The sequence below is a fragment of the Eucalyptus grandis genome, chromosome 3 (assembly GCF_016545825.1).
Source record: "Eucalyptus grandis isolate ANBG69807.140 chromosome 3, ASM1654582v1, whole genome shotgun sequence".
Taxonomy (NCBI): Eukaryota; Viridiplantae; Streptophyta; class Magnoliopsida; order Myrtales; family Myrtaceae; genus Eucalyptus; species Eucalyptus grandis.
Window position 1 is genome coordinate 56,715,778 of NC_052614.1, and position 144,179 is coordinate 56,859,956.

Genomic DNA, 144,179 nt, shown 5'->3' on the forward strand with positions numbered 1-144,179 from the left:
GAAATTGGTAGGGTTTGCGAATCCGCGGCGCCCAAGGGGGAAACGGGAGCATTATGGCAGCGACGGCGGCGACGGCAGCTACGGTGGCTACGGTGATGGTAGCATAACGAGTCCTCGATTGGGGCTAGGGTTTCACCGAGGGTTGAACGACAACGACAAAGCGGCGGCGGCGTCTAGGTCAACGGAGACGAGGGATTTCCACCTGGGGGAGGCTACGGCGACGACGACGACACGACCGATGGTGGTTGATACCTGTTTGCAGAGGAGGCACTGCGTGGTGGTGGCGACGATGGACTAGCACGACCGGGGAAACTTCGCTCCGACGGCTTCGATTTCACGCTGGTTCTTAGAGCTTCAGAGGAGAAGCGGCCCATGGGGGAGACAACAGCAGCAACTGGCGTCGGGATCTCGTGGTTCACGGCGGGTGCTCGGTTCATGACGGCTTTCTCTAGTTTCTCTTCTCTCCAATAGCCCCCTTAGCCTTGGTTCTCTCTCACTCCGACCAGATCCAAGCCTCCACCGGCTAGATCTGACCTCCTCGGACTCGCTCGATGTCGGCCTCCCCCGAAGTCTCTCAATGGGAGGTCGGCTGAGCTCGCGACCCGACTTCTCTCTCACTTACTCTTCAATTCCTCCCCCAAAGTCTCTTAGTGGGAAGATCTCGGAGCTCGCTCTCTCGTGTCTCCTTCGACGACGGAAGTGCTCCGCTATTTATAGGCAAGAAGGTCCGGTCGATGAAGAGGCTCGGCTGCCGGTCCTTGGCTTGCCGACCAAACCCCCGCGGCCAAACCGACGTCCCATCCACCACCTGTCCGCCAGCTGCCCCCCTACGCACGTCACCGTCCGTCTGCTCATCCGGCGTCGCGCCCTCTGCGCGTGTGTTGCAGAGCGAATGAAGGAGGAAGAAGACCGAAGAGGGCTGGGCCAGAGGAGGAAAACAGGCCGTAGGGGCCCATGCGAAGGGGGAAGAGAGGGAGAAAATGGGCTGCTTTTTGTTTTATTTTATTTTTTCGTATTTTTGGTTTTTTTGTTTATTATTCTAAAAAAGAAAAAATAAATAAGATAAAAACTTAATTAATAAAATAAAATAAACCTAATTAAAATTGAGGTGTCAACGTAAGACTATAATAGATCAAGGCCCCTGAGCTACAGAGGAGCAAATGTATCTATCTTGGCTTTCCCTTTAGTTATGTGAGCTAGCTACGAGTATACTTAAAATGGTCTCACTTCCAAATTATTGTTCAATAATTTAGTTTCTAATGATCTTATGTTGGCCAATGAAAGGAGGTTCTATAACTGGAGGTGATGGTTTGTCGAGAATCTGCAAATAGAATTGGGATTGATAAGTTAGTACATTGTTATTTAATATGGTTGCTTGTATTTTCTAGTTAAGTATAGAACCAGTTCACAATTATGTGTCGTTCATTGTGAATGCCGTTCATCATTGAATTTGAATTTGTTGTGCTATATTTGGAGGCCTTTGTTTCACATAATTTCTAGTGTTTCCGATAAATCAACTTGCTTTTCTATGTGTTATACTGTCAATTATTGAATTTGAAGTTGCTCTAAGCTAAAGTGTGCACTACTAGAATTTGAATTGATTGCGTGTATTGGACAGGTTAATGATTGCGGTCTTTTCAAATGGATTGATCCTTAGTCCTCATTACATGATAGAGAAGTGATTTTTTGATTGATCAAAGAAAAGAAACCTTTGGAAAGTATGGAAGTCAGTTGAAAGTGTCTAGGGAGAAAGTCCACATTCTTAAGCGCAGCTAGAAAGAAGTAAGCTACCGAACAAAAAGATACAAGCAGAAGTATTTCAACTCGAAGCAAAGGAAAAAATCTATTTTAAAGTCATAGTTGTATTAGAAGGATTGATGTGCACAATGCTAACGTTGAAGTTGGACAAAAACCACAACTTATGTTGCCTTATGTTGGCAACAATGTTGGATTGCGGATGGTTGTGTTGTTTGTCCATCTCTTTTGCTTCTGGGTAGCGTAAGTAGGGATAGATGCTAGGAAAGACCAATGTTATGATGCATAAAAAGTGAAACTGTATTCAACTATATTAGCAAATCCAAGTCCAACCGAGTTCATAAATTGTGTTCAATTATCTGCAGAAAAAGATGTCATGTTTTCTATACTGCATATATATTTCAGATTCCTATAGTAATACTATCATATTATCATGTCACAGAGATTGAAGAGGCAAAGGATTTAGGTTCTTAAGCTTTAATAACTACGGCATCCTAATTGGAAGGGAAGGGATTTGCATGGAGATGAAGAAAATAAGAAACAGAGCCACCATACATCCACAAACAGCACAGCTATCACCAATTATATTTTTCCGATGAGGTTTAAAAGCCTCTCTTCACTAAGAACTTGGATGATTACAATAGAAAAAACCAAGTGGACAAGTTAGTATATGGTTCAGAAAGCAGGAAAAAGAGGAAACTACAACCAACTTTAATTATTACAATAGAAAAACATCAACTGGACATAAGTTGCCGAGATGGTTCAGGCAACAGACAAAAGAGGAAAATTACAACTAACTCAAATTATCACAGCACATCTATCACCGAACAGCCATCATAACCATATGACGTTGTTCCGATAGTCTTTATAGTGGCTGTCATACCAAGTCCTTCATTCTTATCTCTATGCCACAAAGAGATTAAAAGAAGATCAGCATACTCTATCTTGGAATCATTAGTAAGAGAAATTCACAAGAATCAGTACTTCCAAATACTTGCAAACCAATATCATGTCAGAACTAAGTAACTTTACACAGTGAATTTCTCGAAAAAAGATTCACCTGTTATTTTAAAAGAAGCATCTGAGAATTCTTAGAGTCCAAATGGGGGGGGGGGAGATAAGTTCACTAAAGTTTTAAAAATTATTATAAAAGTGCAATCCAATCTTAAAATTTGCAAAAAATGCAATGAAATCCTAGAACTTATCAAATTAGTGCATACAAGTCCTTCCGTTAACACCGTCAATTTAACGGAACATGCTAACGTGACATTTTTAAAATAATGTATTTCTCTTACTTGGCATTTTTTATTATTTTCTTTTTCGAATCTTATTTAAATTAGATTAAAAAAACTAGAAAAAACTAACATTTTATTTAAGGGTCACGCCGATGGCTGCCACTGCTGCCATTAATGGCCGAAGGGGCTGGCAAAGGTGAGGGCGGCTGACCCTCGCCAACCCAAGGCGAGGCCTCGCTAGCCCTTAGGGCTGGCGACACTTGCTAGGCTCAAGCTTGGGCGCTTGGATCTGGGTGATATCGATGCTCGCCTGAGCTTCACAAGCATTGCCAGCCCAAGGTGACAACAATGTCACCTAGATCTAGGTGGGTGCCCCAATCGACGCTTGAGAGGCTTGGGCGAGTGTCGGCTTCACCTAGATCTGAGCGCCTGAGCTCAAGTCTAAGGTTTATCGGCCCTTGCCTAGGGCCAGCGAGGCCTTGCTCAAGGTTGGCAAGGGCCAGCCCCTCACTCAAGGCCAATGATCTCCACTTTGGCCCCTCCGGCGATGGGTTGCAACGGCGAAAGCGCACCGGCGTGGCCTTGCCTTGCATTCGCTCTTTTTCTTTTTAGTTTTGTTTTTCAAATAAAATTTTATCTTGTTTTTATTTTTTTATCTAATTTAAATAAGATTAAAAAAATAAACTTTCCAAGTAGGAGAGAGAAATTGATTTAAAAATGCCATGTTTGTATTTTTCTATTAAATAAATTGACGGTGTTAACGGAAGGACTTAATTGTACTAATTTAACAAATTTTAGGATTTTATTGCACTTTTTACAAATTTTAAAATTGAATTGCATTTTCACGATAAGTTTAAGGACTTCTAGTGAATTTATCCATTTTTCTTTTTAACTTGTTAGTTTTTAACCAAGCCACCCAAGTAATTTGCAATTTTGGGAAGGACTACATTGTTAAATTGTTAAAAGTATTACGATTAAATTTTGCCTAATTGAAATATTTAGAATTGAATTGATACCTATATAGGTTTTATTTTTTTATTTTTTTTTGTGATTATCCCGCGGTAAAGTCAAATCCTCCAAAAATTGTTCATTTCATGCAGAAGTTGATGGAGTCTTTTCCTCTTTCTTCATTTTATTGGGGGGCCAAAATGGAAGTTAGACTTCTCAAGAGCTCCTTATGTACGATTAAATTGAATTCCAATCTTGGGCTTGCATACTACAAGATGCGCCAGACCCCAATAATATTTGAAGCACGTTATGCGTTCAAGAGCTAGATACATTCAAATAATTCTTTTAATTTGGCTAATTTAGTTTTAAGCTTTTTGACAATTTGTCAATGTAGTCCATCCAGCCAACTTTTTTCTAGAAATAATTGGCACGGTCATCGAGCATCCTATGAGGCACAACCGACATCCGACTGGCGCTGACATGGACAATTTGTGTAGTTTTTTAATATTATGTCTTAAATTTTCCCCTTTCTTCCATATATCTTGTCCTTTATTTCTTTTTATTTTTTGAATGAGTTCACGGACACCAAGCATGGGTGCCGTGGCCTTCACCCAAGCCCTTGCCAAGATCCAGGCTAAAGCTTGGGGCCCTCATTTGGTGTTGTCGGCAACCTTTTTTTTTTTTTGGTCAATCCTACTCGATTCCTACTCTACACTCACTCTCAGAATTTTGCGATGCCTCTTGCAGGGCATGGGAGTCGAAACCCACTCCTGAAACTTACACGTCACCACCCCATCCCCCCCTGAGAAGGTGGGGATTTGAACCCCTCACCCACTAGGGCGAATCCCAGTGGTTGTTGTCGGCAACCTTGCTCACCTAGAGTTAGAGGAAAAATGAAACAAAAGAAAGAAAAAAAAAGAATTCAAAAATTTGCAAAAATTTACCACATCAATGCCAATCGTCCTATGTACCAACCGTACCACGTCGAATGAGTAGCGCTAACTAGACTGCCAATAACTAAATTGGCAAATCGTCGAAAGGTATATGATTAAATTAGCACAACATATTGCTAAAAATGATTAGCACAATCCAAAGATTTATAACTAAATTGACCAACATACACTAGGTTTAAGTTTTTTTAGACAATTATTCCAAGGAAATTTGGCAAACTTTTTGCACAGTTTGGGCATCCCCTCTTTCTCTATGTTCTTTCTATATTTACTCTTGGAATTTCCATTAATGATCATTGCAATTTATGCATGATCCCCTCGCTAATTGCTCTACATTTCCACGATTTCGTCTATTTCCATGATTTAAGTTGCTCCGAAGTTAATCGCGCATTTTGTAGTAACTGCCCCTTCATTCAAGATTCAATCTCTTTTGTAATTGTTCTAGCGGTTTACTCAAACAAGGCGAGGTACACTTTCCTTACTTTGATCGTAATGGCCAGCAACACACATCAGATGAAAGTCATGTCACACCACCTCTAGGTGAAGTTAAACTGGATAAGCTCCAGATTGAAGTTGGGCTTAGTATAATTGGACTTCTTAAACTTCACTGATAGTTGATATCTCTCTTCAATATCTAGGCCATAAATGTTCACCACCACACTGAAGCTAACAAAAATGTTGTGAAAATCTCTAAAAGAGGTAGTACTAAAAAGGTAAGAGCACCAATAAGAGTTATATGATAAGAACTGTAATTTTCATCTCTTATTTTACTAGGACATTATATTACTGCATTTCATATCATACTTCCACTAAAGAAATTATTTCATCATTTTGATGCCGTGCATCCTGCGATTGGTAAAGCTAATTTGAAGTGAGCCCACCAACAAAGACCAAGATAGTCTTGGTCGTCTTCACTTTTTTGCTAGTGAGGGTTCACACATTAGTAGTTTATATTGAAAAATATTGAGAACTATCATTTTCATTTATCTGCTTTTACTAACACTTTATCTTAGTGTATCTCATATTATATTTCCACTGGTGAAATTGCATCATGATGTTAAAGCCAAGCATCACACGTTTTGATAGAGCTGCTTTTGATTTTAAAGTAATTTTAAAGTGAGCTAACCAACAAAGATCAAGTTAGCCTTGGTCGTCTTCACTTTTTTATCAATGAAGGTTCCTACATTATTAGTTCATATTGCAAAAACTCCACTCAATTCTTGCGCCACAAACCCTCCTTTTTCTTTAGAGAGTCTTTTCTTTTTTGGTCTCACTCAATCTCCTCTTTATTTTGTGCAGTAGTGCAAATATTGCTACACGCATAAAAGATTAGAAAAAAATTAAAAATTTGCACCCCTAATATAAACATAATTACGGATCCCATTCCCAAGTCATTCTATACATCCTAAGTCTAACATATTTATATTCGTTTGTCGTTATAACAGCTTTTACCGAATTGAAGATATCCATAAATAAGAGAGACATATAAAGTAATATATAGAGCGTGTGACCCACCAAGAAAATGCTAACGATCTCATAATAATGACAATATAACTTGGCAGAGATTATAAGTTCTCTGGACCATAAAGTCATCGTTATCAAACAACTAAAAACTATTCACAGATGTCTCCTCCTCAGTTGCATAATATCTTGTCGCTGCTCTCTAGTGACGCGAAGCGACTGTCGAAGCAATGATGATCACCACCACCACTGGCCACTAGGTTGGACCGACCGTCCCCTCCGTCTCCCCTCTCTCACTGGCACATGCTTGAGGCTGACAAGTCCATTTAAATCCTTTATAATACTGAGTTCTTTTTCTTTTGGTAAAGTATATGATTTTTTTCCATACTGAACGAAATGTTAATTGCTAGTTCCATATTTTATTTTATTTTTGTGAATAATGCCACCTTGCATATGTAATAGTGGATAGCATGTCAAAATAAGGAAACAAAAGTATCCCGCCCATATATTTGAAGATTTTAAGCTTAAGGCTTGGCAGTAGAGAGACTCGTTGCTAAATCACAAGAAGCAATTTTACTTTGAAGTCAAGGTAGGGCAAGATTCTCTTACTCAAATAGTTGCAATTAAGGGATGGAACCTAAATGACCAAGGTGCCATGGGATGCTTTACCAAGTCATTCCTAAAACCATTGGCTTTTCTCAGCACGAAAAGAGAAACATTCATTAGGATAATAATAAGAAACAGATTAAAGGAAATATATCAACAAAAATAAACAAAAAGACAGGTGCATAAATCTTAAGCATTGTCTAATTAATAAAGATTTGGATGACTTCTAGAGTGATACATGTAAGGTAGTTTGTTGGTTATTCATTGATTTAATAGTAGGATTCAAACATAAATAAAAAATATGTTGACAGAATTTTTATTAGATCTACTGTTGGTGTAAAAAATAATCTAATTTTCATTAGATAATTAACAGTTTAGGGACCATTAAATAATTGTCTCATTTTCCTTTTGTAGTCTCCCAAGAATCTTAAAATTTTCCAAATTTGTCAAGAGATCTTGGACACCTTCATTGGTGTCTACTTGCTAAAGCAGAATGTTAGGTGGGAAATAGACAGTTAAATTTGACTTTAAAGTGAGCCTACAAGTTTTTTGGGTATTGAAGCTCACTTTTTTCTCTATAGGATTCATATGCATCTTTTGGAATGATCAACTCAGAAGAAATTCAGGGTTACGGAGAAAAAATTAATGAACCTCTCGAGTAAAACTGCAAGAAGTTGCTTGTGCAAGCTTCATCATCCCTGCATGGGATTCTTTGAAGTGAAAGCTGTGCCTTGGGCACTTTACCTGAAAGCACTCATGGGCACTTTATTTTAAAGCAAATCAACAGATAGAGGAGCATCTATTCTCACATGCATGGTCAAATCAAGCGCGTCTCGCGTGCGTGAAGTTGATTTTATCTTACTGTACACGCTAATTGTGCTCATATATACCGAATGCAACCAAATATTTTTCCAAAGGTTCCTTACTAATATGCATCATTTGGTAAACTGTTCGAGGAAAGTGTTGCAAAATTGGCGAATAGAACAGTTTATCTTAGTCATAAGGGTAGCATCTATTTCTTATTAGATAAAAAAATTGATATCAATCATAGTCCGGGTTTTCAGTTTGGTGTATTGTTTGTTTAGCTGTTTCAATTTAGAAAGCTATTCCATTGCATACAGTTGGCTGAAAATTTATTCAAAAAAGCCAAATATTTGGATCCATTTCGCATGGAAGGTAATTGTTTGTAATGGGAACATTGCACAAATAAATAGCAATTTTGATCCATGGGGATTGCCCCAATAGTCATCCTTCCCACGTGGGAAGGGGAAGGTGGCAAGTTAAATTTCCTACCTTCTTAGGGAGTTAGGTGGAGACGTTTGAGTGAAAGAGCAGGGTTTTGCAACTTACACACGACACATAGCACACACATGGGCTTGTTAAATAAAATATAGGATAGGACTAGGGAAAAAAATAGTAATTTTGAAAAAAAAATTGATACCTATAATATGCACATCTATAGATTTTTAGTCGAAATATAAAAGACACCGAAATATGAAATTTTCCTCTTCGTTTTTATCTCGATATTCTACTCGACACTTTTTCCATATTTTAAGAAGCCAATAAGTCACCAATATGCTACGGGGTGGTTAAAAATAATTACCTGACTATCTGATTATGTTGATCCATGGTGATGATTAAGTAATGCTTTTTATCAACCACATGCAATTTCGGCTCCGTTTGTTTCATAGATAATGAATGATTTGTAAAACATATTCTTAAAAATGATTGTCTATATCACATACAAAAATGAATAAACGAAAAAATATTTTATTATCCACAAAAATATTTAAACATAAATTATTATTGATAATGAAAATATTTTTTATTAACTAATTATTTCAAGCGATATAAGAGATCATTTTTAGGAAAATATTTTCTGAATATTTCATTTTACGCAAAATAAATGGAGCCTTTGTAGTATTCCAAATGTTGTCATAGCCTAATTTGATGCCGTTGAGTTTAAATCAATCTAAGGCAAATCTAACAAACTGGCGATTGGGAAAACAAACTAAAATTTGCTCTCTAGATTTATTTCAATCACAAAATGATCAAACTTCCACAAAACAAATTTTTCAAGATGGATCGATAGGGTGAATGTGTGTTCAAAAAGCGTGCCAACTTCTGAGAGCAAATCATGACGTAGAAAATATTACTTCAACGTAAATGACAAGGAAACTAATGTGCTTGAAAAGTAAAGTGTGAAGATTGAAATTGAAGGAAATCGGAAGGAAGGTGTTGGGAGATCAAGGAAAATTAGAGGGAGACCACTGAAATTAAAATTGAAGTGCAAGGATAGGAAAACAAATCGGTAAGAAACTTCACTGAAATTGAAATATTCTCAAAAGTACAGACACATTGAATGCTTAATTGAAAACATTGAAATAAAAGCTACAATGTTATTATGCACAGGAAGAATAACAAACTTTAAAACTAAAACTGAAATTCAAAGACATTGGTTTAACGTAGAAAATGCCTCAAAGGAAAATTTAGCAGAGTTTTGGCCCAGCCTGAGCGATACCGTTTTCTCTGTGTTCCTTTTATTTGTACTCCTGGGATTTTTTCGGACAGTCATTGGAATCATGTGCGATTCCCCTCTCTAGTTGCTCCATATTTCCATAATTTGCTCTGTTTCCACGATTTTAGTAACTCTTACCCCTTCATTCATGATTTAATCTAATTCCATAATCATTTTAGCTCTCAACTCAAACAGGTCAAGTTACCTATTTCTTAGTCTAATCGAAATGGTAACCAATACACCTCAAATCGAAGTGAGGTCACACAATCTCCGACAAAGTTAAATTGGATAAGCTCCAAATCAAAGTTGGTATCATAACTTGACTCCCTTTACTTCGCTCTGCTCCCCTAACTCATCTTGATAATTGGATCTCTCTTCAGTATCTCGGCCATAAATTATCACCACAACCAAAAGCTAAAGAATAATGTAGTAAAAATTCCTAAAAGAGGTAGTGCTGAAAATATAAGAGCATGAGATAAGAACTATCATTATCAATTCTCTGCTTTTATTAATGCTTTATCTTCCTACATCTCATATCATATTTCCATCAATGAAATTGTTTCATCATTTTGATGGCATGCATCACATGATTGATAAAGCTATTTTTGATCTTAAAGAGAGCCAACCAACAAAGATCAAGTTAGTCTTGGTCGTCTTCACTTTTATGCTGGTGGGGTTCACACATTATTAGTTCATATTGAAAACCTCCACTCGGTTCTAGCTCCATAGACCAACCTTTTCCTTTAGAGTCTTTTTTTTGTCTCCCTCAATCTCTCTCTATTTTTGTACAGTAAGTGCACAGTGTTGCTACGCACATGAGAGATTAGAAAAAAAATTAGAAATTTGCACCCTTTAATATAGAAACAATTACAGATCCCATCCCCTGGTATTTCCCAATTAGTCTTCACGTCCTGAGACTCAGATCTTTACATTTCAATTTTCTACGCGTTTTGGAATGCTCGGTGGTACGCATGAGCTTTTATATCCAACAAAAATTAAATTAAAAAGGAAACGCAGGACCCTTTCACTTTAGAGGAACCAAACGACATGGCGTGTGGACTGGAAGGAAACAGCGCACGCGCTTGGCAGTGAATGTGCTGAAAAAGTTTAAGAGATTTGATTGAATATTTTAAAATAATAATAAAAAAACCGATGTCTTTATTTCTAAGGGAAAAAAAAAGGTCTGATTGGCCTCTATGGTCTCCTAGGGAGTCTTTAAAAATTTTCAAAACTTGTTGCAAAGTCTTGGACACCTTCCGGTGTTTACTTGCCAATGCAGAACATTGGGTGGAAAATATACAATTAAATTGGCACTCATCTCCCTCGTTCATATGCAAAACCTCACCTCATTTCTTAACTTGGCCACACCACACCAACCTTTTCTTCTCTTAAGGTGTTCCTAGCTATGGCGATCTCAGAGGCCGGATCAAGTAGTGATGCTGCACTAGCATCACGAGGCGAGTACGATGTGTTCCTGAATTTCAGAGGAGAGGACACTCGCTATGGATTTACAGACTTCCTCTACCACAGCTTGAATGATGCAAGAGTCCACATGTACAGGGACGAAGAAGAACTCCCTGTCAGTGAAGTGATTAGCGAGAAACTTAAACAAGCTATCGAGAACACCATAATCTACATACCCATCTTCTCTCAAACTTATGCTTCCAGTAAATGGTGCCTTCGTGAGCTAGCCCTCATGGTTGATAACGTGTCTAAGTTAGAGGGTCGAAAAAGGATCCTTCCAATATTTTTTCATGTGGAACCTGACAATGTTAAACTTAAGAAAACACTGTATGAAGCTGATTTCAAGAAACATGAGGAGGATTTTCGTGATGAAGTCGAGGCATGGAAAGGAGCTCTTAGAAAGGTAGATGAACGTAAGGGATGGGTCGTGAAAAAGGATCAAAGTTAATACTCTTCATCTTTTTTTCTGTTTCAGGGGATACCACATTGTCCTGTCAAAATTTTTTTTTTTTTTAATTCTTTTTCTTAACGGAAGATACTGAAACCAACCACCAATTGCTACTATCATTCAACTTTAGATCCTCTGCTTTTTAACATCTTCCCTAAAAAATTTCCCCGGCGAAGCGATGTCAGTAACTTCAATGACGTGGATTTATACATTCCCGTTAACCATTTTTTCCCTCTTCTTTCTCTCGTAAGGCTACGAAATATTCAAGAGCACCCATTTGCATTTGCTATTTGAGATGATTACCAAAATCAACTTCAGATTTTGCACCCATATTGATCTGCATTCTCACGGGCTTCGATCCATAAAAAATAGTTTCCCTCGTGATAAGAATATTAGTTTTCATTTTTTTAATTAACAGGAAAGGGCGAACGAAATTAGAGATCACATCTAGTGCCAACTTTTATTTTACGCATTTTTTAGTGCTCCTCAAGAAACACCGGTTGAATTAAGATTCAGTGAAGAAAGTTCATGTTTTAATACTCAATAGAAGCGGTACCATCCTGAGAACAAGTAAAGAATGACGGGCCGTCATCTAGCAGCCTCGAGCTTTGCAGAGCTCGTGGGAGGTCCACATCGAGGCTGGCCAACCTCGATCTGGACCAGGCCGGAGGCAACGACCGTGGCCGACCTCTGATCTGAAGTCGGCAATGGTGCGAAGGCCTCCAAGTGATGAGGCTGTCCGCACAGAGGGATGGGAGAGAGATAGAGATAGAGACAGAGAGAAGGGACACATGGTGCAGGGGATGATGAAACTTCGCGCCAGTACAACCAGACCAGTAGATACCAGTCGAGGATGGGCAGCCACTAGAGGTATTAAATGGGTTGTGCAACCCATTTATGGACCCATTTATGGTTAAATTGGTCATTAATGGGTCAAAATTTATTTCATAAAGCACTCATAATGGGTTTTAATGGGTCAAGACTAAGATATATGGGTTTTAAATGGATCCGCTCTCGACCCGTTTATGACCCATTTATCAACCTATTAAAAATGAACTCATTTATTTTCACTCAAAACTTTATTATCTCTCTCTCTTCTCTTTAACTTTACAATTTTTTTAATAAAAACCGAAATTAGAATTATTTTTTTATTATAATTTTTTTATTATAATTATTTTTTTTCTTTTTTCTTTCTTCTTCCTCGATTGCCGGCACGGTGATGGCCAGCAACCGACCAGGCAAGCCTCGAGTTCGCCGGCATTGGGTGAGCTCGAGCCTCGCCGATCTGGTGAGACGCAAACTCACCAGCGTCGGGCGAGGCTCTAGCCTCTCCCGAGATCAAGCGAGGGCGAGCTCGAGCTCACCGGATCTGGCAAGGTGGAGGCCTCGCCGACATCCGTTGAGGCCCGAGCCTCGCCGATCGGGTAAGACTCGAACTCACCGGCATCGGGTGAGGCTCCAGCCTCGCCGAGATCCGGTGAGGGGCGAGCTTGAGCTCGCCGTGTCGGCGAGCCAGCTCGCTGTGGCCGATCATCGGTCATCGTCGTGGTCGGCAGCCGGCCAAAGAAGAGGAAGAGGAAGAAGAAAAAGAAAAAGAAAAGAGAAAAAGAAAAAGAAAATTTTAATTTTAATTTTTTAAAAATAAAAATATTATTATTATTATCATTTTAAAATTATAAAAATTATCCATTAAATTTGTATTGTATAAAATCATGTTATCAATACCATTTTTAAAATATATATATAAAAGCTTTTTTAGCTTTCGTTAAATGGGTTGGGTATGGGTTGGGTATGGGTAAAAAAATTTAACCTACGATAAATAAGTCATAAACGGGTTAAATAGGTCGATTTGAGTCGATCATTTATGACTCAACCCAAACCCAACCTGACCCACCCATTTAATGGGTCTAGCGGGCCACCGAAGATCGATGGAGACAGGTCGAGGAGAGTGGTGATGGAAATTTTTATAATAAAATGGCAATTGGGTTAATAGGTTAGGGGGAGATATGCAATTTGAAAAAAAAAATGTGAAAGTTGGGGATTCAATTTGAATATTATAAAATGCGGAATGCAAGGTGGAAATGAGCTATGGATGAGTTGGGGCCAACATGTCAGTGAAGTGGCCTGACATGGCGTTTATATCTCGTTTTGTGGGTCATCGCATGGATTTACATTACCAACTTGATATGCTGATCATCATTCATCAACAAATACACATAATTTGGCTGTCAATTAATTAAATCTAACGTAACAGACGGTGAATTATAGCATGAGAGCACCCATTAGCTTCGCCAATGTAAACGAGCTGTTTTTGCACAATTTTTTAGAGCTGCCAATCTCTCATGCTTTTGGTTATGCAGTCAATGTGCCCCACATGCCGCTTGAGAATCTTGGATTTTTATAGTGAAAAGGAAGTCCTCCTTATTTTGGTAAATTCCAAAACTGAGTTATCTTACTGATTCTCTGGATCTAAACAGGGTCTAAACCAAAGTCCACAATACATTGCCCAAAATATTCCCATTTGATGGTGTGGAGAATCAAATTTGTGTTGTGCGCCTAATCTACATGTATATATTTGCTACTTCACCATCAAATTAACCCCATGGGAGTAGAAGTCTCTCAATTTTCAATTTTGAACAAATCTTAATGCAAGCCAGCTGTTGAAATGTCATTATACTTGACATAATCAGATCCATAGAACACTTACCTGCTTTGGTTAGGTAATAAAAATGTTACCATGGCTATTTTGCTGGCGCTTGGAATTAGTTACAGGTTTCAAGATTAAATTTTTCTCCACCGAAGTTCAATGGATGACGTCGCATTTGTCTACATTATCTCAATTGATGATTCTCTTATTACGAGTGCTGAAATTTTTTCTAGGCTTAGCTATAAATGCAGAATTTTTTTATTATGCATTATGTAGTAGCCACTTGATCATAGGTCATAGTGTAAACCAATACTATAGTCTTCTGAAAATTATATAATCATATATGAAAAACATATCATGTGAGTTCCAATAAATTAGCGCATACTGATTATTCATTGTATTTAGATATCTTTCATGATATACTACAATATTTCAAGTTAAGATTTTGACAAACCCACATGTGATGTGGGGGTATCAAATTAATCTAGTCAACTAATAATATGGCTTTTGTACAATGCAGCCAAGCAAAGATTGTCAAATTGGTTGTTGGAAAAGTTTTGGAGAAACTAAAGATAAAACAAAAATTAGTGACTAAACATTTCATTGGATTTGATGATCGAGTAAAGGACTTGATAGAGTTGTTAGATGTCAACCAACATGATATGCAGGTCCTTGGAATTTATGGAATGGGTGGCATCGGTAAAACAACTATTGCCAAGGTTGTGTTCAATCAACTATGTTCCCAATTTGGAAAGTGTTGTAGCTTCCTTGAGAGCATTCGAGAAAGGTCAACCAAGGAGGGCCTAGTCCAATTGCAAAACAAATTACTATATGACATTGTTGGTTCTGAATCTGTAAGAAAAGTCGAGGATAGTGAAGAAGGAATGAAGAGGATTGAAGAAATACTTAGCAATAAGAAGGTCCTTGTGGTTCTGGATAATGTTGATAAGAAAGACTACATTAAGAAACTAATAGGAAATTCCAAACTATATCCAGGATCTAGGATAATCATTACAACAAGAGACACAACTATTCTACAAGTTGAGGGATTTGAATTTAAAATTCAGCAGTATGAGATGTTAAAGATGGATGATGTTCTTGCTCTTCGGCTTTTTTGTTGGCATGCCTTTGGTAGGGACTTTCCTTTTCATGATTATCGTGAGCTTTTGAGTAAAATTGTCTCATTATTGGGAGGGTTGCCCTTAGCTATTGAAGTGTTAGGTTCATTACTTAAGGAGACGAATGAAGAAGAATTTTGGGAAGAGACATTGGTCAGGTTAAGGGAAGCACCTGAGGAAGCAATTCTAGAGAAGTTGAGGATTAGCTATGATAACCTAGACAAATATCAACAACAAATTTTTCTCGATATAGCATGCTTCTTTTTCAATGAGAAGAAGACCGATGCAATGTACATGTGGGTTGATTGTCTATTTTATCCAAAAAGAGGAATTGAAGTCCTTACCACAAGGTGCATGATAAAGATATTGGAGGATGAAACGTTTTGGATGCATGATCAACTAATAGACCTTGGAAGGCAAATTGTCATTCAAGAGAGTCCAAATGCCCTTAGAAAGCGGAGTAGGTTGTGGATTGCAAAGGAGGCCCTCGAAGTCATAAAAACTAAAGAGGTAAGTAAGAAATGTCCCATTTTCAAATAGAAGTTGCACATCTTGGGATTAAGCATTCCTTTTTTTTGTTTAGGATTTTTATCACTTTTTTCTTGCCCATTCGAGTTGTGCAATGTAGTATTTGGTAGTTGACAATCTTCTTCACATCATTGCAAAATTTAATTTCCAGAGGAAGGACAAGGTTGAAGCGCTTATATGGATGGACCGGATTACCCTGTGGTTATCACCAATGAAGAGCTTGAAAGGTTACAAAACCTAAGATTCCTCAAGTTAAGCAATAGTACTTTTGATGGGGACTTCGCAAAATATCGTTCAAAGTTGAGAGTGATCTATTGGCGTTCTCCTCTTTGGGATTTTAGGGTGGACAATATGCATTTGGATCATCTTGTTGTTTTTAAACTTGATGCCAGTGGCTTCACAGATGATTCAAAAGCATGGAACTTGATCAAGGTAAATTACATGTTTTAAATTTAATCTAATAGTCCCGATTTGTACTATGCAATGGTTCTCACACTTAACATGCCATCCATTTTTACAGGGGCCACACAATTTAAAAGTTCTATCTCTTACTTCATGTGATGGCATAACAACGATCCCAAACTTCTCTAGATGCTTGGGTTTAGAGAGGTTGACTCTTATAGCCTGCTACGAGCTAAAGAGAATAGAAAGGTTTACTGGACATCTACAGTCATTAATTGAGTTAGAGATTAGGAGTTGCCCTAAACTTACAAATCTGCCTAAAGAAGTGGGGGCACTAGTGAAGCTTAAGCGCTTCTCATTGTCGTGTTGTGGGTTGAGACAACTTCCATGCTCATTTGGGAATTTAACCTCATTAATAGAGTTAGACTTGTCAAATACAACCATTTACAAACTTCCAAACTCCATTGGGGGACTAGTGAAACTTGAGTCTTTTCTTCTGAGGAACACTTGGATAAGAAAACTTCGCAACTCCATTGGAAACTTAAAATCGTTACGCATATTGCATTTATCAAAAAGCATAAATAATTTTGGGCATCATGTTTCACAGTTTCCTAGTAACATCAGCATGTTGGGAAATCTCGAAGAACTGGATCTATTTCAATGTTTTGAATTGAAAAGGGAAATTCCTAATGGAATTGGAGCATTGTCATCTTTAAGAATCCTAAATTTAGAGGACACCCATATTTGCAGAATTCCAAGGACAATCAACATGCTCTGTCACCTCCAGACACTAAACTTATCAAATTGTCATGAGATTCGAGGGTTGCCGGAGCTTCCCACAAGTTTAACCTATCTACATCTTGTATTTAAATCATTGCTCTCCATCCCTAATCTGGCGAACCTTACAAATTTGGTTGATTTGTGACTTAGTGATAGCTTTCGGGGTACAAGGAAATCATACCTACTCACAGGACTCAACTTAAGTTGGATTGGGGGTATCTAGTATGCAAACTTTACATCTGGAACTGTTAGACGTTCCTACACCTCCAGAGTTAGCTAATCTTTCTCATCTAGATGAGCTTCATTTATGTGGCCTAAACCTTGAAATCATCGTACAACTTCCATCCTCTCTGTTGAGATTGCATTTAAAATGCTTTAGCATCTAGCATGAACAGTTTCTGCGCTCCTCTTTGAGATTGAGAAATTTGTGGACTTTAGAGTTGGATAATGTGGGAGTGGAAGAAATTCCACTTGACGGACTTCCACAACTAGAGGAATTACATGTTCTCTATTGTCAGCTACTTTGGCAATTTTTCATTCCTTTGGAATTAACGAAGCTACGGGAAGTGCAGGTGTCTTATTGTCCAGAGTTAGTTGAAATACAAGTTGTGGGTCTTTCGAAATCATTAAAATCCTTCTTCATTGTTGGGTGCAAATCTCTTAGAAGAATAAGTGGGTTATCCTACTTGAAGAACCTGTAGGTATTGAAAATCAAAAGGTGCAATGTACTTCCTAATGTTGATGGCGTAAATGAGCTAGAGTCTCTACGATCCTTGGAGGTCATAGAGTGCATGTTATTGAGAAGGTTGATTGATGCATCTTGCACCAATATACCAGATGATTGCTTTGTCCATATAAAGAAGTGTGGAGACTTCATCAATTCCACTCGAATCTACCCATATAGAATCTCTCTTTAAGTATTACAAAGAGGAGATTAACAAGGTATGACATCTTCTTCATCAATATATAGTAGACATGCGTGAATGCACAGGTTTGAAGATTGATCTGCTTTAATATTAGTTTGATGTTATAATACAGTAAAACTACACAAATTGTAAAAAGCTAAATATTATTCTAAAATTTACATGGACAGAAATATTTTTTAATCCAACAACAGAAATTTGCTAGAGATGATCTTTAAATTATTTCTAATCATTAGTGTTCCTTTGACACGTTCTTTTTAATTTGAAATGTTGGTTTGGATAAAGTAAATAAGTACATAAGTAAAAGTATTATAAATGGTAATTTAAATATTTATTTCTTGTAATATAATTGAGTGTTAGATACTGTTTAACGTCATTTGTGTTTTTTTTTTTTTTTTTTTTGTTCGATGTCAAAATGTTTAACAATTAATTGCCGGCTTGAACTTTGGCACTGTCCTGCAATGTGCCCACAAACTTTGAAAACTTATAAATTAGCCTTCCACCTTCGCACCACCCAAAAAAGCTTTGATTTATTTTGCATCCATTAGCTTTTCAATCTACATAACCTTTAAATGTTACCTAAAATGGACTCACTCAATTTTACTGACTGGATTTCCTATTTAACAACGCACCATCCTCTATTTTCTTACTTCAGAAGCAATGTAGTGGATGTGAATCTATTCCAAATGAGACCGCTTTCAGTTAACTGCCATACAAACGGAAAAATTGATATCTGAAACATTAATAGAAGTTTTAGGAAGTAATTTATAACTTTTCAAAATTTGCATGCTACTGCGCAGCAGTGCCAAAGTTTAGGTAGGTCATGTGATATTTTCAAAGTGCATAGTTATTGTAGGGAACTAGAGTTCATGGGGATTTTAAGCAATTACCTCTAACATTTAACATAAGGCTAGCTATACCTAATATCTTCTGTTAAGCAAATAGCTAAATATCGTTGCTTAAATACTTTTTAGAAAAGAAAATTCCTGATTAATTGTAAAAATGCACGGGGAATTCGCATTCTCGTGTTTTGTCAATATCTAAATTAAACGATACTCTTTAGGCCAAATAACCTCCTTTATTTAGCCACACAATATCCGTCCTTCTAAAGTTGTTAGTTTTTGTCACACCGCAATTTCTTAGGTGGATATCTTCTTCTTCTTTTTTTTTTTGTCACTTATCTCTACTTGCCTTTTTGGTGTTGGTTAGTTTTGGTTCTTGAATATTGCCAGCAGCCTCGGGTAATCATTCTTCAATAATTAATTTTAAAAAATTGCTTTCGTAGATAAGATATCAGAAAATAGATTTCCAATTATAGATTTCAAATTCTTCTTTGTCTACTAATTTTTAATTATTGCAAGAGGCAAAATTAATGCACGATCTACTATCATGCATTTAAAAATAGTAATTATGAACTATTTGATTCAATTATTGCATTAATGAGCTGTGGAGAAATTTACGTCAAATGATTTGATTATAGCTGTACAAAAGCAAAAAAAAAAAAAAAAAGTAGAACTCGTTAGATTTTGCCACTTGTCATCACATGAGAAAATTAACGATGAGCAAAGTGCAACTAATTGTTGGTGTATAAGTTCGATATTATGATGATTCATCTCCTTTAGATTTGTTGTTGGCTTCTCGAGTAAAAATAATTAGGTTGTTTGTTTTGCCTCTATCTTCATAGTCTATTAGATTGTTTTATAATTTAATTCAGAAATAATATATCCGCTTGCAGATTAAGCAATAATGTGTTATGAACAAAAGGCAGCTAATTTGTTTTGCACCTAATTATTTAACTCAGAAACAAACTCAGGATCGTCCACCTTAACTGGTCAATATAAAAGACCCTCCTGAAGCCAACTGTCTGCGCTGATATGCTCTCCAATCCCTCCCAAAGGTTCTGCCCGTTCTAGAATTTGCCATTCCTAAGATGCTCGATTCCCTTTCTTCTGTGTGCCAAAAGTATGTATGAGGGAAATAAATTGCTTAAAGTCATGCCGCAGAAAGTGTTAGGACGAAAAGCTATTCTCCAAGATTGGTTAGCATGCATAGCTCTGTTAAAGCCCAACGGATCCTTTTCTGCCTCAACAGAACCTCCTAGTTTCTCCAGTGTATTTCAGTTCCAATTTAAGATAATTTCACCAAAATGGTATATTTTTTTTTTTCACTCAATTGCCCTGCAAATAGAAATTGGTATTTTGAATTTTGACATGGCAAAAGTTGGCAGTGCATGTACTATTGCTTTAATAAGTACTTCCTTCCCTTCTCTTGACAGTATTTTTTCTTTCCACCCTTCACGTTTCAAATATTTTTTTATACAATAAATTGCAAAAAACTTTCTCATGTGTCGGGCAGTTTATGAAATTTTAATTACTGTACCACCTCTACCACAGTTTTTCGCGTTGATAGCAAGATAAATATTGCAAGAGGCAAAGTAATCTTAGGAACCACACTTGTCAAGATGTGGATTAAGCGTTTTGAAGTGCATAGAGGTGATGGTTATATTTATCATTGGAAATCAGTCAAGCTAAATGTTAGCACTATAATATTTAAAAAATAATTCTATGAAAAAATTCTATTGACTCCATTTTTGAGTAATTATGGCAGTAGAAAGAAAAAGTTCCACTAGCAACCAAATCTATCTTTGATCTAATGGTTAATGAAAAAGTCAGTAACTATAATCCCTAAATCAAGAGCGGGAATAACCACTACTGAAAAGTTTCATTTACATAGGCATTCTAGTATTTCTTCCCTTTTTCCCTTAAAATAGGGATTTGTGATGAGATTGTACTCCCAGGTAGATAATTATGCGACTTATTTGATGTTTAATTTAAATTTACATCACATACATAGTAAAGTTCAAATTTAGTTAATAAAAGAAAAATCAAATAGTACTACCCATATTCCATTGGACATGTGAGTATTTAATCATAGATCTGTCTCTACCTAATGGATTATGTTTGTGCCGCATTGCATTTCGGGTAAAAATGCAAAAAAGGTTTAATTTATACATATGTTGTTTGGCTCTCACGTTGAACTTTGATTGTTCCATAACAGTTGGAACTTCCTTTCACAATCGCTTTCAACCTGAGAATAGAGAAGTCCAGTTGTTCACACGCTGAAACTCGGAGGAAAAGAAAGATCTCACCCCTAATTCAGTGACATATGAAGGATTGATTGCTGACTTGAAAAGTTTTGGCTTTCTTTCGAATGGAATGTGGTACTATTCTCCTTGTAAACGGAGAAATTGGCGCACAGAGATCAAGAGTGATGAGCAAGTGAAGGACATGGTGCAACTAGCATCCAAAAAGGGATTGGTTGAGATAGAAGTTGAGGCACGGGTTGATAGTGAGTGGGAGGGAGAATATAATGATGCTATGATAACGATAATTAGAAGAGCATCCACTCGGATTGATTTGTATACTCACAAGGATGGGGCTAAGTCGGATATTTCAAGTCCTGATGAAGACTCAGAGTCTGCGACTGTGGGTGAAAGCAAAACTGACGGAACCTTCTCCATTGATGATTTTCATTCAGAGCTAGGCAATGCTGAATGTTTTGAGGGCATGGGAAATGGGAGGCAAATGAGGGACAGAGAGATTGGGAACTATGGCAGTGTTGATGGAGGGGCAACGACGAGTATGGAAAATAGGAACAATGACAAGGATGAGATTGGAGAATCTGCTGACCAAAATGATGTTGTCAGGTTTTATTTCCAAAAACACATCACTATTAGTGTGGGAGGGGCAGGGACTCTACTTCAGGAAAGGGCACAACGGTGAGTTCGGGAAGGGGCACGACTAGAATGGGCATAAGCTTAAGATCAGGGACGAACAAAGGATTAAGTTTGGCCAAGGCTGAGCCTCAAACATCGAGGTCATTAGAAGAACAATAAGGCAATCATGAACAAGCACAGAAGCAAGCGGAAGATCTTAGGTAATATAACATATTTAATAGATGTGCACGTTCTTCGTTCTTTGTGTGTGCTCACCCCACAGGCAATGCAAGGTTACAAACTCCACTTTTTTGGGGAGATTCGAGACCACTATGTCATAGTAGAATTCTATTTTCCTTGAATTTTCCTTCATTTCTCTTAAGGAGACCCAAAACCAAACAAATGGTGACAGGACGCGGATCATCTATCTCCTTCCATGTAAAAATCTGCTGTCTCCAAATCTGCTGTCTCTATTCTGTTATAGGTGTTTCCGGTTCTTCTCTTTTGACCTCTTCCCTAGTTTCATTTTCCATTCTGTTAAGTAGCAGCTTTAATCCATTCTTCTTTCTTGCCACTCGTCATTATATGGTGATGTTGCAGTGTTCTCTCCTAGTTTTAATCCAAACACAGGAGGATTGGATCTTTAGGGTTTTCCATATGCCATAATATAATTGTCTAAATAATTTTCTATGCATTTATACTTTCTTGTTTTACTCTATGTAGAATTTCAGATTTACTTTCTTTTTTATGTTTCTACATATGATTCTTCTTGGCAAAACTTCCTTTCACATGGAGTGTATATTTCCCCAGGCCATTTTATTTGGTTTTCGTTTTCTTCTGAAAGGAAATCTTCTTTTAAGGTTTTGCGATCTATTTTAAAGGAAGTGCCAATTAGTTTATTTGGAAATCTGAAAACATGGGGGAGGTTGTCCTCGGGGTTGCCATACATTTGTTAGGATGAACAGTCATAGACGCTTTCTTTGGCAATTTAGCATCATCTTATACGCAGCACATATTATAAACTCTACTGTTCAATTTTATCGATCTACTTTCGTTAAATCTAATTTCTGTTTTTCCATATTTATATTTACTAGAAAAATATCATAAAAATCTTAAAATATATCAATTGTAACACAAATATTTCAAAAAAAATTATGTACTACAAACCCCAATCTTATATTCTCATAACACATGATTGTCACTAAGACTCATGTGGACAACATAATGCACACAGAGGTTGAGACAGACCTAGGCTTCATTATTAGACTTATATATCTTGCTAGAAGATGGCCATGAAAGTCATCTTCTGATTTCGAAATTAAATATTTGCTCCCCTTATAAGATATCTTATTGACATAGGAAATCCATTAAATTTGTGGAACATTGTAAATCATTGATTAATGAGTTGCCGTTCAGTAGTCGGTGATTCTCAGAGCTGCATGAGTTAAGCTGAACTTCTTTAAAATTCTGTATAAGCCCCTTCATAGAACCATAAGAGTAGGATCTGAAATAATTCGCATGGTACACTCTTAATGAAGGCAGAATTTGCTATGTGAGGAAGTTAATCAAGACTTAGATTAAATTATCTGTGGAACCTATGCATAGTCTCTGTTTAGAATTTAAATAATTTGTCAAAAAAAACATATCACCGATATGATGGAACAAAGCCTATGATTTTTCTTCATAAGTCACAGCATAAATCTCATCCTGCTCTGTATAACACTTGACCTTCACAGCTCCCTTTTGGCCATTGCTGTCGTATCTTCGTACTTCAGCCAGCATATCATAGCGATGACTAGAGCGATTTGGAAGATCATTGGCGTGGAAAAGTTGCATCGCTCTCTCAAATTTCTGTGTGATCAAAGCCATGTGAATAAGATATGATATATAAACCTGCTCTCATGAAACCCAGGTACAAAACTTATATTTGTAACGTTGACAATAGTTGTTAAGTCAAGTCTCCGAACTTATATTTGTACATTTGATCCTCCCAAGGCTCTTCACTTCATGTGGAAGTCCGAGCGTTGTAATTTTCCTGTTTTGTGGGGCTCCTTATGTGGGCTTGGATTCCACTCTTGGGCTTGCATTGTATAAAATGCGCCAGGCCCCAATGGTTTGTTGAAGCAACATATATACTCGGAATAGATTCAGTTTGGGTTCCTTTTTTGATTCCTTTAGAATGTCGAGTTTTAAAAAATATTATTTTTTATTTTATGAGTGTTTCTTAAGCAAAAATAACATTTGATTAGGCCGAAACATATATTTTCATTAGACATAGATATTACGGACTTGTTTGTTTAATCAAGAAAGGGCATAAATGTGACGTTAATTTTATTTTATTTTTATTTGATCAACACTTCCTCCTAGGGAAGTTCCCCAGAAGACTTGTTTGTTTTGTCTTCTTGTGATGATGATTGTTTGCGGTAGCAGGAGCTGGATTGGGTCATGGATGGTGGTGCCTCATGTCTTCCACCCCATGTGTTGATTTCTTTTTGTCTTACAAGGCGTAAGATTATAGTTTTGTGGAGATGGGCAATTCTGATGTTGCAAAAATTGTTTATTGTCGCGACGTATTTTTCGGTGCATCAACTAAAACTAGGTTGATGGACTGCTAAGTTTTTACACTTAGCTCAGGCTCTTCCAAGCTCATACCAAATCGCGACTTAAGTCTAAATTTTTAAACATGCAAGAGGTTATTATCTAGGAGTCGCCACTAATCGGTTTAGGATAGGTCGATTAAACACCTAAGTAAAATAAAGGAGATTTATTTTACTCCTACGAAAGGCGAGAGGCGAGGGTACGGGACTTGGTTACACTAGAATTTTCTAATGCCCTTTCGGTACCATTTCTTTTTAATTTTTCAAAATGTTTTTGCAAGCGACTGATTTATTTTAACCTAAATTACTATCATGCAAATGTGGTGACCACACCGTGCTCATCCATTATTTAAAACATTCAAATAAATAAATTGCATTACACAAAGCAAACAATTATTTTTTTTTTTTCTTAAAATTGGAGTTCTTTTATAAAAATGCATTTTAAAACTAAATGACTTAATCTTATTAATATGCAAATTCTAATTAAATGGGTCTCTTATGCAAATTAATTAACATGCACCTCATGACCTAATTTTACTAATGAACAAATTATGATTAAATGCCTCTATTATACGAACTAGTTAACATGCGCCTAGTATTTTTGCAATTTTTTATTGGAGTTCAGAATTTATGAAAACCCTAATTAATCTATCTAAAAAGGGATAATTTTCTAATTTATTCTAGGGATTAATTTGACTTAAACCCTATCCTATCTTAGAAAACTATTTTTTATTTTAAAAAAGAGGATGAGAATATGAAAATGTGCCAATTATATCTAAAACCCTAAAACGGCCATTTAAGTCTAATCCTAACTTATTTTTTAAAAAAATCTAAAAATGCAGTCCTAAAAATATTATCTTAAAATGCAATACTAGAAATATAATCCTAAAAATTTGATTAATTAAACCTACATGTCTATTATATTAAACCCTAATGTCCTATATGCTCGTGCAATTTTTTGAATTTTTTGAATTTTTATTTTATTTTTTAGTTTCTTTTTAGTTTTTTTTTTAAGTTGAATAATTGTTAAACAATGGTTAAATCTAAAAAATTAATATAATCACTAAATAAAGGATCAAAATAATTGAAAAAATAACATGACGTCTCACAGTTAAATTAACAATTATTCTAACCCTAATCATCACAACAACTTAAAATAATTAAAAAATCTGGTCCAAGTCTTACGGACCAAATTAAATAATTATTATGATTTAACAATTAAGATTCTAACAAAAAGCCCAAAAATTAAAAATAATTAGAAAAATGATCCGATGTCTCTCGGATCAAATTAATAATTATATTAATTTCGGACGAAATCCCTACGGATAATGCATACTAAATTCACAAATATTAACATCCACCATTACAAATTAAATACCTAAACTAAAAATGCTATCAAATGAACTAAAAATGATAGAACAAATGAACTGAATAAAATAAACTAACTTATAAAAAAGGTAAAACTAAAAGGTAAAAAGTAAAAAAATAATGAAAAGCTACCTAAGGTGAGTAACAGAGACAAGGGGGGTGACACCGGCGGGAAACAGCCGGTCGGCTGGCGGCGCTGGGACTCCGGCGAGGGCTGAACAGCACCGGGACTGCTGGTCGTCGGCGGCGAGGTGGTGCACGGGCTCCGATGGTGCTGGAGTCGCGATCTGCAGCGGCGGGCGAGGGTGATCGCGGTCTGGTGCGGGCGGAGGCAGATCGGCGAGCGTCGGAGCGGCGGCTGTGCGAGTCGGGGCTGCGGCGTCGCAGTGGTCTCGCTGTGGCGGCTCCGGGTCGCAGACGGCGCGGGTCCAGGCGCGGGGAGGGTAAGGCGCGGTGCTGCACGTCAGGGGGCGGATCCGGCGGGAAGACGGTGGAGGAGGTGCGCGGAGCTCGGGTAGTCGCGGGTCACCGATGCGGGGCGTCGGGCGAGACCGGCGGAGCGGCGGTGGTCGAGGCGCGGTAGTGCTCGCGGGGATGTGCAGGCGGCGACGGACGAGAGTTGCAGAAAGCTGGAGCACCGATCGAAGGACTGTTGAAGAAGAAGACCCTCCCTTTTTCCCTCTTTTTTTTTTTAACTTTCTCTCTCTCTATTGACTTTTCCTCTTAGCGACAATCTTCTTTCTTTTCCTTCTGCAGCATGTCAGAAGGATAAGGGAAAGATGACCTCTTGAAGATGGACGGAAAAGGCTTGTCTCCTTTTTTTTCTTTCGCTCTTTCTCACGCTTTTTCTTTCTGCACCTTTTTTCTTTCTTGCACGAATTTTTCTCTCGATTTTTTCGAATTCCCCACTCTTCAACCCTGTGCAGGTCAACTCTTTTTATAGTGGTTCCGATCGACCGCTTTCTATGGAAAATTTTAAACTTCCATCTTCTGTTGCATTAAATCATGGATGGAAATCGGAGCATAATTTCGTAATCAGCTCGATTTTGCATCGATTCCTTCCATTTTATCAAAATGTTTGCTCTTTGTTCGTCTGATTTTTAATTGTTTCTACATTTATCAAAATCTGAATATTCATCGAATTTCAAATTTCCATGCATAATCAATCAAATCAATTTTCCCCATTTTTATTATTTTTTTTCTTTTTGTTTGTTCCAATGCAATTTTATTTTCCTAAATTTGCCAAAATTAGGTGTCAACATTTATGTTGTCTAGAAACTAGCTTGGGCAACAAACTATTGCTCGAGCATGTGAGGCAAATTCCAGACATTCGGACGAACTTGATTTCTACCGGAAATTTAGATGATGACGGATTGAAAAGTTGGTTCAAGGATGGGAGTTGGAAGCTTGTCAAGGGACGTCTCTCACTCACAAGGAGGAAGAAGTGTTGTAACTCTTTACCGCACACAAGCTTAAGACGTGCAAGGACCAAATTCATGCCGCGGGAGAAGAAGCAACACCTGATCTAATGGCATATGACACAATGTATACTAAAGTTGCTTTGAAAAAAACAAATTCAGCAACTTATGCTTAGTTGAATCATATTTTGAAAATATATAAAAGGAGAGACAAATCAAGAACTTATGCTCCAACAGACTCGCACAAATAAATAGAAGTTTAAAAGGAAACACAATATTGGAAATAGCGAGAAAATGGAAGTATTAACAGATTATTTAAGGAATAAAAATTAAGTTACTCAAAGCTATTCCACCTATCAAAACATGACGTCTTATGGCACTCAAAACCAAGTTAACACATCATGATGATGCATTAGGTATACAACCAGACAAGTCCGATCATCTAATCCAACCATCTAATCCAACCAAGCATCAAAAAGCATGTTATGATGAAAGGGATAACGAAAGGCGCAAATTTTCGTCATAATAGGTAAGCAATATAAGAATCCACTTATTGCGTCCAACGTTAGCTCATGGAACAACAACCGATCGAAAGTGAAACTCACGGGAAAATAGAAGTATTGGCGGCTTGGAGAAGAAGACGACGTCCCAAACCCTTCCACTTCTGTTTATTGACTTGGTTTCCTTGTTATTCAGATATCGGGCCACTTGAGAAAGGTCAAAACATAAAGCCTACAAAATTCATTAAAGCCCACACGCAGAGCTCGCATTTTCACGCATGCTCTCTCTTTTGAAGCTTTCACTCGGACAAGTGTTCATGATTCTCTCGCATATGAGGCTCGATGTGGCTAATTTAATCTCCAATAATGACTTAAACTCACCGACCGGCCGAATGTCCCCAGGCCCAACGTGCAAGCGATTTTTACTGCTACCGCAACGTGAATTATTTTGTCCAAAAAAATTGCAAGACCCACGATCAAGAAAAAACCCAATTTACTTTTTTCTTCTTTTCTTCCAGTCATTATTACCTTAGGAGACAGTTCATAGCTACAGACCCAAAAAAAAAGGCCTCCGATGCCATAAGCACGACCTCCTTCACCGTCACTGTCGGATCTCTTTAGATACTTCTTGACTGGGGTCGAATTCATCGCCAGATCTCTCTAGCCACCGATTTGTTGGCCATCGCCGAGCCCGTGCGACTAGTTAGAGAAGGAAGAAGAAAAAGAGAGAAAAAAGAAAAAGAAAACGGCTTGATTGCTAGAATTATTCCTAGGGACCAAGAAATAATTTATTTTTTTTCAATTCCTTGATTATGTTCCAAATCCCTAGCCACCGATTTGTTCTTGGGAATAGAAATTTAACTAACAATGCCAAATGAATGTATGTTCTTCTTTTATTCTAGGGAATAAAAAAACAAAAATAGTCAAGAATTGGCCGGTTAGTAAACAAGCCTTAAGAAAACAAACAATAAACCAAAAAAAAAAAAAAAAAAAAAAAACAATAAAAAACAATAAAAAGGCTGAATTTGGGTTTAGTATGAGTTGAGCTGAATCTTGTTCGAGTAAATTTGGGCTCGATCTGGTTTAGGAACCTTGCGCTTGATTTAGTTTAGAATGGTTTGGGCAGAGTTATTTGGTGGTTTTAGTCCATTGAAGAGGCTGGTCATGGAAAGCCCATTTTTGTGCTTGGCCCAAATACACAAAGCACTAGTTTAGTCCATATTCGAACCGAGCCCATGGGCTCGGTCCTTGTCCCCTTTGATTACAAATTAAAGAAATAAAAAAGGAAAAATATTGGAAAAATATCTTAAAAGTAGGCCTTGATTATATCGTTAGATGTTAGCATTAGAATTAGTTTAATTTCATTTAGTTAATATTTATATTGTTTCGGGAGTTTCATGGCATTCTCTTATTTTAGTTTAGGCTTAGTAGATTAGCCTTTTAAAAAAAAAATTGTAACATTTGATTTTTAAGCTCATGGGGATGCTGTCCTGGAACTTAACAATAAGGACATGTGATGCTCTTTGCCCAACGTTGAATCTTACTATACTTACCATACTTTATTTTTTACTCACCTTTCATTATTATTCTTGATCTACTTATGATTTCTCTTATATTGACTTTTGTGTTGTGATTCGTTTTTCTTGGTTGGAAGGTTAGGTTACACACTAGGATCATAATAAACATAAAAGAAAGTCACTCGGACACTTAGCAAATGAGAACTTTATGACTCATAATTAGATAAAGATTACATGGGACAGTTAGTTAATAATTGATCAAGTTTGGTGCCAAAATGAATTGAGAACTATAGTTGCATACAAGGCAAGTTACTCATCTATATCTCACTTGATGTCTAAGGGTGCGTTTGTTTGCGTTTCGTTTAAAAATTGTTCCGGGAAACAGAAATATAAAAAATGTTTTTGTTTTAGAGAACAATTTTTGAACAAAAAAACGCGTTTGGCAAACTTGTTCGGGAATAAAAAATAAACAGAAACACGTTTGGTAAATTTGTATAATTTATTTATTTATTTATTTTAAAATATTTTTATTCTATTTTTCTTATTTTTCCTTTTTTCTTTTTTTCTTCTTTTGGCCGGTCGTCGGCCTCGGCCATGGCCGGCGACCAGCCGACGAGGCCGACGGCCTCGCCCATTCGACGAGGCCGAGCTTGCCCGGCGGCCGACGAGGCTCGGCCTCGCCGGGCCACCGCCCGGCGACGCCGACTTGCCCATATCCGATGAGGCCGAGCCTCACCGGCTGCTGGGCGAGCTCGGCCTCGCCGGATCTGGCGAGATCGAGCTCGCCCGGCCGGCGCGAGGTCGGCCTCGCCGTGGCCGGGTGAGGCCGCCAGCGACCGGCGAAAGAAAAAAAGAAAGAAAAATAAGAAGAAAATAAGAAAAAAAGAAGAAGAAAATAAAAAAGTGTTTCTAAGTTTTGTTTGAAATAAGAAACACAAATTTATTGTTTCTTATTTCTGTTTCTTTTTGTTTTTGGGAACAAAAGAACAAAAAACAAAACGCGCGTTTTTGTTCCTTTTTTGTTCCCAAAACAAAAAAACAGAAAAAGTGTTCAAAAACATAAAAAATAAATACAAACAAACAGGCCCTAACTGACCCAATAGGCTAATGGATATAGAATTCTTATGAGATAAATTGGTTAAAATGGACACTTCAAGGTTGTGCATAGTAAGGATTTGGAAGAATCCGTACTAGTTGAGGACCGTTGGTCCTCAATTTGATATTATTTCTAGATCCGTCTACCCCGCGCGACAGCCATTAAGAAGAAAAATGCATTACCACGTCACTTTAGAGGAAGCGAACAGGAACCAAACGACATGTCGCTTGTATCCACTGAATGTGCTGAACGTGCGGTACAATTCAATGCCGCTGCAGCGTCTCCCCATACTCGGATGCCTCGCCCTCGCTCCCTTTGCTAGCGTCCAAAGTCAAATCTCTCTCTCTCTCTCTCTCTCTCTCTCTCTCTCTCTCTCTCTACGCATGGGCCCCGCCCATGTGTCGCCCGGCTGCACTATCCTCCCCCTTCCATTGAATATTTTATTAGATTTTTTTTTCAAGTAGAATGACTCCTGATTGGACTTTATGGTCTCCCAAGGAGTCTTTAAAAATTTCCAAAGTTTATAAAAAGTCTCAGGCATCTTATCATCCACTTGTTAATGCAGAACGTTAAGCGACAAATAGACAGCAGAACGTTAGGTGAGAAATAGACAACTATAACTTGACTTTAAATTGAGCCGGCCAGGCTTTTTAGGTATTGGTACTCTTGCTTTTTCGTTATTGTTACTCTCTTGCCTCGATCATATCCAAAACCTCAGCTCGTGTCTTAGCTGTTGGAGAAATCTTCTTGAAGTGTTTTGAAGTTGACAAATCGTTTCTATCACTCTAGTCTGAAGGCTTGCGGACTCGCTATTTAAAGTCCGAAGACCTTGGGACAGCCGACTCAAGACTCAAAGTCTATCCTCATTGACAGTCTCTAATCCGTTGAAGAAAGGTTATCCGTAACTGGATGTTTCGTTGAGGATTTAACCTTATCAACTGGAGAAGATCTCATGGCTGGAGAAGACATAAACGGAGTCCTTTGATTGATCGAAGATTGATTCGATAATTGAAGATCCGGTGATTGCCTAAATATTATTTGGAAGGTTCTGCTTATGGAAACCGAGATCCTGATTGTATGAGCGAACATGATTGATGGGCTATCAACACGTTCCATTAATAGCTTGGACAATCTTCCTAATTGCTTCCGTCCAACGGGTAGATTGGAGGAATTCCTTTGGTAAGTGCCAACGGGTATGATGGCATAAATGAGTATATAAGGAAGACTGTCTTAGTTGTTCAAGGTGTGCGTGATAGAAGAATTCCAAAGTCTAAAGCTCCTTTTTGTTTAGACAAATCCTTTGAGCGAATACTTGTATACAAAAGAGAGAGTCTATATTTGTGAGAAATCTTGAGGAGGTGTGGTAGAACATCTACACTGTGGAATCAAGGCAAAGCTGTGCTGTAACCTCTTTCTTGTTCATAGTGGAATTTAGCCAATAGGCTGTCAGTGAAGAAGAGTGGACGTAGGCTTGATATAAGCCGAACCACTATAAACCACGTGTTAAATTTTCTCTTCTCTCAGTCTTACTTTGATTATCGTTTCCTCCAACTGTCTAGTATTGTGCAATTGCTTGAGAAAAATTCTTTATATACCTATTCACCCCCCTCTAGGTACTCATACTAGCAATATCAATTGGTATCAGAGCCCGTGTGCTTAATTTATTTGAAGTATTTTACTTCATAGTAAAAGATCTATGGCTAGTATGCTAGCACCAGGGCTGATGGAAGGGCAAAGCAATACCAGACCACCCTACTTTGATGGAAAGGATTACAACATCTGGAAGAACAAGATGAAAGCTTTCCTTCGATCAAAGGATCCTCTGGAATGGGACATTGTAGAAAAAGGAATTACTCCTACCACCGCATCGGTCTACGAAGAGGAAAAGAAACCGATGAAACCAGCGGAATGTCTCGGAAGAAATAATCAAGAGACAAGGACTCGATGCAAAAGCAATTTACTCCTTATATTGTGCTTTATCACCAACTGAATATAATAGAATATCTTCTTGTGGTACAGCAAAAGAAGTTTGGGATAGATTGCATATCACCTATGAAGGAAACGGATCGAGTGAAGGAAACAAGAATCAACATTCTTCTCGGTCAATACGAAGCCTTCAGAATGAAACCAGGAGAATCTATATCGACATGTTTAGTCGTTTTGAGATATTGTGAATGGTCTTAAAAATCAAGGTCAACCAACTTCGATCCCATGAAGGTAAACAAGCTCTTTACGCGTGGACTCTCCGAGGATTGGAATCACATAAAGACTTCGATAAGAGAGACGCAAAGAATTATGCCACTATCTGTCGACGAGCTAATTGGAACTCTTCGAGTCTTATGAAGTGGAACGGATCAATGAAGATGAAGATCCAAAAGGTAAGAAATCCATTGCATTAAAATCAAATGACGATTCGATGATACGATTTACAAGAAGATATGGACAATGAGGAGCTTGCTCTCATGATAAGAAGATTCAGAAAACTGAATAGAAAAGGAAGAAGGTTCAACTCAAAGAAACAAAGCTTTCAAAGACAGCATACCAAGTACGGTGATGATGAGGAACCAAACAAAGACATAGTCTGCTTTGAATGTAAGAAAAAGAGACATCGGACCCAACCTGTCCTCTTCAAGAAGAAGAAAGGAAAAGCTGAAAGATTTCGAAAAGCTCTCAAAGCCGAAATGCTGGAGTGACACAGAGTGTGAAGAAAGTGATAATGAATATGCCAATCTATGTCGATGGCACAATCGGACTCAAACTCGGATCAGACTCAGACAGTGAATTTGAGGCAAGTGATATTAAAATTCATGTCAAAGTTTCTAAATATATTGATGAATTATGTTTTAGTCTTAAGACTTCTCTCAAAAGAATTTCCGAACTGAAAAAGGAAAACTCAGCTCTAAAACAAAAGGAAAATGTTTTAGTAGAAAGAGCTAAAAGTCTTGACTTGATTTGTTTCCACTCTTAAAGAAAATGAAGATGATCTTTTAAAAGAAAATGTTTTTTAAAAACAGACTTATCAAATATCTCAAAGAAATTTTCAATAGGGTTCGAAAAACTTGAGAAAATTCTTTCAGCTCAAAGACCTTACTTCAATAAGTCCGGTCTAGGTATGAAAGAAGAAACAATTCCCCTTATTGATTTTCCTAAAGTAAAAGAAAGAATTAAGAAAAGACTCTCGAGAGAGGTTTACAAAAATCACTTCAAGAAAGTTTTTGTAAAATCTGTAGGTAGAAATGCTCTAAAATGTTCAAAATGCAATAGTCCGGATCACTTTGAAAAAGAGTGTCCTATGGTTTGGAAACCTGTTAAGAGAATATGGGCTAATACTTATGTTACTAACACAAAAGGACCCAAGAAAGTTTGGGTACCAAAGAAAGCTTGAGACTCTTTTTTAAATGCAGGTCACCGTCAAGAAAAGGTAAAGTGGTATCTTGACAGTGGATGCTCAAGACACATGACGGGAGACTCAAATTGTTTTAAAAAGATTGCTCAAGTAAATGGTGGAAAAGTTTCATTTGGAGGAAACAACAAAGGGAGTATTGTGGGATTTGGAACTGTGAAAATTGGAAATCTCACAATAAGTAATGTTTCATTAGTGGAAGGACTCAATTACAATCTTCTCAGCATTAGTCAATTGTGTGATACCGGTTTCAAGATCTTTTTCAAGAAGGAATATGTTACGAATCGGTAAAGACTCTACTCAGTCTTTCATGGGTCGTAGACATGGAAACATTTATCTTTTGGATGTGAAACCAAATGAATCGCAATGTTTTATCTCAATTCAAGACGAAGCAAGCTTATGGCACGAAAGCTTGGTCATGTCAACATGAAGCAATTAGCCAAAATCTCATCAAAGCAGCTTGTTCGAGGACTACCCAAATTACCTTATCAAAAGACTGATCCATGCACTCCATGTATTCGGGAAAGCAGGTAAGAAATTCATTCAAGCCAATAAATCATGTCTCTACTAATCATGTACTACGGTTGCTGCATATGGATCTCTTCGGACCAACCGAACAGTATTGGAGGTAAGAAATATTGCCTAGTAATTATGGACGATTACTCCCGTTTTACTTGGGTATATTTCCTTGCAAGTAAGTCTGAAACCTTCTCGTATTTTGAAAAGTTTGCTAAAAAGGTTCAAAATGAAAAATGATGTGTTATCTCAAGTATAAGAACAGATCATGGAGGTGAATTTGAAAATCAAGATTTTACAAAATTTTGTGATGAATCGGCTTTAATCATGTGTTCTCCTCTCCATATACTCCTCAAAAAATGGAGTTGTGGAAAGAAAGAACAGATCTCTTCAGAAATGGCTAGAACTCTTTTAATTGAAAGCAAGATTTCTTCACGATTTTGGGCTGAAGCTGTTTCAACAGCATGTTATATCATCAATAGAGTCTTCTTAAGACCTATTCTAGAGAAAACCCCTTATGAATTGTTCAAAGATAAGAAGCCTATTGTTTCATACTTTCATGTATTCGGTTGCAAATGTTTTATTTTGAAAATGCAAAAGATCGAGTTGGTAAGTTTGAAGAAAGATCGGATGAAGGTATCTTCCTTGGATATTCTACATCAAGCAAAGCCTTGAGTCTATAACAAGAAGAGCCGATCCAGTGGAGGAGTCAATGAATGTCAAATTTCAAGACTCAACGCAAGATGAATCAAGTCGACTCATCAAGAAGAGTCGAACTGCTCCCGATCTTCCAAAGCTTACAACTCAAGAAGCATCTCGGACTGGAAAACCAGCTTCAAGATGTTCGTGAAGATCCAAACAAAGAAAGATATCATCAACCAAACGGATCAACGAGTAGCTGGAAGCATAAGTCCGGTCATCCCAAAGATCTTATAATCGGCGAAATGAATGAAGGAATTCGCACCGATCCAAAAGGCGAGAAGAGTCTAGTCTTTGTGGCTCTCGTTTCTAAAATTGAACCAAAAAGCATAGAAGAAGCTTTATCGATGAAAGTTGGATTGAAGCTATGCAAGAAGAGCTCGAGACTTTAGCATTAATGATGTCTGGAAATTGACATCCAAACCAAAAGGTAAAACTGTTATTGGAGCTAAATGGGTGTTCAGAAACAAGATGAATGAGAAAGGAAAAGTCATACGAAACAAAGCAAGACTCGTGGCCAAGGGATATATGCAAGAAGAAGGAATAGACTATGATGAGACTTACGCTTCAGTAGCAAGGTTAGAAGCTATTCGACTATTACTTGCGTTTGCTTGTTATAAGAATTTCAGGTTATTCCAAATGGACGTCAAAAGTGCCTTCCTAAATGGAGTCATCCAAGAGGAAGTTTATGTGGAACAACCACCAGGGTTTAAAGACCCAAAGAAGCCAAACTCAGTCTTCAGACTGAAGAAGGCTCTGTATGGTTTAAAGCAAGCACCTCGAGCTTGGTACGACCAGTTAAGTAAGTTTTTAATACAAAATGGTTTTGTCAAAGGTAAAGTGGATACTACTTTATTTATCAAAAAGGAGAACAAAATTTTCTTACTTGTTCAAATATATGTGGACGACATTATTTTCGGATCTTCTAATGAAAATATGTGCAAGAAATTTTCTAAGTCTATGCAGGATGAATTTGAAATGAGTATGATGGGAGAGTTAACATTCTTTCTTGGTCTTCAAGTAAAACAATTGAATGAAGGAACTTTTATTTATCAAGAAAAATATGTTAATGATCTTGTCAAAAGATTTGGACTGGAAAAGTGCAAAAAGACCGACATACCGATGTCAAGTTCTTTGAAGATAGACAAAGATGAAGAAGGGAAGAAAGTTGATCAAAAGCTGTACATGAGCATCATTGGTTCACTCCTTTATCTTACCGCTTCTAGACGACATCTTGTTGAGTGTTTGCATCTATGCTAGGTTTCAATCAGATCCTAGAGAATCCCATCTCAGTGCTGCGAAACGCATCATTAAATACGTTGCTTCATCATCAAGCATCGGTCTTTGGTATCCTAAGAAGGGAGACTTTAATCTTCCTGGATATTCGGACACGATCTGGCTGGTTGCGAGTTGATAGAAAGAGCACTTCGAGAACTTGCCAGTTGCTTGGAAGCAGGACAGTGTCTTGGTTTTCAAGGAAACAAAGCACTGTGTCTCTTTCAACAACAGAAGCAGAACTCATGCACGGAGATTAATTGCGACAACACCAGCGCTATCAACCTCACCAAAAATCCAATTCTCCACTCAAGAGCAAAGCATATAGAGATTCGACATCACTTTATAAGATACCAGGTTCAAAATGGAGATGTTTCAATTCAATTTGTTGACTCAAAGAATCAACAGGCGGATATATTCACAAAGCCTTTGGAGAAAAATCAATTTGAGTCTATACGCTCCGGACTCAACATTTTGAGGTATGAGGATATCAAAGTCTAAAGACTTTCAGACTCGAGACTTACAAGACTTTATCTCGAAAGACAGGTCTTGGTACGTCCGTCGACCGTAAGTCTTTCTCTCTTGAATCTCATCTTGAAAAGGTACGATTGTCGACCTATGTTTAAATTGTTGCTATATTTAATTGACGTAAATATTGCATCATTTCATTTTCAAAAGGGAAGTTATTTTTTAAATGGCTATTTTGCGGAAAAAGACAGTTATTTTGAAAATGCATATTTTTATTTCCTTTATGACGGTTCGTTTATCCCTCTTTTTAACGATCGTGAACTGTCGATTCCTCTTCACTTTTCTCTCAAAAACCCTAGAAAGCATCGATCCTCAATTCCCGTTTGTCTTCTTCGTTTAATCCTCAAAAAGTTGTCATCTTTCCCGGGAAAGTCAAGCAAGGAATCTTCCAAAACGAGAAAGATGTCATCTTCAAAAAAGTCTTCGAGAATTGCAAGCGGGGACCAAGGCGGATGAGTGAGGGGCCTACGCACTTCGATCTTACGAAGATGAAGTGACTCCCGAGACAGGCAAGCGAGCCCACAACATTCTCAACAACGTCATTCTCCTCCATCTAGTCCTCAAGGCGTTGATCATCAACAACGGGAAGAAATCATCGAGGATGCGGACCACGTAAGAGTTCAAAGCCCGCTTATATTTACAGTTATATCGTGCCCTAAAAGGAATTCGTACTCCTTTGAACTACATTGATGATTTTCTTAAAGACAAAGGACATGGGAACGAATATATCTTTCTAAAAAATGGAAAGTTTGGGAATTGCTCGTAAAGGGGTGGCCGAGGAAACCCTTGCAAATATCCCAAGTGATCCTCGTGGATCGGGGGCCGAATCACGTAGATGGGAATGATGATGATAAATTATACAGTCAATTCCAACCGAAAATGGGTGTTGCGGTTGATAATCAAGGAAAAATGGAGATTTGTTCGGATCAAAGGAACAAAAAGGATTCGTACTCGAAATTGCTGAAGCGTGGGGTAATAAACCTAGGAGTGTAGATTTTGATTTTTGGATCTTGTGAATATGAACTTGAGGGAAAAGTTCGGTTATCTTCAACTTGAAAAGTTCTGCTCTGACTCTACGAGAGGCCTATCTTTGAATGCTTGCATATTTCTATTCAAATCTAAGCTTTTGGATGCGAATAGATTCTCGTTCGCGTTAAAGACCAAGATTATGTTGTGGATATGAATATGCTTTGGCAGATGTGTTAGAAGTCGAAAGAGGAAGATATCGGCCAATCAAAGTTTCCATTGCTCGGGCCACTCTTGAACGGTGAAGGACGGGAGAACGAGATGAAAAGATCACCTACTTAAGGATGGGTGCATTCAACATCTTGCTTCACAAGATTGTGATTAATTGCCTCCGACCGAAATCAACTTCCAAGACTCGATGTTTCAAGTTCGGGGCCAAGTTGATGTATGCCATTCTCTTTGGAAAAAGGTTTTCTCTCCCTCACACTTTGTGATGTTTCACATGTATAGAGCAATGATGAAGGACAGAGGTCAACTCCCTTACCCAAGCCTTGTTACGAAGTTATTCGGACATCTCGAATATTCAGCCTCCACAAATCTTTTGTGTTCGACCATGCGATCATATGGTGGTAGGTCTGAAAATGGTGACCAAAATGCGTTTGAAGGAACCGAGCAAGGAGTTGGAGAAATTCAAGGAGAAGACTCCCGCAAAATCTCATCAAATATCTTCTACAGACTAAAAGAAAAGGGAAGGAGCCCATGGTTGCTCCATCCAAGAGAAGAAGAGCTCTCCTTGTTGAGGATGAAGATGATGAGGAAGACATCACTATCTACGCATTGGCTTTGAAGAATTTAAGTTGTCCTGTTCCACAGAAAGAATCGGAGCAAATGACGAAAGAAACAGAGGAAAAGGAAGAAGAAGAAATAGAAGCTGAAAAAGAAACAGAGGAGGAAAGACCTGAAGAAGAAAGAAGAGAAGAAGGAGAACTTTGAAGAACACTCTTCTCCACCGTAGGCATGGAAACGGGGGGAGATCGGGAGAAAGGAGTGAAGTCTTCATGTCCTGATGCAAGTGAAGGAGTCAGTCGCTCACGAGCAGACCCAGAGGATGTTTATGTATCTCAATTTCCAGAAGAAGGTCATGAAGTTTCATCGCCAAACCTGCAAGATTATGCGATCTACCATCATCTGCATTTACTCCATCGAGATCGAGCAAGCAAGTACTCAAACCGATAATGGAGCAGATTTTCGCCAGAATCATGGATATTCTTTTGGAGATGCGAGGTCAGATTTATGCCTTGGGATGCGAAGTTCAAAGCTTGAAGAATGAAGGTCAAGCTTCTTCCTATTCATTGAATGATAAAATGCAAGCCCTCTCTGTTCAGAATCAGGCCAATGCCAAGAGTGAGGAGATTGCACAACTAAAGGAAGACTTTAAAAGGCTGGAAGGCATCGTTCGAGTCTATAGAAGATTTCCGGCTTGTCCGCGTTCCCAAGCAATCTTAACTTCATCTCATCCTTTTTAATGATGACAAAAAGGGGGAGAGATGCAAGATTTGATCAAAAACCTTTCATTCAAAAGATTTGATCAAAAACCTTTCATTCAACTTTTAATTGTTTTTGTTGGATTGTTTTGTGGTTTGAATCTCGTTTGACTTTGGTCTCGTATCGGATGAGAACCGAACTAGACTTGGACTTGATCGCTTCTATTAACTAATATTGATATCTTATGGATGGCTTCATCATATACTTGGACTAACCTATTTCTTGTGGTTGCAGATTCTAGTGTTATTCATTTAAGCCATTTACCTCTATAAGATATGCATATGTGTTTGAGAAATGTTTTGCGTCAAAGATATCCAAATCTACAGGGAAAGTTTTGTCACCATCAAAAAGGGGGAGATTGTTGGAGAAATCTTCTTGAAGTGTTTTGAAGTTGACAAATCGTTTCTATCGCCTAGTATGAAGGCTTGCGGACTACGCTATTTAAAGTCTCAAGACCTTGGGACAGCCGACTCAAGACTCAAAGTCTATCCTCATTGGCAGTCTCTAATCCGTTGAAGAAAGGTTATCCCGAATCGGATGTTTCGTTGAGGATTTAACCTTATCAACTCGGAGAAGATCTCATGGCTAGAGAAGACATAAACGGAGTCTTTTGATTGATCGAAGATTGATTCGATAATTGAAGATCCGGTGATTGCCTAAATATTATTGGAAGGTTCTGCTTATGGAAACCGAGATCCTGATTATATGGGCGAATAGGATTGATGGGCTATCAACACGTTCCATTAATAGCTTGGACAATCTTCCTAATTGATTCCGTCCAACGGGTAGATTGGAGGAATTCCTTTGGTAAGTGCCAACGGGTATGATGGCATAAAGGAGTATATAAGGAAGACTTGTCTTAGTTGTTCAAGGTGTGCGCGATAGAAGAATTCCAAAGTCTGAAGCTCCTTTTTGTTTAGACAAATCCTTTGAGCGAATACTTGTATACGAAAGAGAGAGTCTATATTTGTGAGAAATCTTGAGGAGGTGTGGTAGAACATCTACACCGTGGAATCAAGGCAAAGCAAATGCTGTAACCTCTTTCTTGTTCATAGTGGAATCCGCCAATAGGTCATCGGTGAAGAAGAGTGGACGTAGGCTTGATATAAGCCGAACCACTATAAACCGCGTGTTAAATTTTCTCTTCTCTCGCCTTACTTTGATTATCGTTTCCTCCAACTGTCTAGTATTGTGCAATTGCTTGAGAAAAATTCTTTATATACCTATTCACCCCCCTCTAGGTACTCATACTAGCAATATCATTAGCTAGGCCACGCCACACCAACCTTATTTCTCTTTAGGTGATAGATTACTGGAAGTAATAAGCTCCCTACCTATGGCAATCTCAGAGGCCGGAATGAGTAGTGATGTTGCACAAGTATCAGAAGGTGAGTACAAAGTGTTATTGAGTTTCAGAGGATCTGACACTCGTTATGGATTCACAGATTTCCTCTACCATGGCTTGGTAGATGCTGGAGTTTGTGTATTCAAGGAGGATGATGAACTCCCCATTGACAAAATGATTGGTGAGAACCTTCTACATATAATCAACAACTCCATGCTCTACATACCCATCTTCTCTCAGACTTATGCTTCTAGTAAACGGTGCCTCCAAGAGCTTGCACTCATAGTAGAAAATGTCTCTAAATCTGAGGGTCAAAAAAGTATCCTTCCTATTTTTCTTGATGTGGAACCTGAGGATGTTAAACTTAGGACTCCACTTTATAGCACTGCCTTCGGGAAACACAATGAGGACTTTCCTCATGAAGCAGAGGCTTGGAGAAAGGCTCTTGCAGAAGTTGATGAAATCAAGGGATGGAATGTGAAAAAGGATCAAAGGTAATACTCGTTAAAGATCCCTACCTATTTCTTCTTTTTCTGTTTTAGGGGATACAAGTTGCCCTGTGATTTTTTTTTAATGGAAAATATTGAAAACAACCCGCAATTCTTGCTCTTATTCAACCTTACATCCTCTACTTTTAACTTCTTCCCAAAAATTTTCACCTGCGAGGTTAAATAACTTCAATTTGATCTGCATTCTTATTTATTAAAATAAACTGCATCTTCAAACAGTGATCCCATATGGTAACGACTTTATTTTGTATTTATTTTGTGAGTTCTCCTCGAGAAACATCAATTCACAAGGAAAGTAAGATTCTGGGAAGAAAAATCATGTGGCACGCATGTATAAGAAATTAATGTAGTCAACTAATGAAAGTGCTTGTGTACATGACAGCCAAGCAACGATTGTCAAATTAGTCGTTGAAAAGGTTTTGGAGAAGCTAGAGATGAAACGAAAATCAGTGACTGAACATTTAATTGGACTTGAGGATCGGGTAAAACAATTGACAGAATTATTAGATGTCAACCATCAGGATGTGAAGCTCATTGGAATTCATGGGAAGGGTGGTATCGGTAAAACAACCATTGCCAAGATCATCTTCAATAAACTATCTTCCCACTTTGAAAAGCGTTGTAGCTTCCTTGAGAACATATGAGAAAGCTTCTTGACCAAGGAGGGCATACTCCAGTTGCAAAGGAAATTATTGTCTGACATTGTTGGCTTTGGATCTGCAGAACAATTAATGGATAGCGAGCAAGCAATGAGGAGGATTGGAGACACACTTAGCACTAAAAATGCCCTTTTGGTTCTGGATGATGTTGATAAAAAAGAGCACATTAAGAAACTAATAGGAGTTTATTCATTACATCCAGGGTCTAGGATAATCATTACAACAAGAAACAAAATTGTTCTGAATGTTAAGGGACATAAAGATGAAATTATATGCTATGAGATGCTAAAGATGGATGATGCTCCTGCGCTTTGCCTTTTTTGTCAGCATGCCTTTGGTAGAGAATGTTAAGGGACTTAAAGATGAAATTATATGCTCCGATATTTATCATGGGCTTTCAAGTAAAATGGTCTCAATTATGACAGGGCTCCCTTTGGCTATAGAAGTAATAGGTTCGTTACTCAATGGGAAAGATGAAGCATTTTGGAAAGAGATGTTGGTTACGTTAAGGGTAGTACCTGAGAAAGACATCATGGAGACATTGAGGATTAGCTATGATAACCTAGACAAATATCAGCAACAAATTTTTCTCGATATAGCGTGCTTCTTGTTCAATGAGAATAAGGCTGATGCAATTTACATGTGGGCTGATTGTCAATTGTATCCCATAAGAGGACTAAAGGTTCTTACCGATAGGTGCTTGATAAAGATATTGGACAATGATAACATCTGGATGCATGATCAACTTATAGAATTGGGAAGACGAATTGTTCGTCAAGAAAGTCCATTCAATCCAAGAAAGCGAAGTAGGTTGTGGATTGCACAAGAGGCCCTTGAAATCATAAGAACCAAAAAGGTAAGTAAGAAATATCTTTCAAATTAAAATTGTATATTTCGAATTAAAGATTCCTTTTTTTTTTTTTAAATATTTATAATTTCTTTCTTGTTCATTTGAGTTGTAAAACAAGTGGTTGGAAGTTGATAAACTTCTATTTCAAAAAATTTCACTTGCAGAGGAAGGACGAGGTTCAAGCACTTAAGATATTTAGATCTAGTGACTCCATAGAGATTACAAATGAAGAGTTTGAAAGGTTAAAAAATCTAAGATTCCTCGAGCTACACTTTGGGAACTTATGCTGGGGATTTTGCGAGGTGTCATTCAAATTTGAGATGGTTTTCTTGGCATTCTCCTCATGACTTTAGGGCAGCCAATATGTATTTGGATCATCTTGTTGTTTGTAAACTCGACACTATTGACTTCAAGGATGATTCAAAAGCATGGGACTTGATTAAGGTAAATTACTTGTTTTAGTTCTAGTTTGACAATTTCCATGTGTCCTATGTGATGGTTCTTACAATTAAATGTCATCCTTTTTTTTTACAGAGGGCACAAAATTTAAGAGTTCTATCTGTTACTCGGTGTTCTAGCATAACAAAAATCCCAGACTTCTCTAGATGCTCGCATCTAGAGAGGTTGACTCTTGCAAACTGCTTCAATCTAGAGAGAATTGAGAGCTTCATAGGAGATCTAGTGTCATTGATTGAATTAAAGATCGAAGAGTGCGATGGTCTTACTGATTTGCCTAAAGAACTGGGGGCATTGGTGAAGCTTAAGCACTTTTCATTGTCAGGATGTAGAGGGTTGAGAGAACTTCTAGGTTCACTTGGAAATTTAACCTCATTAATAGAGTTGGACTTATCAGGTACCAACATTGCTAAAACTCCTAGAATGCCTTTGTTGGGTCATGCACAGGAGATTCCTCTGGATACATCTGACTTTAAATCCAAGTCAGACAAGGTGCGGCATCTTCTTCATCAATATACTGTAGATGTGCATGAATTGATTTGTTTTAGTTTCAGTTTGATGCTATATTTTGGTAAAACGGCGCAAACTGTAATAAAGTTAAAACATTATTCTGAAATTTACATGCATGAATTTTTTTTTTTAATCCAACGACAAAAAATCATCAGAGATACCTCTAAATTATTTCAAATGCATGAGAGTTCTTCCGACGCATTCTTTGTAATTTGAAATGTCGTTTGGTATAAATTAAGCAAATACACATATACAAGTAATGTGAACTGTGATTTTTAAGTTTATTTTTTTATTATATATAACTGAGTGTTCTATATTATGTAATTTCGAACACGTTCTTTGTAATTTGAAATGTCGTTTGGTATTAATATAGCAAATACACATATATAAATAATATAAATTCTAATTTTTAAGTTTTTTTTTTTTAATATAACTGAGTGTTCTACATTATGTAATATTATGCGTCACAATGTTTTAATTGCCATCTTGGACTTTAATACTGTTACGCAATAGGCCGCAAACTTTGAAAAATTATAGATTACCAAACAACCCCCCCCCCCCCGCCCCCGGGAAAAGAAAAGAAAAGAAAAGAAAGAAAGCTTGGATTTACTGTTGCATCCATTATTTTTTGAATTTGCATAACCATTAAGTGTTACCTAAAACGGACAGACTCAACAATTTTCTTGACTAATTTTATCAACCTTGCATTATTTTGTATTTTCTTAACTTCATAAAACATGGAATAGATGTTACTGTGCTCTAAATGAGTTAGTGCATTTTCAGTTAACATGTCACGGTTAAACAAACGGAAAAAGTAACGGCTGAAACAAATATGAAAGCTTGGAAAGTAATCTATAATTTTTCAGAGTTTGTGTGGTATGGCAGTGCCAAAGTGTAGGAGGGTAATGTGATATTTTCAAAGTGCGGAGCCACAGTACATATAACGAATTTGTTTAGCTCAGAACTTTCAGTAATGGATGACCTGATGTCTTCTGTTAAGCCTTCCAAAGTCTTCAAAGAGCGAGACATAGTTAATTAAGCCCTCAAACAATGAAAAGAAAATTCAATAATGAAAAGTTAAAATATATGCGATTGCTGCTTTTTCTCCTAGCATTACTTACTCTTTACTATTACTGTTTGGTTTTGGATTTGCAGTTCCTAAAGTCTTTCCTTCCTCTTTTGAGGTTGCTATCTTGGTGTTGGACTTCAACTAGGTTGCATTTTTTTTTTTTTTTAATTTGGTCACTTATCTCTCATTGACTTTTCGGTGTTGGATGAATTTGGTTTGTCAATATTGCCACTAAACTCATTTAATCATTCTTCAAATATCAATAAAAAAAACTGCTTTTATAGATATTAGATGATAGATTACAAATTATAGATTTCAAAGGCATCATACTTAGTCTTCGTCTAATATATATATTTTTCCCGATATGCATAATTAATGAACAACTTAAAGAAAATTCATAATAAACAGTTAAAAATGTATGTGGAATAAGCATTCTTGTATTATGTTACTTAAGCCATTTTTTGTTGCACCTTAATTACTTCACCCACTCACTCACTCACTCACTCTCACTTTACGGACAAAGACCGAAGGCGGTGAAAAGGCCATAGCTTCGTGGATGAGCAAAGAATCTTGCAAACAAGAAATGGAACAGGTGAGTCATTAGTTGAAATGATTGTGATCCGATTCTCTTGTTTCTTCTCTTATATTGCCGCTTTTTATCCTTGCATTACTCACTTATCTCTACTACCGTTTGGTTTTGCTGGATATTTGGAGATTCCTAAAGCAATCTTTCCTTCCTCTTTTGAGGTTGCCATCTTATGTTGGTCTTTAACTACTTAGTTGCATTTTTTTTCCTATTTTAGTCACTTATCTCTCCTTGACTTTTTTTGTTGGATGGTTATGGTTCTTCAATATTGCCACTAAACTCATTTAATCATTCTTTATATAGCAATTCATAAAAACTGCTTTTCATAGATAAGATATTAAAATATAGATAACACATTATAGATTTCAAAGGCATCATAAGATGTCTCTGTCTAATAATGTCTTCGTCTAATATTTTTTTTTCCCAATATGCATAAGTAATGCACAAATTTAACATTTTAAATATAGTATAGTTATATGGATTATTTAATTTTTATTGCATTGAAGAGCCATGGAGAAATTAATATAAAATGATTGATCATAGTTGCACAAAAGAAAAAAAAACTTAGTTACTTAAAACCATTACAAAAAAATAAAAAGAAAATTCATAATGGACAATTATGATATATGTGGAATATGCATTCTTGTATTTTGTTACTTAAGCCATTTTTTGTTGCACCTTAATTACTTTACTCGCTCGCTCTCACTTTACGGACAAAGACTGAAGGCGGGGAAAAGGACACAGCTTGGCGGACGAGCAAAGAATCTTGTAAACAGGAAATGCAACAGGTGATGATTAGTTGAGACAATTGTGATCCGATTCTATTGTTTCTTCTTTTATATTGCTACTTTATAACCTTGCATTATGTCGCGACCTCCCCGAAGCGGGTTGCACCACCTAAGGGTTTGGCTAACGGATTGTTAAGCCTAGACTTAACTCGGGCTCTCCCAAGCCCATACCAATTCGCGACTTAGGTTCAAGTTCTTAATATGCAAATGTTTTTATCATGGAATCGCCACTAATCTATTTTGGGTGGGTCGATTAGAAACCCAAGTAAAGTAATGGGAGAATTACTTCACTCCTACGAACCAGAGATTAAATGAGTTCGGGGACTTGATTACGCTAGATTTCTCTAACGCTCTTTTGGTACCTTTTCTTTTTTATTTTGAAAAATATTTTGCAGGCAGCTTGAATTGATTTTAATTTATCCTCCTAACATGTGAGGTGATCATGTGGATGCGCAAACCACCAATTTAACACCCAAGAAAGCGATGAATAAATTGCAGGACTTACCTCATAGCAATGAAAGCATCTGCAATGTTAGATCAGAATTCACATCAACAGACCTAGATATGATTTCTAATTAACAGGCAATTTCATTTTTTTTGGTTTTTACTTATTTAATGAGAATCATGCAATATGCTATGCATGCTACTAATCTAACATGGAATGGCATGACAATGTGTTCTAAACTACATGACATGAGTAATATATATATATATATATATATATATATATATATTGTGTTTTTTAATGAACATGCAATAATTAAATATGCAAATCAAAATGACATAATTATAATGACGGGCAATTTTTAATTAAATGAGCCTAATTCTACATGGCGTGCATTTTATGAACCTAATCCCACATGACGTGCACATGATATTTCTATTCCTAAAGATGCAATCTATCCTAAAAGATTGAAACTTAAAATGAGACATGCAATTCTATTCTAATATGCATGATGATTTTTTGTTTGTTTTTTTATGTATATAAAATTCGAAATTTTAAAAAATTGCACACAATTAAACATGCAACCTAAAAACTAACATCCTAAATTGATTAATTTTTTTGGGATTTTTTGTTATAAAAATTTAAAATAAAAAATCCTATTCTAAATTGAAACGTGCAATTCTTAAAAAAAAAAAAACTAATATCATGAATGCATTTTTTTGGATTTTTATTTTTATTTTAAAAAACGAAATAACTACATACGCTAACCCTAGCCCTAATCTAACTTACATTTTTTGAATTTTTTTATGCAAAATATCCAATTCAATCAAGATAAGATTAATACCCAAAATTGACAAACAATATCTCGCGCATGAGATCGGGTTGGCCAATTTTAAATTAAATCGCGAATCAAATCTCGGGCATGAGATTGGATTGTCGATTTTTGTACGAGATTGTGAGTCGGATTTCAGGCGCGAAAATCAAATTCCTAATCCCTAGCTTGAGGGGTTATTTCACATTGGAACTTCAATCATGCATTAATGAATAATCACACTAAAAAAACTATATAAAACAAACTATAAACTATATAAAAAAATAAAGATAAGATAATAATAATAATAATAAAACTATCTAATGTTCCCCTTTTGCTTTTCTTCTTCTTCTTTTTTTGTTTTCTTCTTTTTCTTTTCCCACGCACGGCTCGCTCGTGGGTCACCGAAGGACTTAGCTCACGGGCCGGGATGGCTGCTGCATGTTGCGACGGGTGATCATGAGCGGTGGGCGCGGTCGTCGGAAGAGCTCCGGCAAGGGCGTGAACACGCGGCGAGGGAGGAGGAGTCGCGTGCGGTTGCTGGTGCGAGCCGACTCCGAGTGAAGCTGCTGTGGTGACGGGCGGCGGGGCGTCGGAGTCTCGCGAGTTGCAGCGGCAGCGAAGTGGCGGAAGCTGGCGGAGGCGTGAACCGTGGCGTCACGGTGAAGGAAAGCAAGGCGGGCCGCCGCGTGACGGCCGCAGCGGGGTGGCTGGCGCGAAGGACAGCGGGGGCACGGTGATGCTTTGTCTGGCTCGGTCACAGCGTGAGGGCAGGCCGACGCTCGGAGGAGGTGCTCACGACATCGGACGGAGGAGTTGCGGGCGCGGGCGAGAGACGGTGGCTTCACGGGCTGCTGGTGTTCGGGCGAAGACGGTGGCACGCTTGGAGCTCCGGCGGAAGGAGACACCGATGCCGGGCAGAAGTGCAGCGACGGGCGCGGCGATGGGCGGGGCGCGCGACGGGTGCGGCGATGGGCGGGGTGCGGCTACGAGCGAGCGAGGTGCGGGTTGTGGTAGCTTGGCCCCGGTCCCGGCGTCGCGGGCGGTGTGCACCGGCAGGCGGCGGCGCGCGGCGGAGTGGAGACGCGGTGGTGCGGCGTGGGCAGCGTGGGTCGATGCGTGCCTTCGGGGGGGTTCTTTGGTGCACGCGGGTCGGGGCGTGACTGTGGGTGTGGGGGTGGCGGCGGCGCAGGGGTGCGGCGGTGCGGCGTTGTGGCTGGATCTCGGGCGGCGGGAGCGGTGGCCGGCTCGGAACTGGCGCGGTGGTGCGGGCTACAGTGGCGAGAGAGTTCGGGGCTCCGACGGTAATGAGCAGCTGCCGAAGTCCTTCCCCCTGTACTTGACAAGGAAATCTTCTTGCTTGCGCGCGTAGGATTTTACGTCCCCATTTCGTGCGTGTATGTGCATGCATTAATGAGGAGGTTTCTTCTTCGGTGAATTTTCATTGCGCCATCAAATTTGACATATTATATAATATTATGGGCATATTAAAATAATACAATATGAGCATATTATATAATATATTATGGGTTGCTTTTGCTTCTTTGAAGATTTCCCCAGAATCCGCACGTCCACGAATTTGTGCGTGCATTAATAAGGAATCGATAATGGACGTGCGAGCTTCTTTCCTCATTTTTTGCATTCTCTCTTGTGCGTGTTCAGACTAGCGAAAGAGATACCATCCTTTGTACATGCAATCGACCGCAAGCCCACTTCTTGTTGTCCTCTTAGTACCGATGCCAATGCGACTACATGAAATGCAACTATTTTTTAAAGGAGTTAAAGATTAATCCTTAATTTTCTATGCAATTAATTACTAAATGATTAGTCAAAATTTAGGTGTCAACAGCTGCCCCTCTTTGATGGTGAGCTCGCAGAGGTTGCATTCAAAGACAATATGATACCTAAATTTTGACCATGAACATGCAATGGATGATATTTTGGCGGGACTATGGATCTTTTTTTTTTTTTTTTGAAATGCAATTTATATGATGCATGGAAAGGCTAATGCCAGTGATAAAAGGAACTTACCTGGAATAACTTACCTTCGGGGAGGGTAGAATAACTCAAGATAGTTGGTGTTACATGTCCAGGACCCGTACCATTCTACGGTCACCTAAAATAGTAACATGACTTTACAAAGAGACTGCTTTCCCAGGACCCGTACCATTCTACGGTCGCCCAGTATGGCATTGCTTGGTTGCGTCTAGGACCCGTACCATTCTACGGTCGCCTAAACGGGGAAATTTTTTAAGACATCCAGATCCAGCCTGAGATGTCAAGAATTTGGGAACTTAACCAATAGACACTCAATGTTAGGTGAGATGAATATTGGATTAAGAGGATTCGAAATACCTAGATCTAGACTAAGGTATAACGAGAAAGATCGAAAAGCATTCATATCCAGAATGAAATGCTTAAGGAATAGTTTTGGGACATCCAGATCCAGACTGAGATGTCAAGAATTTGTGAACTTAACCAATAGACACTCAATATTAGGTGAGATGAATATTGGATTAAGAAGATTCGAAATACCTAGATCCAGACTAAGGTATAAAGATTGAAAAACATTCACATCCAGAGTTAAAATGTTTAATGAAGGGCTTCGAGACATCCAGATCCAGACTGAGATGTCAAGAATTTTGGGACTTAACCAATAGACACTCAATGTTAGGTGAGATGAATATTGGATTAAGAATAGTCGAAATACCTAGATCCAGACTAAGGTATAACGAAAAAGATTGAAAAACATTCACATCCAGAGTGAAATGTTTAACGAAGAGTTTTGAGACATCCAGATCTAGACTGAGATGTCAAGAATTTTGGGACTTAACCAATAGACACTCAATGTTAGGTGAGATGAATATTGGATTAAGAAGATTCGAAATACCTAGATCCAGACTAAGGTATAACGAAAAAGATCGGAAAGCATTCACATCCAGAGTGCAATGCTTAACAACGAGTTTTGAGACATATATCAAGAATTTGGGAATACCTAGGACAAACCTGGGATATTCGTGAGGGTCACTTACCTCTTGGTAGACAGAAATTTTGGAACATCAAGGATGTACTTCAAATATTCATGGAGGTTTCTCACCTCGAGGCTTCTGAAAGGCTACGTAAATGTCAGGAGCTCTTGGGCCTTCAAGGAAACATTACATCGAGAGATGATTAGAGCAAAATACATGCATTTGCCAAAGAAGTAAGCAATTCAGCATACTCCAAAATCCACTGAAGCTTTTATCCATTCCATCAAGATTTATGCATGATGGTTTTACCATATTTGCACCACCAAATTTCCACTGGGAGAATCATCGTTTAAGACAATTTTCACTCCCCCGACATGGATTTTCAAGAATACCAAATGAGAGACTCTCAGTTAGAAAGAACTTTCACTCACTCTCATTAAGAAGGCTATTTTGTCCCGACCATTAATGTGGGATCACAGGAATCACTCCATCCTACCATCATCATGTCGACAAGGATTCGAGTATTCTCACAAGCAGTACAACCTTATCAATCTGAGAGGTCTTTAATAGGGACCGTAATGTGGGCTTGGTCAATGGCTTAACAAAGGGACTCTTTGAGTCAAGGCTATTGAAAGAACAACTTCGCAATCATCTTTGGGTTTACAAGTCAAGAAACCTGCGGACTGAGATAGAAATGGCCTTGCTCACACTTCTTCGAGCGATGCTTTTAAGCATGTGAATTCCTACGTTAATTTCGGTGCCCTAATCTGAAGAGACTTTGTAAGGGACGTAACGTAGGTTGAGTTCATGGGTTGAGAAGTGAATGAATTATTAGGCTCAACATGTGTATGGGGGGATGAGAATTGGTGATCATCTTGGCATTGTCACCGGTCTTCTTCTTCACCATTGGGATTTTCCTCATAGGTACTATAAAAAATTGGCATTTGAGTTCTTTGAGTACCACTCCATTGGGAATACACCCTTTTACAATTGATAATCATTTATCTTGACTCTTTCTTTCATTTTTTATGGGCATTGGCCTTACTTTTACCGGGCACACTGCTTTTTCATGCCCCTTTTGTTGTTGTTGTTGTTTTTTTTTTTTAATAACCACGTAATGTTTTAACATTTGGGTTCTTGAGGAGTTTTCATTTTTTGTCAGCACTCGGGATTTTGTTGCTTGAACATTTGCCTTTTGCCTTGTCCCGGTGTGGGGGATGATCACCAATTGGGTTTAAATGAAACGAATTTATAGGCTCAAGGGGCTACGCAATGGATAAAGTGTGTAAGATAGAGAAAGAACTGCTCTTCATCATCCTAAGGCACTTGAATTATCGTATGAATTCAATGTAATAGCAATACCTGAAGATTGATGCAAGTGAGAGCAAGAATATTCCTATCAAATCCCTCACCTCATGATGTCGTCTTACCTCCAGCTTGCCCCAATGTGGGGTGGTTCTTGACAGGGGTAATTTAAAAATTATTCACGTGTGCGGGCTCAAAAGGGTTTAAACAATGGATGATCACGTAGTGTTTGGGATAGAGAATGAACTGCCTCTCATCATTTCGATCATCGTACCTTTCGCGAGAAAGCTCTTTACCTTAGAAACATGGAACTTCCTACACTCATCTCACCAGTATATGAGCAAGGGGCTGTGTATAGGATAAGGCTTGCCTTTCACATCCCGACATGTCTCATTTAGCATGTTCAATTCATTCTTGATTTGCGATGATAATCTTCAGTGGAATTGGTAATTAAACAACTATCATGCAAAATTCTCCTTTGAAAGGTCACAAGTACTTCATGAACTCATCAGCTTTGAACACAAAGAGTTTGCAGCTCAAAAAGAAAGAAAAAGGATTGGTAAAAAAAATTGTTTTTTTTTTTATGGCAAACTTGTTGCCATTTCCAAGGATCGAACCTTGGTCGCTCTCGGACCTTTTCATTCCCCATGCCACCAGGCCGAGGCGCTGGTGGTGTCCTCAGGGCATTTCTTTTTTATTTAATTGAACTGACACTGAGTCAACCTGACTGATATACCGAATCAAATGAATTTGATATGTGTATGGAACAGGGCCTACTTCTCATCTTATTCAATCCATTCCCACACAATTCCACGAAGAAATGAGTACCTTCAATTCACAACAAATTTTTTCAAGGGTAATACTTCTTCACAGCATCAGAGTTAACAGGATTAGAAAACTCACGACCATCCATTTCTGTAAGGATTAAGGCACCTCCAGGGAGTACCCTCTTCACCATATACGGTCCGCTATAATTTGGAGCAAATTTGCCTCCAGGATCAGGAAAAATCGGCAACACCTTTCTTAGAACTAGATCATTCACTTCGAAGTGTCTCCACCGTACCTTCCGATTGAAAGACTTGGCTACTCTTTGTTGATACGTCTGACCATGGCAAAGAGCCTTTAACCTTTTCTCATCAATCTGATTCAACTGCTCGAACCTTTGTTGCGTCCATTCTGCTTCGAACAATTCCACTTGGGATAAGACTCTCAAAGAGGGGATTTCTACTTCCACAGACAAGACCGCCTCCATGCCATAAACCAAGGAGAAAGGGGTTGCCCCAGTGGATGTTCGGATCGATGTCCGATACGCCATTAGAGCAAAGGGTAACTGTCATGCCAATCTCGATAATTCTCGACTGTCTTAGCCAAAGATCTTCTTGATGTTCTTATTAGCTGCCTCAACAGCTCCATTCATCTCAGGCGGTATGGTGATGAATTCAAATGCCCGATTTTGAACTCACTTGAACAACTCATCAACGAACTCGTTATTCAGATTTGTCCCATTGTCGGTGACAATTGCTTGGGACACCATAACGGGCGATTATGTCACGCCTAATAAATTTCACCACGTTTCGAGCTGTGACATTAACATATGATGCGGCTTCAATCCATTTTGAAAAATAGTCTATTGCCACCAATATGAATCGGTGCCCATTTGAAGCTTTGGGATTTATTGGGCTAGTCACATCGATCCCCCATATTGAGAATGGCCATGGCTCAGATAGCTGGTGCAACTCCGTTGGAGGAACATTTATTTTATCTCAATGAATTTGGCAACGATGGCAACTTCGACATGCTGTATGCAGTCACTTTCCAAAGGTAAAGCCAATAGTAACCTAGTCTCATGATCTTCTTGGCTAACATGTTCCCATTCATGTGTGGGCCACAAACTCCTTCATGCACTTCTTGCATGATTTGGGTGGCTTCTGCTTCATCTACGCATCTCAATAAAACTGAATCATAAGATCTCTTGTATAAGTTCTTACCGCTGATGAAGAACTTTGAGGCCATCTTCATTATGTATTTTCTATCGGCTGTAGTGCTCCCTTCAGGAAATTCCTGCTTTTGGATATAGTTCATGATGTCACAATACCATGGCTTCTTATCAAGCTCTTCATTCATGGCCATGCAATAAGAAGGCTTGGCTAGAACCTCAATTTTCAAAGGTTCAACTTCCAAACCATCAGTAACTTGCAACATAGATGACAACGTTTTCAAGGCATCGGCGAACTGATTATGAGATCTAGCCAAGTAGTCAAATGAGATTTCATCGAACTCCTTCACCAACTCTTTGAGGTACTTATGATACGGCAGTAATTTGGCATCCCTGGTCTTCCATTCACCTACAGTTTGGAGTATGATCAGTGCAGAATCTCCATATACTTTCAATTTGGCCACTCCCACTTCAATTGCGGCTTGAAGTCCGAGAATACAAGCTTCGTATTCAGCTATATTGTTAGTGCATGGGAATATTAATTCCGACTCTTTGGGAAGTGTTGTCCGTGCAGGGATATTAATACGCCCCGGTACGTAACCGGACAAGTTCACAGCTCCATCAAAGAACATAGACCATGCATCTTCCCTTATGGCCAAAATACGATCATCCAAAGGACAATCATCATCATTCAAGTTTCTAGGATTCTCACCAATATATCAGCAATTACTCGGCCTTTAACTGATTTTTGTGGCATGAACGTACGTCGAATTCCGAAATCAAGACTTGCCATTTGGCTAGCTTACCCACCAAAGCTGGTTGATTAAATAAATACTTGATGGGATCGTTTCTCGATTACGAGAAATGTCTGGTAATGCAAGGTGTACTTGTCAGCGAGTCTATGCAATACCCATACTAACGCAACACAAGTTTTTTCAGCATCAGAATATTTTAGCTCCGAGACAGTGAACTTTTTACTGAGGTAATAAATGGCTCGTTCCTTCTGATCCATGAGACTTTTATGAGCTAACATCGCGCTGAGTGACTCACTATGGATTGTGAGGTACAAAATCAAAGGATGCCCTGATATTGGTGGGACAAGAACTGGTGGATTCATCAAATATTGCTTCAGCCTATCAAACGCCTCTCGACATTCATCATTCCACTCAACTCGTACGTTTTTCCTCAAGAGTTTGAAGAATGGCTTATCGGTCTCCGAGAGTTGGGAAATGAATCGTGCAATGTAATTCAGTCTCCCTAGGAGACTTCGGACCTCCTTCACTGTCGACGGAGGTTGCAGCTCACATATTGCCTTGGCTTTAGATGGGTCAATTTCGATCCCTTTGCTACTCACCATAAACCCAAGTAATTTTCCTGATGCTGCCCCAAACATGCACTTGGCAGGGTTTAAACGGAGCTTGAATTCACGAAGCCGGTCGAATAACTTCCTGAGGGTTTCAACGTGACTTTTCCCAGGTCGCGTTTTTGCAATCATATCGTCAACATAGACCTCGATTTCTTCATGCATCATGTCATGGAACAACGTAACCATGGCTCGTTGGTAAGTTGCCCCTGCATTTTTGAGTCTGAAGGGCATGACCTTATAATGAAAGGTTCCCCACGGGGTGATAAATGATGTCTTCTCTTTGTCTTCCTCCTTCATTCTTATCTAGTTGTAGCCAGAAAAACCATCCATGAAAGAGAATAATTCAAATCTGGCAGTACTATCCACGAGAACATTGATATGTGGCAATGGGAAGTCTTCTTTTGGGCTGGCCTTATTCAGATCCCGATAATCAACACACACTCGGACTCGACCATCCTTCTTCATGACCGGTACTATGTTGGCCACCCATTCAGGGTATTGCGAGACTTCGATGAATCCCACTTTGAGGAGTTTCATTACCTCCTCTTCTATCTTCTTCGAGAGCTCCGATTTAGTCCTTCAAAGCTTCTGCTTCTTAGGGTGCATGTTTGGATTAGTGGGTAAACAATGTTCCACAATTGATGGATCTAAACCTGGCATATCAGCGTATGTCCAAGCAAAGATATCCATATATTCTTTTAGCAACTGAGTCAGGTGCTTGGCCTCATCTTTGGGAAGATTTGCCCCAATTTTTATTTCTTTAGGATCCTCGTCATCACTCAAATTGATGGTGACGGTTTGCTCGGAGGTGAGAACTTTGGGTTTTTCATGCTGCTCCCAACTTTGTTGTACTTCAATGGAGTCACCATTTGGATCATCCGGGTCATCATCGTCATCACACATGGCATTGGATTGGACCATTTTCTCCTCATTGCCTGCCATAAGGCTGCTCCTGAAACATAAAATGGATAGTTCATAAAGACAAACAGGGCTAAACGGCATGGATTTCTTATCTATTTTTTCGAAATTTTTTCAATTTTTTTTTTAAAATTTTGGCAAAACATTTTGAAAAAGCTTTTTGTCACGAGGAAGCATGATGAAGCCCAGCCTCGAATTCTCCTTGGATTTTTCTTTTCTTTCATCGGTTGCATATCATCAACGAGGCTGGTTTGGTATACCCCATCATGCCCTCAAAATAAAACTTGTAATTGTAATTGATATTCATCAACCAAATTACATTTATTGGATGGAAAGTACGACAATCAAAGTGAAATGAAACCCAAACGATATGCGACAATCAAAGCGAAATAAAACCCTAATAAGCAAACCCTAGAAAACATCCATTCTTGACAAACGATATGCAAAATACGATAAGCAAACCCTAGAAAGCATCAAATCCTAAAAGCGATAAGATTCCCACGCAGGGGAGTACATAATAGTAAACATGTTACTCTTGTGGGCTAGCACCCGTTTCCTCCGATGGTTCTTCATCAATGACACCTATGAGGAGATCATCAAATAGAGTCGTGATCCCCTCCATCCCATCATCTGGATCCTTTGTCTTTGAAGTTGTCGGGTCATCCATGCAGCTCCATCCATCGGGTACGATACCTCGGGTGGCGATCACTCCTCCTTCATCATGCATCATTCTAGTAGGGCCGGGGAATGTCTCGCGGATATCGAGGAGTAATAAGTTCTTCCTCTCTTGTTCATGTCCTCCACCTTTTCCATGGTACCCTAATCCGGCGGAACGAGACCTTCGAGGGGCTTCAATGGGGTTCCGGATACCCTGTTCTTTTTTACCAAGTCCACGGCCAGGAATAAAGCCATTTCCAACCATCACTCTTGCTACCATAACTGCTGCATTTGACACATCAGGGATGGGTGTTGTCGATCCTCGAGATGCATGAATAGTGGATACGAGCTCAAACGATTGGTAGCTCGACTCCTCCCTACGTTCCGACTCGACATAGGGGATAGCCGTCTCATGATAGATCCGATGATCCTCCTCGCCATGAACAATGACTAGCTTTCCTTTGACAACAAATTTCACACTTTGGTGGAGACTAGATGGCACAGCTCCAACAGTATGAATCCAAGGACGCCCTAATAGGAAATTGAATGCAGTAGGAATGTCCATCACTTGGAAAAGGACGTTGAACATCACCGGCCCTATTTGCAGATCAAGGTGGGTCTCCCCTATCACCTCCTTTTTCGTACCATCAAAAGCTCGGACGGAGGTCTTTGCAGCACTTATTTTTGAAGGATCTATTTTCAGGCGGTGAAGAGTCGCCAATGGACGATATTCAAGGCGCACCCATTATCAATGAGTACTCGAGCCACATGGGAAGCCTTGCACTTGACGGATATATATAATGCCTTAGTATGTCCTCTCCCCTCAGGGGGGAATTCTTCATCAGAAAAGGCTATTAAATCCTTAAGAAGAATCGATCCTACGAATTCCTCCAACCTGTCTAACTCGATCGTCTCTGGTACACGAACTTCACTTAGAACCTTCATTAGAGACTTTTGATGTGTAGGAGATGTTTGCAAGAGTTCAAGTAAAGAGATCTGAGCAGGCAATTTCTGCAACTGGTCGACCACATTATACTCACTTGCTTTGATTATAGCCAGAAATTCTTTGGCCTCTTCGTCAGTAATTGGCTTTGCAGGTTGGGCATTTGCTTGAGCATAGGTCCGACCAGACCTTGTAATCAGGTCAACATCTAGCTCGTATGACCAAGGGACTGCTTTGTTATCCTTGTACTCATACAGCTGGGGCATCTCAATAATTATTTCTTCATCAGTTGAAGGCACTTCCACTATCAATCCTTCATGGTCGGAGGCGTCCTCAAGTGGGGGCATGTCCTCGATCAATGGATCTGGTTCACTCTTTTCAGTACTTAGCTTAGCAAATTCCTTCTCCCAATCAATGATGACTTCGGAGATAGTTGACACTGTTCCAGCTTGGTCAGCATATATGATCATGCCAGCCTTAACCATTTCTTGAACCCTATCCTTCATGGTAGGTAAGGGAGGATTCTCATCTGTCGGATAATAACCAACTCTAACTAATCTGCTATAGATATCTTTGACAAACACCTTCAAGTTCATCTTTTTGCCAGCATTGAACTCAAAGATTGCATTCACGCTTCCCTGATGTTCCGGCAACGAATTCTTCTTGACATTCGGTTGGGTGGTACGGAAAGAAAATGCCTTAGTATCCAACAAATTTTGGATCTTGTGCTTCAAAGTCAAACATTCATCAGTCGAATGGCCCACCTCTCCCATATGATACTCACATTTTTTGGAGGGATCATAGTTGGAGAATTTTTCAGCATTGGGCCGCTTTGGCTCGTGGGAGATCAATCCCTTCTTTTGGAGTGTCGGCAAGACCTGAGATAGAGGGCCAGGAAGAGGAGAGAACTGCCTTTTGGTGAATTGCCGTTGTGCAGGCACTCGGCCTCCATCTTGCTGATTCCCAGGGATACGGACCATCGGAGGCTTACTAGGGGCTGGTTGCGCATATGCAACATTGACTTCAGTGATCGGTTCTTTATCTTTTTTCATGGTGAACCTTTTGCCTTGATGAGTCGGTTCATTGAACCATCCATCCCTTAGCTCCATCTCAATCTGTTCACCCACTGGGATAAGTTGGTTGAAGTTCTCAACGTATGTGCTAGCCATCCGATTACGGAACTCATACGGGAGAGTCTTGACGAACAACTTCATCAACTCCTTGTTTGTAGGCTCAGGAGTGACTTGAGCTGCCAAGTTTCGCCACCTTACAACATACTCCTTAAATGACTCACTTTTCTTCTTCTCCATCCGTTCAAGATCCTCTCGGGAAGGTGCAATGTCCATGTTGAACTTATACTGCTTTAGGAAAGCATATGCCACATCATTCCAGGTGTCGAGAAGGTTTACATTTTTCATTATGTACTAGTTGAGTGCGGGCCCAGTCAAGCTTGCATGAAACGATTAGATCATGAGAGGCTCGTTCTTGACGTATTGGGCCATGTGTACGTGGTACATCTACAAATGAGCTTTTGGGCAGGAAGTACCATCGTATTTTTCGAACTCCGGCATCTTAAACTTCTTTGGCACTTTAACTTTCTCATAAACCGACAAGTCGAACGGGAGTGAATTATGTGATTCTTGCAATTTTTTCAGTTTCTCTTCAAGTTTGGCGAAGCGTTCATCTTGCTCCGCCTTAGGGACATTGTCGGGCTTAGCCTTTTCGGCTGTGACGAACAGTGGGTCATCCTCCAGTTCAGGCATGTCATCATCACCCATTTAGGCCTTGTTCGTCTGCTTTGGGACTAATATCTCGGGGAGAGCGGATGCAAGAATCTGATTCATTTGGAGGGATTCCATTTGATCTGTCATAAGTTGCATAGAGGTGAGCAACTGCTGGGGTTGATTTTCCATAGCAGTCATACGGTCACGCATTTCGATTTGGTCGGCCATTTTTGCTCTTGATCTTGTAATGATGGGCGAACGTGGAGGATCCGTTATCACCTAATGTGAAGAAACAGACAAAAAATAAGTATCTCATATGAAATACACTGGTCCATGGCAACGGTCTAAAACTTTTATTCATTAATGGAGTTTTGGACAATCCTAACAAAATAGGAGCAAGATTGATTCAAGCACTTCATTAATGAAATAGAAGCTTAAAATGCCCTAAACAAACAAACTAGGAAAGTAAATGACTCAACTTCCTAAACATTAATCTAGAAATGAAAACAACAAGATTGACTCAAACACTTCATCTAGCTTGATCAATATACACTCGGGACACCACTCGGCGCAATCACTTATTCTCCTATTGGGCTTTTTCAACAACCCTTTTGAGGCGTTTATTCTCAGCGCGGTTGGTGATCTTCAGTGGCACCTCTGGTATCTTTGGAAGTAACTCCTCTGGAATTTTTTGTTGTTGAATGTAATTAATTGAGGCATAGTACTTCCTTTCTTTGCCCTTCAACTCCTCCTCGGGCCACTTGAGTTTTCATGGCTGGCACATATCCCACATTGATTTAATTGTGAGAATGGAATCTTCATGGCCTCGGTCTCCATCAATGAAGCTGACTCGGAGTGGATCTGCTTGCAATGCCGGGGGAAGCTCTTGCACAACTTGATACTGACGGATTACTCTAGTTGGATAGTACTCCGTTGCTCCAGTGAATCCCAGTAGAGGGATTGGGCCAACACCTCCACATGAAAGTCTCGCCACACGAACTTGGAACCACTTAGCATGCCATAGGAAACCCTTGGAAGTTGGTTTTTTCATGAAAGCTAGCCACCTAGAATAATGGTAATCCGGTGCATGTTTTTGGTTGTTCTCAAATCTCATAATAGGGTGATTAGAGTTATTAACATCATGTATAGTCATTAAACCACCAAACCCTTTTATATGAGAAAGAAACCAAATTTGCAAAAGCTCAGGAGAGGAATGAAAAGTCTTATCACCCCGCTTCCTTTAAATCGGGTGAGGGAAAGAAAGGTTTTAGCCATAATAGTGTTTACGAAACTTTTTCCTCCCAACACTTGTTCAACTAAGTGAGCCATCAAAGGGTTAATAGCATTCTTGCAATGAGGAAAAAGTATAAACCCAAAGAAAGCTAAAAGGAAAACCCTTCGCATTTGAAATGAATTGCCATTTTCAAAACATTCTTTTAGAAAAGATAAATGACATGTATTGCGGTGAGCTTTTAAAACCTTTCTTACGTTGTCCTCCTTAATTCTCAGAAAATCGGATAAGGCCACAACGGGGTCTATTCCAATAGGTGGACTAATTAATTCAGCTTTCAAAGGTTTTTCTATGGCAATGCTATACTCTTCCAAGGTGGGCGTGAGTTCATGCTTACCGCCGAAGATGAAAGTAGAAGTCTCGGGCACCAACAATGAGCAAGTGCTTGGATGAGGCCGCCATGGATGTTGACACGTAGCAATGGAAGTAATCGACTAATGTATGACTCTACAAATTGACGGCCAGCTTGGTCTAACTTGTCCCACCATGCGCTAAGCTCTTCCTTTGGAGGGAGAATAATTCGAATGTCCGGTATTCCCATTGTATATTGATCAAGACTCAGGACAATCCTAATGCCATGGACCGACAAAGTGATATGGTAAAGTAAGTAAATTGCAAAGGCAAGAATTTAGAGAACTTACTTTACCAATAAACAAAGGGCAATCACATAGACATGCGCATGGTAAGTGGCTCGATTTCTAGTCTATCGGGCTTAACAAACCGAAGCCACAAGAATGATCGACTAGCCGCGGGCGTGCGAACTAAGTCGGGTCCTCATGACTTCGGCTTGGTCAAAGAGCCGACCTGGGTTGCGGGCATGCGAACCGAGGTAGGTACTCCTGACGCCAGAAAAGAAACTTCGAGATTGAGATGGGCGACTCATACCGCAGGCTTGCGGTCGAAGTGGTATCCATCTCAATACCATCCTAGATGATCCTATGCGGCCCAGGTCCGGCGGCGGGTTGTGTGTGCAATAGTGTAGTGCTAGATGCAAGGCATGCACGACAATTTATATCAAGCAACACTTCATAAGTGAAAGTAAACCATGCATTCCTACACCTCCCTGCAAAACAAATGTCAGCAAACACTTCCCCTTATACCTCCCATTCTGCAAGAACATTTAACACCTTAAATGTTAGGGACGTACCTGGGATCCTCGCTGCCAAACAAAAATATTTTTCAAAAAGAAAATTGGCCTAAGTCCACTAAGAGTTTCAACTCGAGTCCCCAGCGGAGTCGCCAAGCTATCGCGACATCCCCGAAGCGGGTTGCACCACCTAAGGGTTTGGCTAATGGATTGTTAAGCCTAGACTTAACTCGGGCTCTCCCAAGCCCATACCAATTCGCGACTTAGGTTCAAGTTCTTAATATGCAAATGTTTTTTATCATGGAATCGCCACTACTCTATTTTGGGTGGGTCGATTAGAAACCCAAGTAAAGTAATGGGAGAATTACTTCACTCCTACGAACCATAGATTAAATGAGTTCGGGGACTTGATTACGCTAGATTTCTCTAACGCCCTTTCGGTACCTTTTCTTTTTTATTTTGAAAAATATTTTGCAGGCAGCTTGAATTGATTTTAATTTATCCTCCTAACATGTGAGGAGATCATGCGGATGCGCAAACCACCAATTTAACACCCAAGAAAGCGATGAATAAATTGCAGAACTTACCTCATAGCAACGAAAGCATCTGCAATGTTAGATCAGAATTCACATCAACAGACCTAGATATGATTTCTAATTAACAGGCAATTTCTTTTTTTTTTTTGGTTTTTACTTATTTAATGAGAATCATGCAATATGCTATGCATGCTACTAATCTAACATGGAATGGCATGACAATGTGTTCTAAACTACATGACATGAGTAAAATATATATATATATATATATATATATTTTTTTTGTGTTTTCTTAATGAACATACAATAATTAAATATGCAAATCAAAATGACATAATTATAATGACGGGCAATTTTTAATTAAATGAGCCTAATTCTACATGGCGTGCATTTTATGAACCTAATCCCACATGACGTGCACATGATATTTCTATTCCTAAAAATGCAATCTATCCTAAAAAATTGAAACTTAAAATGAGACATGCAATTCTATTCTAATATGCATGATGATTTTTTGTTTGTTTTTTTATATATATAAAATTCGAAATTTTAAAAATTGCACACAATTAAACATGCAACCTAAAAAACTAGCATCCTAAATTAATTAATTTTTTTTGGGGATTTTTTTGTTATAAAAATTTAAAATAAAAAATCCTATTCTAAATTGACACGTGCAATTCTTTAAAAAAAAACTAATATCATGAATGCATTTTTTTGGATTTTTATTTTTTATTTTTAAAAAATGAAATAACTACATACGCTAACCCTAGCCCTAATCTAATTACATTTTTTTGAATTTTTTTTATGCAAAATATCAATTCAATCAAGATAAGATTAATACCCAAAATTGACAAACCATATCTCGCGCATGAGATCGGGTTGGTCAATTTTAAATTAAATCACGAATCAAATCTCGGGCATGAGATTGGATTGTCGATTTTTGTACGAGATCGTGAGTTGGATTTCAGGCGTGAAAATCAAACTCCTAATCCCTAGCTTGAGGGGTTATTTCACATTGGAACTTCAATCATGCATTAATGAATAATCACACTAAAAAAACTATAAACTATATAAAAAAAATAAAGATAAGATAATAATAATAATAATAAAACTACCTAATGTTCCCCTTTTGCTTTTCTTCTTCTTCTTCTTTTTGTTTTCTTCTTTTTCTTTTCCCACGCACGGCTCGCTCGTGGGTCACCGAAGGGACTCAGCTCACGGCTGGGATGGCTGCTTGCTGTTGCAACGGGCGACCGTGAGCGGTGGGCGCGGCCGTCGGAAGAGCTCCGGCAAGGGGCAGCGAACACGCGGCGAGGGAGGAGCAGGAGCCGCGTGCGGTTGCTGGTGCGAGCCCGACTGGAGTGAAGCTGCTGTGGTGATAGGCGAGCAGGGGGCGTCGGGTATCGCGAGTTGCGGGGCAGCGAACAAAGTGGCGGAAGCTGGCGGAGGCGTGAACTGTGGTGTCACAGGTGAAGGAAAGCAAGGCGGGCCGCCGCGTGATGAAGCCGCAGCGGGGCGGCTGGCGCGGAGGACAGCAGCGGGCACGTGATGCTGTCTGGGTCGGTCACGGCGTGAGGGGGAGGCCGACTCGGAGGAGGGTGCTCACGGCATCGGACGGAGTTGCGAGGCGCGGGCGCAGAGACGGTGGCTTCACGGGCTCTCGGAGTTCGGGCAAAGACGGTGGCACGCTCGGAGCTCGCCGGAAGGAGACACGACGCCGGGCAGAAGTGCAGCGACGGGCGCAATGGGATGGGCGGGGCGCGGCGACGGGCGCGGCTACGGGCGAGCGGAGGTGCGGGTTATGGTAGCTTGGCCCCCGGTCCCGGCGTCGCGGGTCGGTGCGCACTGCAGCGGGGCGGCGCGGCGGAGGTGGAGACACGGTGGTGCGGCGTGGGCAGCGTGGGTCGATGCACGAGCCTTCGAGGGGTTGCTGGTGTAGGCGGTCAGAGGCGTGACTGTGGGTATGGGAGTGGTGACGGCGCAGGGGTGCGGCGGCGCGGCGTCGTGGCGTCGTGGCTGGATCTCGGGCGGAGGGAGCGGTGGCCGGCTCGGAACTGGCGCGGTGGTGCGGGCTGCAGTGGCGAGAGAGTTCGGGGCTCCGGCGGTAATGGGCAGCTGCCGAAGTCCTTCCCCCCCTGTACTTCAGCAAGGAAATCTTCTTGCAGGCGCCTGTAGGATTTTTACGTCCCCATTTCGTGCGTGTATGTGCATGCGTTAATGAGGAGGTTTCTTCTTCGGTGAATTTTCATTGCACCATCAAAGCTGACATATTATATAATATTATGGGCATATTAAACTAATACAATATGAGCATATTATATAATATATTATGGGCTGCTTTTGCTTCTTTGAAGATTTCTCCCGAATCCGCACGTCCACTGAATTTGTGCATGCATTAATGAGGAATAGACAACGGACGTGCGAGAGCTTCTTTCCTCATTTTTTTTGCATTCTCTCTTGTGCATGTTCAGACTAGCGAAAGAGATACCATCCTTTTGTGCATGCAATCGACCGCAAGCCCCTGCTTCTTGTTGTCCTCTTAGTACCGATGCAAATGCGACTACATGAAATGCAACTATTTTTTAAAGGAGTTAAAGATTAATCCTTAATTTTCTATGCAATTAATTACTAAATGATTAGTCAAAATTTAGGTGTCAACACATTACTCTTTAATCTCTACTACATTTTGGTTTTGGATATTTGTGGCTCCTTAAGCAATCTTTCCTTTGTCTTTTGAGGTCGCCATCTTGTGTTCGACTTTAATTACTTAGGTTGCATAATTTTTCTGTTTTGGTTACTTGTCTTTCCTTGACTTTTTGGTGTTGAATAATTGTGGTTCTTCAATTTGCCACTAAGCTCATCTAATCATTCTTTAAATACCAATTCATAAATATTTTCTTGGATAAGATATTAAATGATAGACTACAAATTATAGATTTCAAAGGCATCATATAATGTCTCCGTCTAATAATATTTTTGTATAATATTTTTTTCCAATGTTCATAAGTAATGCACAAATTTAATATTTCAAATATAAGTATAGTTTTATCGATTATTTGATTTGATTATTGCATCAATGAGCCGTGGATAAATTAATATGAAATGATTTAGTTGCACAAAAGAAAAAAAGCACTTATTAGTTACTTAAAATCCTCACAAAAAAATAAAAAGAAATTTCATAATGAACAGTAAAAAATAAATGTGGTACACATTCTTGTATTTTGTTACTTCAGCTATTTTTTTGTTTCACCTTAATTACTGTACTCACTCAATTACTCACTTTACGAACAAAGACCGAACGCGAGGAAAAGGCCAAAGCTTGGTGGAAGAGCAAAGAATTTTTCAAACAGGAAATGGAAATGGTGAGTCATTAATTGAGATCATTGTGATCCGACTCTCTTGTTTCTTCTCTCATATTGCTGCTACTTTTTATCCTTGCATTACTCACTTATCTCTACTATCGTTTGGTTTTGGATATTTGCGGTTCCTAAAGCAATCTTTCCTTCCTCTTTTGAGGTTGCCATTTTGTGTTGTACTTTAACTACTTAGGTTGCATTTTTTTTTTCTATTTTAGTTACTTATCTCTCCTTGAATTTTTGGTGTTGGAATGTTATGGTCCTCCTATATTGCTACTAAACTCATTTAATCATTCTTTAAATATCAATTCATAAAAATAAAAATTCATAGATAAGATATTAGATGATGGACAACAAATTATAGATTTCGAAGGCATCATACGATGTCTCCTTCTAATAATGTGTTTATCTATTTTTTTTTTTTTCCAATATGCATAAGTAATGCACAAATTTTAAATATAAGTATAGTTTTATGGATTGTATAATTCGATCATTGCATTAATGAGCCATGGAGAAATTAATATAAAATGATTTGATCAAAGTTGTACAAAAGAAAAAAGAATTCCTTAGTTACTTGAAACCCCTACAAAAAATGAAAAGAAAATTCATAATGAACAGATAAAACATATGTGGAAGACGCATTCTCATATTTTGTTACTTAAGCCATTTTTTATTGCGCCTTAATTACTTGACTAATTCACTCTCATTTTATAGACAAAGACGGAAGGCGGGGAAAAGCCTACAGTTTGTTGGACGAGCAAAGAATCTTGTAAACAGGAAATGGAACAGGTGAGTGATTAGTTAAGACAATTGTGATCCGACTCTCTTGTTTCTTCTTTTATATTGGTACTTTTTATCCTTGCATTGCTCACTAATATCTCCTACCTTTTGGCTTTGGATATTTGCGGTTCCTAAAGCAATCTTTCCATTGTCTTTTGAGGTTGCCATCTTTGTGTTCGACTTTAACTACTTAAGTTGCACATTATTATTTTAGTCCTTTGTCTCTCCTTGGCTTTATTATGATTGTTCAAATTGCCACTAAACTCATTCAATCATTCATTAAATATGAATTCATAAAAATTTCTTTCATAGACAAGATATTAGATGACAGATTACAAATTATAGATGTCAAAGGCATGTCCTTGTCTAATAATGTCTTTGTACTTTTCCAATATTCATAATTAAAGCACAAATATCATATTGTAAATATAAATATAGTTTTATTGATTATTTGATTCGATTATTGCATTAATGAGCCATGGAGAAATTAATATAGAATGATTTGATCATAGTTAGAACTCATTAGTTACTTAAAACTGTTACAAAAAATAAAAAGAAAATTCATAATTAAAATATATGTGGAATGCGCATTCTTGAATTTTGTTACTTAGGCCATTTTTATTGCACCTTAATTACTTTACTCACTCACTTACTCTCACTTTACGGACAAAGACCAAAGGCGAGGAAAAGGCCACATCTTGGTGGACGGGCAAAGAACATTGCAAACCTGAGATAGAACAGGTGAGTGAATAGTAGAGATGATTGTAATTCGATTATCTTGTTTTTTCTCTTAGATTGCTGCTTTTTATAGATGCATTACTTACTTATCTCTACTCCTGTTTGGTTTTTGATATTTGCGGTTTACCAAAGCAATCTTTCCTTCTTCTCTTGAGGCTGCCATCTTGGGTTCAACTTCAACTACTTGGGTCGCTTTTCTTTTTTTCTTTTTCTTTTTTTCTCTCAATTTTCGTCAATTATCTCTCATTGACTTTTTGTTGTTGGATAATTTTGATTCTTCAATATTGCCATTAAACTCATTTAGTCATTCTTTAAATATCAATTCATAAAAATAGCTTCTTAGATAAGATATTAGATATGATAGATTTGAAAGGCATCATAGATTTCTTCGTTTAATATTTTTTTTCTAAAATGCATAATTAATGCATAAATATAAATATTTGAAATAGAAGTATGATTTTATAGATTATTTGATTTGATTGTTGTATTAATGAGCCGTGAAGAAATTAATATAAAATGGTTTGATCATAGTTGCACAGAAGACAAAAAGAAAAAGAAAAAAAGAACTCATTAGTTACTTAAGACCCTTACAAAAAATAAAAGGAAAATTCATAATGAACAGTTAATATATATGTGGAGTACACATTCTTGAATTTTGTTACTAAGCCATTTTTTGTTGCACCTTGATTATCTCACTCACTCACTCACTCACTCACTCACTCACTCTCACTCTACGGGCAAAGAATGAGGGCAAGGAAAAGGCCACAGAATGGTGGACGAGCAAAGAATCTTGCAAACAGGAAATGGAACAGGTGAGTGATTAGTTAAGAAGGTTGTGATCCGATTGTCTTATTTCTTTTCTTAGATTGCTGCTTTTAATTCTTGCATTACTCACCTATTTCTACTCCCTTTTGGTTTTGGATATCTGCGGCTCCCAAAGCAATCTTACCTTCCTCTTTTGAGGTTGCCATCTTGTGTTGGATTTACTTCTTGGGCTGCGGACTTTTTGTTCTATTTTAGTCACATATCGATCCTCGACTTTTTGCTGTTGGATAGTCGTACCTCTTCAATCTTGCCACTAAACTCACTTAATCATTCTTTAACTATTAATTCATAAAATTTCTTTCGTAAATAAGATATTAGATGATAGATTATATATAGATTTGAAAGGCATCTTATGATGTCTTCGTCTTATATTTTTAACCAATATGCATAATTAATGCATAAATTTAATATTTTAAACATAAGTATGGTTTTATGGATTATTTGATTTTATTATTGCATTAATGAGCCGTGGAGAAATTATTATAAAATGTTTTGATCATAGTTGCACATAAGAAAAAAGGAGCTCATTAGTTACTTAAGACCCTTACAAAAATAAAAATAAAATTCATAATGAACAGTTAAAATGTATGTGGAATACGCATTCTTGTATTACGTTACTTAAGCCATTTTTTGTTGCATCTTAATGACTTTACTCACTGACGCACTCTCACTTTACGGACAAAGACCGATGGCGGGGAAAAGGCCACAGCTTGGTGGACGAGCAAAGAATCTTGCAAACAGGAAATGGAACAGGTTAGTGATTAGTTGAGACGATTGTGACCCAATTCTCTTGTGTCTTCTCTTAGATTGCTGCTTTTTATCCTTTTGCTCACTTATCTCTACTGCCGTTTAGATTTGGATATTTGCGGTTCCTAAAGCAATCTTTCCTTCCTCTTTTGAGGTTGCCATTTTGTGTTGGACTTTAACCACTTAGGTTGCATTTTTTTCCTATTTTAGTCACATATCTCTCCTTGACTTTTTGGTGTTCTATAGTTTTGGTTTTTCAATATTGCTACTAAACTCATTTAGTCATTCTTTAAATATCATTCATGAAAATTGCTTTCGTAGATGAGATATTAGATGATAGATTACAAATGATAGATTTCTAAGGCATCATACAATGTCTTCGTCTAATTTTGTTTTTTGTAATATGCATAATTAATGCATAAATTTAATAATTTCTATATAATTATTATTTTATGGATTATTTGATTTGATTATTGCATCAATGAGCCGTGGAGATATTAATATGAAATGTTTTGGTCATAGTTGCTCAAAAGATCAAAAAAGAAGGATGAGATTGTGGACAGGAGAACGACTTACAATGGGCATTTTGCCAAAAATTGCCCTCAATGAAGAAAAGAAGGATGAGATTGTGGAACCTACCAACCTGATGATGTTGCCAAGTCGAGTTACCAAGGCTGCACATGACAATGCTTCTTGGCTAGGAAAGAGTTTTTTTTTTTTTTTTTTTTCAGAAATGGTTATTTTCTATTTCTATTTCGGGGAACAATTTTTGAGTAAAAACCACCGCCCGCGGTGGCCCTGCTGGTTAAGGCTTAGTACCCTATCCGGGAGGGGAGGAGTTCGAGACTTGCAGGCCGCGTTGCTTCAATGCAAAACGCGCGTCTTACCTGCGCTTGGGGGTCAGCGGTGGGGGTCCCCGGCGCTCCAGGGTTTACTCTCCACCGCGAAGCGGCGTGCGGAGGTTCCCTGGGTACCAAAAAAAAAAAAAAAAAATTGAGTAAAAGAACCCGTTTGGTAACAACACAAAATTTCTACTCTTGGAATAGAAAGAAAATATAAATGTGTTTGATAATGCAACAGTTTCTTTTTTGTATTTATTTGTTTTTTTATTCTTGCTCACAAATCGCCGATCACCAACTGCTCGCCGCTACCCGCCATTGCTGGCCACCGGCTGCTACCGGCCGTCACACATCGCCGCCAGCTGCCGCCAGCCGTCGTGTAGAGGCGGCGGCGGCGGCAGCGACCGGCGGTTGGTGATGGCTCCCAGAGCGATTGGAGGTGGTTGTGGCAAGAGAGAGGAATAAAAGAAAAATAAAAAGAAAATTTGCTTATTTATAGAAATTGTTCTTCCCGGGAACAAGAAACAACTTTTTTTTTTCTCCTTTCGCGCCAAATCTTTTCCCAAGCTAACTTTATATTCCGGGGAATAGAAAAACAACTTGGCGTTACCAAATGGATTTCTGTTCTTTTTTTTTTTTTTGGAAAACAAAAGAACAGAAATTCGGAAGAATAGAAACGTTATCATGCGCTACCCAAACATGCAAAGGAGTTGAAACTATGAGAGATCGCGCAGAGCTACAACTGTAGTTGAGGATCAAAGAGACCTTTCTTTTGTAAGTACTGAAGATTTGCACTATCTTAATCATGCAGTCTTGTCGAATTTCAACGTGATCTAGGTGAAGACGGGTAGAACAGTAGAGACTGCTCGAGTACTTGCAAAAGCAGGCAAAGTGTGATCATCTGTGTTCAAACCCCAGAAGGGATCCTGCGAAAAGAGGCAGAGCAAGGGACGCAACTTCTACTTCAGCAAAGGACATGACATCAAGTTTTGGAAGGGGCATAACTTCAAGTTTGCGGACCAGTGCAACTTTGAGTATAGGAAGGGGCAGAGGTACAGGAAAGGGCACCGCTTCGAGTTCAGGAAGGGGCACGACTGTGAGTATAAGAATGGGTAGAGGTTCAAGTCCAAGAAGGGGAACAACTAAAACGGGCAGAAGTTCAAGAGCAGATCCGGATAAAGACTTACATTCTGCATCTGTGGGTGAAAGCAATTGACAGTACCTCCTCCATTGATGATTTCCGGTCAGATATGGGCAATGCTGACTGTCTTGAGGCCATGGGAAATAAAAAGCAAACGAGTGATGGAAGGATTGGGCACTGTTAGGAGTAAGAAGGGTAAATTAGTCTTTACCAGTTTTAGGGTTTATTTTCTGATGTATATATATTAAAGTTTATTGAATAAAAAAAAGTAAGTTTTCTCTACATGGTATCAGAGCCTAGGGCTTAACCTAGACTACGGAGCCGCTCGCCGCCGTCGATTCGCCGGACTGCTGTCGACTCGCCGGACCGCCGTCGACTCGCCGGACTAGGGCTTCACTCACGGTCGCGCGGCTCGCTCGCGAGGCTCACTCGCGGTCGCGCGGCTCGCTCGCGAGGCTCACTCGCGGTCGCGCGGCTCGCTCGCGAGGCTCACTCGCGGTGCTCGCGGTGCTCGCGCAGCTCTCGTGGCTCGCGCGGCTCACTCGGCTCGCGCCGCTCACGCTGCCCGAACGGCTTGTGTGCTTTTTGCTCGCGTGGCGCGCTCGCACTCGCTCGGCTTGCTTGCACGACTTCAGCACGCTCGTGCTTGTGTGATTTGCTGGCCTCCCAGGGGTTTTGATGACCCTATGCTGGTTGGATTTGGTGGTGTAGCTGTGCCACTTCTTGTACGTGAGATCGGTGAAGGAGAGGGAAAACCCTAGAGAGAGAAAGTAGTAGCGACAGAGGATGATTTTGGGATGATCTTGTGGGTTCTTTGTAGCGACAAAGTGCAATAGCACTCATCGGGATGATTTCGGGATGATTTTGTACGGTTAGAATCTGCTTTGAAGTTGCTGATTTGGCTGATTTATTTGTTTGAGACGTGTGATGAAGCAAGTTGCTGCTTGGGTATAGTGCAGTTATTTATTTGATGATTTGAAAGTTGTGTGGTAGCTTCTATCATTCTATTTGGTAGTGGTAATATTGGGTTATTGAATTATTGAGGCCGAGTTGTCGACGGAAGCTAAGGTCGAGTTTGCTTATTTTTATTTGGAAAATGGGCGATCCCTCGAAGGGTGCAATTGATGGAGATAATGAGAAGAGTAATACTTGTGATGACGAGGTGATTTCCTCTTCATCTAATCGAATTCTTGATAAGAAGCTCGCAGTAGTACTAACTTCTATCAATGGAAGAAAATCGTGAAGCTTACTTTGACAGGCAGGAATCAACATAGACACTTAACTGAGTTTAAGCCCAGAGATGATGTAACTTGGGATGGTGTTGATGCACGCATTCTTAGTCAAATGTTGAATTCTATGGAGAGTAATATAGTTGACATGGTAACTCATGTTGATACTGATCGAGAACTATGGGAGTATTTGAATGTGCTTTGTATTCTGCCAAGATAATTTGTCACGGATTTATGAGTTATCGCAGGAGTTTTATCGATTTGAAAGAAAGGGGCGCTCTATTACTCAATGCTTTGCAGACTTTAAGAGATTGTATGAGGAGTTGAATGCTGTTCTCCCTATTTCAGTGATGTTCAACAAATGCAACGTCAAAGGGAACAATTGGCTGTAATGGGATTCTTAGGATGTCTTGGTTCGAGTGTGAAAATGTTAGGTCTCGAGATTCTTGGAGGAGAGAATATAGCATCACTCACAGATACATTTGCTCGAGTTCTTCGAGTATCTCGTGAGTCCTCTCGGGATACATCATCTATGGTGGGAGTTCGGCCCTTGTGTCCCAGACTCGAACTGGTAGTGGTAATAGGAGTGATGGAGGAACCCGTGGCGGGTATATTGGGCGTGGTGTCCGAGGAGGAGGCCGAGGCATTGGAATAGGGAGAGGTCAAGGTAATCAGCATCCTTATGGACAATTCCATATATCTGCGATAATTCGGGAACTACCCGAGTTTGTCATTACTTGTGGCAAACCTGGTCATATTCAAAAAATTTGCTACAAGCTACATGGAAGACCAGGGCAGCGGCACCGGTTGCTAATACGGCGTCTAATATTGACCCTACTCCACAGTCATCGAAGACAAGGTGGTGGTTATGTCTGTGAGGAATATGCTCGGTACACACAGTCTCAAATCTCACACTGTTTCTTCCATTTGCTACTTTGGCTCAGACAGGTAATGCTACTGCATGTCTTTCGGCTACTTCTCGTCCTTGGATCATTGATTCAGGGGCTTCTGATCACATGTCAGGTCTTTCAGGTATATTTTCTCCTTTCTCCATCTTCGTCCATAGTTACTCTAGCCAATGGGTCACCTACACATGTTAGGGAATTGGGACAGATTAACCCAAATCCTTCATTACCTTTGTCATCGTGCTTTATCTTCCACAACTTCCATTTAACCTAATGTCTGTTAGTAAGTTAACCAAAACTTTCGGTGTTCGGTAACTTTTTATCCTAATTCTTGTGTCTTCCGGGATCGGCTACGAATAAGACGATTGGTAGAGGACGTGAGGAAGGGGGCTGTATGTACTTGAAGATGTTTCTTCATTGCTTGCACAAGTGTTGCGTCCCCACATCAAATCCATTGTCGTCTTGGTCATCCTTCTCTCGTAGTCTTCAAAAGTTAGATTCTAGTTTTCAATCTCTTTCTAGTCTAGAGTGTGAGTCATGCCAACTTGGCAAATTACATCGTGTTAGTTATACACCTCAAGTTGTTAAACGATCAGCATCTCCTTTTTTATTAGTTCATTCAGATATTTGGGGTCCATGTCGTGTGGTTTCCAATTCGGGTTTCAGATATTTTGTTACTTTTGTCGATGACTATTCCAGAGTTACTTGGTTATATTTAATGAAAGATCGTTCAAATTATTTTCTATTTTTCGTGCATTTATATCTGAAATTTATACTCAATTTGGCATGCGTGTTAAAGTTCTGCGTTCTGATAATGCTAAGGAGTATTTTTCCACATCCTTTTCTGATTTTATGACTCAACATGGTATGGTCCATGAAACTTCATGTCCTGATACTCCACAACAGAATGGTATTGCTGAACGGAAGAATAGGCATTTATTGGAAGTTACTAGATCCATGTTATTTGAGATGAAGGTACCGAAAACCTTTTGGTCGATGCTGTTCTAACCGCATGTTATCTCATTAATCGCATGCCTTCTTCTATTCTACAAGGTGGTATTCCTTTTTCCACCTTGCTTCCTAGTGAACCACTATTTGTCTTACCACCCCGTATTTTTGGTTGTGTTTGTTTTGTTCGTGATCATCGACCCGGAGTATCAAAACTTGATCCCAAAGCACTCAAGTGTATGTTCATGGGTTATTCCCGCACTCAAAAGGGATATCGCTGTTATTCTCCATTACTTGAGAAAATATTTTGTAACATCTGATGTTTCATTTTTGAATCCACTCCTTATCATAATGTCCCAATTGATGTGTCCAATTAGATGAAGACTTGTATTTGACCACCATTCGGTCTACTATTCCCAATGTTTCACCGGTATCTACAGAGAAACCACCTCCTCTCCAGTTTACACATGACGTCATCGTGATGCTACTCTCGCTCCCCCTGCTCCTCATGTCACTACTACGTCGACTTGACTCCGAGATCCGCCATTAGCTGTCCCCCCCTCTTGTATCTGATCTTGATCTTCCTATTGCTCATCGTAAAGGTACACGTACTAGTACTCAACATTCTATTGCAAATTGTATTTCTCACTCTTGTGTCTCCTAAATTTCGAGTATTTTTAACTCTTGTTGAACAATTTCCTATCCCCAAATCATTCTTTGAGGCGTTACAAAGTTCTGGTTGGAGGACAGCAATGGAAGAAGAATTACGAGCTCTTGAGATTAATCAAACTTGGGACTTAGTACCACTTCCTCTAGGCAAAACTACTATTGGTTGTCGATGGGTGTATGCTGTAAAAGTTAACCTCGATGGTTCTCTTGCTCGTTTAAAAGCAAGACTTGTTGCAAAAGGGTATGCTCAGGTGTATGGGGTTGACTATCTAGACACATTTTCTCCTGTTGCCAAACTTACTTCTGTTCGTATTTTGATCTCTCTAGCTGCAACGTATAATTGGCCTTTATTTTAGCTTGATGTTAAGAATGCTTTCTTGAATGGCACTCTTCTTGAGGAAGTTTATATGGAGCAACCTCCGGGTTTGTTGCTCGGGGAGTCTGGACTAGTTTGCAAATTAAAAAAATCTTTATATGGTTTGAAACAATCTCCACGAGCATGGTTTGGAAGATTTTCTGAGGTTGTATTGTCTTTTGGGCTATCAAGATGTGGAAATGATCATTCTTTCTTTTATAAACAATCAAGGGGAGGCAAGCTATTCTTGATTGTGTATGTTGATGATATTATCATCACGGGAGATGACTTGGTTGGTATAGCTGAGCTAAAAGCCTATCTTCAATAGCGTTTCAAACTAAGGACTTAGGAAAATTGAAATATTTCCTAGGAATCGAAGTGGCACAATCACAAAAGGTGTTGTTAAATGTCACAGCGAAAATATGTCTTGGATTTGCTCACCGAGACAGGTATGTTGGGATCAAAGCCTCTTGATTCACCCATGGAACAAGGGGTTAAATTAGTTGCTGATGGAGGAGAAATTCTTAATAATCTGAGAGATATAGAAGACTGGTAGGTAAGCTGAATTATCTAACAAGGTTACTCGACCCCGCACATTGCTTTTCCTGTCAGTGTAGTAAGCCAGTTTTTGTCTTCCCCTCGTACATCTCACTAGGATGCAATTATTCGGATATTGAGGTATTTGAAGAAAGCTCCGGGAAAAGGAATTCTCTACCAAAACCATGGTCATAACAGGGTTGAAGGTTTTTCGATGCTGATTGGGCTGGGTCTCCCGGATGATAGAAGATCAACTAGTGGATATTGTACCTTAGTCGGAGGAAATCTGGTATCATGGAAAAGTAAGAAACAAAGTGTTGTTGCTCGCTCTAGTGCTGAGTCAGAATATAGAGCCATGGCACAAGTGACGTGTGAATTAGTGTGGATTCGACAGTTATTGACTGAGTTAGGCTTTAAAGATTTAGTACCCATGACTCTGTGGTGCGATAATAAAGCTGCTGTGCATATAGCTTCCAACCCCGTGTTTCATGAGAGAACAAAACACATTGAGGTCGATTGTCATTTTATCCGAGAGAAGTTGCAAAATGGAGTAATTCTTCCCAGTCATGTTCGAACCAGTGAACAACTTGCAGACATCTTTACTAAGTCCTTGGGTAATGGGAGGATAGAACATATTTGTAACAAGCTGGGCATGATTAATATTTATGCTCCAGCTTGAGGGGAGTGTTAGGAGTAAGAAGGGTAAATTAGTCTTTACCAGTTTTAGGGTTTATTTTCTGATGTATATATATTAAAGTTTATTGAATAAAACAAAGTAAGTTTTCTCTACAGGCACTATGGCAGTGTCAACGGAGGGAAAACGGTGAGTATCGAAAATAAGAAGAAGAACAAGAATGAGATTGGGAAACCTGCGAACCAAAGTAGTGTTGTCTGATTGAGTTGTCTAAGGTGCAAAGGATTTGAACACTGTGAGAGATCCTGCAAAGCTACAACTGAAGTTGAGGATCCAAGAGCCCTTTCTTCTGTAAGTACTGATGATTTGCATCATCTTAATTTAGCAGTCCTTAAAAACTACATGAAAATTCAACGTGGTCCAAGTGAAGAGGGATAGAAGAACTATGGAGAGTGACCGAGTTCTAGCAGAAAGAGGCAGAGGAAGGGGCATCTCATGTGCTTCAAAACCAGGAAGGGATCCATCATAAAAAGGTATAGCAAAGGGTATAGCTTCAAGTTTAAGAAACAACAAAGCTTCGAGGTTGGGTAGGGATGCAGCTTCTACTTTCGGAAAGGGCACGGCATCAAATTCAGAAAGGGGCATAGTTTCAAGTTCACAAAGCAGTACGACTTTGAAATGAGGAATGGACACTGCTAAAATGCGTAATTTTAAGATCAGGGACAAACGAAGGTTCAAGCTCGGCCAAGGCCGAGCCTTAAGCATCAAGGTCAAGATAAGAACAGTAAGTCTAACACGAACAAGTACTGCCGCAAGTGGAAGATCCAAGGTAATATAACATACATAGTAGAAATGCACGTTCTTTAGTGTCCAACTTACCTTTATTCTTTGTGTGTGCGCATGCCACACGCAATGCAAGGTTACAGAGTCTTCTTTTCGCAGGAGGCTCGAGACCAATATGTCCAAGTAACGTTCTATTCGCCTTGAATTTACCAACATTTTTCTTGGGGAGACTCAAAGCCAACAGTTATTTAGGTAGCGCATGCAAACGTTTCTGTTTCTCATGGTTTCTGTTCTTTTGTTCCCCGGAACAAAAAAAGAACAGAAACCTGTTTGCTAACGCCACATTGTTTTTTTGTTCCCGGGAATAAAAACTTAGCCCGGGAATGGTTTGGGAACAGAAACAAGAAGCAAAAAAAAGTTGCTTCTTGTTCCCGGGAACAATGTCTAGAAATAAGCTGATTTTCTTTTTTTTTTAATTTTCTTTTATTTCCTTTTCTTGCCGCGACCACCGTCAACCGCCCGAGCCACCGCCCACCGCCGCCACCGCCGGTCGCCGATCGTCGCCGTCGCCGGCCGCCGCCCGCGCCGGTCGCCGGCCGCCGCCACCGGTCGCCGGCCGCCGCCGCCGCCGGCCGCCGCCGCCCGGTCGCCGTCGCCCCGCCGCCGCCGCCGATCGCCGTCCGCCCGGCCCCCGCCCCGCCGCCGATCCCGGTCGCCCGGTCACCGCCCGATCCGCCCGCGCCGCCGTTCGCCGCCCGCCGTCTCGGCCTCCGTCCATTCTTGCCGCCCGCCGTCGCCGGCGGCGGGAGAGGCGGCGGCAATCCGTCGGCAAAATTAAAAATGAATAAATACAAAAAGAAATTGTTGCGTTATCAAACGCATTTCTATTCTTTTTCTATTCCAAGAGTAGAAATTTTGTGTCGTTATCAAACAGGTTCTTTTACTCAAAATTGTTCCCGGAGCAGAAATAGAAAAGAACCATTTCTGAAAAAAAAAAAGCTCTTCCCGAACAGAAACGTTTGCATGCGCTACTAATGGACGCGGATTATGTCTCTTTCGATGAGCCAATCTGTTGTCTCAATTCTGTTATAGGCGTTTCCCCTACTTCTTTTCTGCCCTCTTCCCTAGTTTTATTCTCAATCTGTTAGGTTGTTTTCCTAATTACTACAATAATATATTGTCCTATTACAGCATTCACTTCTCCTAAAATGGCAGGTTTACTCCATTCCTCCTTCTCGCCACTCATCTTTTATGTGATGCTTTAATGTTCTCTCCTAATTTAAAATCCCATACGAGGATGATTGATCTTTGCGGTATAAAATATGCCATAATATAAGTTGTATAATGATTTTCTATGTTATTTATATGTGCATTTTTTACTTTACGTAGAAATCAATTGAAGAGTTTCAGATTTACTTTCTCTCTGTTTTTTTCTTCATATCATTCTTCTCGAAGAACCTTTCTTTCTCGACAGTGTATATTTCGGGAAACTATTTTCTTTTGCCTTTATTTTTCTCTGAATAGGAATCTTCTTTTTAGCTTTTGTGTACTATTTCAAAGGAAGTGTTAATTTTGGCAATCTGGAAACGGAACCGAGCGTGGCCTTGGGGGTACCCTGCATTTGCTAGGATGAATAGTAGACTCGTTTCTTGGCAATAGAGGATCAATGTACAAGTAGGATGTTACTTGGTCTTCTGTTTCTCCAAATCAATCGCAAACTATTCTCTCGTGCTCTGTTTCTGGGATAAGGGAGCATGATGAATTTCATCGGTCTACTCTTGTTAAACTTGATTTCTATTGGGCCACATGAGAAAGGGAGCATGATGACCTACGCTTGTCAATATAGTTTTCATGTCTAGGCATTGCTACTGTATGTAATGGAGTCTCTTTATAAGATCCCACCACACATCTATAAGAATTAATAGATCGTCTTTGAGCAAAATCGAGCAAAGAAGTCCCATTTCCTTCTGCTGCCGCTTCGTAAAACCTCCTCTCCATTTTCCCTCCGAAACGAATCCAGGCTTCATTGTTGCGTTTTGCTTGTGGCATTCTGCTTTAAGATGGCTGCGAAAGTCCGCTCATTTTGAGTCAAACATCGACATCCTTAATCGGAAGCATCTTCTCGTTGACGTTGGAAATTTGCCCCAAAAAAATCGTATGACACGAATAATTCATATATGGGCGCAATTGAATATAGTTTTGAGTGGTGTATGTCCTGGGTAAATAAAAGTTTATGAATTTTACTCCGCAACCATGTTGTACTGATAAAAATAATTTTTTCTCTGAAACATAAATATATTTAAAAGTTATGTGTGTGCTGATTTTTTCTAGGATTCTCTTGTTGATAAATTGTTATATATGAGCGTAACATATATCCTAAATTGAATTTTGATACTAAAAAAATGATGGATTCCACGTGAAATCCACTCTACAAATCTGTCAGCCCAATTGAACTTAATGAACTTATTAGCTACCTGAAATACATTGTCGTTGCTGCTCAATGCTGTTTTCATTTATCATCCTTGGAATTATTTACCCGTCACGTGATGTTTGTACTCATCCATGGAAATTTGTGGTTTATCTTTATCATTTGCAACTTTTCCAAACCTAATGAATATATGTGTGGCCCATTTCTCCATCACTCGTTGACCTTATCCACTTTATGTGGGGCTATCGACGATGGTGGAGCAGCATTGATCGGCCTAATCGATACTTTTAAAAGCTCGATTATTGAATGATGGCATTATCGAGGATCGATTCACCGTGTATTCCCTATTAGCACAGCGTAGCATCACATCACTCATCGAGGAGAGAGCCGACCCCAAAACGCGTGAAGGGAGGAGGTGGACCCCAGAAGTAAAATGAACAGATTCGGGGGGCGGTTGGTGAGCGAGATGGACACGGCCCGATAGACAAATATAATCCAGAGCTACCAAGCACCGGGCCGTTATCCATGCGAGAACGAGTCCACAAATCACGAGCTACCAGTCCATATATGGGCAGGTGACCCTTCGATTCCCTCTACGAACGACCTTTGGGATTCCCTAGGCCCCAAAGGCCTCTTGATTATCCTATTGTACAGATTATGTAATGATCGTGGGATTCAAACCCATCGTTAGATCGAAGAAGGGATCAACGGTTTAGATGAGTCCCGCACTTGTATATATAGGGGCCCTCCCCCTTAGTTGTACTATCTTGTTCACAAGTTAATACACTTTTGTGCTTCATTCTCTATACATTTCTTGTGAGTCAAGTGTGCGTGTGTCTAAAGCTGATTTAAAAGAAATCCTAAAGCCACACGGATTAGGGAGCATGAGATTAATTGACTTGCGACAAGTGATCGGGGAAAGGGGACGGGGGCTGTTTTTCTGAGTCATGCGTATCATTTTCGTTGCATTGCTTGACTTTTAACTTGTACACATTGTGACCCACGGCCATTTAAATGTAATAAAAACTCAAGTGATGAACGGGCAAGCTTCTAGGGGGGGAAAGCTTCTTGGAAGTATCGACTTCCTTGGTAAGGAAAATAAAGAAGAAAACAAATTCAGAAAACAAAGATAGAGGATTGGTCTTGCAAGAAAACAAACTTCTCTGAGACTTTAAGAGCAATACCAAAAAAAGTATCAAATCAAACCTATCGTACATATGCCATTTCAATTCCAAATCTTTTAATTAGCTCATTTAAAGCATTTTGACAATTTGCCAATATAGTCGTTCATATCACTTTTGACCGAAAATCACTAACATGAACAATTTTTGTAAATTTCTTAAAAAAATTCTGAACATTTTAAATATTATTTTTTTTTCTCTTCATTGTGGCTGATGAGGGTCGCCCATGGGCAAGGGGTAGGGCGAGCACTTGTAGGCCCTCGCCTAGGGGTTGGTGAGGGTCGCTACCCACAAAAGAAATAAAAAAGAGACAAAAAAAAAAAAATTATACCAAAAAAGAAAAAAATTATAAAAGAATACTAAAAAGTCAATTTTTGTTTTGAAAATTTAAAAAATTATCGAAGTCGGTGCTGGCCATCCTACATAACGTGGCCAACGTCAACGTTCAGTGATTCCAACTAAAAATTGATCGAAATGACTATATTGGTGGATTGCCAAAAGTTTTAGAACTAAATTGGCCAAATTAAAAGGTTTAGGATTAAATTGATATTCATGCAACTAATTTAATACTTTTTGAATAACTTTTCCACTGCTGCTACGGGGTCACTTTGTCCAAAAATGTCACAAACTAGATTTTCATGTTGCACATAAGAAATGTTTTGCCAAGATGGTTTCAAATTTTCTTATCAATGAAGTGTTATTAATATCTCATCGATGTAATTTTCGACAAGATATTTCAATGTGTAAAAAATTATTTTAATGCAAAATGTATTTCCTGAAATAGATCTTGATAATGTCGTACATCGTATGGGCCGTTGACCTTGTGTAAGTTGATTGACGAGGCTTATTATATGCACAAGGAAAGAAGGATAAAGGTATTGAGAGTTACCGAACTGTTACAAAATGTTTAATGAGGTCCCTAAACCCAACCCCCTTTTTTTTGGTTTTTGCAATTGGGTTTTTAAACTATATATGTGCTTGGTATGAGATGGTAGTTTCATGATAAATACAAAGGGAGATGTTGGCGTGGCCGTTAACTGCTGATAGAGTAATTATAATATAAACTATATTCGAAATATTATAAGATAAAAATTTGGAAAAGAACGAAAATTAATAAAAAAGAATAAGAAAAATCAAACAAAAAATCATTTCGAAGGAATGCATGTGTCTCCATCTAAAGTAGTTTTGTGCTGCATTCTGGATTGCATTAGTTTAGCCTAAAGCTAAATTCAATGTGTAATACTAATTCTTGAAAATCATAAGAAATGCATTTGTTTCCTTCTACGATAGCATTCTTGGCCCATCTCGGTCCTCTTCACTTGCTCACGAAGCTTTTGGAGAAGCATAAGATTGTCCTCTTTGATCTTCTTCAACGAGCTGTCCACGAACAAGTGCCTCTCCAAGTTCCAGAGTTCTGCGACGTCCGCCGCCTCGGGGTCCAACATAGCCGCCCGCTTTGATCTTCTTGAACATGCAGGTGGAATCGACGAGGGCCACTGACCTCAGATTTGGGCAAGGGCCGCCCTCTTGCCGCCTGACTGTAGTGTCCTTACCCTTCTCCTCTTGATTTTTCTTTTTCTTAACAATTTTTGCTCTGTTTTTCAGATTTTTACTTTTTTAAATTCTGAAAATTAATTTTTATATTAAAATTGCCTTATGAGGTGCAATGTCAGCATATAATGGCCACTTTACAACTTCTTTTATAATTTTAATTGGGAGACCAACTCAAATGACAAAGATACACTTTAGGAATTCAGTTGTACAAACAAGGTTGAGGGAGCTTATGGAATATTTTGAAATAGTTTAGGGACCCGATGCCTTTATCCCGAAGGGGGGGTGGACTTGAGATTGACCTTTCTGCTCTCCCAAGGAGTCTTTGAAATTTCTGAACTTGATAAAAGTCTTGGACTCCATCGCCGTGTCCACTGGCTAATGCAGAACGTTAGGTGGGAAATAGACAATTGAATTTGACTTCAAAGTGAGTCAGTGAGTGGTTTTAGTTTCCTTATAGGTTCCACTTGAAACCCAAAACTTACCCTCAAGTACAGGTTCACCATTTTTTTGGAATATGAAACCTACCCATCAGAATATGGAAATTGGAACTTATCCTGTTACAGCTTTCAGGGTTAGTTCCAGGTTCTAATAAATTCTTTTATTTTTTTGGGGGATTGATATTTAGTTAAACAAAATGAAAATGAGCGCAACAATACCAAACAAGTTTGTCATTCACCGAAGATAATATAAAATGAACAAATTATCATGCATGTAAACCAGGGACTGTAGGTCATTTCTTCTGGGTACTTGTTCTACCAAGTTGAATGTGCACACTTGCAAATCGAATTGTTCCTCTGTATCAATATTTTTTTGGGTGCACGGAACAATAATTACTCAAAACATGTGGTATGTGCATATGAAGATGCTAGTAATTTTAAATGAACCTGAAATCATCTGGAGTTTGGTTGAATTTAATGTGCAAACCAGTGGAAGGATCTTGCCATCTCGTAGTTGCAAGGTCATGAATAAAAAAGGAGACATGTGCATTTCTCCTTCACAATCACTAATTTCTAGGGCATAAAAGGATTTTATGCAATTGCTAGATACCTAATCCAAGGTCAGCTAGAAATAATCTTTTCTCTTCAGGAGTTCCTGGGGGACCAAGCAAAAAGTTACTTGGTTTTATGTCACTGTGAATGTACTTGCCCAGATAAGAAGCATAAATGAGAAACATCACAAATGCTGAACCTGGCATATATTTCTGATACTCTGGTCTAGCAGAACCTTAAGTGACTGTTCGATAGAGAAAATGCTAAGGAACATGTGATTGGAACCTAGTCAGCTATTACCCTTTAGAGTGCAGCTTCTCAAGTATAGAGATTGCTTCAACGGCAATCCATGCAATTGCTTCCAATGGCCGGCTGAAGTAGTAAGGAAGGAGAAAGCATCAGAAACTGAAAGAGAATTAGGGATTGTTTAACAGAACCTAGATTAGACACCGCAAAAGCTACTAATGGGGAAATATACATTGAAAAGTTGCTGATCAGAGGAGCTTTTAAACTAGGTCCAAGCAAATCCATGACCTGCATATACGAAGAAGATCATCGAAAACTTTGCATTGTAGAATTACAGAATACGAGTCAATGAAATTGCACATACCATGACATAATAGTCACCTGGTTGCCCCTTGTAATGAATTCGTGGCAGCGTTGTGCCATGACTTTCACCAAGATCACTGCACAATATGCAAAACTCAGATGCGAAGTTCAACACGCAAATCCAATTTCACATGCAAGAGCACCACTTGGCAAAATCGATATTGCAATTATTTTGAAGGACTTACTCATAAACTTTCCACTCATTAGGGATGCCACCTTCACATCCTTCGTTGCCTTTATGCTCGAATTTTAAGGCCACCTGGACAGTGCCGCATTAAATGATGTAAAGTAACGGTGCAAATGTAACGGTTTAATTGAAAAAAGTTAGAGCTTGAAGCTGTACTTCTGCTGCTTCCACACCCGTTAGGTCACTTGAAGTTGAAGGACTGATGGCTCGACCGACATAAATATGCCCAAAAACTTTGGCTTACCGGCTTGTTCTTGCTTCATGGTCAGAACTCTGGCTTTCGCATTAATTTGGTATTGAGAAAGGCGGATCTTAACAGAAGGCAAAAAGAACTCTCGGCATCGGTTGGGAGGGTGAAACGCTGCGGCTTGTCGACACGCTAGCTGCTCGTCGTTGAAGTCTGAATAGCAGCGGCGTTGTTGATGGCAAAACAGGGTGGAACAACAGTAGTGTCACGGTAGCGGCCGGGCAGCAGCTTGTCGTTGGGAGGCGGCACACGCGAGGGCGAGAGTCGGTAGAGTCGTCAAACAGAGCAGCGGCGACAAATAGCTGACCATTAAGAACTAAATCCAAGAGGCCCCCAAAATATGGGACACAGAAACGCCGAAGAAGCTGCTCTCTGCTGATTCTGCAGAAAGAAGTAGCTTCTACGACAAATAACTGACCATTAAGAACTAAATAAAACCTCCTCTTTGGGTTAAGGAAGCTGATTTTAGATAAGAATTTCTAATGAATGAATGTGACTGGGCTTTTGGTTACACACGTTAACCCGATATACTAATTAGATTTCACCAAACTCGTCTGATAGCTACTATAATGAGAAATATGCCCCCAGAAGGGAAAGTGAAAGCGCCTTCCCAAGCAAATCCTCACGCATAATCAAGTTATCAACTGACCAACTGGGGGTGGCTTGTATCTGTGTCTGCCTTCAGATTCCAGAATTCCTCTGAAGGTTTTGCATGGCATTTACTATTACAGAATCGTCAATTAATCACGGTCGACTTAAAACTCAAGATGGACTTGCTTTTGGAGTAGGTGAGGATGGACAACGCGCGCAATCAATTCTCTGCTTGTCCACTGGCCATGTGATTATTTTGGTGAGGTTATCACACAAGACATAACTTGAGAGTCTAGGACTACCTTGATCATGCGAAAGATCTGCGCATGGTGGACATTATTTAATTTGTTGCCGACTGTTTTTTGCTTTTGGTTTATGTTTTGGACATATACTTACTTGAAATGGTGCTTAGCTAATAAAAGGAATTGCTTCCCTGGTCTGAAACATATTAGGCCAAAAAAAAAAGGAAAAAGGGATTTTAGAAATATCATAACTTTTCATACAACGCTAAATTTAACACAAATTTTTCAAGTGATCACTTTAATGGCACTTTGTCAGAAAAATAATTACTTAAGTGCCATCACTAATATAAGATGCCAGAAATCCGACATGCTTTATTTTAATATTTCTCTGTCTGGCTGTAGTTTGCTAGCAAATTGAGTCAGCTTTAATTGGCTTCAACTACGTCGTACATCATATTTTGCCCTGAATTAAACAAATGGGAAACAAATTCGCTTCTTCTTCAAAACCTAAATTGAGATCTGACGTATTTTGAGGGTCAAATTAGTAGCTCAGCCTTGCAATAGAGAGCAGAACATCATTATAATACATCTTAGGCTCACCACAATACAATCTCTCGATCTCTCTGTTGATTGCATTAGGCTCACTACAATCTCTCGATCTCTCTGTTGATTGCATTCTCTCTCTCTCTCTCTCTCTCTCTCTGGAAAATGAAGTCAGAAAAGAGAAAAAGAATGGAAGTTGGTGTAAGAGCTTTTCTAACGTGGACTAAATTGATTGATATTGTAATTTACTGTTTTACGGTTACTGTAAAACAGGATTGGTCTAAGATAATATAGAAGGTTTCTTAATTAGTCTAATATGAGACTAGCTAGTATGGGCCGAGTTGAGCCTGACCCGTAACGAGAGGGCCTGGCTAGAAACTCTATAAATAGTGCTCAAGTCTCTCCTCTAATCTTAATTCTCACATATATCCTCACTTAAGGAGCATTTACCTAACGCTAAACGTAAGGGGACCGTCTCATTGAGCTAGTGATACGGAGGATAATATAGGAGAAGGACTTGCGCGTGGAACATTGTGTTTCCGCTTCCACTTCAAGAACGATGGATTCTAAAACAGACGTGTTAGTCTTTTTACTCAATTATGCATGTTCTTGTTCTGGTTATGGAGATCTTGGAATTGCTCGATTTGCATCCAACATGTGGTATTAGAGCCACCATAACCCTAGAACTCGAACGCATAAGATTTTTGCCCTAATTTATGATTTTTGTGATTTTTTGTTCAATAAAAATAAAATTAAATCACAAATTCGGACTGGGCTCAATGAGACGAGCAAAATCGTGGGTGGCGCGTCACCGAGGGAGGCCCCATGCGCGGCCACGCGCCTTCTAGGTGTTGAGCACGCGCCCCACGCGCGGTCATGCGCCCTCACGCGCTTCCACGCACGGCTCGCGCGTGCGAAGCACGCGGGTGATGACGTCACGATGACATCAGCGACCCAGACCAACCCAATGCGATTCGCGGACGACCTGACCCGTTGACCGACCCGACCCGGTCAACTGTTGACCAGATTGGTCAACCGGTCGGACCGAGCGACTGGACCGGACGGTCGAGCCGGGAACCAATCGTACTGCGACCGGTCGGACCGGTTGGACCGGTTTTGACCGGTCTCTTGACGCCAGCGCGTGAGCTCAACGCACCGCACACTCCGGCGGCGCGTGCAGGGGTGTGGAGTCTCGTTTTGGCACGTGATTGGTGGCGTTGGATTCGTATTTCCATACTCTATCTTGTGGTATATTTATTTTATATGTTTGATGATTTTGTGGATGTGAAAATACATACAAAACCCTAAATACGTGTATTTTTAGTGTATTTTTGCATATTTTTCTTGTATTTTCTGTGATTTTGGAAATACAAGTGTTGGGTTATAGGTATGTTATCATATAAACATTATAATTGTATAATTTATTAATAAAAATTAAAATTTATTGTGAACTGAAGCTGGCTTAATGAGATACAACCATTATGGGATAGTAATTGAACTATATATTGAGGTGATAAGAAACAATAAAAGGTTATGAAATTTTACCATGTGTTAAGCAAAGAGAATACACAAGAGTGCGCATTTAAGTAAATGCCGAATGACGGTACCAGCAAGTGGCAATTATCTCAATGAGATGGAAAATTATAATTACTCATGGATATGGATTATTCACGGGTGGAAATAAAGCCTAAAATCTCCGAGAATGCAATTGTTAACATCAAGAGTCCGTTGGATTCACTCATCTTTCGTTTACTTTAAAATTCCATGCCTAGTAACTTCATGCATTTACTTTTTGTTAACGGCAATTTCGTTTTATTCTTCATGCATTTGCTTTTTCCGCATCTTAAATTCACTCATCTTTCATTTTGTGACATCCCAATTTTTCAATTTTATTTGCAATAAATTGAGACGGGCATTTCGTTGGCATGCATATAGTTCTTTTCTTTGAGTCAGCCACTCATGTGAAAACTAGTCTATCAGGTGAAGCCGTTAAGAAATTCTAATGTATCAGACTCGAGAATTTGACTAGGAAGCGATCTTTCGACCGAGCTAATCTGCAAGGGTCATTACGGCACAATTAAAAATCGATTAGAGATCGGAGATAGGTCGACTCGACAGAAGCATGTGATCAGGTGTGGGTGATTCCACCAGATCACACAATTCTTGTCGATCGGCACTAGACCGACTTTTCTATCGATTTGGTACCCTGTGTCCGTATTTGAAATCTTGAGATTACCCCGACAACCGAAAGTCGCTAATATGTCAAAGATGTACATTGTGGCTTGAATTGATCAACCACAGGTCAAATGCATGACAATCTCTAAAGGCTACTCAGTAGGTTGGGCTGCGCTAGTATCGTGCCAAAGTGAAATTAACCGTGGAATTGAGATCAAATTTAGAAATTGGAAGTCTGGGTGTGTCACGAATCATTTTAGGAATATTGACTCATCCTTGGAAGATTTTTCATGTAAACCGAGCTTTTCAGCAAAATAATCAGAGAATGGCTAATTTGGCTCGAGAAATTAGTAGGCCCGCCTTTGGTGGCGCTTTTGGGACTTAAGTTGGTTCTATGGACAAGTGAAGATGAAAATTGAAGTGTGGTGACATTGGATTAATTTTAAGGAGTTCAATTGGACTCAATTGGAAGATAATCGAATAGAATTGAAGAATTTAATGTACGAGAATTTAGGCCTCGGTGGAAAAAGAAATCGAACCTATTAGAATAAGGTTATGGGAGATGGGAGATAGTGGAAGATGACATCACCTTATGTCATGGTAGTTGGAGCCAAGTGATGAGAGCTTAACAAGTGGAGGGTGGAGATTTAATCTCAAAAAGGGCACCTATCAACATCATCTTCAAGATTGGGAAGACAGAGAGGGAAAGAGGGGAGGAGGGGGTGCGACCGGACCAGGCCAGCCGCACGCCGCACGTCCCTTCGCCGCCTGCTCGGCCGCTCGTTGACGGCCGTCCACACCCGCTCGCATGCCGTTGTCGCCGCCGCCACCGTTCGTCTGCCCCATGCCACTCGCGCGTCTCCACCTTTCGCCGCCATCATCCCTGCTTCGTTCGCACGCCAGCAAGTCGAAGATTGTTTGAAGCCAGCAGCTCCACTTGTTGCCATTTGCCGCCGCCACACGCCATCCTCGCCCCCGCGTCGCCTCGCTGCCCTGCTGTCGTCCGTCTCCCTCTCGCTCGCTCGAATGCTGTCCGCCCCGTCCAGTTGAGCTGCCGCCTCTGCCCAGTCTTGTTCGGCCAGCATAGACCGCTGCCCGACTGCCTCCAGCCACCGTCAACCTCACTAGAGCTCTACTCGAGCTACCGCCCCTCTCCTCTATCGTTCCTCCACTTGATCAAGCTCGGATCCGCCCCTTCTCGGCCTTAACCAATAGCTAGAAAAATGAGTTTGGCAACGGATGTTTGGCCCGTTTTGGCAGGCTTCTCGAGCTCGGATGCTCAGCCCGCCTTGAGGAAAGTTGATCATCGCGTCGTCCTTGTCGTTTTGGTCCGCTCGGCTCGCTAATCCGGTGAGTTTAGCTCACTAAATCTTGATTAGACGGTTAATGATGCTCTAAGTGTGTTTAGTCTAAGTTAAGTAAGCTTAGGTGGTTAGTTTAGTTTATTTAATTGTGATTTAGATTAAGATGCTTGTTTAATTTAAAGCATGTTTAATTAAAGGCTAAGAGAGTTTATTTAATAATAAACCTTGATGGGACCTAATAGGGTTTTATTTTTGAATTATTTAATTGTTTCGAAATTCTGGAATTTATAATATTATATTATATTCCGAAATTATTAAAATATTATTATTTATTAAAAAAAAAAAAAAAATTATTTTTGACCTCAATTGCTTAGAATTTCGTGCCGATCGCTACTATGTATTTAGAATTTAAAATTGATGATTGATTATGGCAAATTGAGTGTGATTACGATAAATAGGGATTTTTTATAAAATCCCAAGTGTCGAAATTGAGGGGAGATTGACCGTGATTAACCACTTATTAGAGGTTGTGTCCAGTGGGGCCGTGATTCGCCACTGATAAAGGTCATGCCCAGTGGGGCCATGAATTGACACCTGATAAAAGTCGCGCCCAACTAGGCCATGAATTACCACCTATTAGAGGTCGTGCCCATCAGGTCGGGATCTACCACCTTTTAAAGGTTGTGCTGTGTGGGGTCGTGATGCCACTAATTCTAATTTTGCCGAGTGGGGCCATGATTACCACTAAATGTTAGACTTACCTATAGGGTCGTGATTGGAGGCAGTGATTGATTTGCTAGAATGACATGTAATCGGCCGAGTCGATTAATCGCTAAGACGATCCAAGTGGTTGAATTGTTCTGATAATGTGATTGTGCCACAGTTGTTTGGTTATTATAATTGCATGTGGTTGAATTATATAAATTGTGCTAACCTGCAGATGAAGACTAATGCGAGGTAAGTCTTTTGAGTGATGTGGCTAGGCCACCCGGGGCGTATTTTCTTTTTAATAGGGGTTTAGGGGGTTGAACTTGCTGAGACATTGTCTCATCCCAGTTTGGGGATTACAATTTCAGATCCCTGGTGGACGGAGCGGCTAGATAGCTTTGCTTGGCCTTGAGGAGTTGCAGAGGTGAAGTCATAAGGATTGGAGAACGTGTCCTCTAGTTGGTTTTAGGATAATTCCCCTTTTGTCGAGCTGGTCTATTTTGTAAACAGTCCAGTGTTATATTTAAACCCTTTGTGTTTGTAAATGAGTGTTTGATATTGTGATTGGTTGGCATTGAGGGGATTTGTTTCGCTTCTGCATGCGTAATAAAATGAATGGGTTGGCGACATATCATGGAATGTTGCATATTTGATCAATCGCAGTGGGATGTGCGCGTGCTCGAGGTTCGGGCGTGACACATTTACTTTAAAATTTCAAGCCTAGATCAATCTTTTGATGAAAGATATTTTGCTTCTTGGATAAATTCTCATTTTCAATGAAATAGAAAGTTTTGCCATTTATTATTATCTAGGAATATGAACTCTCAACGCTCAGTTTGATTTTCATGAAAATATCTGAATATAGGTTTATTTTTTTATTAATTTTTTTAGTCTTATCGCTCAGTTTGATTTTCACGAAAACATCTGGATATAGGTTTTTTTTTTTTTTGAGAAAAAAAATTAAAAAATTAAAAGTGCGGCATCTCTTCCCGGTACTTTCTCCTACTCTCGATTTCATTCCCAGCGCATTCGCATGCTTAAAGTATTTGCGTCTTTTGTTCTTGCTTTTCCCGAATAGATTTCCTAATTTCATTCCCCGGTGGAGGATTCGGGCGAACTTTCGAACTGCACATGGGCGGATTGGGTCGGAAATCCCTGTCACTGCGTTCGGCGTGCGGGGTATGCTTTAATGGGGAACGCTGGCGATCCATTGATTGAAGGACGTTCTCGTGGAATGCATATATGCCGCGGTTGATTCTGTTTTGCCCGTTCCGTGCTCTCGCTGTGGCATTTGTTCATCGATTTGATCATAATCAACCACGAGAGAGAGAGGAAAGGATTTAGAAGGAAATGGCGGGAGGGAAGCTCCATACAAGGAGGTTCTACAATGAGTGCTCTCAGGCCAGGATCATCAGGACAGAGGCATGATGAGGCGGCAGACATTCAGCTTTGCACCGAGAAAGTATGGGCGATGTTGGCTGTTGTTTTTCGCTACAGTTCGATTTTCGGTTCGGCATATAAAATTTATTTCCATATCTTCGTGGATGAGATGGGTTCTTGCCAACTAAGAATTCCACTAAGGCTGCTGTTGAGGAAGCACAATTCGTCGAGTTTTAACCAGCTTTCTATTGCTATAGGACTCAAGCTGCATACTTTGTGCTTGTCCCGGTGAATGCTGATTGGGTTTCCGTTGGTAACTTCTCAGCTCGGTTCGATAACAATTAGAGCATGCGAGTTCAGCCAATGGCGAGGGCTGTTGAATATCAGAGTCGCATAGCTCTGGTAACACTCTCACAAGACAAGCTCTTTAAGGAAGGAGATGAATATACTACTTGCTGAAAAATATTTTCACTCTTCATTCAGAAACGATTACAAGACTCGTTTATATATAGGCTTAAAACATGACTCTTGACATTCCTTAGATATATGAAAAGACTTGTCTAAATAAATAGTAATAAAGACACTAAATAGTAATAAGGACACTTTAATATGTGTGCTGAAACGGTTTCCGTTGGAAACTGAACGGCCTTTCGACCAAAACACGAAGAGTCACGAGAGATAGGCAGTGATATATTCAATACTCCCCCTCACTGACTACTCTCTCTAAAAATAGTCCTCGCAACCATACCAAGCTGAGCTTGAAACTCTTCAAACTTTGCAACTCCAAGACCTTTGGTGAAGATATCAGCAACTTGATCACCTGTCTTGATGTACTTCATCTTGATCTCACCCTCCAACACTTTCTCTCGCAGAAAGTGATTGTGGACTTCCACATGCTTAGTCCTAGCATTAGTCGTAGCATGGAAAACTGGATTCTCTGCCAAGCTTATAGTGGATAGATTAACACAATACAATAGTGTCGAATAATATATTGATTGATGAAGATCATCCAATAACTGCACTAGCCATGTGCTCTCCTGAGCTGCCATTGCTGCTACTCTGTATTCAGCTTTTGTTGTAGACAAAGACACAGTTGGCTGTCTTTTACTGCACCAGGATACTACTGTTGATCCAAGATTAAATGAGTATCCACTAGTTAATCGTCGTGTGTGTTGATCTCCAGCATAGTCAGCATCACAATGACCGACCAACTCACTCGATGATCCATTTTTAATACAAAAGCCCAAGATCAAAAGTCTTCTTTACATACCTCAAGATACGCTTGGCTACATCCAAGTGAGGCTTCATTGGCTTCTCCATGAGTCGACTCACTACTCCCACTGCAAAAGAGATGTCAGGCCGAGTTATGGTAAGGTAAATTAGACTACCTACCAATTGCCTATACATAGTCAAATCTTCTAGCTCTCAACCTTCTTCAGCACATAGGTTTGCGTTCCCATCCAATGGAGTAGATATAGGTTTGCAATCAAGCATTCCGAATTTTTTTAAGAGATCTCGTGCATACTTTTGTTGACATAGGAATAATCCTTCCTTTGTCCTATCAATCTCGAGCCCTAGAAAGTGTTTCAGTTCTCCAAGCTCCTTCATATGGAACCGCACAGAGAGGTTGGCTTTAATTCGACATATCTCATCTTCATCATCTCCAGTAATGATGAGATCATCCACATAAACTAGCATGGTTGCAACATTTCCATCTTTTGCTTTCACGAATAGGCTCGAGTCTGCTGGAGCTACATTATAATCATTCTTCAACAAGAATTCTGCAATTTTTCCATACTATGCTCTCGAGGCTTACTTCAAGCCATACAATGCTTTCTTTAGCTTGCAGACATATTCCAGATGAATTTTGCTTTTGAAGACATCCGGTTGTTCCATGTATATCTCCCGCTCGAGTTCTCCATGCTAGAAAGCATTCTTCACATCCATCTGCCACACATTCCACGACTTGCTTGCTGCAAGTGCTAATAGAACTCGAATAGTGGTAACCTTTGCCACCAGGCTAAAGGTCTCTTCATAATCAACTCCATATTTTTGCAAAAATCCTCAAGCCACTAGACATGCTTTATACCTGTCAATTGACCCGTCTGGTTGAGTTTTAAGTTTATAAACCCATTTGCAAGAAATAGGACGTACCTCTTCAGGTTTTGGTACTAAATCCCACGTCTCATTCTTCTTTAGTGCGAGGATTTCTTCTTCCATGGCCTTCCTCCATTTTGTACTCTTCGAGGCTTCTTCATATGTCAATGGCTCGACCATGCCAACATCTTCAATCAATGCTGCATTGGCATACTTGGGGTTCAGCTTCCTTTGCCTCATCGATCTTTGAAATTAAGGCTCCTCCTTTTCAAGTTCTTCAACCTGACTTGGTCGAAGTTCTTCTGTCGACCTTGGATGTTCACTAGATGAACTTGTTGATCCTGGTGATTATGCTTCAACATCTTTTTCAACAGGCTGATTCTCATTGAATTCTTTCAGCCTTTCTTCGAACTCTTTGTCGAAATGCTATGAATTTGGCAATTCGACTGCTTGAGGTGACCGCCAAGACGACATTTCATCGAACACCACATTCCTTGAAGTATAGCACCTCCCTATTGTAGGGTCGCAACACTTCCACCCCTTTTGTTAATCATCATATCCCATGAATATGCAGCGGATTGCCTTCTTGTCGAATTTGCTGCGAAGATGATCAGGCACAAATGCATAATATACACATCCAAAGCTCTAAAGTGACTTACCACAGGCTTGCGATTCCATAGCTTCTCGTATGGTGACATAAAACCAAGTCTTGCTTGTGGCAGCCTGTTAATCACGTGAGCCGCCATCTTCATACATTCAGCCCAAAACCTTGGTGGAACATTCTTCACGCGCGACATGCTCCTGCAGGTCTCAGCTAGATGTCGATTCTTTCTTTCGGCAACATCGTTCTATTGCGGCGTAAACGGACAAGTATATTGTTGACATATCTTGTACTCTTGCAAATACTTTGTAAACTCATAGGAAGTGTACTCTCCCTCGTTATCGGTACGTAGGCAATGAATTTTTCTACCTACTTCACTTTCAACCTTCTCCTTAAACACCTTAAATTTAATAAACACCTCATATTTTTCCTTCATGAAATCAACCCGAGACGTACCTAGAGAAGTCGTCGATGAAAGTGATCATATACTTCAATCCGCTAACTGATTGTTGCTTCACCGAACCAAACACGTCCAAGTGAATGAGCTCAAGAGGCATCTAAGCTTTGAATGACGATTCCTCATACGGGAGTTGATGTGCCTTCTGTCGGGCACCGGTGCAAACCACATTTTCCTGCACTTCCAACCGGGAAGACCCCTCAGCATGTTCTTTTGCATCATCACCTTCAACTTGTGATAACTTACATGCCCAAGCCGCGCATGCCATAAATCAAGTATATCATTTCTTCGGGTTTTGTTTACGTATGCCGTTTGAGCAGACATCACGTAAACAGACTCCAGCTGACATCCTTCCATGATTGGTCGACTAGTGGGCTTCAAACTTCGGTACACCTTAACATCTCGTGGACCGAACACCACATACTTACCCGAGTTTGTGAGCTAGGACACAGACAATAAATTCTTCTTCATTCCTGGCACGTGATACACACTTTTCAATTCAACTTGTTGTGAATTGAATTGAGGAGTTATCATCGTCTCGCCGATATGAGTAATCAGCAACCTCGAGCCGTCTACAGTAATAACAACACGTCCTCCGATATAATTATGCATGTTCGACAGTTTGCCTTAATCTCCAGTCATATGACTTGAACACCCTGAATCAACAATCCAGTCATAATCATAATTAATCGACTTTTCACTTATAGAGATTAATGCCATCGCATTGTTTAACTCGACTGCGGAAGAGGTAGCGAACTCATCTGACACCACTATTGCAACAGACGTTTGGAAATCCCATTCCTTATCTTCATCGAAGTCATTCCTCTTCGATGATGCTGCGACATTTCCTTCAACTTTCTTCGCTCGACAATCTTTGGCAAAGTGGCCCTCCGTGCCGCAGACGTAACATCGTCCTCTACGTCTTAGGCCATCGCGTCGCTCGGCTCCCCCTGGTCGAAGGCTCGACTCTCCTGGACACTTTTGCCATCCTTCACGAGCTAGTTGCTTTTGCCATTCGACATGGCTTTTCCTGGACTTGCCATCTTCATTGTCAGCATCGGTTTGCCTCTGGCCCTTGAACCCTCTTTTATCACTGAAGAGGGCACTTTCTTCTTCCTTAACCGAAACCTTAGACATTTGACTATCTAAAGTCTCTTAGTTAGCCAGAATATTTTCCAGATTGGTCAACGTCGGTTGAGTTGCCCATCCACGAGTAGCCGTAATAATACCGTTATATTCTGGCTTTAACCTGTGAATAATAATTCTTTTCATTCTTGTTTCTGAGATGGCATTAGCGGGATCCAACTTTGAAATTTTGTCACAAATAGATTTAGCTTTGGAGAAATATTGACTCACCGTCATTTTTTTTGTGACATCGACAGCAGCTCGTTCTCCAGCCTTTGTAGCTTGGCATCATTCGACCTTGCGAATAATGCTGCCAAGTTATCCCATGCCTCCCCAGGAGTCTGCGCGCTCCTAATGTGCGGCAATAAATCATCTTCAACAGTTACAGCAAAAGTGTAAAGAGCCTTACCCGCTTTTATCTTCCATCTCCTTTGTCCATCATCGTCTTTGGGTGCCGTGGTGTTGCCACCGCCAACAATATCCCACAAATCCTGACCCATCAAATAAAACTGCATCCGGACACTCCAATTATTGTAATTGGAGTTGTTGAGCTTCTCAATGCCATTCGTTGAATTTGAAATATCCGCCATCTGACTTGAAATAATGCCCAGCACTACTCCAAGAAACCTTGATCCTCAATCAATCAATCACAGTCCCTGACTGTACACTGGTAGAATTTCGACGTATTCCAGTCCTTGATTGCTTGTGCACGAACAATGGTCCTTGACCACTGTACTCTCGGTCCCAGATAACCTTGCTTTGATACCAATTGTTGAATATCAGAGTCGCACAGCTCTGGTAACACTCTCACAAGAGAAGCTCTTTAAGGAATGAGATGAATATACTACTTGCTGAAAAATATTTTCACTCTTCATTCAGAAACAATTACAATACTCATTTATATATAGGCTTAAAACACAACTCTTGACATTTCTTAGATATATGAAAAGACATGTCTAAATAAATAGTAATAAAGACACTAAATAGTAATAAGGACACTTTAATATGTGTGCTGAAACTGTTTCCGTTGGAAACTGAACAGCCTTTCGACCAAAACACGAAGAGTCACAAGAGATAGGCGGTGATATATTCAATAAGGGGTGCATATTTCTCCGGTGGTGTTCTACGGGTCTTCAAATGCAGTGCCTCCAAAAAGACCATCTAGTTTGCTGCGATTGCTGAATGACATACAGGTTGATTTTGTATGCTATGAGTTGATTTTCACGCGTAGAATGGACTTTAGAAAGAAAGCATCTCTCCACGTGATTTGTCAGTTAATAGTCTCATGGGAGTGGTTTTGATTTTCTTCTTGATATCTATTTCTGTTATAGCCAATTCCAAGTTCCAACTCTTGATTGTTTTAGTGTCGAGCAACAGACTGAATCAAAAGCCATAAGTAGAAGTAGGAAGTAATAAGGACAGGGTAGCGAAATGAGTGTTGTTTGTAATGTCATATAGTGTATAATAGCACTAGTACTTGAAAGAAGCATTTGGTGACATTACTTGGAACTTCTGTCTAACACTTAATGTAACAGTATTTGCTTGTCATTTGGGTTTTTGGAATCTAAGTTTGGCTCGACCATCAATGAATTATTTGCTAGGGTCTGCCTTGTCACTTATACTTTGATTTGGAGTTCCATAAGAGGGAAAATGCTGATAAAATGGAGACTAGATGGATGATCTTCTGACATTGGTTGTCTTGGAGGTGTTGCTTGACAAGTACACAATCCAAGGAAACCAAGAATGGGTAGTGAAGCTCAATTCTTCAACTGAAGGTAGCTGACTTTGTATCTCGCTACTTCTATTAACTATCATTGCATCAGTAGTCACGGGTGGTGTATGCAATACACACTCACATACTATAAGCTTCATCTTTATGCCGTTGGATATCTTGACATAAATTTTTGTAAACACCCCATCAAGTGAAGGCTGTCTTGTTTTTTTTACAGTGCCTTCCAGTTACAAATTTCCATTATTCTTCTTGAGATCTTTCACATTTGATGCGAGAGAACTGTGTTAGGTTTGTTGAAGAAAAGCAACTTTAAATGAGGTCTCTAACACCAGTGTGTTCCATCTTTATTTGAGTAGTGACTTACCTTAACATTTCGCTTTTGAGGCATATTGCACTTCAAAGCAATTATGACTTACCTTACGGCACCTTCTCCATTGATGATTTTCATTCAGAGCTAGGCAATGCTGAATGTTTTAAGGCCATGGGAAATGGGAGGCAAATAAGGGACAAAAGGATTGGGAAGTATGGCAGTGTCGATGAAGGGACAACGACGAGTAAGGAAAATAGGAACAATGACAAAGATGAGATTGGAGAATCTGCTGACCAAAATGATGTGGTCTGGTTTTGTTCCCTAAGCCACATGACTATTAGCATGGGAGGGGCAGGGACTCTACTTCAGGAAAGGGCACAATGGTGAGTTCAGGAAGGGGCATGACTAGAATGGGCACGAGTTTAAGATCAGGGACAAACAAAGGTTCAAATTTGGCCAAGGCTGAGCCTCAAACATCGAGGTCATTAGAAGAACAATAAGGCAAGCATGAACAAGCACAGAAGCAAGCGGTAGATCTAAGGTAATATAACATATTTAGTGGATGTGCACATTCTTCGTTCTTTGTATGTGCTCACCCCACAGGCAATGCAAGGTTACAAACTCCACTTTTTTGGGGTGATTCAAGACCAATATGTCATAGTAGAACCCTATTTTTCTTTCTTCATTTCTCTTAAGGAGACCCAAATCCAACAAATAGTGACAGGACGCGGATCATCTGTCTCCTTCCATGGAAAAATCTTGTCTCCAAATCTGCTGTCTCCATTCTGTTATAGGTGTTTCCGGTTCTTTTTTTCTGACGTCTTCCCTAGTTTCATTTTCCATTGGTTAAGAAGCAGGTTTAATCCATTCTTCTTTCTTGCCACTCGTAATTTTATGGTGATGTTGCAGTGTTCTCTCCTAGTTTTAATCTAACCACAGGAGGATTGGATCTTTGGGGTTTTCCATATGCCATAATATAATTGTCTAAATAATTTTCTATGCATTTTACTTCCTTGTTTTACTCTATGTAGAATTTCAGATTTACTTTCTTTTTGTTATTTCTAGGTATGATTCTTCTTGGCAAAACTTCCTTTCGCATGGAGTGTATATTTCTGCAGGCTGTTTTATTTGGTTTTCATTTTCTTTTGAAAGGAGATCTTCTTTTAAGGTGTTGCGATCTATTTTAAAAGAAGTGATAATAAGTTTATTTGGAAATCTGAAAACGTGAGGGAGGTTGTCCTCGGGTACCGTACATTTGTTGGGATGAATAGTCGGAGACGCTTTCTCTGGCAATTTAGGATCGTCCTATAAGCAATAGATATTATAGACTACTGCTCAATTTATCGATCTACATTTGTTAAATCTAATTTCTGTTTTTCCTTCTTTATATTTACTATAAAAAAATCTTAAAAAATCTTAAAATTTATCTACTGTAACACAAATACTTTCAAAAATTAAAATAAAAATATGCACAAACCACAATCTTATATCCGCAACACATGATTTTGTCACTATGACTTATGTGGACAACATAATGCAGACAGCTTGAGACAGACCTGAGCTTCATTATTAGACATATATCTTGCTCGAAGATGGCCATGAAAGTTACCTTCTGATTTCGAAAAATATTAGCTCCCTTTATAAGATATCTCATTAAGTTGACATAGGAAATCCATTAAGTTTATGGAACACTGTAAATCATTGATTAATGAGTTGCCGTTCAGTAGTCGGTGATTCTCAGAGCTAATGAGTTAAAGTAAACTTCTTTAAAATTTTGTATGAGCCACTTCATAGAACCATAAGACTAGAATCTGAGATAATTCGCATGGTACCCTCATAATGAAGGCAGAACTTGCTATCTGAGGATGTTAATCAAGACTTGGATTAAATTATCTGTGGAATCTATGCATAGTCTCTGTTTAGAATTTAAATAATTAATCAAAAACACATATCACCGATATGATGAAACAAAGCCTATGGTTTTTCTTCATAAGTCATAGCGTAAATCTCATCCTACTCTGTATAACACTTGACCTTCACAGCTCCTTTTTGGCTATTGCCGTCGTATCTTCGTACTTCAGTCAGCATACTAGAGTGATTTGGAAGTGATTTGGAAGATCATTGGCATGAAAAAGTTGCATCGCTATCTCCAGTCTCTAGGTGATTAAAACCAGATGAATAAGATATGTGAAGACTATATATAAACCTGCTACCATGAAAGTTCCCATAGATAGGCCTAAACCCAGATAGACCTTGCCTCCAAACTTATATTTGTAACGTTGGCAATAGTTGTTAAGTCAAGTCTCCAAACTTATATTTGTACAATTAATCCTCCCAAGGCTCTTCACTTCAAGTGGAAGTCCGAATGTTGTAATTTTCCTTTCTGCTTTTTTTTTTTTTTTTTTTTTTTTTGGGGGGCGCTCCTTATGTGGGCTTGGATTCCAATCTTGGGCTTGCATAGTACAAAATGCGCCAGGACCCAATGGTTTGTTGAAGCACTATGTGCACTCGGAATACATTCAGTTTGGGTTCCCTTTTTGATTCGTTTAGAATGATGAGTTTTAAGTTTTTATTTTATTTTTATTTTATGAGTGTTTCTTAAGCAAAAATAACATTTGATTTGGCCGAAACATAAATGTTCACTAAATATAGATGTTACGGACTTGTTTGTTTAAGCAAATATAGGACATGAATGTTACATTAAACTTTTTATTTTTTATTTGATCAGCACTTCCTTCTAGGGAAGTTCCCTAGAAGACTTGTTTGTTTTGTCTCCTTGTGAAGATGATTGTTTGCGGTAGCAGGAGTTGGATCGGGTCATGGATGGTGGTGATGCCTCATGTCTTCCACCCCACGTGTTGATTTCTTTGTGTCTTACAAGGCGTGAGATTATAGTTTTGTGAAGATGGGCAATTCTGATGTTGTGAAAATTGTTTATGTTGTCTAGAAACTAGCTTGGGCAACAAACTAATGCTCGAGCATGTGAGGCAAACTCCAGACATTCGGACGAACTTGATTTCTACCGGAAATTTAGATGATGACGGACTGAAAAGTCGGTTCAAGGATGGGAGTTGGAAGCTTGTCAAGGGGCGTCCCTCACTGACAAGGAGGAGTGTTGTAACTCTTTACTGCACACAAGCCAAGGAGTGCGAGGACCAAATTTATGCCGCGGGAGAAGAAGCAACCCCTGATCTAATGGCATATGACACAATGCATACTAAAGTTGCTTTGAAAAAACAAATTCGGTGACTTATGCTTAGTTGAATCATATTTTGAAAATATATAAAAGGAGAGACAAATCAAGAACTTATGCTCCAACAGACTTGCTCAAATAAATAGAAATTTAAAAGGAAACACAACATTGGAACTAGCGAGAAAATGAAAGTATTGGCAGATTATTTAAGGAATAAAAATTAAGTTACTCAAAGCTATTCCACCTATCAAAACATGACTTCTTATGGCACTCAAAACCAAGTTAACACATCATGCATTGTGATGCACTAGGCATACAACCAGACAAGTCTCTGATCATCTAGTCCAACCAAGTATCAAAAAGCATGTTATGATGAAAGGGATAACGAAAGGCGCAAATTTCCGTCGTGATAGGTATGCAACATAAGAATCCACTTTTTGCATCCAAACGTTAGCTCATGGAACAACAATTGATCGAAAGTGAAACTCACGAGAAACTAGAAGTATTGGCGGCTTGGAGAAGAAGACGACTTCCCAAACCCTTCCACTTCTGTTTATTGACTTGGTTTCCTTGTTATTCAGATATCGGGCCACTAGAGAAAGGTCAAAACATAAGGCCTACAAAATTCATTAAAGCCCACAAACAGAGCTCGCATTTTCACGCATGCTCTCTCTTTTGAAGCTTTCACTCGGACAAGTGTTCATGATTCTCTCGTATATGAGGCTCGATGTGGCTAATTCAATCTCCAATAATGACCTAAACTCACCGACCGGCCTAATGTCCCCAGGCCCAACGTGCAAGCGATTTTTACTGCTACCGGAACGTGAATTCTTTTGTCCAAAAAAATTATGAACAGAAAAATTGCAAGACCCACGATTAAGAAAAAAACCCAATTTATTTTTTCTTTTCTTTTCTTCCAGTCTTGTTACCTTAGGAGACAGCCTATAGCTACAGACCAAAAAAAAAAAAGGCCTCCGATGCCATATGCACGACCTCCTTCACCATCACTGTCGGATCTCTTTAGATACTTCTTGACTGGGGTCCAATTCATCGCCAGATCTCTCCAGGTAGTTGCCGGGGAAGAGGTCGCCAAAGTGAAACCGGATCTCCTTTAGCCTCCTCAGCACCTTCGCGCACGAGATCCTCGCCAACCTTTCCCAGTCTTTTTACCTTCCTGTCTTCTTCCTTTCTTTACAATTGCTGCGTACCGACCCCACCACTCTCTTTATACGTAATTACACACTCTCACACTGAAACAGTGGTCTCTGCATCCTAACTGTGTAGTTGAATGCTCTTACGTCGGTGGTTTCGGTAGTTTCATTCTGCATTTTATACTAACAAGTACCGTATTTTAATTTGAATGTGGCTTCAACCGATTTGGCTCAAGCATACCGTTTTATTGGCAGCGTCTTTGACCCGAACACCTCTAGTCATGTGCAGAAACCGAAAAATATGGATCTTATGGACGTTGAAACAGAATGTGCTCTTCTGCTCTTCCTACTTTTGGGAACTATTTCCTTGGTCACTTGCTCTACCAGGAGTTAAGGCTCTGCTATAATCCTTAGAACTAGTGTCCTAATTGATAATTGAACGGCTTCAGAGTTTTATATGAACTATAAGACCTTTAAGATTTAGCGAGAAACAGCTAAACTGTGTGAATTGGAGGCTAAGCCTTTTCGGTTCAGAGAACCCAGGCGTGAGCATGGATATTGGGCCAGCTTGACGACAAATTGTCTAAATCGCAGTCTGATAGCTGGGGTAAGGCAGCAATCAGCGGCCACAGAATTAGACAGGAGACCCCAAGTCTTAACCTTATTCAATATTCCTTCCTAATTTCTAGTTCACACTAGAAAAGTTGGTGCTACAAGTGGTTAAAGGAAAGGCTAGCTGTGATTCATGACTATTCTTTGCTTTTCCTTTTTCTTTTCTTGGTTCTTTTTTGTGATAAAGACCCGATGCGATCAAGTGGGGCAGGGTGCAAGTATCCGTCAATTATCCCAATTTATTAGGTGCACGAAAATGACACTGTCCGCTGAAATTGAATCTAAATCTATTTATTATGGCAAAATGTGGCACCCGTGAATGATCCAAACCCAAAAGCAATCGACAGTAGCTAATGGGAAAAGACTTGGAAAGGGTGGAGCATGTCTCACCCCCTTCATCAATATGCACTCACATAGCTGTAAGACATAATTGAACAATTCTAATCATGCACTGAAGAATAGAATTCAAGCATCGATCAAAATCACATATAGAAAACAGGATGTAAGATGGATCTGACCCCCAACCATTGTTCAAATCATCTCTCTAAGAAAAAGTTCGGAAATGCTAAGAAATCACATGAGGCGTGTCAATTTTGAATGCCTAAATAATTTTCAAAAGGTAGGAAAAAGTTAAGACCTCCTAGTCCTGGGTAGATAATTATCTAGATTGACTGATCTTTAATTTAACTTTACATCACATTTATCTTAAAATGTTGGAACTTGGCTAGATAAAGAAAACCACATAACTAGAATTCCCATTCCACTTAGCTCTGCTAGGACTTAATTCTCGATCTGTCTCTGCAACTAATGATTGCGCCATATAAGGTTTTTGGTGATTGCATAGACAATATATGAAGGTGATCAGGGGATGGAGGATGTTCTTGCAAATAGAGATGTTGGAGGCGCGACTAGAGTTGCTTCAGGCTTAGGGAGGGGCACTGCCTTGAGTTCAGGAAATGGCGTGGCTTTCAGCTCAGGAAGCGGTAGAGGTTCGAGTTTGCGAAGCGGCTTTGACTTCAGGAAGCAATTCAGAAAATTCAAGACTCCAGCATGCTTTAGAAAATTGTGAAATGGCGCGGCTTTCAGCTAGGTTCGAGTTCATGAAGCGACTTTGACTTCAGGAAGCAGTTCAGAAAATTCAAGACTCCAGCATGCTTTCGAAGATTGTGAACGTAATCATCCACACTCAGAGGAGTCGTCAGAGGAGAGATTTCAGGGCCAGCTACATCAGATTGAGAAGCTTGAAATTGGGGTTTCTTGTTATAGTTCTTCAGCTGAATGAATACTGACAATATATGAGCTTCCGCCATACTGTCACTATGCATTTTACTACTAGCTATTCTCTTTCTTGGTAAAGATTGATCAAGTGGACGGGCAGAGGTGGTTTTTCAACTATTTCGTGTCACAAATTGTAATAGAAGCCAGTGTTCATTATAGTGTTCCTCTGATTCTTCCATAGACGTGAGCTAGTTGATGAACGTCGTTACCTCATTGAATTTTGCTTGAAAATTGGAATTTGTCTGCTATTGTCTTCTTGCACTTCTGATTCTTCCCTAGGACTCGTGAGCAGCTACTACCCAGCGTCGTGAACTATTCCTAAATGACACAGTGACAATCTGCCAGTCCAAATAAAGTTGCATGCACACTGAAAACTTAGTCCAGCACAATGGTTTTCGATACATTCTGAGTGATGAATAGGATAACTTAAGCCTTTCCAATCTCTTTCTAAACAGGCTATGCGTTAGGACTTCAGGGTAGTGATCGCTTGTTCAGACTTCAAGGATATCAACAACTCTTAGCTAGCAGCTCCTGCATCTTGTCCACAGAAAGCTCTATCTCTTAAGCTCGCCAAGCCTGGCAAGTTTGTTCCCAAGGCACAAATTAAGGATCTCCAAACCGTAACTCATTTCTACGTAGATTACCATACCGTAGACAACCACAAACATCCCAGGAATATGCAACATTGACCCCAAAAAAGGAACAGTAACCTTATACAGCCTAACCGTTGAAATCCCCACTTGGTGCATGACCGTTATGTCGGAAGAATTCCTCTCCCTCGCTAGGATCCCAAGGTTGTGGACTGTCTTTAACAGCGAAGTATCGCATCCCCCAGAAGAAGCAGAACCATGAATCCGATTCACACAAAGATTTTGAATCAGATTACCTTGTAGATTGAATTCCTTTGGTGAGATGGTGTGAAGATTACTATTGAGAAGACATAGGTGAGTGCTATGGACATAATGGTGACCCACATTATCACATAAGGATCTACACATAAATACTTTTTTGCCTTGAAGGAAGGTCACTTACAACTGGCAAAATGATGCCGATGGATGGAATGATTGGACATACATTGTCAAGCAAAAACAAACATAATTGATTTGATAATAGCTAACGTGGTTGTTCGATGTCCCACGACATAGCTAGTATTGATGTTGATAATTTGTGCAATTTATTAACATTATTTCAGAATTTTTTTTCCATTTTTCTTTTGTGTTTTTTCTTTTTTTTTTCTTTTTAAATGAGGCCATTGGCACTGGGCAAGGGCGTTGCGGCCTTTGCCTAGGCCCTCACCAAGATCTAAATGAGGGCATTTGGGCGAAGCCCTTGCCTAGAGGCAAGGGTAGACTAACCTCGCCCACCTAGATTAGAAGAAAAAAAAGAAAGAAAAAAAATAGAAAAAAGAAAAGAAGAAAAATAAAATAAAATAAACAATTCAGAATTTCCAACATCAACGCTAGTCGTTGTATGTGTCAACTGTGCCATGTAGGATATATAAGACGAGTGACGCTAACTAGATTGTTATATCAATGACTTTTACGGGAGAATTAAATTGACAAATTGTCAAAAGGTTTGTGACTAAATTAGAACAATTGAAAAATTTATATATAAATTAGCAAATAATTAAAAGGTGTTGGATTAAATTGGCACAATCAAAATGGTTAGGATTTTTGGACAATTATCTTGGGGAAAATTTGTCAAAGTTTGAGCGTTCCCTCCTTCTATGTTCTTTCTATATATTCTCTTGGGATTTCCATTAACAATCATTGGAATTCATGCGTGATCCCCTCCCTAACTACACCAAATTTTCATGATTTCCTCTATTTCCATGAGTTAAGTTACTCTTTAGGTAATCATGTGTCCTGTAACTGCCCCTTCATTCACACTTCAACTACTCTGTAACTGTTCAAGCTCTTCTGACTCAAATAGGGCGAGGCAGCCTTTCCCTTCCTCTAATAGAAACGGTCGGGAACACAACTTAGACCAATTTTTTCTACTTGGTTGATAATTGGAAGCTCTCCTCAATATCTGGGCCATATAAGTTCACCACCAACAGGAGCTAAAGAACAATGTTGTGAAAATCTCTAAAAGAGAAGGTACTGAAAGTGAGAGTGATATAACAAGAATTGTCACTTTCATCTCTCACTTTAGTAGTATTTTATCTTATTGCATTCCATATTATATTTCCACCAAAGAAATTAATTTGTCATTTTGATGACGTGCTTCACGCAATTGTTAAAGCTACTTTGATCTTAAAGTGAGCCCACTAACAATGACCAAGATTAGTTTTGGTCGTCTTCACTTTTTTGCTAGTGAGGGTTTGCACATTATTAGTTCATATTAAAGAGAACCATCATGTTCTTTTCTTTGCTTTATGCCAATTTGGTAACAAATTTTCTAATACTAATTAGTCCTAAACTTTTGCTGAAATTTCAATATAATCATTTCGATCAATTTTTGTAGAAAATTGTTGATGTAGCAATGTGCCATATGAAATAGCCAGTGATGACTAGATTATTGCGTCGGCAATTTTAGCGAAAATTAACCGAAAGAATTACATTGAAATTTCACATAAAAATATAAGACTCATTTGACAAAATTAAAAATTTTAAATTGAATTAATATTCATATAATAAATTTATGAATAATTGAACAATTTTCCCACCTTTATGGTCTTCCAAGAGTCTTTAAAAAATTTCCAAACTTGCTAGAAAGTCTTGGACACCTTCATCGGTGTCTCCTTGTGAATGCAGGATGTTAGGTGGGAAATAGGTAATTATATATAACTTTAAAATGGGCCCGTCAAGCTTTTAACGATTTCTTAGCTTGGCCACGCCTCGCCATCCTTTTCTCTTTAGGATAGAGAACAATACGGAAGTAACATACTTCTTAACTATGGCCGAATCAAGTGGTGAGTACCAAGAGTTTCTGAATTTCAGAGGATTGGACACACGATATGGGTTCACCGATTTCCTCTATCACGAGTTAAAAGATGCTGGAGTCCATATTTTTAGAGACATCGAAGAAATTCGAGGTGGGGAGGTAATCGGTGGAAAGCTTTTACAAGCTATCAGCAACTCAATACTTTACATACCTGTCTTCTCCCAAAATTATGCTTCAAGTAAATGATGTCTTCGTGAGCTTGTGCACATAGTAGATAGTGTGTCTGAGTCAGGGGTAGAAAAAGTATTCTTCCCATTTTCTTTCATGTGAAACCTAAGAGTGTTAAACCTAAAACTCTTCCACTTAGCAATGTTTTATCACAACACGCGAGGAATTTTCCGAAGGAAGTCAAGGCATGGAGAAAGGCTCTTGCAGAAGTACGTAAAATGAAGGGATGGACCGTGGAAAAGAATCAAAGGTAATGCTCTTTTAAGATCCCTCCCTACCTGTTTCTTAATTTTCTTTTTTTTTCCCCTTTTTTTATGAGATACAACATTGCCCGGTGAAACCACTGCCTGCGGTGGCTCTACTGGATAAGTACTCGCATGATGTTTACCCAGGACGGAGGAGTTCAAATCCTGCGGGTTGCACGGGATCTTAAGCGCAACATCGGGGTGGTGAGTCTTCCGCTAGCGTCACTCCAAGATTTACCCGCCGGCTGCCGAGGATTCCTTAGGTATCAAAAAAAAAACATTGCCTAGTGAAGTGGATTTTTTTTATTAAATTTTTTTTAGCGGAAAATATTTAAAACAACCGCGAATCTCTGCTCTCGTTCAACTGTACATTATCTGCTTTCAACGTCTTCCCTAAAAATTTTCCCTATGATGTCAGTAGCTTCAATAACATGGACCTTCATATTCCTTTTAAACATTTTTTCCTCTTCACTGTCTCGTAAGGCTACGAAATACTCAACAGCATCCAGTTGCAATTCTTGTTTGAGATGATTGACAAAATCACCTTCAGATTTTGCATTCATATATACAATTTTCATCTTCTGACATTGATGAGAATAACAGTTTCCATTTTCCATTTATAGTGAAAAGAGCATTTGGTGTTGACCTTATTTTACACATTTTTGAGCGCTACTCAAGAAACACCAATCACAAAAGGAAATGACCCAATTCCTTGAAAAAAATTACATATTTGGTGCAATGATTTCTTTTATTTTACACATTTAGGTCCAGTCTCAATTCTAATCTGAACTTTTTTTTTTGTCTAAAAAAATATTATTAACTTTTAGTTAAATCCCAAATTTGATTATGTTAGCTCTTCGTCCAAGTCACCGTTAGTGGTCCAATGTGGCATTCCACATTAGCAAGCTGACATAAAAGGACTCCAAAACGGCACCGTAGCTATGGTCTTCAAATTGGGGAAAATATGAAGCAATCAGGGCTCAATTTCTTCGATTCGTATAGTCTTGAGAGAAAATGATCTTGCGTTTTTTTTTTTTTTTTTTTTGGTCAAAAACGGAAACATTCCATTAAGTACTCAAAGATAAGAGGCCCGATAAATGGGCGTCATTACATAAGAGGTCCAACAAAGTTTGTGGAGGGGATGAGACCCAATTCATAGATAAGTAATTGTTCCGGTGGGCTTTAGCTACCCAATCTGCAACAAAATTGGCCTGTCTTGAACAATGGGCTATTTGAACTTTTGAAAAGGCCTTCAATATTTCCTTGCACTTGCTGATGATAGGCTGAACTTCCCAACTTAACTGCTGTGAACTGTTCATGGCTTTGACTAGTTGCGAACTATCTAACTCCAACAGTAGCACTTCGTGTCGTATAGGGAAGAGAAAATTGAGTGCTTCCCACAGAGCTAGGGTTTCTGCCATTAAAGGGGAAGAGGCTCTTATTTCCTTCGCAACTCCTCCCAACAACCTCCCTTCCGAATCACGGCTAATACAAGCAATGGAGTTCTTCACCGAACCAGGTACATATGTGCCATCTATATTTATCTTCAAAACTCCCCTTTCGGTGGAATCCATGTCCGAGGAAGTGCAATCTCCGGGTTTGCGATCTGCTTTTGCGTGAGTTCTCCATACCTCATCTGCTCGTGTCTCTGGGTGGTGTCGGATCTGGGTTCGCAGCGGGCCTCTTCGTGCTCGGCTCTGTAAATGAGCGGAGCTTTCTTCATCCGGCGCACGGTTCCTCGGCCTCCGCTCATCATCCGTTCGAAGACACGATTTTCCGTTCGGCTTGCCTGCTCTCCTTCCCGAAGTATCTTCTTCACCCTGTTCCTCTGCTGTAGTTCGAGTTTGCCACTCACCGTGCGGTCTTCGGTCCCGATCCGCCCTCTACAGCTTCTATTCTTTCGATCTGCTGGTGTAGTTTGGTCTCTGTTCTTCCATTACAGCTTCTTGAGTTTCAGGTTCATTGATTGCGTGGGTTTTCTGTCCATTAGCTTCATGGGTCTCAGCAGGTCTTCTAATGTCTTGATTTCTCTGTCCAGCAGCTTCGGGAGTCTCGGATCTCATCTCTCCTCTACTTGCTCTGTTTCCCGAACCCGCGAAGCCACCTCTCGATCTAAGGGACGCTTCGTTTGACTCATCCACGCTGCTCTCTTCGGTGGTCCCCTTTGTTCGGGGTCTATTACTCAGCTCACCAAATGGCGTCCGCATCCCAGATCCACTCACTGCCCACCCATCTTCACCGGTATTTCGGATTTCCGGGGTTCTATGCCAAGATTGTTTGTCTCGTCTTCTTACTCTGCTTTCTTCCTCTCCTTCTCTCGGCAGCTCTCTCCTCCTCGGGCTGCACTCATCACTCAGCTGTGATGGCCTTTTGCCTCTCCCCGCATCAAATCTGTATTTATTGACCGGTTGCAACACTTCCCCTAGTTCTCCATTCCCCTGTCTCAATTCTTCGATTGTCCCTCTAACCCCTATTTGGGCTTCTTGATTTGCAGATCCTTCGTCCACATAATCTCTTGAACCACCCTTCCTCGGATTCCACTTGTTATAGCTTTTCAACATCGCTAGTGCTGAGTCGATGATAGCCGACGCCTCTGGTTGTCTGCCCCTGAAGATAGCCTGATTACGGGCCTTCCACATATTCCACAGCGTAACAGCCACTAAGTGCAGGTTTGTAGGTTTTGGTGTCTGTTTGAGGTTGCTAAACCATTCCTCTATCCTCGTCAGTCCCTGACTTGATATTTTTATTTTCAGCTCTGTATTATCCCATATTTGTCTTGTCCACGAGCACAGCAGGAAGAGATGTTCAACCGTTTCTCTCTCATAATGGCATAATGGGCACATTGGATCAGGTAATACTTTTCGTCGAAACAAGTTATCTTTTGTTGGGAGAGCATTTTGACATAGATTCCACATAAAAATTCTTATCTTGGGTGGGGTGTGCAAATTCCATATGTCTTTCCAAAGTGAGGGGGGAGGTTGAAACGAAGATGTGGCCTGATTCACTTGACCCTGTTCTTTATCCTCTTTGATGAAGTTGTATGCACTTTTCACTGTGTAGTTGCCTGCCTGTGTCCCAATCCATACCAGCTTATCAGTTTCTGTCTGGGGCTTAATAGGGATGGTCAGAATTTCTTCCACTAGTTGTTCATCAAAGTGTGCTGCTGTTTTCCTGAGGTCCCACCTCCCCTGTTCTTTATTTATAAGTTCAGAGACAAAGGAAGGTTCATTGATATTCACTAGACCCTCAATAATACCCCGTAGCAACCATTTATCTTCCCTAATTTTAATCATAAATCCATCCCCTACCTTCCACTGGACTTTGGGAGCTATAGAATCTCTCCCTAAGACGATGCTTCTCCATCCCCATGAAGGTCGTAGGCCCGATGCTGCATGCCAAAAGTCTGTGTGGATAATATAATCCCTTAAATATTCTGCCCCATAGAGAATTTGGTTGTTGTACCAGCCGCCAAGCTTGCTTCCCCAACATCGCTTTAATAAAAGATATAAGATCTCTAAAACCCATTCCTCCTCGATCTTTTCTTGTTTTCAATATATCCCATTTCTTCCAATGAATGCCTGTTTTTTTTTCATTGGTCTTCCACCAAAATGAAGCAATTTTCTGTTCAATAGCCCTGCAAATGGAAATCGGTATTTTAAAAACAGACATGGCATACTGAGGAAGCGCTTGAACCACCGTTTTCAACAAGACTTCTTTTCCAGCTTTTGAGAGCAGTTTCTCCTTCCAGCTTTCTAATTTGGAACTAACGCGCCCAATAATCCATGCGAACATTTGTTTTTTCGACTCTCCCCAGTCTGAAGGTATGCCTAGGTATTTACCAGTTTTGTCAATAATAGGAACCCTCAATTCCCTTGCCATATTTTCTTTCAAAGATTGAGGGCAACCCTTGCTGAAGAATATGCCAGATTTATTCAAGTTAATCTCCTGTCCAGCCCCTAGACAATACTGATTTAGAATCATGGCCAGATTTTGGCATTCTAGAATAGAACCCTTCATGAAAAAGATGGAATCATCGGCAAATAATAAGTGAGAAAGCGTAGGGCATCTTCGATTAAGCCGAATGCCCTTAATACTTCCATTCTCTACAGCTTGCTTCATCAATGAGGATAAGACGTTTGCAACAATAATAAAGAGATAAGGCGATAAGGGGTCCCCTTGCCTGAGTCCTCTTGAAGGTTGAAAGAACTCAAGAGGTTCTCCGTTGAATTTAATACTAAATGTGACCATAGTGACACATTGCATAACCCATTTCACCCATGTCTCATCAAAACCAATCCTTAGTAAGCATGCCTCCAAAAAGTCCCATTCCAATCTATCATATCCCTTCTTCATATCTAATTTCAGAACTGCCTGGAACATCTTTTTTCGGTTTCTTGTTCTAATTTGATGCAGAACTTCCTGGACTATGAGAATGTTGTCCTGAATTTGCCTCCCACCCACAAAGGCACTTTGTTCTGGTGCTATAATTTCTGTTAGGAGAGGTTTGAGTCTATTAGCCAGCACTTTCGAGAGAATTTTGTATCCAAAGTTACACAAACTAATTGGACGATATTGGTCCAATCTCTCAGGGTTAGGAACTTTTGGGATAAGAGAAATATGTGTTCGATTCAGGGCTGGTGAAATGGAACTAGTTCTGAAAAAATTTTCCACCTCCTTAAAAATGTCCCATTTAATATCTTCCCAGTGATGATGATAGAATAAACCATTGAGACCATCCGGGCCTGGTGCTTTAGTAGCTCCAAGCTGAAATGCTGCTTCGTGACTTCCTCTATAGTAACTTCAGCAAGTAATCTCCTGTTCATATCTTCTCGTTACCATTTCAGGTAGTTGATCTATCACTGGCTCAAAATTTCTAGGGCCTTGGGACTGATACAACTCTTTGAAGAATTTCACGGTATGTTCCTTCAGTTGATTCTGCTCCACCAGCCATGTATTTTCTGCATTTTGTAACATAGAAATCCTGTTCCTCTGTCTTCTTTGTATGGTTGTTGCATGAAAGTATTTTGTATTCTTGTCTCCCCATCTCAGCCAATTAATTCTAGATCTTAACCCCCAATACATTTCTTCTTGTCTCCCAAGCTCATCAATTTCTCCTTGTAATCTTTTAAAATATGCCTTGTTGAAGACATCTGAAGCATTATTTGTAAGCCCCTCTAGTTCCTGCTTTAAAAAACCGATTCTCTTCTTTCCATTCCCAAAGTTCCTTTTGCTCCATTAAGAAAGCGCATTCTGGACAGCATAAAGTTTCCTGACTAAAGTGTTCTGGTGCTGATTTGTAGTTTCCCAAGCTTTCAACACCACTTCCCTGCATTCTTCACTCTCTAGCCAAAAGGCCTCGAATCGAAAAAGTCGTTTCCTTCTTTTATGACTTGTTTGAAGAGACAAGATGAGAGGGCTGTGATCTGATCCTACCGCAGGAAGAGCAAACACTTCAGCTTCAGGGTACATCAACCGCCATTTAATAGTACTTACCACTCTATCAAGTCTTTCTTTCACATATTCTTCCCCCTCCCTGTTATTTGCCCAAGTAAATGCACAACCCTTGCTGTCAATGTCCATTAGAGAGCATGCATCCAAGCATTCACGAAAGGCTGTCATTCTGAAATTTGCCGCTGGTCTCTTCCCCACTTTTTCCCAAAAGAAACGCACTTCATTAAAATCTCCCAAGCACACCCAAGGTAGAGTATTGGTTGAACTTATATGTCGCAAGCTTTCCCAAAGTTGTAACCTCTTCGGGTATGTATATGGCGCATGGACGAAAGTAATTCTCATTTTCTTACCCTGGACCCCCTCTTCACACTTTAAATTCACTAAGCTATCAGTCATTGAGTCAATCTCCACTGAAATCTGATCATCCCACATAAGAGCCAAACCTCCCACCGTGCCCACTGGATCAACTACTACACAGTTCTGAAATTGAAGTCTTCTCCTTACTCTCTGCACAAACTCAGCCTTATTTTTTGTTTCCATAAGAAAAACCAAAGAGGGCCTGAATTGAGCCATTAAGGCTCTCAACTCTCGAACTGTCAAGGGTGTGCCCAACCCTTGACAGTTCCAACTTAATATATTCATGGGTCACTTGGTGGCTTATTAGGGCTAGCCACCACAGCCCGTGTTACCACATCTTCGCCATCATCGAATGGGAGTATCCGAAGTTGAGTCTCATCTAACCAGTTTTTTGCCCAGAGATGATGTAATTTGAGTGCTGCCTTTTCTTTGTTTTTTGAAGGAGTGAGGTTTGAGTTGAGAGTTGATTTTCTTTTTGCTACAATCTGAGGAAGTTGCTGGCTGGGACTTTTTATAGTTGAAATCTTCCGGACCTGTGAGCATTAGTACTCTTTTCCCTGAGTTGTGCATGGTCTCCTCGTGTGTTCTTATTTGGGTAGGTTCTGCCTGCTTGAAATGCTGATTGATTGGAGTAATAGGTTGGCCAACTTCCATAACTTCCGTTTGTCTTTGCTGTGCAGGAGTTTCAGGAACCACCTCTTCTGTATTTGCTACTATTGTCACTTCATTGTAAAACACCTTCCAGAATGGGCTATGATCAGAAGTTTCTGCTTTCAACCAGCCTCCAAAGCACCCTCCCATTCGGTGGTGAATTTTCCTTCATTATAAGGTATGTCTTTGCGTAAGTAGCATAATGCCCAATTTTGCCACATGAGTAACAAAAGAAGGGCAATCGTTCATATTTAAAGTCCAGCCAAACTTTCTTATCCCCATGTCGCATTAATTGGCCAACTCGTAACTCAGCCTCCACCTATATCTCCACTTTTGCTTTCCCTATTTTCTGAAAAGCATGGCCTCTAGCATCTGTTTTAACCTCCAACACCTTCCCCATTGAGCTTGCTATTTTCTTTATCATATTTTCATAATTCCATTCCAGAGGAAGACCTAAGATTCTAACCCAGAATGCACAGGTCTTAAATTCATAACAATGTGGCGGTGTATCCGGCTCCCAAGCTTTTAACAGCAATAAATTGTTTGAGAAAGACCAAGGACCTCCCGCAAGCACTCTGTTTTTGTCCCCTTCATTACAAAAACTAAAGCTAATTTTCTCATTTTCTAAAGGTTTAATCTCCACATTCTCTATTTTCCAGGACTTTTTCATTGCTGTTGTAAGCGCTTGAAAGTTAACACTAGGTTTCTTATACGCTTGCCCAACAAGGGAGAAACGACACTCTTGGATTTTTCCGCCGATATTTCCTCATCCAGAATATTCAAATCATTTTCATACATTAGCTTACCCAATTGATTGCAGATATGGGTGAGCCGATCCACTGCTTCTACCTCCCTTGCCATGGCCTCTGAAGATCCGGTTCCCTACCCCCGATCTGAAAGAAGAACTCCAGTAGGGTTTATTTGAAACTCCCGATCACTACCCCGGATCTAGAAAAAGAACCCCTGGAATGCGAGAAGAAGAACGCGAGCGATGCTCTCTCAAAGACGAACGCCCGGATTTCGGTGGGACCTGCCACTAGTGTTTGTTGATCAAGAAATTCCCCAATCCGAGCGAACCCACGGGAGGCGAAATGGAGAGATGTGGGATGAAGGCATCGCTTGGGTTCAATGAAATGCCTTCTGGGTTAACACCACTTGAATGAAACAAAGGAGAATCATTTGTAATATGGGAACGAGAATGATCTTATGGTGGGTGATTAGGGTTTTAGGGGGTGAGGATGGGGGTTTCCATTGCTACACACTCGGTAGAGAAAAGCTCCAAGAAAAGGAGAGTATACCGAATTTATCTTATTAGTGCCCTTATGTACCAATCTAATGTAGTGTAGGATTTCTGAATCTTGACTTTTATACCACAAAATAAAATACTCATCGCATACTACATAAGTCTAATTTTCTAAAAGTCATTGGTCACTCGCTCTCTCACACAGATTCACTCTCGATCTGTCTTCCTAAATCGCATTCTCGCACCAACATGGCAGAGGATGGTTAGTGCTTGACTAAAGTGGATGTGTAATTCTATTTACTTGTTGCTTCTTTCTCTCTATCAGGGGTATAAGTATTATCTTTTTAAGCTTCTGTGCAATTCTATTTACCTGCACATGCTAATCCAGGCACTAATGTCATTCACACCTATCACCAATAAAACTTGAATCCACTTTTCTGTAATTTCACAGCATTACTGTCAACGTCATCGAAGTGCAAATGTGAGATACACATGCTACTTATTGGTAAAGTTTTTAACTGCAATTTTTTGTGTAACTGGCTTGATCCCAAATACTTTTTGATGAAGTAGCAACTTGCTTCGAGTGACCGAGCGCGAGGCTGTGCAAGAGAGCGAGTGACCGAGCCCAAGATCGTTCTCTGTCAAGGCTGTAGGTTAGACGAATAGAAATCGAGCCCTAATGGCTTCGAATCTCACCCCGTTTGAAGACCATAGCTACGGCATCATTTTGGAGAGTATTTCCATGTCAGCTTGCTGACGTGGATTATTGTTAATGTGGAAATGCAAGTTAAGACCATTAACGGCAACTTTCAATGGAGGGTTAACGGAGTCAAATATAGGGCTCAAATAAAAGTTAGCGAATTTTTTAGATAAAAAAAATTTGGTCTAAATTAAAACTACACCAAAAGCTGGTTTCTTTTAGGCAATTGGGCCATAGAGACTAAGATTCAGTGAAGAAAAATCATGTCCAAATACTCAATGGAAGCGAGAGCATCCCGAGAACATTTTAGGAATGATGAGTCGTCATCTCAAGGCCTCGAGCTTTGTAGAGCTCGCGGCGGCCCAAACCGAGGGCGGGCAACCTCAATTTGGACCGGGCCGAAGGCGACGACCACTCCTAACCTCCAATCTAATGTCGGGGACAGCGCGGAGGCCTTTGAGTGGTGTGGCCCCCCACACGGGAGAGACACCGGACAAATAGACAGATTGGCCGCGGCTGACGGTCAATAGGGGAGTGATGATGGTAATTTCGATAAGAAAATGGCAATTAGATTAATAATTTAGGGTGCTAGAGGCAATTAAAAAAATGTGAAAATTGGGAATTCAATTTGTATGTTGTAAAAATTGATTAATATGCTTATCATCATTCATTAACAAAACAGATACTCTAGCTGTCAATTGATAAATTTAAATCAACATATGGTGAATTAACACCTAGTGTGCATTATTATAGCATGTGGCCGCCCATTAGTTTCTCCAATGTAAACGAGCTGTTTTTGCACAATTTTTCGGAGTTGGCAAGCTCCTATGCTTTCTGGTTATGTACTTAATGAGACGAAGGTGCCGCTTGAGAATCTTGGATTAATTAGCTAAAAGATGGAGTTATTGGGAAGAAAAAGGGCATCTCCATTCCTTTTTTATTTTGACAAGGAAGTGAATTAAATAGGCAAATTCCGAAACTATGATTTATCCTGTTAATTTTATGGACTAGATAAGGTGCAAGTCAAAGCCTAGGTAAGTGGTCCAAACATGCAGAATGTTTTATGATGAAGGTGTGGAGAATCAAATGTGTTTTGCGCCTAACCTACACAAATATCTTTATTCCTTCACCACCAAGTTCACCCCCTGGGAGTTGGGTCTCTCGCTTTTCAATTTTGAACAAATCTTAATGCGATAGGGCTCTTTAAATTCCATTATACTTTACATAAGCAGATCCATAGGATACTTACATGCAAAAGTTGATCGAATACAAATATTTTTGGGCTCTTTTTTTTTTTTTGGGGGGGAATTATATATATATATTGCCAAACTGAAATGCTCAATGACATTACATTTGTCTACATAATCTCAGTTCATGATTCTCCTATTACAAGTGCTGAATTTTTTCAATGCTTAGCTATAAATGTCGATATTTTGCTTATGCACGACATAGTAGCCACTTTGGTAAATTGGTAATCGTGTAAACCGATACTATAGTTTGCCAAAATTTCTATAATCATATATATATAACCTTATTAGTGAATTCTACTAGATTAGCCTATACTAATCATATGGCGTATTAAAATATCGTTTGTGATGTGCTTCAATCTTTTCAAGTTCAAATTTTGACAATCCCCCCTGTGATAAGTGCGTATGAAATCGATATAGTCGACTTGACAGCGCTTTGGTTTTGTGGCAGCCAAGCAGAAATTGTCAAATTCGTTGTTAAAGAGATTTTGGAGAAGTTGAAGATAAAACAAAGATCAGTGACCGAACATTTAGTTGGCCTTGTTGATCAAGAAAAAGACTTTGCAGAATTATTAGATGTCAACCATCTCGATGTGCGGTATATTGGAATTTACGGGATGGGCGGTATCGGAAAAACAACTTTTGCCAAATACATCTATAATAAACTATCTTCCCACTTTGGAAGGCGTTGTAGCTTCCTTGAGAACGTTCGGGAAAGCTTGTTGACCAAGGATGGCATAGTTCAGTTGCAGAAAAAATTACTATCTGACATTATTGGTTCTGGATTTTTAGATAAAGTCGACGACAAAGAAAAAGGATTGCAGAGGCTTGGAGAAACACTCTGCTATAATAAGGTCCTTGTGGTTCTGGATGATGTTGACAGTAAAGAGCTCATTAAGAACCTAACAGAAAATTATTCGTTATGTTCAGGATCTAGGATAATCATTACCACGAGAGACAAAGCTATTTTGCAAGCGGATGAATTTGAAGGTAAACTTCAACCGTATGAGATGCCAAAGATGAAAAAAAATCTTGCACTTGAGCTTTTTTGTCGGCATGCCTTTAGTACCTATTGTCCCCGGGATGATTATTGGGAGCTTTCAAGTAATATTGTCTCACTTATGGGAGGGCTTCCTTTGGCAATTGAAGTGGTTGGTTCACTTCTTAAGAGAAAAAATAAAGCATTTTGGGAAGAGATGTTGGCTAGATTAAGAAAGGTACCTGAGAAAGAGATTCAAGAGAAATTGAGGATTAGCTATGATGGTCTAGAAGAATATCAGCAACAAATTTTTCTTGATATAGCATGCTTCTTTTCCAATGAGAATAAGAACGATGCAATTTACATGTGGGCTGATTGTAAATTATATCCCCAAAGTGGAATTGATGTCCTTATTAATAGGTGCTTAATAAAGATATTAGACAATGATAAGTTTTGGATTCATGATCAATTAATTCAACTGGGAAGGCAACTTGTTCATCAAGAAAGTCCAAGTGACCTTAGAAAGCAAAGCAGGCTGTGGATTGCAAAAGAGGCTCTTGAAATTGTAAAGACCAAAAAGGTAAGTGAGAAACATCCCATTTTCAAATTGAATTTGTATACCTTGGCATTAAGAATTCCTTTCTTGTTTAGGATCTTTTATTTGTGCTTTTTCCTGCCCGTTCGATTTGTAAAACATAGTGGTTGGAGGTTAACGAACTTCTTCACATCATTGCAAAATTTCACTTGCAGAAGAAGGACAAGGTGGAAGCACTGGAAATAGGTGCACCGCGTTATTCCATAGAGATTACAAATGAGGAGTTGGAAGGGTTACAAAAATTAAGATTCCTCAAGTTACGAAATGGAACTTTTGCTGGAGACTTTGCAAAGTGTCACTCAAATTTGAGATGGATTTCTTGGCATTCTCCTTGCAAGGATTTCATGGCGAAGAATCTATATTTGGCTCGTCTTCTTGTATTTAAATTGGACACAAGTGGCTTCACGGATAATTCAAAAGCATGGGACTTGATCAAGGTAAATACTATTTTTCAATTCTAGTCTAATATTCCTAGTGTGTACTATAACATGGTTCTTCACTTGACATGCCATCCATTTTTACAGATGGCACAAAAGTTGAAAGTTCTATCTCTTACTTGGTGTTATCACATAACGAGAATTCCAAACTTGTCTAAATGCTTGGAACTAGAGAGGTTGACTCTTGCCCATTGCTATAAGCTAAAGAAAATTGGAAGCTTCATTGGAGGTCTACAGTTGTTGATAGAGTTAAAGATTGAAAACTGCAAAGATCTTACAAGTTTGCCTGAAAAAGTGTGGGCACTAGCGAAGCTTGAGCACTTTTCATTGCGGGGTTGTTCCAGGTTGAGAGAACTTCCAAACTCACTTGGAAATTTAACCTCATTGATAGAGTTAGACTTATCACATACAGGCATTGCCAAACTTCCAAACTCCATTGAAAAGTTAATATTATTACGCGTATTGTGTTTTTCAAAAGATGGATTACCATCTCAAGAGCATCATGTTTGGCAGTTACCTAGTGGCATTAGCATGTTGGAAAAACTTAAAGAGTTGGATCTCTCTGGGCATGATGAAATGGAAGGTGAAATTCCTACAATGGGAGAACTATCATTTTTAAGAATCCTAAATTTAGAGGGCACCCATATAGTCGGAATTCCAAGGACAATACACATGCTTCATCACCTCCAAACACTAAACTTAAGAGGTTGTCATGTGATTAAAGAATTGCCAAAACTTCCCACAAGTTTGACTTGTCTACTTCTTGAGTCTAAATCACTACTCTCAGTTCTCAATCTATCGAACCTTACTAATTTGGTTGAACTACTACTAAGTGATGGCTCTCGTATTACAGGTAAATCAAACCTAACCACAGGATGCAACTTATCGTGAATTGGGAGGTTATCTAGGTTGAAAATATTAAATTTAAATCTGCTAAATTTTCCTATACCTTCAAAGTTAGCTTCTCTTTCTCATCTGGAAGAGCTTACTTTTTCTCATCTAGCCATAGAAACCCTCGAGGAGCTTCCCTCCTCTCTGCTGAATTTGATCATTAGATTCTTTAGCATCAGGCGAGCAGAGTTATTTCCCTCCTGCTTGATTTTGAGCTACTTGTCAACTTTAGAGTTTTGCTCTGGTGAAGTGGAAAAAATTCCTCTCGACGGACTTCCACAACTGGAGAACTTAATTGTTCATGATTGCAAACTACTTCAGCAATTACTTATTCCACTGGAATTAAGGAAGCTACGGCAAGTATGTGTGGCATGTTGTCCGGAGCTAGTTGTGATAGAAGTTGTGGGTCTTTTGAAATCATTAGAATCCTTGTCCGTTTTACGGTGCGAATCTTTGAGAAGAGTAGGTGGCCTAAACGAGCTAAAGTCTCTAAAATACTTGAAGGTCAGACAGTGCATGTCATTGGAAAATTTGATCGATGCATCTTGCACAAATATAGCAGATGATTGCCACGTCGATATACAGGAATGTGGAGACTTTATCAAAGATTTTGCTTCGAGCTACCCATTTGGAAACTCTTTGAAGCGTTATAAAGAGGTGATTCCTCTGGATAGGTCAAATGAGGTACGGCATCTTCTTCATCAATAGAAAATAGACATGCATGAAGCGCGAGTTTGAAAATAGATTTGTTCTCATTCCACTTTGATGCTATGAGTTGGTCAAACAACATAAACTGTAAAAAGCTAAATATTATTCTGAAATTAACATGGATGAAATTATATTTTTAATCAAACAACGATAATCTATATTGAGATGATCTTTAAATAATTTTAAATACAATGTATTTTCTAATCAAATGAAAAAAAAAAATCCTATTAGAGATGGTCTTTAAATAATTTTAAATACATTAGTGTTCCTCAACATGTTTTTTTTTTTATTTTTAATTTGGGATGTTATTTTGTATAAATTTCAATAAATACACGAATAAAAGTACATTAAATGGTAATTTTAAATTTATTTCTATTTATATAATTTAGTGTTGGATATTTTGTAATATAATCTGTGTTTATTTTGATTTCATAATGTCTTGCAATAATTGCCCTCTTGAACTTTGGCACTGTCGCACACTTGTGAAAACTTACAGATTACCTCACAATCGCCCCACCCAAAAATTTTCTGGCGCAGCAACGCTTTTCCAATTTTCATTGACACTCTTGTTTGTTTGCTTGCTGCGTTTGTTTAATTCCTTTTGACGGTTTAGAATGAATGCACGTGTCCATGAATATGAACATGTCCTAATGTACAAACTGCGAGCAATGCATCCGGAAGATTCACGAGATAATCACACAAACAGAAGGTCATCTATTTCGTTTTTCATTTGTGGCATTATGCCCAGTTTCTCTTTTCTTTTTCTCGTCCAAGGTCGTTATGTTGTGTGGGTGATCCTGATGGTACTTCTGTTAAAACTCTTGGAACTGCGACGCTGAGCAGGAGTCCTCAACGTGGCCATCAACAGGAACTGGGATATGGCCACGGTGAAGGGGGTGGTCATGGACGCCAAGGCACTGGCCGAGAACTTGAGGGACAAGATGAAGAGGGAGGTCAAAATCGTCCTGCCGAAAAAAGAGGAAGAGGGCGGAGAGGCCAAGGACAAAGAAGGCAGCGGCTGCCACAAGGCGGCAGAGATTATCGGCGGATGGGGGAAAGTGGAAGGCCAGAGGATGGAGTTTCAGGGGGCATGCGGCTATGGTCAGTGTGTGAATGGGGAGCGAACGCAACCCTATGAACCCTATGAACCCGTCTTACCTACACCTTATGGCAGGTCCTATCCACCTACCCCGCCCCCGCATACATATTTCGGATATGCAGATTATTCCATGCCCTTGAATGAGAACCCAAATGCTTGCTCAGTCATGTGAGGTGAGCAAAAGAATGAGTGTAAGTAAGAAGAGAGGATACGGTAAAGAATGAAACATTGATGAATTTAGGGGTCTGTTGGGAAGGGGAAGTCGCGCCGTATCTACTGTCTCCTTGGTCATATATTACGAAATTGTTGCCACTTTCTTCTCCTTCTCTGTTTCGTTTGTTCCTTTTCTTTTTGCCCCTTTCTTGTCTTTGCTTGAGAAATTGCTTTGGTAGGTAAACTTCTCAAAGCCCTCTGTTAGTCCTGAATTTGGTTTTGAGTTCTTGAACCCCCTGATCCACATGAACGACCCTTCAATTCCCCCAATTCATTAGTTTTTATTTTCAAGTGATCCATCTTCATTCTCATCACCCTCTTTTTGATGTCTGAGATCCATGTCTCCAATTCCCTGTGAAATCCTTCTCTGTGCGTACCCAATTTCCTCTTGATTCAAGCGCACCCACCTTTTTTAATCCTTCTCAGTCGTCTTCCTCTACGGGCTCAACCATGTCTCGTCATTTAACCCTCAATTCCTGCTAATGTATGTGATAGCTACCCCATCCGAATAAATCTGAAGCTAAGTACCATATGGGGTGTTGATCTAATTTCATATTCTCCCCAATTAATTGCTCTGAAAAGGAGAGAATTCTCTGCACAAAGCACAAGAATTTCACAGAACTGCGTAGTTTGTATCTGCATAAATGGCATCTCCTAGCGGGACATCTTCAGGGGTCATCCCTGGTTCAGAACTTGGCCTCCGGGGAGGACTCGCAGATCGTGAGGGACCAGAGGAAGGGAAAGAGGATGATCTAGAACCACGAGTCCGGATGAGGAAGCAGGAGCACCTGGACAATCTGCCGGATCAGGTCGCCCAGCTGAACAAGGAGAAAACACCGGATCAGGACCAACGTCAACATCACCGCACAGGCACAGCATTACTTGAGCATTTAGGCTGAGAACTCTGTGCTGAGAGCCCAGGCGGGTGAGCTCAGCCACAGGTCGGAGTAACTGGATGAGATCATCGAATTCTTGAATGCGAGCAATGGAGCTTTGGATTTGGTATTGCCCACGATGCCAAGAAGCTGACGAAAGGGAATCTCACCGCTCATTCGAGCAGGTGCTTGCCACGTCTCATTATCGGGTTGGTAGTGAAATTTGTCTTCTTTTAATTTTAGATTTTAAATTTTATTTATATTACGAAAAATGAATAATTTAAAAATATTTTTTAAAGATAATTTTTTGTATCACTTATAAAAATGAATGAACCAAGAATATTTTCATCTTTCATGAAAAATATATTATTGATAATAAAAAATATATTATTTAATTTTTTTTATCATTTATTTGATCTTTTTAGCATGAAATTATTATTTGAGAAAACTAGATGACTGGTGCGGATATGGAACGATGCTACGAGCCATTGTACGGATGGACAATCAAAGATAAAGTTGGTATGCTCCAAAGAATCTCATAAAGGAGAGGCGAATTACATTCAAAATTAGCATTATTCATGAATAAATTTTATTTACAGTGAACCCCCTCACTCTAATGCTCCAATCATGCGATTTTTTTAATGTTCTTGACATTTTTTTCCCATTTTAATTTTTTTTTAACAACAAATCGAGATGTATTATAGAGAAAGATTTTAAGTACAAACATCTATAGCATCAGCACACAATAAATCCAAAAGAGCAAACGGGAGACTATTAACCCAATTCCGAAGAAGGCATCCCATTCGTTGGGCTTTGGCTAACCAGTCAGCGACCTTGTTCGCATCTCGATTGCAATGGGCTAAAATAATACCCAAAGCGTCTTCCAGTTTGCGCTTGGCCTGGTCCACTAGAGGCTGTATCTCCCAACTTATGCCCCGTTTGGTTCGGCATTTAGAAGGAGCTTTGGGACTCTAAAGTCCCTTGGCCAAATGCAAACGTGTTTGGTTCAATTTTTTGGGCGACTTTGGCAAGATGTAATTGCACCTCCAAATGGCTCTTAGCCTAATATAGCTCTGGAAGTGCTTTGGAAAGTTGCATCTTGAGAATGCAAGTCTCCGGTACTGTTCATCTTTCTAAAACCATCGCACGGGAGCTTATTGGAGGCCAGCGACCGCCGGTCAACGGGTCACGCGCACCGGCGACCGTTGCCTGAGGGTCGCCTGACCCCGGCGATCATCACTAGACCTTCGGCGACGCTTGGGTCGAGCGACCCAGGTGACTGATGGCCTGAATCGCGCGATAAGTGGCCACCCGAGGTCCTACAACCACAGGCGACGATCGCCGGCTTGACAGCGACGATCGCCGGCTTGACAGGCGACGGTCACCGGGCTTGACAGGCGACACGACTCAAGTGGCCATCACCTCGGGTCGCGCAACCTCAAGCGGCCTCGCCCGAGGTGGGCGACCTCAGGTGACGGCATCTGGCAGCCAAATTCGGTAGCTAAATCCAGCGGTCTGGTGGCTAGACCTCAAAAAACAAAAAATTTGTTTTTTTAATTTAATAAAGGTCATTTACAAATGGAAATTTTATCATACGTATTTTGGCCAAAATTGTTTCTCAATACACTTTAGAATTACAATTCACCAAACGCTATTTGCATTTTGAAAAACCCTCTTCACCCAAAGGTATTTGCATTTTTACAAATACATTCCCTAAAAGCCGAACCAAACGGGCCGGCGTCTAAAGAGAGAATCACCAGCGTACTAAAGTCAGAGTGTATGTGTATCTCTCTTTTTGGTCTGCTCGAGGCAATTTTTGAGGAAATACACTCTAGGATTTCAATCAACGCTTGTGCTGTGCAAGTTCTGCCGATTTCACCTCTATAGATTTGGGCCCGTTTGGTTCGGCTTTGGGGGAATGTCTTTAAGAAAATGCAAAGGCCTTTAGCCTAAAGGGGTTTGGCGAAATGCAAATGCTGTTTGGTAAACTAAAATTAAAAAGATGCTTTGAGGTGCAACTTGGGAAAATGCTGTTTGGTAAACACATACATTTGGAAAGTCTTTTCATGTGCTAATTTTAAAAATTTGCAACTTTAATTTATTAAAAATCAAAATTAAAAATCAATGACCTTAACTTTTATATATTTTTTCAAGTTGAGAGTAATGTATAAAAGACGTATTACTAAAATTTTAAATAAAAAAATCACATCAAACTCAATTAAAAATAGAGCAATCTCATTACAATAACATAACAACACATGTCCAAAAGAAAGAGATAAATTATCGTTAAATATTACAAACGTCCTTAACTATTTATCAAGTCTAAATATTACAAACGTCCTTAACTATTTATTAAATTCATAGCTATTTCATCACGTAAACATGCCATGTCAGGGAATGCATTATCATTTGAAGCACTTATCCCATCATTTACAACATCATGGTCAACAGAATATCCATACTCGGGATCCAAATCTACTGTTTCAAAATCCGTATCAGTTACGGCATTTTTTCTTATAAAATTGTGCAAAGCCATTGTAGCTATAACAATTTGCACTTGTTTTTCATAAGGATAACTTAGCATGGTAGTTAAAATCTTCCACTTCATTTTTAATACGCCAAAGGCTCGTTCAATTGCTGAGCGAAGTGAGGAATGTGCATGGTTGAACACTTCTCGATGACCTGTAGGTGTAGGACCCTGTCAAAATTCTGGCAAATGATATCTAACTTCTTTATATGGCCCAAAATAACCCATGAGATTTGGATATCCAGCATCTACTAAATAATATTTACTTACACAAATGTCATATAAATTTAATTAACATATGCCACGTAAATATATATATATGTACATAAACCATTAATTAACCAACCTGGAGGTGTATGGGGAAATTGTGCATCACGTCTTCCAATGGCACCATAGAAGACACGAGTATCATGAGCTTGTCCCTCCCAACCAGCACAAACGTAAATGAATTCCATATTAAAATTACATATGGCCAACACATTTTGAGTAGTCTTTCCTTTTCGACCAATAAAGCGAATTTGATCATACACCGGTACCATTGCTGGGATATGTGTACCATCCATAGCTCCAATACAATCCTAAAACAAATAATGCAAATATTATATAATTTAAATTTAGTTTTTTGTTTTTATTGTACAATCGTAACTTACCTTAAAATATGGATAAAATCGTCGATCTTTCTTAATCTTCTCTGGAACTTCCCGAAATTATCGATCAATTGGTTGGATCAAATCTTTTCCCATATTGCATACTTTATTTAAAACTAAACTAAAGTGCCTACTTATGGTTTCCCCAGAGCATTGAAAACGTTCTTGTGCTACCATGTTACCTATGCCATGTCTCAACATATAAAGAAACATTCCAACCATTTTTACAACATTAGTATTCCTAGATCCTTTAAGGCCATAGCATGTTACTAATTCACGTGTTAAATTATTAAATACATCCCTATGCATTCTAAACATATTATAGCTTCTTATTGGATTAGTATCTTCAGCCATCAACTCTCTTATCCATGCATGACCTGTATATGATGAGGTCATAGAAGGTTGTTTGCAAAGGCACGTTGCTTGATAAGCAATTGTAACACTAGCAATTGAAAGCAAATCCATGAATTCATCTTCCTCTTGTTCACGATTTTCCTTTTCTTGAGAATGATCCATAATTGCCTAACATAACAAAATATAGAGTTAGAATAAGAAAAACAATGAATAATCTCGACAATCCATTAAGAAAAATAATAGTATCAATCAACATATATATGCAAACTCAACCACATAAAAAGAGAACCCCAATTAAAAACAATTCTCACATTAAAAACATTAATATAAATTAGGTCCATACATAATTTAAATAGAGTTTGCATATAAAAATAAAATAGCATATTCAAGAATTCAAATAAGAAACTATGACAACATCTTAGTTATGATTAAGTTCTTCCATCTCAAGCTTGAGATACTTCACCCTCAGGGCATCGGTATTCAAGCTCATGAAGACCTGCCTATTGTCTATCTTTTCCTTAAAATGTTTGATTGCAAAAAAGTACAATTTTTCATCTTGCACATCTCCGGGATGGCATCCAACATAGATATGAGGTCCTTGTAAGGACCGAATCCTTCATTTCCTCGAGATGCAACAGCATCAGCACTCCTACTTTCAACGGCGGAGCAAAGCCTATTAATTTGGCTTCCAAGTAATTGTGCCGGGCTCAAATTCTTGTCTTTCTTTCCTCGAGTTTGCCTCCTTGAAGTCTCCGCTACTCTTTTACGAGCCCGAGTTTGAATTGGTTCATCAATATTTTGACCTACATGACATTCCAAATTCTCATCAGTAGATCCTACGCCATCATCAATATTGGGTTGTGTGGCATCAACACTCTCATCAACACATAAACCTTGTGCAGGATTCCAAGTGATTCCTCCAGTAGCAACCGTATTCCTGAACATCCTATCTAGCAACACTTCAAGATCAGGAGGTATGCCTTTCGTCCTAAAAGCCTTAACCTTAGAATTGGCCTGTTATAAAAAGCATTTGAGTAAGTTGTATATAATTGAAATGAGAACTTAATTGAAAAGTAAAAGAACCAATGATAAACACCTGGATTTTACTCTCCCACCATTCATCACTTGCATCGATGGTTTTCTTCCTTGGATCCCATCCTAGTCCTGTTTCGCTATAAACCAATGTCCTCCATCTTTTCCATTCTTCCTTAAGATTATCCCACTTACTTTTCATTTGAATTTTATCGTACTTTTTCCCCTCAACTCCTCGAACTTATTAATTATGATAGTCCATCCATCTCTCTTGTTTGTTGCAAGACGATTACCCTTATCGATTTGTTCAACACACAGCTTACAATATGTTTCCACATCTTCGGCAGTCCAATATGCCTTTTCCTTTGTTGAACTCGCCATCTTCCAATAATATGAGCATGAACAGATTTGAGAAATATATAATAAAGAAAAATTCAGCAATTGAATTAAATCAAGTCAAGGCGAACTAGTAAAGCAGAAGTGGTATTGTATTAGGTATCAGCCCAAAAAACAAGAAAAAAAACCAACAACATATATCAATTGCACCTTGAAAACTTTTCCTTCAGCAGGTCCTAAACAATCATAAAATATGTTTTCCTTCAGCAGGTTTCATTGGCAGAAAAAATACAAGTAAAATAGTAAAGTAGGTTTGAACTTCAAACTGAAATGGCATCTTGAGAAAGCATGTCACAGGGTATCGTCAATAACATATTTCGCTGAACTAGTTGCTCTAAACTCTTGTTTTCTTTATCTATGGTGGGTTTTGTGGTTGCGCTTCTGACCATCTTTCTCTTTCTTTTGAAGATAGCATCCCTCTTGTTTTTCTTTAAGTCTTCTTCTTCTTTATCCTTTTTCTTAACTGCAGTTTAATATTTTTTCATGTATATTTGTTGTTGTAGCTATTGAAACTTAAATTTTTTATTCGCTCAGATTCCTGAAGAAGAGAAGGACCTTGGGCTGCATGATCGCTTGATTCATGTTTACCTCTTCATAAAGGAAACTGCTCAAAATCAGTTGGTATCAAATATTCAATTACAATTTTTTTTGGTCAAGTTTAAGTTTTGTTCCCTTTTTTTTTTTTCTCTCTTCTAATTTGGTAAGAATGTTAACCAGGTGTCTTTTTTTTTTTTTTTTATTTCTTTCCCTTCTTAATGTGTGCTTTGATCAGCTAGTGCAAAACTTTAGGGAACCCTTTTTGCTAGTCGTCCATGAAGGCGAAACATTAGTTGAAGTGAAAATGCGCATACAAAAAAAGAAACCGCAAGTTCCGATGATGCATTCTCCAAGGTCTCCACTTTTATCTATTCTTTCTCTATTACCATTGTTGTGGTAGAGGTTCCTATAGGATATATAGTGTTTATGCATACCTAGTGCTGAAACAAAATGTGAAATGCGCATACAAAAGAAAATTTGCATTTCTTTTATCAAAGCAGCGCATCTAGACACGATCAAGAGATGCATGACACTCTACCCATTTGCTTGAAGCTGTAGAATCTGAACCTTTGTCCTTGAACTATGCTAAAAAAGGACTCGACACATTTCTCAGTGTCTTGGCTTCCTTGTGACCATGATGATGGCATGGAGAGAGAGCAGAACATTGAGTTGAGACAGCCAGAGTTTTGTTTTTAAAATTTTTCACTTGCGACCAACAGACATCTGCATATAATTATTTAAGTTTGGTGTGATCACCTCAACCAGAAATGGAGTTACTATGTAGTTCCAGTGCTTAGGGCAGGGGTCAATTCATTCGTTCCACAATTTACAGCAGATGGGAAGTTCAAAACAGCAACAATTTTTTACAGCAAAATCAGTAAACAGATTGGACAAAGCCAGGGGAAATAAGAGATGGACAAACAATCATTCTCCCAAATGCTACAATATCTCGCCAAATCAGAACATGCCACTCTAGCCATAAGATATGCAATTATTCACACAAATTTCCACAAAAATCGCAACATATTGAGAAAATCTGACCTGAACAGCAGTGACCGCGAGCTCGAGTGTAGCATGATAGGAGAGCTCGAGGGTAGCGAGCGTGAAGAATGATGCGAGGAAGAGAACTCAAACCCCTACCAACCGTGAGGGAACGCCGCTTCAAGCACGAAAGGGGAGTCGTCAAGGTACAACAAAGGCGAGGGAAATTCTACATCCGAACAGAACAGAGGAGAAATCTTACCTGGAGAGAGGCGAGTGCGAAGGCGACGAGTGCTCGAGGGCGGTGGCTGTGAAGATCGTAGTGTGAGGAAGGGAGGTGAAGGGCGGCGAAGTCGAACGCAAACGATCGTGAGGTACAGAGAGGAGTGAGAGTGTAAAAAGAGCAGAGGAGCCGTGAGAGTAAAAAGTGCAGGAGGCGTGAAAACGTAAGGCTACGGAAAACATAAGGAAGAAGATGCGTTTAGGGTTTTCTATTTAGGAAATGGCAAAAATGGATTTTGGTTAATAAATGAGGACAAAATGGGCAACTGACATGTATTCATTAAACAAAGGAAATAGCATTCCGAGAATGCTATTCTCCAATGCACCTTGGAGCCTCCATTCCCCTAAAGGCCTTTGAAGTCCCTTGAAGATGCAATTGCATCTCCCCAAAGCCCTCAAAAAATTCAACCAAACAGCTTCAACATTTGGCCAAACCCCTTTAGACCCCTAAAGTCCCTTCCAAATGCTGAACCAAACAGGGCCTTAGTAAACCCATCAAAGCCACAGCTGCAGATGAGGAAGGGAGACGCTGTTGGGAGTCTAACTCGTAGCCATCTTCATCAAAGTCCAGATCTACGCTCGTGGGTTGCTCACACCCGGCTGCAGCTTCGATTTGGGGCAGATCCATCCATCTCCCGCAGATGGCGATGAAACTGTGGCGTTCTCCACTTTCGCACATCTCGTCCGACCCACAGCTGATTCGGATACCACTGTCAGCTATTGCTTTTCCCCGAATTGTTCTGTGACTTTGCTCATTGTCCCCACCGAAGGCCAGAGACGGGGTGCCTGCAGCTTGGCTGTTGAACGTGGGTCTAGCATTGGAGAGGGGATTTTGCTGCATTTTTTCGGAGAGACCACCGTCTTCTTCCCCTATAAGATCTGGGCTCATACGATGGCTATTGCTAGTAACACTCTGTATTTTCCTCAGAACTTTCTTTCCCCTTTGCTTTACGTCTGAGTTGTTGTGTGGACAGGGGAGTTGTCCAGAATCAGAGGTGCTGCTATATGGTTCGAAGCAAACAACACCCACTTCTCGGTTCAGAACCATCTCACGAGTAATCTCATGGCGAATGGGTAGTTGAAAGGTAGCACCAGCCGATTCGCTCGCTAGAGCCCTTGATCCCCTGTAATCAATGGCTGGTCTGCAAGTTAACGGAGGAAGAATTAATCCATGTCTGATATGGGTGGTTCAGTCTGTTCCACTAGTTGGGTGCAGGGGGCGCCATTCACAGGTTCGAGCTCTTAGGGTTTTATGATTTCGTTCAGGTCGAACCATTCCCTCACTAGTGTTCAAGATATGGGGGTCATTGTTTGTACTTGAGGCACGACTGACCTTTTCTACAATCCTTTGTGGACCTCTCGTGGTTTATGAACTAATTTGCTCTGCTGCACAGGTTATATCAGGAGCTGTGGGAATGGTGGATGAGGGGTTGCTAGGCCTGACTGGTGCTTGAGGTAACGCTGAATTAAGTCCATTACTTGGAAGTGGGTTTTCTTGGCTTGAGTCTGCTGATGTGTAGGCTGTGGAGGCATATCCAAACGATGCATCTATGTTGATTTTGAGTACGCCTAAGCTCAGGGGTTGCCATTTGCTATGTAAGTTGTCACCATGCTTCTGCCTTCTTGGATTATGATTCCATGTAGCAAAGCTTTCTTGTAATGTTCTAGCTTTAAATAGGGTGTGATGAGAGTTAAGGGGGCTCTTCCTGAATATAAAATGGTTTCTATCCTTCCATATACACCATAAAGCAGTCGCAATCAGGTCAAAGCATTGTGAGTTTCTTGACCTTGTGTGAGCTTTATAGAACCAATTGTCAAGACGTGTTAAACCCACTCGGTTCACTTCGACTTGCAGGGATGGGTCATTCCATAGCTATGTTGTCCACGAACAGAGGAGAAGTGTATGCTCAATAGTCTCTGGTTCAATATTACATATTGGACACACAGGTGCAGGTACAACTCTCCTTTTGTATAGGTTGTCCAATGTAGGTAAGGCATTCTGACACTCACTCCATAGGAAGAATTTTATTTTTGGTTGTATAGCTGCATTCCAAATTTGTTTCCATAGATCTGGGTTAATTTGGTGGGATGTTGTTGGCGTGTGATCTCTTGAAGGCATTGTACTTTTCCTGTTCAACAAGTATCCACTCTTCACCGTGTAATTTCCAGACTTATTGTTTATCCAGACTAGTTTATCTTCTGAAGTAGGGAGGCTGATAGGGATAGCGAGAATTTCCGATACCGTTTGATGATCAAACATTGACCTCAAGAGATCTTCTTTCCACTTAGCAGTATCAAAATCTATCAGCTCCACCACTTTGCAAGGTTCATTTCTTCTTGCTGATCCTCCAATTGGTCCCCTGTTCAGCCATTTATCCTCCCTTATAGAAATTCTCTATCCATTGCCCACTGCCCACCTAACTTGAGGGGCGATTGCTTCTCTACTTGCTAGTAAACTCTGCCAACCCCACGAAAGCCGCGAGCCTCTTCCTGCTTGCCGAGAATTCACCATTTGGAAAAATATAACCCTTTCATAATTTGGCTCCATAGAGTATTAGGATATTGAGAGAGGCACGCTTGTTTTCCTAGCATGGCTATGTTAAAAGTGAGTAGATCCTTAAAGCCAAGCCCACCCTAATGTAGCCCCGCCTCTTTGTTGTTGTTTCTCTACCGAAAGTTAGCAATTTTCTTTTCAATAGCTTTGAGAATAGATACAAGGATTTTAAAAATTGACATCACATACTGGGGTAAAGCCTGCACTACTGCTTTAAGAAGTATTTCCTTACCGACTATGGATATCAGATTTTCCTTCCAACTCTCCAGCTTCATATTTACTAAAAACAGGGAAATATTTAGGAATTCCTACGGACTAGGGTGCCTCCAAGAAAGAAGTGTTCGCTTGGATTCTCGCTAGAGTAAATATGAAGCTGTAGAGTTGGAAGGAAAATCTGCTATCCATAGCCGGTAAGGAAATACTTCTTAAAGAAAAATGCAGGCTTTACCCAGTATGCGATGTCAATTTTTAAAATCCCTGTATCTATTCTTAAAGCTATTGAAAAGAAAATTGCTAACTTTTGGTGGAGAAACAACAACAAAGAGGTGGGGCTACATTAGGGTGGGCTTGGCTTTAAGGATCTACTCACTTTTAACATAGCCATGCTAGGAAAACAAGCGTGGCGTCTCTCTCAATATCCTGATACTCTATGGAGCCAAATTATGAAAGGGTTATATTTTCCCAATGGTGAATTCTGGCAAGCAAGAAGAGGCTCGCGGCCTTCATGGGGTTGGCAGAGTTTACTAGCAGGTAGAGAAGAGATCGCCCCTCAGGTTAGGTGGGTAGTGGGCAATGGACAGAGAATTCACTTTTGTCAATTTGTGTGCGGAGGTTTATACTTGCTCATTCATTTGCCTCGGGCTAACCAAACACCTATTTACGGTCTAAGTAGGCCCTGCAACTATTTAATCACAAACTGGTCAATTGTACGTTCTATAAAGTCTCTACCTAAACCCCTAATATCAAGTGAATGACGTTATTCGTTTCATCACTGCTTTCGTTTGTTCTTCGTGCATTTACTTTTTCAGCACCTTAAATTCTAGTATTCATCTTTCATTTATCGAGCCTATTAATTTCTTGTCAAATCAACGCAAAACTCATATAAAAAAAAAATGAAACTTTAAATGGAAGATATCTCACTTCCCTAAGTAAATTCGCATTTTTGGTGAAACAGAATGTATTGTCATTTTTTATTGATAGAATATTTAAATATTAAATCATATTTTCATCTATCAATTTAAGTTTCTAAGACAGTTATCAATAGTCCCACCATATCCCACACTTATCTAGGAATATGAACTCTCTCTAAAGGATTTTAACCCTCAGTTTGATTTTCATGAAAATTTTTGGATATAGATTTAGTTTCTATAAAAACATGACTTGGGTTGGCACAATCAAACACGATTCAATAAAATCCTGAATGCACATAATGTGTTGTAGTCCCTAACATGCGCTGCAAGTCGCATATTTTAGTATAGACAAGCCAACCCTAATTGTTCAAGTGCTTCAGGCGCGTCTCTCCTCCCAGTGCATTCGCATGCTCGGAGCCTTTGCTTTCTTTGTTCTTGTTTTCCCGGTCAGATTTGCTAATCTCGTTCCCGATCAATGGAAAATTCGAGTGAACTTTCGAACTGCACATGGCGGATTAGGACTGAAATGTCTGTTACTCCGTTCAGTGTGGTATATTGCTTTAATGGGGAATGCTGGCGATTGATCGACTGACGGATATTATGGGGAATGCAATTAATGCTGCGGTTTATTCTGTTTTGGCTATTCCGTGCTCCCTTTGTGACACTTGTTGTGGATTTGATCAGGATGGGCCACGGGAGGGAGAGAGGAAGAGATTTAGAAGGAAATGGCAGGAGGGAAGCTCCGTACATGGCAGACTCTACATTGAGGACTCTCACGCCAGGATCATCAAAGAATCAACTAAGGCTGCTGTTGAGGAAGGCCGGTTTATTGAGTTATAACCAGCTTTCCATTGCTACAGGACTCAAGCTCCATATTTAGTGCTTGTCCTCTGATTGAGTTTCCATTTGTAACTTCTCAAATTGGCTCAACAACAATTAGAGCACGCAAGTCCAGCCAACGGCGAGGAACGCATATTTCTCCAGTGGTGTTCTACGGGTCTCCCTCCCGGTGCCTCCCAAAAGACCATCTAGTTTGCTGCGATTGCTGAATGAGACATGGGTTGATCACGCTGCACAACGTTCATAAAAGCTAAGGTCCTCGTATGTTTTATCGGATTCCCTGCACATGCACTTTGCTGCCACTTCAGTGACTTTTCCTTTTAAGATATCTGGCTTTGTATCTTCCTTGCTTTTCCATTAGAAACGTCACGATTCTCGTGGACAGCCTGCATCTGAGGTGGAACGTTTTTTGTCCTGCTTTTGCTTTCTTCTTCTTCTATTTTAATTGAAGTGCTCATACCTTCAGGATCCCACTTTAACACCTGCACCGCGTTTGCATTTTGATAGTCGAATAACCAGTTTCCTTTTTCTTTCAACCGTATGAAGAATATATGGACCACATTCCCAAGGCAAGGGGAAGCAATAAAGTTTGCTTAGGGTCATCCTCAGGTTCGTGTGTTCAGTTACCAAGACCATTGTAATGGCCATAAAAGATTTCTTGTACCTTCTTATCAGGAGTTCTAGAAGAGGTGATCATCTTTTATGTGCTTTTTTAGGGTGCCTTTGCTAGGGATTAGTGTTTAATTGTGATATTCTCTTCAATTAGGTACAAAAAATATGGATCCAAAGTTACGGCACCATTATGAAGTATTTTCAACTCTTACACTAGTGATATTTCAGTGAATTACCTCATTGGAAAGTCGCCTTTCCCAATTTTGGTCCGTGGCCTCCATTGGTACCTTATTGGGTGATTGCTATCGTTTTATTTTCAGATAAAAAGAGTGATCAGTCATTTCAATTGCTTCATACATAGTTCAGGGATTTCTACTTGAGACCGCGTAGGATATCAAAGTTGCTAACTCTTTTCCAAGGAAGACAGTCAAGTTATATCTAGCTTTTCTGAAGTGGCAGACCTGAAAGAATTTTAACGGGACTGATATGTCCTATTTGAAAGGAAATTGTTGCTTGGCACTTTCTCCTTCCATACATAATGGCGTCAAGAAAATGATCTGGTTTTGAAGGCCTATCGTTTCTTCTTCTTTACTCCTGTGATGCTGATGAATCTGTTACAGTCTCGGTAAAATTCAAAGCTGGTGCTGGTTCTTAGTGCATGGACTTATGGGTTATAGCATGTCGAGGAATGGGTTCTATGAGCGAATAAGATGAGGGCATAAAAGCAATCACGGTATATGCCATGTCTTTTCAATGAGAAATTTCTTTTATTGAACCATACTCTTTGAGCCTACCTTAGTAGACATGAGCTTATTTTTTCTTTATTCCGACTGGCCTGGTTTTCTATGGCAAAGGTACAGAAAATTTCTGCCCAAACATTTATCCATTTGAAACCCTTTTTCTTTTGTGTGTGGAATTGAAGGTAAAGTGAGCTTAGTAATAGCCCAGGTTAGTGCTCTCTGCTGCGTCTAATCCTGGAGGATATCGTGCCTGATTTATCAGCTTTCTTTGATTCTGGAAAATCATCCAGGTGTAACTAATAATGTGGTTGACAATGATGAAAACACGACAAATTGCTCATAATATGTTGAGAAGAAGCAGAATCTAGATTATAACCTGTATGTGAGAAATCTTCTGTAATCTGTAATTGTTGAATCAATCAACTGCAAACTTCATCATACATATGTTCATTCTACTTCTTGTTCTATATTGTAGAACTTGAAGATATGAAGAAGAAGATCAAAGAAAAACACTAAAGAAAGATCTCTATCGAAGACTTAGAAGGAGACTCAGATCAAGGAGATTCAAGTTCTATTTAAAACGATCAATCACACTCTTTTTTCTGTACATTTTCTTCAGCCCCTTTTTATACTAAGGCTTTTAACTTCTCGAACTTCCTTTACAACAGATTTAACAACTTTTATTAACAGAATGATTAATCTTAGCCACACGTGTAACTTCTTTAGTAGCTTGATCAGCTTATGTTTCTGTTTTAATCTGTTGTATACCCGATCCTTCACAAGGATTGCCAGCTCGCTTGGATCAAGGATTGCCAGCTCGCCTTCGCCTTTACTCCGAGCTTGTTCTGTTTTTGTCAGCTTAGCTCCTCTGCTTCTATCTTGTTTTGCTTTTATCAGGTCAGCTTCTCTTCCTTTATCAGCTTCTCTGTTCTGGCTTTGTTTCTTAACATCCCCCCTCAAATTGGGAATGGGAAGAGTACAGATTCCCAATTTGACTCGTAGATAGGAATGTGTTACCCGTGTCAAGGGTTTTGTAAAGATATCAGCAAGTTGGCAATGACTTGGGACATATTGGACACGTAATGACCCAGAAGATACCTTCTCTCGAACAAAATGAAAGTCTACTTCAATATGCTTTGTTCGAGCATGTAGGATAGGGTTAGCAGTGAGTGAGATAGCTGATTTATTATCACAAGTATAGAGTAATAGGAGAAGGAAGGAAACAACCTATATCTCGCAAAACAAAGCTTATCCATGTTAGATCAGCAGTAGTTGATGCAAGAGCACGGTATTCAGCTTCTGTAGAGGATCTACTAACAGTAGGCTGTTTCTTTGCTGCCCAGGAGATAAGATTAGAACCAAGATATGTGCAAAACCCAGTTGTTGATCGTCTAGTTTCAGCACATCCTGCCCAGTCAGCATCCGAGAAGCCATAGAGATGCATAGTGCTTTGTGAGTGAATGAATAAGCCATATTTGATTGTGCCTTTAACATATCTCAGTACCCTTTTTAATCTATGGAGATCTGCAGTAGTAGGTGTCTGCATTTTCTGGCATAGTAGATTTGTGGCATAGGCAATGTCTGGTCGAGTTAATGTAAGGTACTGAAGGCCACCAACTAGGCTTCTATATTCTGCAGGATTGGATATAGGTATAGAGTCATTGATCAATATAGTTGGTTTTAATGAAAGAGGAGTGGAAATTGGTTTAGACTCGAGCATATGGGCTCGGGTGAGAAGATCAAAGGCATATTTGGCTTGGCAAAGAAACAGATGTGCTGGAGTACGCTGAACTTCAATGCCAAGGAAATAATGAAGTGAACCAAGATCCTTCATATGAAACTAAAGATGTAGAGCAGTAATAAGATTGGAGAGTATTTGAGTTGAGCTTCCAGTTAGAATGATATCATCAACATACAGCAGTAAGAGAATTGTTTCTGTACCAGTGTGTAGTATGAACAATGAGGGGTCGGTTGAACTACAAAAGAATCCATATTCTAGTAAGAAACTGCTAAACTTGTCAAACCAAGCTCGAGGAGCTTGTCGAAGCCCATAGAGAGATTTTCTGAGGAGACAAACATGATAGGGTTTCTGTGATTCTTTAAAACCTGGTGGTTGTTCCATATGAACAGTTTCACTTAAATTGCCATGTAAGAAGGCATTTTTAACATCTAACTGATGAATTGGCCACTGTTTCATCATTGCTATTGAGAGAACTATTCGAATTGTAGCATGCTTTACTACAGGACTGAAGGTTTCTGTAAAATCAAGACCTTCTTCTTGATGGAAACCTTTGGCTACAAGTCAAGCTTTCAGTCTTTCTAAACTCCCATCAGGTGCAAGTTTTGTTTTAAACACCCATTTGCAGCCAATTACATTCATTTCATCGGTTCTAGGAACTAACTCCCGTGTGTTGTTTTCATACAAAGCATCCATTTCTTCTTGCATTGCTTGATGCCATCCTCTCGTGTGCTAAAGCAGACTTTCCGACTTTGGTTCAACAGAACTCGATATTCAACTAGACATGCATATTTGGGATTTGCTTTAACGATCCCTGATTTTAATCTAGTTTGCATAGGATGAGTAGACAATGTACCTTGAGTAGTGCCTGATACAGAACTGATCTGTCCTTGTTCTGTATTCATATGAGATGTCGTGGTAGATTCTTGACTAACAGACACTTGTTCTTCATCATTTGGAGACATCTGAACTGTTTCAATATTACTGACTGCATTTTCAGGAGTGATTTGTAACTCAACATCAGATATTATGTTCAGTTGTGGTATATCTGTTGAATTGAGTATGCTGATCCCATTGTCCTGTATTTCTGGCATAATTTGGCTTGATTCAGTATTCGACAAAGATTCAATTGATTCATTAACTTGTGACTGAATCTGTTCTGTAGTTTTGGACATAGGAGATACCAATCCTCTTATCCATTGTTTGTAAAGATCTGACCCCTGCTGATACTCTGTAGTAGTTCTTTGAGTAAAGGGAAATACCTTTTCATCAAACACCACATGTCTACTTATATAGACACGTCCATTAGTAGGCAACAAACATCTGTAACCTTTATGTTTTTCACTGTACCCAAGAAACACACATGTGAGAGATCTTGGGTCAAATTTATGCTTCATATAAGGTCTCAAACATGGATAGCAAGCTGATCCAAACACTCGTAGATGAGCATAACTTGGTTTCTGTTTATAAAGCCTATAATAAGGTGATTTCATATGTAGTTTTGTTGAGGGAAGCAAATTGATTATATATACTGATGTCATGAAGGCATCTACCCAGTACTTTAATGGTACTTTTGCATGATATAGCATTGCTAAGCTCAACTCAACTACATGTCGATGCTTTCTCTCTGAAATGCCATTTTGCTCTGGTGTATAAGGACAAGAAATGTTATGTTTAATGCCATGTTGTTGCAGATGATTCTGAAATTCAATGCTAGTGAATTCTCCTCCTCCATCACTCTGAAAAACTTTGATCTTGTGATCAAGCTGATTTTCTACTAGTCTTTGAAACATAACAAACACATCATATACTTCTGACTTCTTTCTCATTGGATATATCCAACTAAATCGAGAGAAATCATCAACAAAGATGACATAGTAATGAAACTTCTGAACAGATGGAACGGGTGATGGTCCCCATACATCACAATGTATCTTTTCTAGAGGAACATTGGAGATATGGTCTGAGATAGGAAAAGGCAGAGCTGAACTCTTAGCTATTTGACAGCTGCTACACATATTTTGAGTTTTCGAACTACATTGTATTAGATGTTGTGTTTGCAGAACTTTTACTGTTTTTACACTGGTATGAGCAAGCCTTTGATGCCAAACATCTTCTCCAACTTCATGTTGAGTCTGAGTAAAGTATGCTTATGTGGCTTTAGATTCCACTTGATACAGCCCCTTGATTTTCCTTCCTAGCTTCATTGTTGTATGATTGTAATTGTCCTTCATATACACCCCATGTTTGTCAAATATAAAAGAACAAGGATAGTCATCTGTTAATTTTGATACATAAAGGAGATTCTTCTTGATTTCAGGAACTATTAAAACATCATTTAGTGGTAATATGCTAGTTGTTGTATGTAATGTTCCATTACCAATACATGAGATTGATAAACAGACCCATCTCCTATCATAATCGTATCATTACCACTATATGCAGCATAGTTTCGAATCATACCAGGATCTGCAGTAATATGAGATGTGGCCCCTGTGTCTGGATACCATTCTGAACCACATGGTTCTTCAATATGCATGGCCGCTAATGCAGTTGGTATTTCATCTACTTGATATGAATTATCAAAGCGATACCAACATCTAAGAGCTGTATGGCCTGGTCTTTTACAGATTTGACATTCCAGAGGACCATTACTCAATAGCTTTGTATCCTGTATGCGCTTATCACCATTTAAGCCTTGTGGTGGATAAGATCTAACACCTTGATATCTCTGAGTAGAATTTGTGTATGGTCTAAATCCCTGTCCATAGTTAGACCAGTTATTCTTATTGATCTGGTCTTGCTTTGTTATATTCAGATTATTCATTCTACTCTGTTGACCCCTTCCTATTCCAGTGGAATTGTTTCCACGATCTCTTCTATTGATGAACTGTCCTCTGCCAGAGTTGTATCCTCCTTGAATGCTTTCTCCTTGGCTTCTGGAATTAAACCTCTGTAGACCTGTTTCAGTCTTTCTTTGTCCATAATATGCTAGGTTTGTATTGTATTGATTCACAGGATATGTTTGCAATCTGGTTTCAAATCTCTCAAGCTGAGAGATAACTTCGTCATATTCTGGCTGGGGTTTGAGGCAGTACATAGTTGTTCTAAAAGTTTCATATTCAAGGCCTAACCCTTCAAGTATGCCGAACATCCTGGTTATATCATCAACAGGTTTTCCAATAGCATTCAATTGATCACAGATAGTCTTAAATTCTCGAAGATATTCACTCAAAGGTCTATTTCTTTTTCTACAAGCCTGTAATTTCCCTCTTAACTCAAATTCTTTTGCTACAGACTTCTGAGCAAACCGATTGATAAGAGCCTACCACACTTCAAATGCAGTTTCTAACCCAATTATCAAGCTTAGGATATTCTCTGATACTGCACCACTTATCCATGATGAGATTAACTGATCCGTTTTTATCCAATCCAAGTGATCAGGATTCATCACTTCCCCAATCTCAGTTTGTATCATTTGTGCAGGTGGTAATGTTTCACCATTAATGAAGCCAATTAGATCTTGACTTTTCAGAAACTTGCTAAATTGTGCTTGCCATAATAGAAAATTTTCTTCATTCAACTTGATTGTAACAAAGTTGGCTATATTCACATGAATAGGAAAAGGATACTTCTGCAATCTGGTTGCCATTATATCTTCAGAAAACTTTGAAGATATGAAGAAACACTCAAGTAATACTTCAAAGTTCTTATCAAGAATCAACAAGTTCTTCGTATTGTCTTGCTCATGCAATCTTCGTACAGACTTTCAGTAATACAAGCATTAGATCTACAACTTCCAGGAAAATGCTCTGATACCATGAGAAGAAGCAGAATCTAGATTATAACCTGTATGTGAGAAATCTTCTGTAATCTGTAATTGTTGAATCAATCAACTGCAAACTTCATCATACATCTGTTCATTCTACTTCTTGTTCTATATTGTAGAACTTGAAGATATGAAGAAGAAGATCAAAGGAAAAACACTAAAGAAAGATCTCTATCGAAGACTTAGAAAGAAGGCTCAGATCAAGGAGATTCAAGTTCTATTGAGAACGATCAATTCACTCTTCTCAACTGTACATTTTCTTCAGCTCCTTTTTATACTAAGGCTTTAACTTCTCGAACTACCTTTACAACAGATTTAACAACTTTTATTAACAGAATGATTAATCTTAGCCACACGTGTAACTTCTTTAGTAGCTTGATCAGCTTCTGTTTCTGTTTTAATCTGTTGTATACCCAGATCCTTCACAAGGATTGCCAACTCAGCTTGGATCAAGGATTGCCAGCTCAGTCTTCAGTTTACTCCGAGCTTGTTCTGTTTTTGTCAGCTCAGCTCCTCTGCTTCTATCTTGTTCTGCTTTTATCAGGTCAGCTTCTCTTCCTTTATCAGCTTCTCTGTTCTGGCTTTGTTTCTTAACATATGTATGGATGGTTTTCTACAGCATTCGCGACTTCTATCTCTTTCCGTCTCCACTGCATAATTTCTGATCAACTGCTCTTCCTCTTTGGTTCATCTTCTTCCTCCATCTGTGCGGTTCCCCTCTCTCGAGCTTTTTTCGCCAGTAGAAATTCGAAGCTCTCTAGTGCTGGCATAGCCCCAGCACAGAGAGAGAGACAGAGAGAGACAGAGAGAGACAGAGTTTGTGCAATATTCCACGACCATTGATTTTACTATTTAATAGAAATTGACAACCGATTTAATATGAAAGAACAACAATCCGTGTACTTGGTTGTCATCCGTCAATTTTGGTTTAGTGTATGTCCATCTCATGCCATCTTAACCATTGGGGATTGGGCGCTACAGCAGTGTCCTTGGAAGGAAAATGACTGAGTATGGAAAATAGGAAGAAGGACAGGGATGAGATTGGGGAATTTGCCAACCAAAATGTTGTCGGCTAGTCGAGTTGCCAAAGGTGCTAGGGAGTGGAACATGATGAGAGATTGAGAGATCCTGCAAAGCTACAAGTGAAGTTGAGGATCAAAATGACCTTTCTTCTGCAAGTACCGAAGATTTGTATTGTCTTAATTGTGCAGTCCCTAAAGCTTTATGTGGAATTGCAACGTGGTCCAGGTGAAGCAGGATAGAGCTCTGACGATTACTTGCAAGAACAAGCAGAGGAAGCGAGACCAGATGTGCTTGAAATCCTAGAAGGGATCCTGCAGGAAGAGGCAGAGCAGGGGGTACAACTTCAAGTTCAAGAAACAGCAATGCTTCAAGGTCGGTTTAGGGATGTAGCTTCAACTTCAGGAAAGGCGAGCCATCAAATTCAGGAAGGGGCATTACTTTGAGTTCACGAAGCAGCACAACTTTGAGTTTGGAAGGCGGGCAGAGGTTCGACTTTAGGAAAGGGGAACAACTAAAATGGGCGCAAGTTTAAGATCAAGGACGGACAAAAGTTCAAGCTCAGCCAAGGTTCGGAGCCTCAACCATCAAGGTCATGACAAGAACAATAACGCAAACTCGAACAAGCACTGAAGCAAGCAGAAGATCTAAGCTACGATCTTCAGCGTCCGACTAACCTTCATTGTTTATGGGTGCCCATGCCACAGGCAATGCAAAGTTACATACTCTGCTTTTCAGAGGAGTCTCGAGACCAATTTGTCAAGGTAAACTTCTATTTTCCTAGATATTTCTTACATTTTTTTTTCTCAAGGAGACTCGAAAATAACAAGTGGTTATTAGGGACCCGGATCAGTTGGCTCCTTCCATGGGCCAATCTACCTGTCTTCACAAAAAGGGAAGCTGACATGTGTCTTCAGAGTTTTCCATGGTGTGTTTTCATTCTGAAATAAAAGTGGTGAGCCTAACGTTGTGGACAAGTTCGTGCATGAATTCTTTTACTAATTGTTCATTCTAATTTCATTATTTCTTCCATTCCTTTATTTTCTTTTTCAATGAAAACGCATGTACTGGTGACTTTGAAAACAGAGGACCGTCACCTCCTCTCGAATTTCATTTCTTGGTCACCTCCAGTCAAATTTAATTTCTTGTTTCAGCATACGAATGTTAAGAACATTATTACTTCGATTAACAATCCAACATACACTAAAATTAAGGTTTATTAAATGGAACACCAAACATAATAGAAAAAACTAACAAAAAAAGTTATATTAAATAATATTATTACCAAAACAATAAGTGCACTGGAAACTTAGTAAAAGGGCAAGCACTATATGAGTAAATCTCATCGAACCCTATTTCATCAACATACTTATTGTAAAGTCGTAGGCATCTTGCTCACTCTTAAAAACCACGACAACATCATTTCACATGACCTAGAAATTAAAAAGGATCAAATCAGCCCAATTGAATCACATTTCCAGAGCATATATCAATGAAAAATGAGAGATGAATCAAGAACTTCTGCTCATACATCATACTCATACAAATGAATGGAAATCTACTTCTGTTCATTGACTTACTTCCTTGGTTAGCAAGATTTTGGGCCACTAGAGAAAGGTTAAAACATAGCACCTAAAAATTTCATTAAAGCATGAGCGTAACACATGTCGACATGAACGCTTGACAATCTCTTTACTACTCCGAGATAAACTCTAGCTGTAGTGAGATGTAGGGTTGATAATTTCTAAGAATTTTACTCTCCTACAACCTCGGATTCTCGTTCCAGAATCTCGTCCACGAATTTCACGTGTCCAAACAATGCTGTTGTATGTAATGGAGTCTTACTATAAAACCACACCATAAATGCTATCAAGAATAAGTGGATCGTCTTTGAGCAATCGAGCAAAGAAGTCGCATTTCCTTCGGCTGCCGCTCCATAAAGCCCCCTCTCCATTTTCACTCCGAAAAGAATCCGAGCTTTCACAATTCCGTTTTGCTTTTAGCGTTTGGCTGACGGCTGCGAAAGTCAACCCCTTGTGAATCGAACATCAACAAACCATCTTTTTGTTGACATTTCAAATATTATTTTAATTTTTTTTAATGATTTGGGAACCGCCATACAGCTGGCGGCCGGCGACGTAAACCCTAAGCGACACTGGCGCAGAGACCCACCTCCCACGGCGCCGCACTTAAGTCACGCAAATTGTGCGTGTGGAGAATCGAACCCCTCCCCCTCCAAGCAGGATGGGGATGTTCGCCTGAGCTAGCACGCCCACATCGGGGTGGGGTTTTTTTTATAAAAAAAAAAGCAGTAGGACCTGATTTATTCATACGCAAACAGAAATGAATGTGGTTTTGATTGTTGTACATCATGCGTACCGGCGTGCTATTACTGGACAAAACATATACTTTCAAAAGTAATGTATATACTGATTTGTACATTACTTGTCTCTTGGTATGGGATGTATAAGCTTCTATGATGCATGGAACTCGTCTTTTAGTTTAATGCGGGGCTGCATTATCATTAACAATACCAAGTGTGTTTAAAAGTTATATCTATGCCGATTCCAACGCGGTTTGCGGCTCAGTTTCCGGATCCGACATCGACTGTGTGTGATTACGAGCATGACAATTGATTTCATAAGGCCTTGGAGTAGATGAATTGATGCTATTTCGTCTGATGGCATGCTTCGTTTGTGGCTAAAAGGTGAAGAGAGCCATCGGCACTTATTATGGAATACTGGATCAAGAGAATTGGCTTGGCGGATCGGCAGGCCCAAAAGATATGTCCTTGCTCTCCGAGGTCGGGCCTGCACATGAATTTTGAACTGTCGGGGCCGGGTCCATTTGATAGACAATTTCAATTCGGGTTGGCCGAGCAAAAACACTCTCTTTGGCCCAACAGGCAACAGGTAAATCGCAATTCCAACTAGTGCAAAGGCACGACATGGCTGAAGCGCGCATGTAGAAACAAACTCCTTTCGTTCCACGGGCCATTCTGCTGTCTACTGGGAAGGGGACATTCACACATGTCTCCAGATTTTCTATGTGCGCCCCTTTACTTCAACATACAAGTGGTGACTTTTTCTTGGGAGAGGATTGCTAGGATGTGTTCCTTATTTTAACATATTGGTACATATATGTTTTGCATTTCAAATTACTATAATATTTTCTTTTTACCTGCACCCGGTAATACTCTTTACTTGTTTAATATCTATGGAATCCTGCCTTTTAATGTCTTGTTTAGGACGTGCGTTCCTTCATTTTGAAATACAAGTGATGATCTCTT

The 144,179-nt window shown here is 39.5% G+C and overlaps 5 protein-coding genes across 6 annotated transcripts; all 5 read left to right on the forward strand.

Moving 5' to 3' along the window:
* Positions 1-10,878: 10,878 nt before the first annotated feature.
* Positions 10,879-16,359, forward strand: LOC120286309 (TMV resistance protein N-like). Its single transcript, XM_039309818.1, has 5 exons — positions 10,879-11,340; positions 14,701-15,660; positions 15,779-15,879; positions 16,020-16,110; positions 16,270-16,359. Exons 1-5 carry the CDS (start codon positions 10,879-10,881, stop codon positions 16,357-16,359), a joined length of 1,704 nt encoding a protein of 567 aa, XP_039165752.1.
* Positions 16,360-40,225: 23,866 nt separating this feature from the next.
* Positions 40,226-41,777, forward strand: LOC120291443 (disease resistance protein RPV1-like). The gene is made up of 2 exons (XM_039308801.1): positions 40,226-40,765; positions 41,163-41,777. Exons 1-2 carry the CDS (start codon positions 40,263-40,265, stop codon positions 41,422-41,424), a joined length of 765 nt encoding a protein of 254 aa, XP_039164735.1. The 5' UTR covers positions 40,226-40,262; the 3' UTR covers positions 41,425-41,777.
* A 793-nt stretch (positions 41,778-42,570) lies between these two features.
* LOC104437911 lies at positions 42,571-68,227 on the forward strand. Of its 2 annotated transcripts, none has more exons than XM_039308550.1 (8): positions 42,571-42,733; positions 42,824-43,237; positions 44,848-44,916; positions 64,980-65,048; positions 65,757-65,831; positions 66,495-66,563; positions 67,304-67,372; positions 68,064-68,227. In XM_039308550.1, the coding sequence occupies exons 1-8, from the start codon at positions 42,653-42,655 to the stop codon at positions 68,148-68,150; spliced, it is 933 nt and encodes a 310-aa protein (XP_039164484.1). In that variant the 5' UTR covers positions 42,571-42,652; the 3' UTR covers positions 68,151-68,227. The 2 variants fall into 2 exon arrangements, with proteins under 2 accessions (XP_039164484.1, XP_039164485.1); XM_039308551.1 differs by having other exon boundaries at positions 68,070-68,227.
* Positions 68,228-116,491: 48,264 nt separating this feature from the next.
* Positions 116,492-118,742, forward strand: LOC120291982 (disease resistance protein RUN1-like). Its single transcript, XM_039309819.1, has 4 exons — positions 116,492-117,433; positions 117,553-117,885; positions 117,973-118,229; positions 118,739-118,742. Exons 1-4 carry the CDS (start codon positions 116,492-116,494, stop codon positions 118,740-118,742), a joined length of 1,536 nt encoding a protein of 511 aa, XP_039165753.1.
* Positions 118,743-120,149: 1,407 nt separating this feature from the next.
* Positions 120,150-121,685, forward strand: LOC120291482. Its single transcript, XM_039308910.1, has 2 exons — positions 120,150-120,193; positions 120,328-121,685. The coding sequence occupies exon 2, from the start codon at positions 120,363-120,365 to the stop codon at positions 120,753-120,755; it is 393 nt and encodes a 130-aa protein (XP_039164844.1). The 5' UTR covers positions 120,150-120,193; positions 120,328-120,362; the 3' UTR covers positions 120,756-121,685.
* The last annotated feature ends 22,494 nt before the right edge of the window (positions 121,686-144,179 follow it).

Coding starts and splice junctions, on each gene's coding strand:
- LOC120286309 (XM_039309818.1), top strand. CDS start 10,879: ATGGCGATCTCAGAGGCCGGATCAAGTAGTGATGCTGCACTAGCATCA. Junction 11,341..14,700: donor GGAAAGGAGCTCTTAGAAAG/GTAGATGAACGT, acceptor CATGATATGCAG/GTCCTTGGAATTTATGGAAT. Junction 15,661..15,778: donor AAGTCATAAAAACTAAAGAG/GTAAGTAAGAAA, acceptor TGTGCAATGTAG/TATTTGGTAGTTGACAATCT.
- LOC120291982 (XM_039309819.1), top strand. CDS start 116,492: ATGGGCGGTATCGGAAAAACAACTTTTGCCAAATACATCTATAATAAA. Junction 117,434..117,552: donor AAATTGTAAAGACCAAAAAG/GTAAGTGAGAAA, acceptor TGTAAAACATAG/TGGTTGGAGGTTAACGAACT. Junction 117,886..117,972: donor AAGCATGGGACTTGATCAAG/GTAAATACTATT, acceptor CCATTTTTACAG/ATGGCACAAAAGTTGAAAGT.
- LOC120291443 (XM_039308801.1), top strand. CDS start 40,263: ATGGCAATCTCAGAGGCCGGAATGAGTAGTGATGTTGCACAAGTATCA. Junction 40,766..41,162: donor AATGTGAAAAAGGATCAAAG/GTAATACTCGTT, acceptor TGTACATGACAG/CCAAGCAACGATTGTCAAAT.
- LOC104437911 (XM_039308550.1), top strand. CDS start 42,653: ATGTATTTGGATCATCTTGTTGTTTGTAAACTCGACACTATTGACTTC. Junction 42,734..42,823: donor AAGCATGGGACTTGATTAAG/GTAAATTACTTG, acceptor TTTTTTTTACAG/AGGGCACAAAATTTAAGAGT. Junction 65,049..65,756: donor TCAAACAGGAAATGGAAATG/GTGAGTCATTAA, acceptor CTCATTTTATAG/ACAAAGACGGAAGGCGGGGA.
- LOC120291482 (XM_039308910.1), top strand. CDS start 120,363: ATGGCCACGGTGAAGGGGGTGGTCATGGACGCCAAGGCACTGGCCGAG.